Raw genomic sequence first — 142,763 nt, 5'->3', positions numbered from 1 at the left:
AGCAAAGCAAGCCATGCAGTTGTAGTTGAGCCAAAATTAGAACAATCCAACTGCCATACAGAGACACAAGTTATTTTGCATGTGAGGCAGTTCAAGAAATCTGATGCCTGAGAGTGCCTGTCCATGGAATGCAAACCAATCAATTGATGCAATAAAATGTAATATAAACATTTACATTGGTATTTATGTGAAGTGTTGTTTGGATGACAGTATGACATTGATTCCCTAAAGTTAAAAATGAATAAACAAACGAATTAATTAATTAATTAATTCATATTCTAATTATATTAGTGACTATACTGATGGCGATTTCAGCAACAAAGATCGATGAAAATAGTTATGGATTTGTTTAAAAAACATTATCATATCATAAAAAAATCCAGCAATATTAAAGTACTCAAAGAAGAGTTGTCTCAATTTAAAGTTTAAATATCATCACATACTGAACAATATTTTAGTTAAAAACTTTAATATAATTGTCAAAAGCCTTTAAAACTTAAGCAAAGCAACTTGATCACAATTAATATTATTATCTAACATTATACCTAAAATTTGAAACAATAGGTGTTAAATGTTAAACAGCTGCATGTTTACTTCTTTGCTATTTAAGCTTGGCTAGCACCGGTTGGTCCATCTGATCACTTTCTTAACTAACACATTAGCCATATTTGGTGTTAACCACTTTTAACTTTTGCATTGCTGGCAAAGCCAGTACAGTATAAAGGGCAGAGGCAGACCTGGAGACATTTGCGTCCAGAAGACAAACCAAGTTTGTTGTGGTAAGAGAAGCTTTGATTTAATTCATAAAAACATGGTAAATTACTAGATGAATTGAGTGTCTACAACACACCAATAGTGCAATTTCCCCATTGTTGTTTTTAAACATATGATGCTAATGTTTTCATACCAATGTTTTAAAATAGTTAAATATGAGCAAGCATGGTGTTCCTGTAGTAAGTTATCTTTCTATCTTAATTGCAGTGTTAGAACTTTTATCCGCATCTGTGGTAGTGAAAGAAGGTAAGGGTAAAAACATACAATTTTATTTTATTACACTGGTTCAAATCCCTACATCAGTACAACAGTGTGGTGACAGAGACTGGGGTGGTATATATTTGATCGTCTTTTGAATTCTTTCTGTTTCTATTTGTACAACACAAAATGTTGTTTACAAAAATACTGGTTTCAAAGAAAATATGACTAAAGTTCAGAACAACAGGAATTGAATACAGTCACTAGATTGTAAAAGACGCTATTAATATTTTGTAAAAACTGGATGGAAAATATTTATATTTCAACAGTAAGCCGCCACCATGAGTACGGACGCGGAGATGGCCCTTTATGGCAAGGCTGCCATTTACCTTCGTAAGCCTGAGAAGGAGAGAATTGAGGCTCAGAGCAAACCTTTTGATGCTAAGGCTGCCTGCTATGTGACTGATGACAAAGAGCTGTACGTCAAAGGAACAATCAAGAGCAAAGATGGTGGCAAAGTCACTGTTATTGTGAATGACACTAAGGAGGTAAAACATCTATATTTCTTAAAACAAAGATAATAATTACAAAGTACAAATCTAATATCTGCTGAATTACTTAAATAGGAGAAAACTGTTAAAGAGGATGAAGTCCACCCAATGAATCCTCCCAAGTATGACAAGATTGAGGACATGGCCATGATGACCCATCTCAATGAACCCTCTGTGCTGTATAACCTCAAAGAGCGTTACGCAGCCTGGATGATCTATGTAAGTTTAGCAGAAAATAAAACAGCATTTAGTTTCATCATGACTGTGATGCTGCAATCGGATGGTTTCTCTGTTTGTTTCAGACCTACTCAGGACTCTTCTGTGCTACTGTGAACCCATACAAGTGGCTTCCAGTGTATGATGCAGAAGTGGTCGCTGCCTACAGAGGCAAAAAGCGTATGGAGGCCCCACCCCACATCTTCTCTGTCTCTGACAATGCCTATCAGTTCATGCTTTGTGGTAAGTGCTGAACTTTGAATGGCAAAGTGTTTTTGATTTTTGAAATTATGGTTTCTGGTTTTAATGAAACAATTATCTAAACAAAATTACCATTCAATTTACAGACAGAGAGAACCAGTCTGTCCTGATCACGTATGTATTTACTTTTATGAGACGTTAAAACAGTTTTACTCTCATGAAACGTTTACATGTCTTATTATGTTCTGTCTGATAATCATCTCCTATAAACCAGTGGAGAATCTGGTGCTGGAAAGACTGTGAACACCAAACGTGTCATTCAGTACTTTGCCACAGTTGCAGTGCATACTGACAAGAAGAAAGAAACTGCCAGTCAAATGAAGGTGTGATACTAAAAGCTATGTACTTAATACATAAAAATAAAAAGCTCTATTAATATTATTATCATACATTTTTGTTAATATATTACCCTCTTAACTTCACAGGGATCTCTTGAGGACCAGATCATTGCTGCTAACCCTCTGCTTGAGGCTTATGGTAATGCAAAGACTGTGAGAAATGACAACTCCTCTCGTTTTGTAAGTTTTATATTCCCACAGTACAATTAGTTGTCTTTTAAGTTTTTTTATAAATATTTATTGTGAAAGGCGTTTTGCCACAAAAGCAAGTAAAACTTTGTTTTATTTCATTTTAACAGGGTAAATTCATCAGAATTCACTTTGGCAATTCTGGAAAACTGGCTAGTGCTGATATTGAGACATGTAAGAGACAGTGAATAACAATTTCAAATCTAGCAATTGTTTGAATACTACTAAGTACTGAATTTCTTGACCAGACCTGCTGGAGAAGTCTAGAGTGTCGTTCCAGCTTTCAGATGAGAGAGGCTACCACATCTTCTACCAGATGATGACCAACCACAAGCCTGAGCTGATTGGTAGGTCATTCAGAATTTTAAAATGGTAGATAATGTTGTAAAATACTCAACAATGCACTTTGTATTTTACAGAAATGACGCTCCTCACCACCAACCCCTATGACTTTCCCATGTGCAGTCAGGGTCATATCACAGTGGCAAGCATTGATGATAAAGAGGAGCTGGATGCCACTGATGTGAGTCATTATTATTTGATGAAGGCAATGATAGTCTAAATATCTATGGCAGGTGCTATGGCTTATACCTTTCTGTGAATTCCAGAGTGCTATTGACATTCTGGGCTTCACTCATGACGAGAAAATGAGCATTTACAAGTTCACTGGAGCTGTGCTGCATCATGGTAACATGAAGTTCAAGCAGAAACAGCGTGAGGAACAGGCTGAGCCTGATGGCACAGAGGGTGAGACTAAATAGTTATTTTTCATATCCCATTGAAAATACTTGAAGAGTAAGAGACTGGTGTGTCTGATTGCACAAATATGAAAGGTTTGTTTCAGTGTCCATTATTAATTTTCTTGTATAACTTTAAAAATTGTAGACGCTGACAAAGTCGCCTATCTCCTGGGCTTGAACTCTGCTGATATGCTGAAGGCTTTGTGCTACCCAAGAGTGAAGGTCGGAAATGAGTTTGTGACCAAAAGTCAGACCGTGCCCCAGGTATGCACCTGTGTAACAAATAGACAGCTATGTGTTCAACCTAGGTGAAGCTGATACATTTTTGTTACAGAAGTTTGATATGAAGCTGTATTATATCTATAGGTGTACAACTCTGTTAGCGCTCTGGCCAAGTCTATCTATGAGAGGATGTTCTTGTGGATGGTTATTCGTATCAACCAGATGTTGGACACAAAACAAGCCAGACAGTTCTTCATTGGTGTGCTGGATATTGCTGGCTTTGAGATATTTGATGTAAGAATGATTCTCTTATCTCCATTCAAAGTTAAATGATGTATAACCAGTTTTTTAAATAAATGTTTCGTTCTCTCTCTCTCCAGTTCAACAGCATGGAGCAGCTGTGCATCAACTTCACCAACGAGAAACTTCAACAGTTTTTCAACCACACCATGTTTGTGCTGGAACAAGAGGAGTACAAAAAGGAGGGCATAGTTTGGGCTTTCATTGACTTTGGCATGGACTTGGCTGCTTGCATTGAGCTCATTGAGAAGGTTTGTAAAGGTTTCTGGATCTCTTCGACTAAATCATATTCAATTCTCAAACTCTGTGGTATTACTAATTCTCTGCAATTATTTACAAACAGCCCATGGGTATCTTCTCCATCCTTGAAGAGGAGTGCATGTTCCCCAAGGCCTCAGACACAACGTTCAAGAACAAGCTGTATGATCAGCACCTTGGCAAGTGTAATGCTTTCCAGAAACCAAAGCCTGCCAAAGGCAAGGCTGAGGCCCACTTCTCCCTGGTTCACTATGCTGGAACTGTGGACTATAACATTTCTGGCTGGCTGGACAAGAACAAGGATCCACTGAACGAGTCTGTATTGCAGCTGTATAACAAGTCTTCTGTCAAACTGCTGTCTACTCTCTACCCAGCTGTTGTTGAGGGTAATGCAAAATGGCTGTGTTAATAGAGATTTCTAAAAACATATTTTTATAAATGTAACCAAAGTGTATTTTAAGATGTTGCCCTTCTTATTATTTCATTATATGTGTCTCTCTGTATTTTTATTTGAACAGAGACCGGTGGTGCCAAGAAGGGAGGCAAGAAGAAGGGTGGTTCCATGCAGACTGTGTCTTCTCAGTTCAGAGTATGTCATTGTCAGATATAATGCAGAATTTAAATTATAAAGCCAAACTGTATATAAACTGACAGAATCTGAGACAAAATCTAAAACTTTTCATGGATTCACAGGAAAATTTGGGCAAGCTTATGACCAACTTGAGGAGCACTCACCCTCACTTTGTACGTTGTCTAATTCCCAACGAGTCCAAGAATCCAGGTAAAATTACAACATTCTTTCAGATATTCTGACACACCATGATTTTAATGAGATGAGCTGTTCATGGCTCATTCATATTGTTCTCACAGTAGCACGCCATCCACTGTTTTCATAGGTCTCATGGAGAATCACCTGGTTATCCACCAGCTGAGGTGTAATGGTGTGCTGGAAGGTATCAGAATCTGCAGAAAGGGCTTCCCCAGCAGAATCCTTTATGCTGACTTCAAACAGAGGTAAATGGGACAACATGAAAGCACTATTTCCTTGAAATGACTGTTTTCTGTCTGAGGCTCATTATTATTATTTGAATGGCATGAAAACATTGAATATATCCACAGATACAAGGTGCTGAATGCAAGTGTAATCCCTGAGGGACAATTCATGGACAACAAGAAAGCTTCTGAGAAACTCCTGGGATCCATCGATGTTAATCATGATGAGTACAGATTTGGACACACAAAGGTTCACATTCTGCTTTAAAATGATCATAGTTTCAGAAATTATTCTAAAATGTGGTTTTATCTAGTTCATTAAAAAATGATCTCTGGATTATTGTTCATATATGCAGGTGTTCTTCAAAGCTGGTCTTCTAGGTACTCTTGAGGAGATGCGTGATGAGAAACTGGCTGCTCTGGTCACAATGACTCAGGCTCTCTGCCGTGGTTACCTCATGAGGAGAGAGTTCGTGAAGATGACGGAGAGGAGGTGAGTAATGTCATTAAAGATGCAGCACGCTATGGCCTTTATAATAACTGAATGGAGATGAGACCTATAACAATATCTTATTGATATTCAAAGACACATCCTGTGTTAAATATGCCTGTAAAGTAAATTATTCTAACACACACCACATGTTTCAAATGCAATTGACCCTTTCGCAGAGCCAACCCCTTATGTCCGACATCAGCCAAAATCACTCCCACTGCACTGAAGAATATTTATCATGAAATAATAATTTTTGGCCAGAAATTATATGTACTTTTAGCCAAAAGCAATAAGAAAGTCTGCAATATGTATTTGAAGTATATACTTTGGACTGTTAAGGAGTGACAAAATAAAGATGGAAGCTCTAGCCTATGTTTGCTGTAACAACAAAACATCTGGATAGCGCCATCATTATTTCTCTTTTGTCAGGGATGCCATTTACACCATTCAATACAACGTTCGCTCATTCATGAATGTCAAACACTGGCCATGGATGAAGGTTTACTACAAGATTAAACCTCTGCTAAAGAGTGCTGAGACTGAGAAGGAGCTGTCAAGTATGAAAGAGGACTTTGCAAAATGCAAAGAAGATCTTGCCAAGGCTGAAGCTAAAAAGAAGGAGCTTGAAGAGAAGATGGTTTCTCTGCTGCAAGAGAAAAATGATCTGCAGATGCAAGTAGCCTCTGTGAGTATACTTTATAGAATGCAAATTTATTTGAAATGTATTTATATTTGTTTTAAAAAGGAATCTTTTTTTTCTTCAGGAATCTGATAATCTCTCAGATGCTGAGGAGAGGTGTGAGGGTCTGATCAAGAGCAAAATCCAGCTTGAAGCCAAACTCAAAGAGACGACTGAGAGACTGGAAGATGAAGAAGAAATTAATGGTGAACTTACAGCCAAGAAGAGGAAACTAGAGGATGAGTGTTCTGAACTGAAGAAAGACATTGATGACCTAGAGCTCACCTTGGCTAAAGTTGAGAAGGAGAAACATGCCACTGAGAATAAGGTTTGTGAAAGTTGTTTCTTAACAGTAAAAAGTAGTTCATTTTGTATTCATTATTACATCTAATATTTTGTTATGGAATATGAATTGGACAAAATAATCTGTTATTAAAAATCACACAGGTCAAGAACCTGACTGAGGAAATGGCAGCTCAGGATGAGAGCATTGGCAAGCTCACAAAGGAGAAGAAAGCTCTCCAAGAGGCACATCAGCAGACTCTGGATGATCTCCAGGCAGAGGAGGACAAAGTCAACACCCTGACCAAATCCAAGACAAAGCTTGAGCAACAAGTTGATGATGTGAGTTATTGATCTCTTTTGAACTTATTTTTCAAAACATTGTTATGCAACAGTTTATTTTGATATTGATATTATGATATTATGTTGTTGACCTACAGCTCGAGGGTTCCCTGGAGCAAGAGAAGAAGCTCCGTATGGACCTTGAGAGAGCCAAGAGAAAGCTTGAAGGAGACCTGAAACTGGCCCAGGAGTCCATCATGGACCTGGAAAATGACAAGCAGCAATCTGAAGAGAAGTTGAAGAAGTAATTTAAAAAACAGTTCCATTAAAACTGTACTGTTGTATCATGATATTTTATACACGTTTTTCAAAATTACAACAGGAAAGACTTTGAAACAAGCCAGCTGCTCAGCAAGATTGAAGATGAACAATCTCTTGGAGCTCAACTTCAGAAGAAGATCAAGGAGCTTCAGGTATCATATAACTGTTTGTGAGTTTGTTTAAAAAGGTAAATTCAAGATTTTTAAAGTGTGTCTCATTATTTGCTATTGTAGGCTCGCATTGAGGAACTGGAGGAAGAGATAGAGGCTGAGCGTGCTGCTCGTGCCAAGGTTGAGAAGCAGAGAGCTGATCTCTCCAGGGAACTTGAGGAGATCAGCGAGAGGCTTGAGGAAGCCGGAGGAGCAACTGCTGCTCAGATTGAGATGAACAAGAAGCGTGAAGCTGAATTTCAGAAGCTACGTCGTGATCTGGAAGAGTCCACCCTTCAGCATGAAGCTACCGCTGCTGCCCTTCGCAAGAAACAGGCAGACAGTGTGGCTGAGCTGGGAGAGCAAATCGACAACCTCCAGCGTGTCAAGCAGAAGCTTGAGAAAGAGAAGAGTGAATACAAAATGGAGATTGATGATCTCTCCAGCAACATGGAGGCTGTTGCCAAAGCAAAGGTTGAGAATTGATTTTCTAGAAGGTTAAATAAAACTTGATACAGATTCTCAAAGTTCTAACGGTTTTGTTGTTTTCAGGGCAATCTTGAGAAGATGTGCCGCACACTGGAGGACCAACTAAGTGAAATCAAGTCCAAGAGCGATGAGAACCTCCGCCAGATAAATGACCTCAGTGCTCAAAGAGCAAGACTTCAAACTGAAAATGGTAAAATTCTTTTTTTTCTTTTTTAAAATATTTTTTCTTTTATTTAACAAATGCCATCTAATGAACACACATTTTTAATTGTCAGATTTAGTTTTAGGAAATATAACTTAATTGTGTTTTGAAATTAGTGCAACAGTAGTGAACTAAACTGTATAAATATTGGCACAATGTGACATATGATTCTAAATCTCACAAGGTGAGTTTGGCCGTCAGCTGGAGGAGAAAGAAGCTCTTGTTTCTCAGCTCAGCAGAGGCAAACAAGCTTTCACTCAACAAATTGAGGAGCTAAAGAGGCAGATTGAAGAGGAGATTAAGGTACAGAAGCATTGATCCAACATATTTGTCACTTACTGCAGAATAGAGATAATAGCATCTGACTTTTTCTTCTAGGCTAAGAATGCCCTGGCACATGCAGTGCAGTCAGCCCGTCATGACTGTGACCTGCTCCGTGAACAGTTTGAGGAAGAGCAGGAGGCAAAGGCTGAGCTCCAGAGGGGAATGTCTAAAGCAAACAGTGAGGTGGCTCAGTGGAGAAGCAAATATGAAACTGATGCCATCCAGCGCACAGAGGAACTTGAAGAGTCCAAGTATGACTATCAAAAAATCTGATAAATTAACTTGTTAATACTACAACAAATTGCATGCATGTCAATAACGGCCTCACAATGCACAACAGGAAGAAGCTGGCTCAGCGTCTGCAAGAGGCAGAAGAACAAATTGAGGCAGTGAACTCCAAATGTGCCTCTCTGGAGAAGACCAAGCAGAGACTCCAGGGTGAGGTGGAGGACCTCATGATTGATGTGGAAAGAGCAAATGCATTAGCTGCTAACCTTGACAAGAAACAGAGGAACTTCGACAAGGTGAAGCAATTTTAACATAATGTTTTTTGAGAAAGGATCAACATTTTCAGCATTCTACAACTAATAATATTTACTCTGACCAAAAGGTTCTGGCAGAATGGAAACAGAAGTATGAGGAAGGTCAGGCAGAGCTGGAAGGTGCCCAGAAAGAGACTCGCTCACTCAGCACTGAACTGTTCAAGTTAAAGAACTCCTATGAGGAGACTCTGGATCAGCTGGAGACACTCAAGAGAGAAAACAAGAATCTGCAGCGTAAGAATTAAATCTTAAATAGATTTTTAATCTTAATTTGTTGACGTACAAATGTAAAACTGGCACTAAATGACTACTTTTCATTTCATACTGATAATGTTTTCTTTCTCACCTATAGAGGAGATCTCAGATCTGACTGAGCAGTTGGGTGAGACTGGTAAGAGTATTCATGAGCTGGAAAAGGCCAAGAAAGCAGTAGAGACTGAGAAGTCTGAGATTCAGACCGCCCTGGAGGAGGCTGAAGTGAGTATCACAAAATTAACATTTAACTTGGTTTCTTTGATAATGGGTTTTGACTTTTTTTTTGCTCGTTTACAGGGAACCCTGGAGCACGAGGAGTCCAAGATTCTGCGTGTTCAGCTTGAGCTAAACCAGGTGAAGGGTGAGATTGACAGGAAGCTTGCAGAGAAGGATGAGGAGATTGAGCAGATCAAGAGAAACAGCCAGAGAGTCATTGAATCCATGCAGAGCACACTGGACTCTGAAGTCAGGAGCAGAAATGATGCTCTGAGAATCAAGAAGAAGATGGAGGGAGACCTTAATGAGATGGAGATTCAGTTGAGCCATGCCAATCGCCAGGCTGCTGAGGCTCAGAAACAACTGAGGAATGTTCAGGGACAACTCAAGGTATGTGACTTCCCTTTGACATTAGCATATACAAAGAAGTTAAACTTTGCAGGATATTATTGATTAGGTAAAGGTTTAGACAAAAATTTATAGGAAAAGTATTGATCTGTTCAGGATGCCCAACTCCACCTTGATGATGCCGTGAGAGGACAAGAAGACATGAAGGAGCAGGTGGCCATGGTGGAGCGCAGAAACACTTTGATGCAGGCTGAGATTGAGGAGCTGAGAATTGCGCTGGAACAGACAGAGAGAGGCCGCAAAGTGGCTGAACAAGAGCTGGTGGATGTCAGTGAGCGTGTTGGACTGCTGCATTCTCAGGTAACAACAAATGTTGTTTTATTTATTTAATTAATTTTGAACACTGCTCTCCATTTTAATGTCTTCATCCATTCTGCAGAACACAAGTCTCCTGAACACCAAGAAGAAGCTTGAGGCTGACTTTGTTCAGGTCCAAAGTGAAGTTGATGACACTGTACAGGAAGCAAGAAATGCAGAAGAGAAGGCCAAGAAGGCTATCACCGATGTGAGAAAGAATAACTGCTAAGCAAAAAGGGTTTTTATCAAGCATATAAATTAACGTATTTCTTTATTCATCTAAAAGGCTGCGTTGATGGCCGAAGAGCTCAAGAAGGAGCAGGACACCAGCTCTCATCTGGAGAGGATGAAGAAGAATCTGGAGGTCACAGTGAAGGACCTGCAGCACCGTCTGGATGAGGCTGAAAATCTGGCCATGAAGGGAGGAAAGAAGCAACTTCAGAAACTGGAGTCCAGAGTAAGATTTATTTTGGTTTTATATTAACAGTCACGATAAGGATATTTTTAAATAAATGTAATTCTATTTTATTAATTTATATATTATATCATTGATAAATATTTGTCTTTTGAGTGAAAATATTTTCATAATATCTTCTATTCAGGTTCGTGAGCTTGAGGCTGAAGTTGAGGCTGAACAGAGACGTGGAGCTGATGCAGTTAAAGGTGTCCGCAAATATGAGAGGAGAGTGAAGGAGCTCACCTACCAGGTAATACATCCGGGTAAAAATGTATTTCAAATTAATTTGGTTATATTTCATTCTAATGTGTCTGTGTTTCCTGCAGACTGAGGAGGATAAGAAGAACAATACCAGATTGCAGGATCTAGTTGATAAGCTTCAGCTGAAGGTCAAGGCTTACAAGAGACAGGCTGAGGAGGCTGTAAGTATTTGGTTTGAGAATTTTGAAGACCTCAAGAATATTTTTGTACCCTGAATAACAATTTTGACTCTGCAGGAGGAACAAGCCAACACCCACCTTTCCAAGTTAAGGAAGGTGCAGCATGAGCTGGAGGAGGCTGAGGAACGTGCTGATATTTCTGAGTCTCAGGTCAACAAACTCAGAGCCAAGAGCCGTGATACCGGAAAGGTCAGTTTTCATGTATAATGAAACAAATTCGAATTAGTATCATAAAGCCATTACAATTTAACACGTTTTTTTAGTGCCTATATATCCAATTCTTTAAAATTAGATTAATTACAATGTAAAAATCATGTTTATTAATTTAATTAAACTAAATTATTTTAACTTTCAGTTTTTACTCACAACATATTTGTCACCCTTTTTTGCAGGGCAAAGAGGCAGCTGAGTGAAAGCCTGCACATCCTAAACCATTGTGTCTTTTAAAAAACTAACAAAAAACAAATAAAACTTTCACTAAGAAACTTCTTTGGATTTTGTGACATTTCTTCTTTTGGATTTTGATTAATAAATCATAACAATTTGTGAAATGTTATTTTCACTACTGTATACAGTAAATGCCCAAATAGTCATGTCATTTTCTCAGTATAAAGTCTCTTATACTGTTAATAATTATTTGAGGTTTTATCCATTTCAGTTAACTTTCGTATCTTAGTTTTACTAAAATGTTGAGTAAGAAATCAAGATATTAATATATCAAGACAACAATTGCCAAACTGTTTAGTTCATTCAGAGTAATCCATGCAACATTAAGTTATTGTTTGCATTAAGGCATCCCCATAGACGTGTTGTCCACCTCTTACAGCATCACAAAAAAAACTTTTCTATTAATATGAATTTTGTAACACAGTTCAATGAAGGGAAGGAAGGAGGCAGGAACCGGCGAACCGTAAACTTTAATTCAAAATAAACAAACAATAAACACCCATGTAAAAGTCACAAGAAAATAAACACAACTTCACATGTCCTGGCCCGGTCCTCTCTCGTCAACAGTCCTGCCGCTCATCCTCTTTAAGCTCCCGATCTCCTCCATGAGATATGCGGACTGGTGTGTGCACAGCTGATTCCAATTATCACTCACACCACCGGCCCCACATCACAGCTCTCATCCCGCCTTCCTCACCACATATTTATAATGCATTACAAGAATAACATAAAAATGTGGACACAATACCTTATAAAAGATGTAAAAATAAAAGATGTAGTATTTTCAGATAAATACACTATAGTAATTATATATTAATATAAAAAAGTTTTTTAATAGAATTATTGATGACAAAACAATCATAGTTAATATATTTTAACCAGTTAATTATATGACCAGTTAATATTATATAATCGTATTATAATTATTAAGATTACTGAATATATCACTTACCCCTTACCTGCGACTGGGTCCCCTTCCTTGCACTCACCGTTCGTGACACAAAATAGTTATGTTTTTTAACTTGGCACGTTATACACCAATGCAGATTAAAATCTTTTGAGCAAAAAAACCTTGATTCAGGACGTTTCATGGATAAAACCTTTAAGCTTCTTAACCGTTTCCATGGTGACTCGTGAAATCTATGATCCATTGGCATTGTCTTCATGTTGTTCCTGTCAGCAAGCGTTAACTCTGGGTAACTTGCTTGTTGGTTAAACTTACCCTTCAAACGTGCTCTGTAACCAACATACCCCGAAACCCAGGGTTCAGTGTTTAGCTGACGGTAAATTAACCCTGCTTTCTGGAATACACCCCACACTCACCCAGCAACTTTCTTTCAAAAATGTATTTATTTACAAAGTTAATGGAAAAGCAAAACAAGTATTTGAATTTGATTTCATCTTTAACATAGTAAAACCAAGTAATTTCTGACGGACCTGGAGCTTCAATTTCAAAGTTTCCAGAAAAATTCAAATACTGCAAACATTACATTTTATTCCAACTTTAAAAAATACATCTTCAAAGACAGCAATAATAACAAATGATGGCACTTAGAATACATTGTAACTGGAGTTCATTTTATGCTATAAATCATCATATACTTAAAAGGTATGACCACAGATAGATCAGAACTAGAATGTGTGATATAATTATATTTTATCAACAGAAAACGTATTTAACAAATACAAAACAAAAACCCACAAGGGGGAAAAAAGAACAAGGGTATAAACATGAAGGGTAGCAGGAACAGACTAACTACACTTAGCTAGACAATACTAAATACAACACTACGCATAAACTACAAATAACTAAACTAGATTACCACAGCAATACAAACCGGGAGGGTAACAAGGAACAAACAAGGCCAAATGATCCAGCACAAGAGAGGAAACACAGGGACATTAAATAAGTAGATCAAATCAAGAGGGAAGAGCTGTGGGGCATGCAATAATTAACAATCAATAATGAGGAAACGAAAGGGCGTGGACAAGGATGAGACCAGAGAGAGCGCATGACATGTCAAAACAAACAATGCCATGTCTCTCTCTACACTAAACATGAGGCTCGGTCATTATCCAGGCAGGCACTAGACCAAGAAAGACATGAACTGATGAGGCAGAATCATGGCAATTGTGTTATTGAATTTATAAGTTTCTAAAACTATAAATGTTATTAAATGTAAAGATAGTTTAGATATATTTAGGCTTCTATATACAAGCATTTTTATACTACGATATTTAAAATATATTTTCTTCATAGCTATACCTTACGTTTGTTGAGATGTTTGTAACCAGTATATTTTACATGTATTTAATTACATTGCTGATTGTGTAGGCAGTATATTGAACCTCTAATTTGTTCCTCTAAAAGTACTACTTTTATTTGGTTTTGTAAAAAAACTGACTTCGTCAAAGAAAATCAGCTTTATTTTGAACGGTTGCTAATGTAGTCACATTAATAGTGACTCCTTTAATTGTAGAAACTGCTGTCATAATCTTTAAAAAAATGCATAAACTCGGGTGGTGAGACAAGGACAGAGGACCCAGGTGCAGACAGCGGGTAATGGTCTGCCGGCTATCCTGTTCGTGTCTGCCGGAGCTACCCAGTCCGTGTCTGCTGGAGCTACCCAGTCCGTGTCTGCTGGAGCTACCCAGTCCGTGTCTGCCGGAGCTACCCAGTCCGTGTCTGCTGGAGCTACCCAGTCCGTGTCTGCTGGAGCTACCCAGTCCGTGTCTGCTGGAGCTACCCAGTCCGTGTCTGCCGGAGCTACCTAGTCCGTGCCTGCCCATGTTTGGACTTCCCTTTGAAGTCTTGTGTGCCCCTTCCCTTGGACTCTTGTGCTTGCCCGTTCTGATTTATTGTTTTATCATGTTGTTTTGGTTTTTCCAATGCCTTTTGCCAGTGCACGCACGCACACACACGCACGCACACACACACACACACACACACACAAAGAGCAACAAGAAACAAGCGAGATATAATCCTGATCAAACATAGGGTATTACACTCCAAGAAAAAGGTTCCCACTAATATACATTACTTTCCAATTAAGATAAAAAGATCAAAAGTAATGGTTATCAAAATGGATATTATTAGAAAACTCATCTACATAAGCACCATGATATTGAAGAATCGACAGATTTAGCTAAAGGTGATTGTTTTGAATTTACACCATATGATTAGTCAGCAAAGCCAGCCATGCAGTTGTAGTTGAGCCAAAATTAGAACAATCCAACTGCCATACAGAGACACAAGTTATTTTGCATGTGAGGCAGTTCAAGAAATCTGATGCCTGAGAGTGCCTGTCCATGGAATGCAAACCAATCAATTGATGCAATAAAATGTACTATAAACATATACATTGGTATTTATGTGAAGTGTTGTTTGGATGACAGTATGAGATTGATTCCCTAAGTTTATTAATGAACAAACAAACTAATTAAATAATTAATATTTTAATTATATTAGTAACCACTATACCGCTGGTGATTTCAGCATCCAAAGATTGATGAAAATAGTTATTTACTTATTTAAAAAATGTCATAATATTCTTTTAGCATATAAGAAAAAAATCCAGCAATATTAAAGTACTTAAAGAAGTGTTGTCTCAAATTATTGTTTAAATATCATCACATACTGAACAATATTTTAGTTAAAAACCTTAATATAATTGTCAAAATCTTTTTAAACTTAAGCAAAACCACATTATCACAATTAATATTATTATCTAACATTATACATAAAATGTGACACAATAGGCATACATTTTATGTGTTAAATGCTAAACAGCTGCACGTTTACTTCTTTACTATTTAAGCTTGGCTAGCACCGGTTGGTCCATCTGATCACTTTCTTAACTAACACATTGGCCATATTTGGTGTTAACCACTTTTAACTTTTGCATTGCTGGCAAAGCCAGTACAGTATAAAGGGCAGAGGCAGACCTGGAGACATTTGCGTCCAGAAGACAAACCAAGTTTGTTGTGGTAAGAGAAGCTTTGATTTAATTCATAAAAACATGGTAAATTACTAGATGAATTGAGTGTCTACAACACACCAATAGTGCAATTTCCCCATTGTTGTTTTTAAACATATGATGCTAATGTTTTCATACCAATGTTTTAAAATAGTTAAATATGAGCAAGCATGGTGTTCCTGTAGTAAGTTATCTTTCTATCTTAATTTCAGTGTCAGGACTTTTATCGGCATCTGTGGTAGTGAAAGCAGGTAAGGGTAAAAACATACAATTTTATTTTATTACACTGGTTCAAATCCCTACATCAGTACAACAGTGTGGTGACAGAGACTGGGGTGGTATATATTTGATCGTCTTTTGAATTCTTTCTGTTTCTATTTGTTCAACACAAAATGTTGTTTACAAAAATACTGGTTTTAAAGAAAATATGACTAAAGTTCAGAACAACAGGAATTGAATACAGTCACTAGATTGTAAAAGACGCTATTAATATTTTGTAAAAACTGGATGAAAAATATTTATATTTCAACAGTAAGCCGCCACCATGAGTACGGACGCGGAGATGGCCCTTTATGGCAAGGCTGCCATTTACCTTCGTAAGCCTGAGAAGGAGAGAATTGAGGCTCAGAGCAAACCTTTTGATGCTAAGGCTGCCTGCTATGTGATTGATGACAAAGAGCTGTACGTCAAAGGAACAATCAAGAGCAAAGATGGTGGCAAAGTCACTGTTATTGTGAATGACACTAAGGAGGTAAAACATCTATATTTCTTAAAACAAAGATAATAATTACAAAGTACAAATCTAATATCTGCTGAATTACTTAAATAGGAGAAAACTGTTAAAGAGGATGAAGTCCACCCAATGAATCCTCCCAAGTATGACAAGATTGAGGACATGGCCATGATGACCCATCTCAATGAACCCTCTGTGCTGTATAACCTCAAAGAGCGTTACGCAGCCTGGATGATCTATGTAAGTTTAGCAGAAAATAAAACAGCATTTAGTTTCATCATGACTGTGATGCTGCAATCGGATGGTTTCTCTGTTTGTTTCAGACCTACTCAGGACTCTTCTGTGCTACTGTGAACCCATACAAGTGGCTTCCAGTGTATGATGCAGAAGTGGTCGCTGCCTACAGAGGCAAAAAGCGTATGGAGGCCCCACCCCACATCTTCTCTGTCTCTGACAATGCCTATCAGTTCATGCTTTGTGGTAAGTGCTGAACTTTGAATGGCAAAGTGTTTTTGATTTTTGAAATTATGGTTTCTGGTTTTAATGAAACAATTATCTAAACAAAATTACCATTCAATTTACAGACAGAGAGAACCAGTCTGTCCTGATCACGTATGTATTTACTTTTATGAAATGTGTGTGATTGTTATAAATTACTCTCATGAAACTTTTACATGTCTTATCATGTTCTGTCTGATAATCATCTCCTATAAACCAGTGGAGAATCTGGTGCTGGAAAGACTGTGAACACCAAACGTGTCATTCAGTACTTTGCCACAGTTGCAGTGCATACTGACAAGAAGAAAGAATCTGCCAACCAAATGAAGGTGTGATACTAAAAGCTATGTACTTAATACATAAAAATAAAAAGCTCTATTAATATTATTATCATACATTTTTGTTAATATATCTTATCTTATATAATATTCTTAACTTCACAGGGATCTCTTGAGGACCAGATCATTGCTGCTAACCCTCTGCTTGAGGCTTATGGTAATGCAAAGACTGTGAGAAATGACAACTCCTCTCGTTTTGTAAGTTTTATATTCCCACAGTACAATTAGTTGTCTTTTAAGTTTTTTTATAAATATTTATTGTGAAAGGCGTTTTGCCAGAAAAGCAAGTAAAACTTTGTTTTATTTCATTTAAACAGGGTAAATTCATCAGAATTCACTTTGGCAATTCTGGAAAACTGGCTAGTGCTGATATTGAGACATGTAAGAGACAGTGAATAACAATTTCCAATCTAGCAATTGTTTGAATATTACTTAGTACTGAATTTCTTGACCAGACCTTCTGGAGAAGTCTAGAGTGTCGTTCCAGCTTTCAGATGAGAGAGGCTACCACATCTTCTACCAGATGATGACAAACCACAAGCCTGAGCTGATTGGTAGGTCATTCAGAACTTTAAAATGGTAGATAATGTTGTAAAATACTCAACAATGCACTTTGTATTTTACAGAAATGACGCTCCTCACCACCAACCCCTATGACTTTCCCATGTGCAGTCAGGGTCATATCACAGTGGCAAGCATTGATGATAAAGAGGAGCTGGATGCCACTGATGTGAGTCATTATTATTTGACGAAGGCAACGATAGTCTAAATATCTATGGCAGGTGCTATGGCTTATACCTTTCTGTGAATTCCAGAGTGCTATTGACATTCTGGGCTTTACTCATGACGAGAAAATGAGCATCTACAAGTTCACTGGAGCTGTGCTGCATCATGGTAACATGAAGTTCAAGCAGAAGCAGCGTGAGGAACAGGCTGAGCCTGATGGCACAGAGGGTGAGACTAAATAGTTATTTTTCATATCCCATTGAAAATACTTGAAGAGTAAGAGACTGGTGTGTCTGATTGCACAAATATGAAAAGTTTGTTTCAGTGTACATTATTAATTTTCTTGTATAACTTTAAAAATTGTAGACGCTGACAAAGTCGCATATCTCCTGGGCTTGAACTCTGCTGATATGCTGAAGGCTTTGTGCTACCCAAGAGTGAAGGTCGGAAATGAGTTTGTGACCAAAAGTCAGACCGTGCCCCAGGTATGCACCTGTGTAACAAATAGACAGCTATGTGTTCAACCTAGGTGAAGCTGATACATTTTTGTTACAGAAGTTTGATATGAAGCTGTATTATATCTATAGGTGTACAACTCTGTTAGCGCTTTGGCCAAGTCTATCTATGAGAGGATGTTCTTGTGGATGGTTGTTCGTATCAACCAGATGTTGGACACAAAACAAGCCAGACAGTTCTTCATTGGTGTGCTGGATATTGCTGGCTTTGAGATATTTGATGTAAGAATGATTCTCTTATCTCCATTCAAAGTTAAATGATGTATAACCAGTTTTTTAAATAAATGTTCTCTCTCTCTTCAGTTCAACAGCATGGAGCAGCTTTGCATCAACTTCACCAACGAGAAACTTCAACAGTTTTTCAACCACACCATGTTTGTGCTGGAACAAGAGGAGTACAAAAAGGAGGGCATAGTTTGGGCTTTCATTGACTTTGGCATGGACTTGGCTGCTTGCATTGAGCTCATTGAGAAGGTTTGTAAAGGTTTCTGGATCTCTTCGACTAAATCATATTCAATTCTCAAACTCTGTGGTATTACTAATTCTCTGCATTTATTTACAAACAGCCCATGGGTATCTTCTCCATCCTTGAAGAGGAGTGCATGTTCCCCAAGGCCTCAGACACAACGTTCAAGAACAAGCTGTATGATCAGCATCTTGGCAAGTGTAATGCTTTCCAGAAACCAAAGCCTGCCAAAGGCAAGGCTGAGGCCCACTTCTCCCTGGTTCACTATGCTGGAACTGTGGACTATAACATTTCTGGCTGGCTGGACAAGAACAAGGATCCACTGAACGAGTCTGTATTGCAGCTGTATAACAAGTCTTCTGTCAAACTGCTGTCTACTCTCTACCCAGCTGTTGTTGAGGGTAACGAAAAATGGCTGTGTTAATAGAGATTTCTAAAAACATATTTTTATAAATGTAACCAAAGTCTATTTTAAGATGTTGGCCTTCTTATTATTTCATTATATGTGTCTCTCTGTATTTTATTTGAACAGAGACCGGTGGTGCCAAGAAGGGAGGCAAGAAGAAGGGTGGTTCCATGCAGACTGTGTCTTCTCAGTTCAGAGTATGTCATTGTCAGATATAATGCAGAATTTAAATTATAAAGCCAAACTGTATATAAACTGACAGAATCTGAGACAAAATCTAAAACTTTTCATGGATTCACAGGAAAATTTGGGCAAGCTCATGACCAACTTGAGGAGTACTCACCCTCACTTTGTACGTTGTCTAATTCCCAACGAGTCCAAGAATCCAGGTAAAATTACAACATTCTTTCAGATATTCTGACACACCATGATTTTAATGAGATGAGCTGTTCATAGCTCATTCATATTGTTCTCACAGTAGCACGCCATCCACTGTTTTCATAGGTCTCATGGAGAATCACCTGGTTATCCACCAGCTGAGGTGTAATGGTGTGCTGGAAGGTATCAGAATCTGCAGAAAGGGCTTCCCCAGCAGAATCCTTTATGCTGACTTCAAACAGAGGTAAATGGGACAACATGAAAACACTATTTCCTTGAAATGACTGTTTTCTGTCTGAGGCTCATTATTATTATTTGAATGGCATGAAAACATTGAATATATCCACAGATACAAGGTGCTGAATGCAAGTGTAATCCCTGAGGGACAATTCATGGACAACAAGAAAGCTTCTGAGAAACTCCTGGGATCCATCGATGTTAATCATGAAGAGTATAGATTTGGACACACAAAGGTTCACATTCTGTTTTACAATGATCATAGTTTCAGAAATTATTCTAAAATGTGGTTTTATCTAGTTCATTAAAAAATGATCTCTGGATTATTGTTCATATATGCAGGTGTTCTTCAAAGCTGGTCTTCTAGGTACTCTTGAGGAGATGCGTGATGAGAAACTGGCTGCTCTGGTCACAATGACTCAGGCTCTCTGCCGTGGTTACCTCATGAGGAGAGAGTTTGTGAAGATGACGGAGAGGAGGTGAGTAATGTCATTAAAGATGCAGCAATTATAATAACTGAATGGAGATGAGACCTATAACAATATCTTATTGATATTCAAAGACACATCCTGTGTTAAATATGCCTGTAAAGTAAATTATTCTAACACACACCACATGTTTCAAATGCAATTGACCCTTTCGCAGAGCCCAACCCCTTATGTCCGACATCAGCCAAAATCACTCCCACTGCACTGAAGAATATTTATCATGAAATTTATAATTTTTGGCCAGATATTATATGTACTTTTAGCCAAAAGCAATAAGAAAGTCTACAATATGTATTTGAAGTATATACTTTGGACTGTTAAGGAGTGACAAAATAAAGATGGAAGCTCTAGCCTATGTTTGCTGTAACAACAAAACATCTGGATAGCGCCATCATTATTTCTCTTTTGTCAGGGATGCCATTTACACCATTCAATACAACGTTCGCTCATTCATGAATGTCAAACACTGGCCATGGATGAAGGTTTACTACAAGATTAAACCTCTGCTAAAGAGTGCTGAGACTGAGAAGGAGCTGTCAAGTATGAAAGAGGACTTTGCAAAATGCAAAGAAGATCTTGCCAAGGCTGAAGCTAAAAAGAAGGAGCTTGAAGAGAAGATGGTTTCTCTGCTGCAAGAGAAAAATGATCTGCAGATGCAAGTAGCCTCTGTGAGTATACTTTATAGAATGCCAATTTATTTGAAATGTATTTATATTTGTTTTAAAAAGGAATCTTTTTTTTCTTCAGGAATCTGATAATCTCTCAGATGCTGAGGAGAGGTGTGAGGGTCTGATCAAGAGCAAAATCCAGCTTGAAGCCAAACTCAAAGAGACGACTGAGAGACTAGAAGATGAAGAAGAAATTAATGGTGAACTTACAGCCAAGAAGAGGAAACTAGAGGATGAGTGTTCTGAACTGAAGAAAGACATTGATGACCTAGAGCTCACCTTGGCTAAAGTTGAAAAGGAGAAACATGCCACTGAGAATAAGGTTTGTGAAAGTTGTTTCTTAACAGTAAAATGTAGTTCATTTTGTATTCATTATTACATCTAATATTTGTTATGGAATATGAATTGGACAAAATAATCTGTTATTAAAAATCACACAGGTCAAGAACCTGACTGAGGAAATGGCAGCTCAGGATGAGAGCATTGGCAAGCTCACAAAGGAGAAGAAAGCTCTCCAAGAGGCACATCAGCAGACTCTGGACGATCTCCAGGCAGAGGAGGACAAAGTCAACACCCTGACTAAATCCAAGACAAAGCTTGAGCAACAAGTTGATGATGTGAGTTATTGATCTCTTTTGAACTTTTCAAAACATTGTTATGCAACAGTTTATTTTGATATTGATATTATGATATTATGTTGTTGACCTACAGCTCGAGGGTTCCCTGGAGCAAGAGAAGAAGCTCCGTATGGACCTTGAGAGAGCCAAGAGAAAGCTTGAAGGAGACCTGAAACTGGCCCAGGAGTCCATCATGGACCTGGAAAATGACAAGCAGCAATCTGAAGAGAAGTTGAAGAAGTAATTTAAAAAACATAGTTCCATTAAAACTGTACTGTTGTATCGTGATATTTTATACACGTTTTTCAAAATTACAACAGGAAAGACTTTGAAACAAGCCAGCTGCTCAGCAAGATTGAAGATGAACAATCTCTTGGAGCTCAACTTCAGAAGAAGATCAAGGAGCTTCAGGTATCATATAACTGTTTGTGAGTTTGTTTAAAAAGGAAAATTCAAGATTTTTAAAGTGTGTCTCATTATTTGCTATTGTAGGCTCGCATTGAGGAACTGGAGGAAGAGATTGAGGCTGAGCGTGCTGCTCGTGCCAAGGTTGAGAAGCAGAGAGCTGATCTCTCCAGGGAACTTGAGGAAATCAGTGAGAGGCTTGAGGAAGCCGGAGGAGCAACTGCTGCTCAGATTGAGATGAACAAGAAGCGTGAAGCTGAATTTCAGAAGCTACGTCGTGATCTGGAAGAGTCCACCCTTCAGCATGAAGCTACCGCTGCTGCCCTTCGCAAGAAACAGGCAGATAGTGTGGCCGAGCTGGGAGAGCAAATCGACAACCTCCAGCGTGTCAAGCAGAAGCTTGAGAAAGAGAAGAGTGAATACAAAATGGAGATTGATGATCTCTCCAGCAACATGGAGGCTGTTGCCAAAGCAAAGGTTGAGAATTGTTTTTCTAGAAAAATAAATAAAACTTGATACAGATTCTCAAAGTTCTAACGGTTTTGTTGTTTTCAGGGCAATCTTGAGAAGATGTGCAGAACACTGGAGGACCAACTAAGTGAAATCAAGTCCAAGAGCGATGAGAACCTCCGCCAGATAAATGACCTCAGTGCTCAAAGAGCAAGACTTCAAACTGAAAATGGTAAAATTCAGTTAATTTTCTTATCGATTTCAAAATATTTTTTACCTATTCAAATTTTTTATTAGAAAAATAGTATTACTTTTATTTTATTTAACAAATGCCATCTAATGAACACACATTTTTAATTGTCATATTTAGTTTTAGGAAATATAACTTAATTGTGTTTTGAAATTAGTGCAACAGTAGTGAACTAAACTGTATAAATATTGGCACAATGTGACATATGATTCTAAATCTCACAAGGTGAGTTTGGCCGTCAGCTGGAGGAGAAAGAAGCTCTTGTTTCTCAGCTCAGCAGAGGCAAACAAGCTTTCACTCAACAAATTGAGGAGCTAAAGAGGCAGATTGAAGAGGAGGTTAAGGTACAGAAGCATTGATCCAACATATTTGTCACTTACTGCAGAATAGAGATAATAGCATCTGACTTGTTCTTCTAGGCTAAGAATGCCCTGGCACATGCAGTGCAGTCAGCCCGTCATGACTGTGACCTGCTCCGTGAACAGTTTGAGGAAGAGCAGGAGGCAAAGGCTGAGCTCCAGAGGGGAATGTCTAAAGCAAACAGTGAGGTGGCTCAGTGGAGAAGCAAATATGAAACTGATGCCATCCAGCGCACAGAAGAACTTGAAGAGTCCAAGTATGACTATCAAAAAATCTGATAAATTAACTTGTTAATACTACAACAAATTGCATGCATGTCAATAACGGCCTCACAATGCACAACAGGAAGAAGCTGGCTCAGCGTCTGCAAGAGGCAGAGGAACAAATTGAAGCAGTGAACTCCAAATGTGCCTCTCTGGAGAAGACCAAGCAGAGACTCCAGGGTGAGGTGGAGGACCTCATGATTGATGTGGAAAGAGCAAATGCATTAGCTGCTAACCTTGACAAGAAACAGAGGAACTTTGACAAGGTGAAGCAATTTTAACATAATGTTTTTTGAGAAAGGAACAACATTTTCAGCATTCTACAACTAATAATATTTACTCTGACCAAAAGGTTCTGGCAGAATGGAAACAGAAGTATGAGGAAGGTCAGGCAGAGCTGGAAGGTGCCCAGAAAGAGACTCGCTCACTCAGCACTGAACTGTTCAAGTTAAAGAACTCCTATGAGGAGACTCTGGATCAGCTGGAGACACTCAAGAGAGAAAACAAGAATCTGCAGCGTAAGAATTAAATCTTAAATAGATTTTTAATCTTAATTTGTTGACGTACAAATGTAAAACTGGCACTAGATGTGTACTTTTCATTTCATACTGATAATGTTTTCTTTCTCACCTATAGAGGAGATCTCAGATCTGACTGAGCAGTTGGGTGAGACTGGTAAGAGCATTCATGAGCTGGAAAAGGCCAAGAAAACAGTAGAGACTGAGAAGTCTGAGATTCAGACCGCCCTGGAGGAGGCTGAAGTGAGTATCACAAAATTAACATTTAATTTGATTTCTTTGATAATGGGTTTTGACTTTTTTTTTGCTCGTTTACAGGGAACCCTGGAGCACGAAGAGTCCAAGATTCTGCGTGTTCAGCTTGAGCTAAACCAGGTGAAGGGTGAGATTGACAGGAAGCTTGCAGAGAAGGATGAGGAGATTGAGCAGATCAAGAGAAACAGCCAGAGAGTCATTGAATCCATGCAGAGCACACTGGACTCTGAAGTCAGGAGCAGAAATGATGCTCTGAGAATCAAGAAGAAGATGGAGGGAGACCTTAATGAGATGGAGATTCAGTTGAGCCATGCCAATCGCCAGGCTGCTGAGGCTCAGAAACAACTGAGGAATGTTCAGGGACAACTCAAGGTATGTGACTTCCCTTTGACATTAGCATATACAAAGAAGTTAAACTTTGCAGGATATTATTGATTAGGTAAAGGTTTAGACAAAAATTTATAGGAAAAGTATTGATCTGTTCAGGATGCCCAACTCCACCTTGATGATGCCGTGAGAGGACAAGAAGACATGAAGGAGCAGGTGGCCATGGTGGAGCGCAGAAACACTTTGATGCAGGCTGAGATTGAGGAGCTGAGAGTTGCTCTGGAACAGACAGAGAGAGGCCGCAAAGTGGCTGAACAAGAGCTGGTGGATGCCAGTGAGCGTGTTGGACTGCTGCATTCTCAGGTAACAACAAATGTTGTTTTATTTATTTATTTATTTAATTTTGAACAATACTCTCCATTTTAATGTCTTCATCCATTCTGCAGAACACAAGTCTCCTGAACACCAAGAAGAAGCTTGAGGCTGACTTTGTTCAGGTCCAAAGTGAAGTTGATGACACTGTACAGGAAGCAAGAAATGCAGAAGAGAAGGCCAAGAAGGCTATCACCGATGTGAGAAAAAATAACTGCTAAGCAAAAAGGGTTTTTATCAAGCATATAAATTAACGTATTTCTTTATTCATCTAAAAGGCTGCGTTGATGGCCGAAGAACTCAAGAAGGAGCAGGACACCAGCTCTCATCTGGAGAGGATGAAGAAGAATCTGGAGGTCACAGTGAAGGACCTGCAGCACCGTCTGGATGAGGCTGAAAATCTGGCCATGAAGGGAGGAAAGAAGCAACTTCAGAAACTGGAGTCCAGAGTAAGATTTATTTTGGTTTTATATTAACAGTCATGATAAGGATATTTTTAAATAAATGTAATTCTATTTTATTAATTTATATATTATATCATTGATAAACATTTGTCTTTTGAGTGAAAATATTTTTATAATATCTTCTATTCAGGTTCGTGAGCTTGAGGCTGAAGTTGAGGCTGAACAGAGACGTGGAGCTGATGCAGTTAAAGGTGTCCGCAAATATGAGAGGAGAGTGAAGGAGCTCACCTACCAGGTAATACATCCGGGTAAAAATGTATTTCAAATTAATTTGGTTATATTTCATTCTAATGTGTCTGTGTTTCCTGCAGACTGAGGAGGATAAGAAGAACAATACCAGACTGCAGGATCTAGTTGATAAGCTTCAGCTGAAGGTCAAGGCTTACAAGAGACAGGCTGAGGAGGCTGTAAGTATTTGGTTTGAGAATTTTGAAGACCTCAAGAATATTTTTGTACCCTGAATAACAATTTTGACTCTGCAGGAGGAACAAGCCAACACCCACCTTTCCAAGTTAAGGAAGGTGCAGCATGAGCTGGAGGAGGCTGAGGAACGTGCTGACATTTCTGAGTCTCAGGTCAACAAACTCAGAGCCAAGAGCCGTGATACCGGAAAGGTCAGTTTTCAAGTATAATGAGACAAATTCATATTAGTATCATAAAGCCATTACAATTTAACACGTTTTTTAGTGCCTATATATACAATTCTTTAAAATGAGATTAATTACAATGTAAAAATCATGTTTATAGTTCAATTCAATACTAAATTAATTTAACTTTCAGTTTTTACTCACAACATGTTTGTCACCCTTTTTCCAGGGCAAAGATGCAGCTGAGTGAAAGCCTGCACATCCTAAACCATTGTGTCTTTAAAAAAACTAACAAAAACAAATAAAACTTTCTTTCTTGACATTACTTCTTTTGGATTTTGATTAATAAATCATAATAGTTTATGTAATGTTATTTTCACTACAGTATAAATGCCCAAATAGTCTATCATTTTCTCTACTGTATATACTCACTCATACAGTAAATAATGATTTACGGTCTTATCCAATTTAGCTCATTTTCTTATCTTAGTTTTACTAAAATATTGGGTAAGAATTGAAGATATTAAGATATCAAGACAACATTTGCCAAACTATTTAGTTTATACAGAGTAATGCCTGCAACATGAAGTAATTGTTTGGAAAATATTATATTTACATAATACACTATAATAATGATATCATTGTATTTTATAAGAATTATAATTGACGACAAAATCTTAGTTAATATATGTTTTAACCAGTTAATAATATTACCAGTTATTATTATATAATATAATCATATTATCATTAACTCCAGACTTTTGATAATACCTAGAATAACTAAATCCACTAAAGGGGGTCAAGCTTTCTCATACGTAGCACCTAAACTCTGGAACAGCCTTCCTGATCAGTAACACTTGCCCAATTTAAATCTAGATTAAAGATACATCTTTTCAGCCAAGCATTCGCTTAATGCAAAATAAACCACCGGGAGACTGCTGAAGTTATTTTAGAATATGAATATTATATTAAAAATTATATTTTCACACATTCTAGTTTACACCATTTAGTTCTGACCTTTCTGTGGTTATACCTTTTAAGTATATGATGATTTATCAGAATCAGAAGAGCTTTATTGCCAAGTGTGCCTGCACACACAAGGAATTTCCATTGGTGTTGAAAGCTTCTAGTACATACATTCAACACAATGACATATCAAATATAATAATACTTACAATCTAAAATATATAATACTAGACTAAAGTATTTTATTATATAAAATAAAATACTGTTGTCCAGAAAACGGGGAATAATAACATATAAGAGACATTGTACAGGGTAGTGTGTAGTAGAATATTAATTTTAACAGATTTTACGTACACTTATGCAAGTGGACAATGTTGTAAGTAGAGGTAAATTATATACATGTAGAAATAAAATGTACATATAATAAGGCACTATATAGCACATTATAGGAGAAATGAAAGTGGAATATTGCTCTTAAGGAGCAGTTATCTGTTTAGGAGGGAGATTGCCTGGGGGAAGAAGCTGCTCCTGGTGTTTTGTGCTCTGAAGTGCCAGCCAGAGGTCAACAGTTCAAAAAGTAGATCCGATTTGGTGGCCGAGCCATACCAAACAGTTATTGAAGTACACAGAACAGATTTGATGACCGCTGAGTAGAACTGGGTATGTAGCTCCTGTGGTAGGTTGAACTTCCTCAATTGACGGAGGAAGTATTACCTCTGCTGGGCCTTCTTTACAATGGAGTCTATGTGGGACTCCCACTTTAGGTCCTGAGAGATGGTGTAGCCCAGTAACCTGAATGACTCCACAGTTTCCATAGTGCTGTCCAGGATGGTGAGGGGAGGAAGTGATGGAGGGTTCATTCTGAAATCCACTATCATCTCTACTGTCTTGAATGCATTCAGATCTAGGTTGTTTTGACTGCACCAGGCAGCCAGCTGAGCAACCTCCTTTCTGTAAGCAGATTCATCATCGTCTTGAATAAATTTTTTGAAAGAAGGGTCCGTAGAGGTACATTCGTTTGTGTAGAGGGGAAATAGCAGTGAAGAAAGAACACATCCTTGAGGAGCTCCGGTGTTGATGGTACATGTGCTGAATGTAAATTTCCCCAACCTCACTAGCTGCTGCCTGTTCGACAGGAAGTTAATAATCTATACACATTGTATCTGTAAAATAATCAAAGCTTTATTTCATTATTAAGATGAGCCTCAGACAGAAAACAGTATTTTCCAGGAAACAGGGTTTTCATGTAGTCCCATTTACCTCGGTTTGAAGTCAGCATAGAGGATTCTGATGGGGAAACCCTTTCTGCAGATTCTGATACCCTCCAGTACACCATTACACCTCAGGTGGCCAACCAGATTAACATACTGTATGTATGAACAATTCTACTTACACTATTTTTTCATTAGCCGCAATAACAGGTGGGTAGAGAGTAGACAGCAGTTTGACAGAAGACATGTTATACAGCTGTGGTACAGACTCGTTCAGTGGATTCTTGTTCTTGTCCAGCCAGCCAGGGATGTTGTAGTCCAAAGTTCCAGCATAGTGAACCAGGGAGAAGTGGCCTTGCCTTTGGCAGGCTGTGGTTTCATCAAAGCCTGATGCTGATCATACAGCTTGTTCTTGAACGTTGTGTCTGAAGCCTTGGGGAACATGCACTCCTCTTCAAGGATGGACAAGATACCCATGGGCTGTTTGTAAATAAATGCAGAGAATTAGTTATACCGCAGAGTTTACAAGTTGGATATGATTTACTTAAAGATAATTGTAAAGCAGTAAAAACCTTCTCAATGAGCTCAATGCAAGCAGCCAAGTCCATGCCAAAGTCAATGAAGTCCCAAACAATGCCCTCCTTTTTGTACTCTTGTTCCAGCACAAACGTGGTGGTTGAAAAACTGTTGCAGTTTCTCGATGGTGAAATTGATGCACAGCTGCACCATGCTGTTGAAATGGAGACATTTACTGAAAACTGTTATGAATCAGTCAACTTTGAATGGACATAAGATAATTATTGTTATATCAAAGATCTCAAAGCCAGCAATATCCAGCACACCAATGAAGAACTGCTTGTTTGTTACATTCGTAAGAACTTGAATGCTGTTTTACTTTCTGCTTAACAAACATACATCATGCGCTCTTTGAGGTTATATAGCACAGAGCGTTCATTGAGATGGGTTGCCCTCAATCTAGTCAAACTTGGGAGGATTCATTGGGTGGACATCAATCTCCTTTAAAATTCTTTCTTATTAAAGTGAATCAGCAGACATTAGATTGTAATTTTTTAATGATAATCTTTTATTTAAAGATGGTGACACAATATCTTGGTGTTTTATTTGTATTAGACAAGGTTCAACAGTGTAGACACGTTTGTTTTCTTATTTATATTTAGTCATTTAGCAGGAGCTTTTAACCAAAGCGGGTTACCAAAGAGATAAACAATAGAAGCAATTTGAGTAAAGTCAAGTCAAGTGAACTTCATTTATATAGCGCTTTTTACTATTTCCATTGTTACAAAGCAGCTGTACAAAAAAACATATTGACTATAAGCAAAACATATAAGGCTATGCAAATCAAAACAAAAAAGGTGAAAACACAGAAGACAGACAGACCCACTCACAAAACACTCCACACACACAACACGCACAAACACACACACAAACGTGCACACAGACAGACACGCAGACACACACACAGACACATGCACAGGGGCCATCACCTAGAACCACACACCCAAGATAAGGAGAGGGACACACAGGTCAAATATCAAACAGACAGTGCTTGCATAACAAGGCAAAATAAAAATAAAAAAATAAGATTCAAGATTATCATCAATAATCAAATAGCGGCTGAAATTTTGTAGCGAAGACGTGTCAAGTCGCCTTGTCCTTCTTTATCCAGCGCTATCATCTCAGCTTTTGTCAGGTCTGGGCATGGACTGTGTCCTTCCCGCTCTGGTAACCTTTGACTGCGTCCTGCCCACTCGGGTAACCTTGGAACAATGAGACAAGACTGGCTGAGAGTATAGTACTGTTCTGCACTCTTTGATGCAACAAAAAAATCAATTGTTATTGGAAGTGTTCCTGGTTCCGGTTGATATAAGTAGTGCAGCCTAAACCTTTGGAATAGTTAATTATGATAGCGTAGTGTATGCAAGATTAAAAAGATGCGTCTTTAGTCTAGATTTAAACTGACAGAGTGTGTCTGCCTCCTGGACAGTGCGGGGAAGACTGTTCCAAAGTTTAGGCGCTAGATAGCAAAAGGATCTCCCACCTGCACTTGATTTTGAAATTCTAGGTATTACCAACTGACCGGACGCCTGAGAGCGTAGTGCACGTGAAGGACTGTAATACAAAAGAAGTCCACTCAATTACTGAGGAAATAAACCATGTAGGGCTTTATAGGCAATACTCAAGATTTAATAGTTGATTTTTATAAAGCGGCGCTTTATAGGTAACCAGTGGTGCATCATCAATCTTGATGTTGTAATGGAAATTTTCTAGTCTAGCTTCTTGATGTGTCTGTCTATATGTTTACGAAGTGTTTATCTATGTTTTCTTTTAATTGTTATCATGTTTTTCTCTATACACGTCATACCACTCTGCCTTTGCCCTCGAGCAGAGGCCAAGATGTTCTGTTTGGAATAACGGAACTTCTCGTAAACCAGCTTGGGATTCTTGTTAGGGGGCAAAAGGAGGGGGTGTCACATTTTTAATCATATATATACTCTGGGTGCAGAAGGAAAGAGGGCCTTTGCTCTGCACCATGCTCATTGCTTATGATGCAGATTAAACGACAATAAAATACTTTGCAAAGTACCTGATGTCTCTGTATATTGCGTTTGTCAAAATTGACTCACCTTGATTAAGGAATAAGAAAATTCCACAACAATGTATATCATCAATCTTGATCTTGTAGCAGCGGGCAGATCATTCCACAAATGTGGAACAGATACAGAGAAGGATCTATTTGATGCGAGCGACCATAGGGAGCTAATGTAACTTAATGAAGATATGAGTGATATGAGTGTGCTCTCTTCGGTTCATCTCAATGTCATTGATGAAGTGTTTAATTAAAGTTCTGCTGATTCGTTATGATGACTTGACACTATCTTTGAACTTGTCAACAGATGTATTCTGATACGGTACAGCAAATTTGAAATGGACACTGGATTGATCCCAGAAGGATTAGTTTTGATTGAATCTAACCTTTAAATGTCAAGGAGATTTTTGTAGGACTTTTAACATTCAATTTGCAGCATCGCCCCCATTACCAGATTTTCTGGTACACAGGGTGCATACATTTCTTGCAATTTGTTTTGACACAAGCAAATCATATAGAATACAATATATGAAGAATACTTTTTTTGTTGACTTACATTTGGAGAGAGCTGAAGATGGTGCTAACAATTGGTGGTAACAAATTTCGGTCTACAGAGTTTGTTAAGCCAGACAACATTCCTGGGCCTATGTTTTTCATTCTCAAGCAGTTCCCCTAGGAAACAGTCAAATCAATTTTGTTAACAGTATTGTAAAATCACATATTGCTTCTTTCATGTATGTCGCTTTGGATAAAAACGTCTGCTAAATGCCTAAATGTAAATACAGCTGCTGAAAGAATTAAGAGTCGATTCCAAATCAGAATTTCTAAATGTATCGTGGCCATTTCAGTCCAGTGTCTGTTGAATTTCAACAAAAGCAAACCTCAGGATTGACAAAGTCATCCAACAGCAATGTCAAAGACTGTCTTGTGTCATGACAAGACACAGGAAAACTGATAAACATTTTCCAGGTCATTACATAAAAAATATTCTTGAACGTTTCCTAAATACATGTACAAATATTACTGCTATATTGCATGTGTGAATATGAACTTGTTTTCTTGAACTATGAACTGTTTCTCCATTTTTTATTTTCTGCGAATAAACTGTCACTAAAAGAGTTGCATTTGTCTATTTTTTTAATCAATTTACACAATAAAATTATCCTAGATATTTTATTTATAAAAGTTAAGGGCATTAGTGACATTTGACCTACATTCACTGAATGCTTAGCCTGGTAAACCTTTGCCTAACATCATTCAAATAAAAATGTAGATGCCAATGCTCATGGCTCTAACGATTGCAGTACTGAACTTTTCTGATCTTCATCAAACCACTTTATACCAGTTCAAAAGCATGTATTGACGGCTATAAGCCTCTGTTTGTACGATAATAACTAATCAACTGAGATGTATCCCTTGTGTGTGTGTGTGTGTGTGTGTGTGTGTGTGTGTGTGTGTGTCACTTATTTGTTATTCCAAATATGAATAAGTTGAATTCCAAAGCCAAAGTGTCCCCTTATCTTCTCCACATTTTAATTGATGAACATGATTTGAACATGTTGACAGTTGACAAACTTTGGACTGAGCTTTACTTTGCTGTAAATATTTAGTTGCCCATTACACTTGCTCATACCACAGATTGTGGAGAGAGGCCCCCCTTTCCTACCAGGTGCTTGGAGGCATTCACACTATTTCAACATGCCCCCTTCTCTCTGAACAGCTTCAGAGTTATAATGTAATTGGAGAGTCCCCATGCAATATTTTGGCTTGTCTGATATTTGACAGCACTTGTGTAACTTAAATGATCTTGCCAAGTGGCAGTTCTCAGTGTTACAGTATATGTTGTAAATGTAAGTATCCAGTTCCAGCCTTAATCTGGCATGTATGACAGACATAAAGTATTTTAATAGATCTAGCTTTGTGAAATACATCTTACTCGTTGGGCAGGCCATCACTGGTGACTGAAAATACCTACCACGACTAAATCATTGCTATTAAAATAAGAATTTAAATAGTTAAGTATTGATTAGCTGCTTGCACTATTTTACTGTATCAGATTGTTGTTTTATTTTGTGAAACCATTAGTTAAAGCTACTGGAGCCTCCACAGTGTGCTCCAATTGACTACGAATGCAAATATATCTGGACATAATATTGTATACCCCTCATATAGTTCAATTTCTAATAACACATTTTAGATCATAGTTAATCGTCCTTCTGATAACACAACTCCGGTCACTTTTGAAAAAATGTATGAGCATCAATTAAAAATACACATTTATGGACATATGTACATCGTCTTTGTGTAATAGAGGACTATTATACTCAGCATTTACAATTGAAGCATACAATGGCAAAAGAAGGGACAAAATGCTAATCACAGCCTATGTACTGTACAGTATGTTCCTCTTCTTTACTAGGAATAGTGTATCTTTACCAGGAATAGTGTAACTGAAACCATCTGTTATCGGAGGACTGTTCTTGAGTAAGGTGATGAAAGCGAAGATGAAATGTTGCGTGTACAAAAATAGTGTCACTGAGGATGTAAGGGAAAACTTGTCTCCATATGCTCACCCCAAGAATGAAACCAAAGATGGAAATGCTGCCACACAAGCAAGAGATCATCAATCATTAGGGAAAAAAAACAAGTTCTGCCATTGTATCATTAAATGTAATGATATTAGGAATCAATAATGTCAGTGGATTTTACAATCTTCAGTTACAATTGACTTTACAGAACTGTAAAGAAACTTTACAAAGATAATATTAAATTGGTGGGAAAGAAGTAAATGAGTAGTTCCCTTAAAGTAAATAAGGTTCCCAACAAGAGTACTTTTGTGTACACTTGAAGATTACCGGACAGGCTGTCAATTAATTTTCTTCCTCGTGCCATTTTTGCTGTGATTGGAGAATTGCCTTACAGCAGCCATGGCATAGTACAGAGTACAGAGCGTCTATCCACTCCATTTCTGTGTACCAGCACCACCACCTACAGGATGTCACCCAATCCTCTCCATTTTGTTAGATGATTAGATTTCCTAAAATGCTCTCTTTTTACAGCATGTCTAAGACTTTTGAAAAATATTTTTCAAAGGTGTTTAAAGTGTTTCACACATTGTGTTCGATATTTGTTATTCATAGAAATTTTATTTCAGCAATTTAAACCAAATACCGAAAGTCTCACAGAAACTTGGCATTGCTTTGTAGCATTAGACATTATCACCCATTCACTCTTGAAGTGTTTCATTTGATCTAAAAAAAAACATTTGGGAAACAATAAGCCATAAAAAATCTTAACCACAAGTTATGTTTTGTTTAATAGGCTAGGCAAAATATTTCAACCAAACTAACAGAGTTCACGTCAGAACATTAACTTTTTACAATGTTCTATGAAAGCTAGTATTAAGACACAAATTTAACATTATCGCCACAAAATATGTGTTTTAAAAACCCATTATTACTTTGAACAGAAGTCAGTTAAGAAAATGTACTATGCAACAAGGTTAGAAAATGGATGTTACTCTAGTGGAACCCAGGTTTGTCCATCATGTAAATAGGGAAGACAGTCTCTTCAAGGAGGGCAACTTCAGATCCAGTTAATGGCGCCTCCACTGAGAGAATGCCATCTGGAGACAGTGTGGTGACGATCTGTTTTAGGTCCAAGTCGAATGGAAGCCTAATAAATTACACAAGGAAATTTGTGATATAGAATCAATATAACTGAATTTGGAAAGATAAAGTTGTGTCGTTTGGTGCACTTTCCTTTCCATTTCACATTTACATTAAATTGATGAAAGGTCAAAATATTGAAGACAAACTTCCATTACTTGTATTTTCTTGTAAAGCTTCTGGAGATGAATCTGTTGCCTTCTTGCCTTTCCTCACGATTTCCTTTAAGGGAACACATTTAAAATCTCTGGCAATCTTGATCAAAACAAAACATTCTCTTACCTGTTATCTCCAAATACCCCTTGTTGGTTTTGATGCGGATCTCCTCTAGAGAATATGGATTAACATTGAGACAAACTTTCCAGTTTTGTTCTGTCCGTTTATACGTAGCATCAGAAATATGTCCTTGGGGTCCAATGCATGTAGGTAGAATCTCCATGCGCAAAGTGTTAAAGAGAGGCGAGCACAAAGATGCAGTCCAGGATAATGCAGTTAATTTTTTCCTGGCTGAATCAATCCAGCTAGCCTCATCTGGTTCAAGAAAACACAGGAGACCTGTGTTTTGGTCAAAAATATTAATTTGCGTCTTCTCCTCGAACAGGTTCCAGCAACCATTCCCGCAAAATAAAGGACGAGGCATGATTACACCCAACTTAAACGTTTTTAGGTTTTGAAATCACAAGAATATACTGTACTAAGCAACAGAAATAGGATTTGTCAACCCATTGAAGGCTACAGAAACACCGCACTCACCAGCTTTTATACAGGGACAATTTAGCCTTCATCCCAAACATTAACCACAGTGTTGTACAATCTGATGTCAACCGGTCTGTATAGAGCTGAAGGGGTAATGGCAAATTCTTGGTGAATGACAATAGGTACATTGGCAACGGTGTTGTTTTATTCGTGGACTCTATAGTCTAGTCACATCTTGGAACTCTTGTATACCATGGTAACAAACTTTGTTGTAGAAAAGTATGTACGTAGAACCTTTGTGTCTGCCTTGAAAGTCCCTCTGCTTTGTTAACAACATTTTAAGCCACATAAAATCTATACTATGATGTGATGTAACAATTGATTTTACAACTTGAAAAAATACTAAATTCAACAAAATATGAAGGTTTGTGTAAATACAAAACTCGCAGACACAGTCACAGAATCGGTCAGTTTCTTTAATGAAAAATCATTATGGCAAAACATTTGACTTCATCATAAATGCTTAGGATATTCGTATACAAAAAACCATCCAACATTCTTTTGTTTTCCTTCCTTTGAGACACTTTAACATAACCTTTCACATCACTGTGCATCCCATTGAAAGGATGATTTGCATCAGAAGAAAGAGAAGGAGAACTAATCTGCGTTCAGTTATAAAAGCACAGAAAGAGAGGTTTCAGCAGATATACAGTGAGAATGAAAATCGTAAAGCACAGAATACAGGCAAAAGGATTGTTCACGTTGTTTTCTATGAAGTGGAATGATGAAAACAACTCCACAGTGCTTGTGTGGCCCTCAGGTTTAGTGGCATCAGATAAATGGGAGTGTACTGGAAACTGAGAAATATTGACAAGCAATTGGACAGACGAATTACCTCAACAAAATTGTATGCATAAAAATAATGCATACATAGAAGACATCACTTCAGTGAGAGAGAAGTACATGTGATTTCTCACCATAAGCACCGAAGTTTCTCAGGCGAAAGGATTTCCCCCAAAAGGATCTCCAAAAACACTTGCAGGGGTACCAGCCTGCGTGGCGGGAGTGCTCTGTGACAGATAAAGGGCATAGTAACGCATTACATTTTACAAAATACTAATGATAATCAAAGAATAAAGTAATAAAAATTGTGTCAAATGCATTTGACAGATGCTTTATTCCAAATTTACTTGAAGTGCATTTAATCAATGCATTTCATCGATATATGTGTTCCCTCAAATCGAACTTGTGCTCTTTGTGTTGCCAATCGAATACTTTAGAAAGTGAGCTTAAAAAAGGTGAATGCACATACTGTCTTCATGGGCGGTGCTCCAAATGGGTCGTTTCCAAAAGTGTCATCAAAAATGTTTGAGCCTGCTGCAGGAGTTAAGTTTGTGGGTGCAGGGTCCAGATAAGGAGTGAAGGCAGCATCCAAAAGATCTGCCGCTGGAGCTGGATTTAGTGCAACAGAAGGAAAGGACTGCAGAGAATCCAGTGTGGAGGGCCCTGGAGACAAGATGACAGATTTAAATGTAGTTATCAAAACTGTATGCCACACAGCATAAAACACATTTTAGATTTAAATGTATACCATTTGAGCTAACTGGGATTTGGTTAATGTAAAAGTCATCATGGTCTGCCACCTCCTGAGCCAAGCCAACCTTACTGGAAAAGTACTGGTCAAAGGAACCATTGGTGGTGCTTGTTCCATTTCCTTGTTCAATTTTTTGAGGCTTGGCCATCTGGAAATCTTTGAACATATCTTTCCCAGTCTTCTTTTCTTTCTCCCCAAAAGGGTCTAGGGCCATGAAGGCACTTTTAACCGGTGCCGGTTCTTCTTTCACAGGAGGACGGGGTGGAGGACGAGGGGGAATAAGTGCACCCTGATGGCCACTCATCATCGCACTAGGAGCCATAATGGGAGGAAACTGGTTTGATGGGAATGGGTGGGCCATAGGCCCAGAGTTAGGCCAGGTTCCAGCTGGGGCTATGGTTCCTGGTTGACCCCAAGCTTGTGTGACAGCTGGTGCACCAAAAGGTGAAGCTGCTTGTTGCCCCCAAGCTGGTGCCGGCAGACCCCCAAAGGCAGGTGGCTGAGAGTAAGGTTGTGTCCCTGGAACTGTTATAAGAGGAATGCCACCCTGGGGAGGAAACATCATGGGTGTCTGACCCCATGGAGACGAGGTTGTTCCATGAGTCTGAGTGACCGAAGCAGGGCCGAGAGACAACGAACCTACAGAATACCAAAAAAAGAGAATACCACATTGAAAACAAATTAGTTGAAATCCTGTTTGAAGTGTTTGAATTGCAGTGTATTAAAGGGATATTTCACCCAGAAATTCAAGATTTGTATCATTTATACACCATCATGTCATTTCTAGCCTATAAGACTTTCTATCTCCACAGAAGAAAAAATTAAATAATAAAGAACACTGGTGACCAAACAACATTGGGCCCCATTGACATCCACTGTATGGACAAAACCACTGAGACATCTCTCAAAATAGCTTCGTGTTTCACAGAATAAATGGTCATAAACAGGTTTAGAATGACATGAGGGCAGATAAATATTTTTGGGGTGAATCGTCCCTTTAAAGCTAACACTAACTGAATGAGCTTGTCAGTTTTACCAAGACCAGAGATGTTGGAGGTCGATGTGGCGTTGAATAGGTCAGGTGGAATAGGCGAGTTTTGGTTTGAGGGCAGAGTCTCATTTTGGGTAGGCGGAGCAAAGAGCTCAGCTCCAAACAGGTCATTTCCAGGTGACTGGGAAGGCACAGTGTTATTTTAGATTTTACATTTTCAGTAATCTCATGAAAAAAATATATAAATAGAAGCTACTTCACAAAATACTTCTAATTCACATTAAAATGGAGGCACATGAAAACAAAAATAAATCAGCCAATAGTTCCAACGTTTTACAAGAGGTGCATGATCAGAGGAAAATGTGACTGATTGTCATTGTCAAGTACTGCACTGTGAACACTGAAATAAAATATATAATTTACTATAAAATATTAAAACAAAAACCAGAAATTCAGACCTTTACTATGACGCAGATACAGATGATGCATAGTTTGTGTTAGCAGGGAAAAGAGCAATACCATTTCTCTAAACCAGTTTTTCCCATACTGGGGTTCGCAAACCCCTGGATGTTCGTGAGTGAATTGGAGGGGGTTCTTAAGTTCTGTATGTATTGTCTACCAGTGTATATACAGGTTGTTACAATACTTAAAAAAAATACAATTTAAAAAGAAATATTTGTAATATTATTATAAGATATACCATGTTTTATTATATTTTAAATATTATATATATATTAATAAGATTAGTTATGTTAAACACTACTGAAACCTTAAATTAGTTTAGAAATATGATTTTAAAGTTAAACTATTTACATTGTGACGAAAAACCCAACACCTGATACAAAAACAAGATACATTCAGCTTAAGACAAACTACAAGGTCCTTTTGAATCATAACATTGAATCAATCACATGATTACACTCCAGCTTTAGTACTTCTCTTATAATATCAATGCAATAATAAAATAAATGTATCTGACAACATCTTCACACTTAAGTACAAGTTATACTTAATTTTTTTAATTTATTGATTTTAAATATACAAACCCAGAAGAATGTTCAAGTAATATCTGGTTGTATTAATTTTTGGTGCACAGCACAGTCCTTGTAGTCTCTCTTGACTTTTGGCTTTGCAGTAAAACTTCTGTTTCTACTTTTAAATATTCACCTTCTCTCTTCTCCGAATGTTTCCACACTTCAAGCTTTGAGGCGGAGGGCTGAGGACCATCAACCCTCCATTTTGAGCATCTTTACTCATGGGCGAGGTTTGAAACAATGGGACTGATTCACTTGCTCCGTTACACAAAAGGGGACTGTGAAGGACTGAGGGACCGGATTTGAATAATCCATTTAAAATGGTTGGGTTGTTTAATGAGGTACTGCGAAAAGGATTTAGGCTAAAGTTGGGATTGTTTTTGTGTTTTTGCGCATTTAGAGTATTGCGTGTCAATCCATTAAGGTGCTTAATGTCTGAAGTGCAGTCTTTAGCCAAAATTGATTCTGGTCCATTCAAAATGAAACTAGAAAAACCAGAATCTTTATCAGAGGAAAACAAAGAATTTGCCTGATCACTGAAGACAGTAAATGAATCATCACAGAAGGGATCTGGATTGGGAGCAGTGAAAAAATCAGATGTTGGCGTTAGGGGTCCATCTACAGGTGTATTGCAGAGGGTAGATTGGTATGAGATGAAAGGATTGTCCTCAATGGCAACAGAAAAGCTAAGCAGCAGGACACCGTCAGGCTGATTTTCAGAGGAAAATAAAAATATGAGATGAAAAAGACAGATGAGGTGAGACTGAAACTGTTAATCACATTCAAACAAAATACTTTCTGTAATGAGGAATAAAGAGGTAAGCATGACATGAAGAGTACAAGTAATAGCATGTAATGGGTTCTTAAATTTCAAATCCTTAGGTTTGGGGGCCATCTACTGGCCAGATGCATTAATAAATAACACAACATTAGCATTTGAGTTTGATTGATTATCTATGTGGACTTCACATGCTCTTGAAAATTCAATAATTTTCCCTTTAACCCACAAATAATGTATGGAACACTGCCCTTTTAATGTTAATCATAAATGCATCAAAATCATTGTTTACATTAATGTTACTAAATACTTTTTAACGGTTACGTCCACCTTTGTGGTGGGAAAAATCCCACTTCCAAGATAGTTAATGCATCATTGGCAACAACTCCTACTTGAGACACTTAAATGAGAAGCAAGGGGTGAAGGGTTGCTTTGTCTTTGTTAATTGAAGACAAAGTGGCATGTTTAGAACTAAAAGCTCAACAAAAGATAATATAATTGTTAGTCCAATAAATAAAATATATCATTTTTTTTTATAGGGTTTCATTGAATAATCAAGGTTACCGTAGGAGAGTGAATGTCAGGTGGGGTGGACATATCTCCAAACAGGTCCATCTGTTCCACAGTCTGAAAAACATTCAGTGTTTAAGATGAGATGGTGTGTGTGTGTGTGTGTGTGTTTGTATATGCATCTCTACAGTATGTGTTTTATGTCCACTTACCTTTACAGTATTGTCTTTGCCATCAAAGGTGAGTAAAGCATCACCACCATTCTATTGACCAAAAATTTAAACTAAGGAAAATTAACTAAGGAACAGACAAAAAAGAGTTTATGACTACTAAAGAGCTACCTACCTCAATCACAGTGTTATTGGCTTCACCCTGCAAAAAATGATGATAAATTTAGTATCTTGCCACAGTGACATCATCTATAGAGATATAAACTACATAAAAGTTCATTACAAAAAAATTATCTAATTATCTATTATTTTAGACCTTATCTAAAATAAGATGACTTCTGGAACAATAAAAAGCTTGGAAGCCAAATTCAATAAAAGGAAACAAGTTCAATAAAATACTTGAATTATTATGCCAAAATAATATGAATTAATAATGGTAACTGCCATGTAGTTTGACAAAAAATACTTTTGGTAACCCTCTAGCTTATTTTACACTCAATTTTAACATGCGGTACAAAATAACCCCAATAAAATCATATGGCCAGAACGCCACAGAATCTACAGAACCTTCTGTGCAGCCTCTTGCTCTTTCTTCCGCATGTTAAAGATCAGCTGAAACAGATCCTTCAAATCACTGACCAGAGGTTCAGCCTGTAGAAGGATTAAAAGCAATAGAGAACATGCCAACTATTTTGAAATTACAATTAAAAGGTATTTTGAACTTTCAACTTGCAAAATACTGAAAGTTTCTTCAATAGTTCAGGTAAACCTCTAGTACCACATCACATTATTTGTATATGAAAGATTTTATATTTGTGTCACTTTAACCTGTTGAGCTGCCTTGATAGCAAAGAACTGATGCTGGCCTTCTGCTCCACACACGTACCCAAAGGCCCGGTTATCAGTGACATCACGAGCTATGAACGAGATCTTATTCACAACATGTTCATGCTCAATCACCTGAGGGTCAAGAGAAGCTTGGTCATAAAGTTCCATACATGAAAATCCATGTTCACAATATATGGATTTTAACGATATGATGGTGTTAACAAACAGCATTAACTACTTAGTACTCACCCCAGTTTTCTCATCCACAATTTTGATTCCTGTTAGAGAGATGTTCACCCAGATTCTTTGCTTGTGTTTGCCTTGAGAACGAGCAGCTATTGCCATGCCCTGTAAACATATTTATAAACTACATATGTATACATGTATATAAATGCTTCAATAAAAGAAAATCTCATCTGCCAAATATAAACGGGTGGTTGTTCAAGAGGTCAAAGCAAACTTGATTTAGAGTAAAGGTTTTAGGGGCGGTTTCCCGGACAGGGATTATCTTAAACCAGGACTAAACCTTAGTTAAATTAGGGTTTTTAATTAGTTATTACGAACATGCCTTATAAATAAACATTACTCGTGACCAATTTGAGACAAAAAAATTATGAAATACATTTTAAGATATGTCAGTGCAAGGGGTTTTCAATTTAGACAGCTCTAACATAAATTTTAGTCTAGGACTAGCCTGAATCCCCATTAGAGGATACCACCCCAAAAGGGTCAAATAAAACAACACAAGTGAAAGTAGCCATTTTGCATCATCACCTTTAGCTTCATCATGGAATCCTGACACATTTGATCTCCTCTTGCTTCTGCGACATCATCCACACCAATAAGCTTGGCTTTATACCTCACTCCATCTCCTTGAAACCTGGCCAGCAGGAAGTCATCGGTTTTCTCTGGGACTGTGGAGAGAAAAAGATAAGCTCACACTACAAATAGATTTCTGTATGTTTACTGTAGACATCAGCATGATACAAAAAATACACAAAGAATACACAAGAGAAGATGACAGACACCTTTTTTTCTATCCCTCCAGAATGAAGTCTTAGTCACAGGTGCAGAGGTTGTTGTGTCAGTTGTCGAGATGGATGGTGTTGGTTCAGATTCTGCTGGGGTAGCAGGTACTGCAGGAGCAGGCTCGGCCTCAGATGGTTGTGACATCGTGGGTGCTTTGGTACAGGTAAATGAAAGCAAAACTTGGGACAAAACCCAGCCAGAGAGACTAAGGACGGGGTGAAGCACGTAGGTAGGATGTTTAGCAAATGCACATTCTCAGCACTGTGCCTAGACAATGGAGAGAAGAGACCAAAAGTACTTGTAAGAGCATAAAGAAATGTGACAATGATCTTTTACTCATGTTTTTAAGACTTCATTACAAACAAACAACATCTCTAGACAGTATATGTACAAATGACCTTTGCTGTCTGTAACACACAAAACTTTGTCGACTTGTTTTACATGGGTCATAGGCTCTTTCACTGATAGAAAGTCAGAGGAAAGAGAGGAAAAGTGTCAGCAGAAAAACACTTCCTGCTTTGTAGGCAAATGCAACAAAAATTAAACATTCTCCAATGCTTAAACACGAAATTTATAGGAAAATGTAATTAAGAGGGAAAACCGGCACATGATTCTGCAGAAAGAATACTACAATCTATACGCCCATTTCTCACTTTCTTAATGTAACAAACATATCATACATTTCTATACATAACCAGTAGTCAACACATAAAAACAAACACGATCTTATAGCATAAAGTGATTCATTTTAATCAAAACATTGAACAAGATCACCCAACAGATGAATAACTTTTTTTGTAGTTAAGCTAATTTAAGAATGATTTAAAATAGGATTTGTTTAAATGGTCAGAAAGATGTAGCTTACCAGCAGCCTAAAGATGTTTAGCTGTGCATTTCTCAGTATGAAGTGGAAAGTAAGTGCGAGCGACAGAGCAAAGGTGAGATGATCAAAGGTTGAACAATTAAAATTTGTTAATCTTATTCCACCTGCCCATCAGGCAAAAACACAAATCCAATCCCATGATTCTCAACCCTACCCAGTCGTTCTCCTGAAAGTCTTTTTGTCAGAACATCTAGCTATTTAAATTTTGACAAAAGTAAAAGTGGAGATTACAATATGTTTTTTTCAATTAATGTTCACACTGAGATACAACATTGCAATTACATGACAGACTCAAATTTATTTGCAGCATTAAAGCTTCATGATTAACCCAAAGTTCTACAAGGTCATATGACATTTTTGGCCTTTTTAATCCTTCACTATAAACTATGACAATACAAGGAAATAAATATAACAACAGGCAAACACAGAAATAAAATTGAACACTAAATTGAACAGAAATGTATAAATGGGACATTAGAAGTCTCATTTACATGAATTTCATAATTTTATCACTGTATCATATAAGTCAGGAGAAAAATGTTTAATGGCACTCAACAGCTGACAGCGACATCCGAATGCAATTCTAGCAAAGATATAAACAAAGCTTATCAGATGAGATTTTATTACAGCGGAAAACAGTGGCAAGATTGCTGTACGATAACTGATTATTGGCTTGTGTCCCAGGTCATACAGTGAAAAATGCACCCATAAAACAAGTGTGACTAGTGAAGACAAGAGTCTTGTGCAAGAACACAGCTGCATGAAATATACAGTCTTTAACAAGCACCTAAGGTAAACTACATGCCTTCTCACTCCTACACAACATAAAAGGCTGAGAAAGGTTTTATGGTTTTGTGAACCTTTTTTGCTGTTGGGTGCAGGTTTTCTAAAGCTACTTTTAAATGTGAATTTAGAAGGTTGAAATAACTCCCTACATTTATACATACTGTCCACAGAAACCAACAAACAACAATATGATTTGATGAAATATCCTACAGTCACAGCTGATCAGACGAGAAAGTTCAAATAGGCCTTGATAAAACCACTGACATGGTTTATCGCCAAAGCATGCATAATGTGACTGATGTTAAATATATTTTCAATTGTACTTCACTCTAGACACTTTAGAGCTTTTTTGTAGAATTTATTTTGATAATCTAAATTACTCCGACAAATAAATCCAGAAATCATCATTACACATTAAACCAATAGTGGCAATGTAAAAGACAAGGGATGGTGAATTAGTGCATGTACAATTTGTTTGTTTTTAGATTCATTTTTTTAAGATTGGATCTTTTGAGATGAACAAAACTGAATATGTATACTAAAACACCCAATATACCCAACTTGTTTGCACTGAGATGAGTACTATCCTGGCTGTTCAGTAACTTAAATGGAGCCGAAAGTCACAACAGTTAAAATTTCATTAAACCAGAGGACTCAGCAACATTTGAGGGTGTTCATAAACTCAGTAGGTCATTTTGCATCAGCAATCTTTCAAGCACGTAAAACAAGTCGTTACATTATAACCATGAGTAAAATGTGATTTTGCCAAAAAAAGTCTGCTGTGAGGTTCAATACATCACTAATTTCCTTATGAGCACTTGCAGAATGGCACATGCTGGAATAAATACGAATTCATTAATAAAGACACTACATCGAAGTAGATAGGGAATCTCACTTGTTTATAATAAAATGAGAAGGTTTTTTGTTGACTAGTTGAAACGATTGCCTATTAAAAAGCACAAATTTCAGAATTTAATTTATTTCATTATTAGACTAAATAAAACTCGACTCCACTTAATTGTTTAATATGATAAACAGGTTGTAACTTCTTTTGTAAAGTCAATTTGTTTATTTTAAATAAAGCACGCGGTCAGGTTCAAATTACAATAAACACATGCAAGCAGCAATGTTTTCCATGCAACTCAAATCTCTTTTCACCCTTTAAAAAGTATCACTTCGTATTGCCACCAGGTCAAGCACAAAGTTATGCCGAGCAGTTAGATACAACCAATTATTAAGTTAATGACGCAATACAGGTACGCCACCTGTTAGCCTATTTGGTGGAGTAAGTAACCAGATATAAGCTTACCGCAATTATGCATTCTTGACGTCCATACCTGGATGACTGATGACTGAAAAGCGAGAATAGAGCAGATGAGACTTCTGCGCACTTTGAATGAACGTTAAATTCAGATCACAAGCTTCCAAACAGTCGCTTCCCAGCGTCCTCGAGCTGCTCGAGTTTCAGAACGACAACTGACTGAGACTCGAGCGCCACCCACAGGTACCGGATTGAACCCACCTTTACTCAACCTTTATAACCTCTCCAACTGGTACCTTACAACCCGACAGTGGTGTCACCTGCTTCGGATTTTAATCGGGATGTAAAGGGATTTGATAACTGGAAAAGCATTACTTGAGTTTATACATGTGTTGGGTTTTGTTGATAGGATGTAGAACAACACCATTGAATCCTTGTGACTCAAAACACATTTTCAAACTTTTGTGGTTTTAATTGTGAAGAGCTGGTGTTAAATCATGTATTTTTAATTGGAACTATAGAAATTGTCCGTTTTTCAGCAGAGATATTATAAAAAAATTATAAAGAAAAATTATAAATAAGTTATTTAATATAAAACGTTGTATACAGAACTTGTGTTCATTGGGGCATGTTTGAAAACCAGGAAAGGAATTAAGCCTTTTGTTCATCCTTCCTTCCTTTGTGCCATTGGTGTGCTGACACTGCTGTAATAAGAAAGGAAATAAGGAAAGATGCTTGTGAAACCAAAGAGGGAATTTAAAGATAATAGAAAGAATAGTTTAAAGGGGGTAGGAAACGTGCTTTTTTAATGTATAATATATAAACAACATCAATAAAAAACGTCTGGCTGGGGTTTACATTATTCTTGGTCAATCTGTAAAAAGAATACAGAAGATTTCTGCAAAAGTATGGGTTTTTACAGTATATGTAACATTACAACACAACCGATGTGACTCATATTTTATTACTTTTCTCTGCACTCTATGCATAAGTTAGACTTGCGTGTTCAATCATTTGAATGATTTTAGATCATTCGAGATTTTAGCATTATTGTACATAAAATAGGCAAAAATATTTAGACAATTCAGCTTACTGCATGGAGAGCCTCCTGCATCGTTTCCTTCACATTTGGGAATTTGAGACCTGAGAACATCCAAAGTTATAAATCTTAAATTCATTATTTACAAAGTATAAATAATTCAATAATTTAAAAAAAGCAATACATTTGTTCATTTTGAGTTTAAAGTCCAAAAGTAGACACACACCCCTTTTCAAAATTTTCCCAAATATGCAGAGAAAATTAGTGAAGACTTCAATGTTTGGGATTACTATTAGACTTTTTTAGAGAAAAGTTTTCTACCAGTTATATTGTCTAAACAACAGGAAAATGACTGAGGATTCCATTATGTGCAGTTCACGTCCTTTCCACCTTCCTGAGCATGTCAAGGGAAGTGTCTGAAACATTAAAAAGTTGTGTTCTCAGCACATAGCTGTAGTGCAAAGGACAGGTTCTATGTCCATGGAGTGCCACACTGCCAGGCCAACATTCCTGTTTGACCCTGCACAAAGAAAACTATCAGAGCTTTATTGTTCTATGACATGGTTGAATTTGAGGTGTTTTTCTTATTAAAGTAGGAAACGCAGCTGACTTCGCATAGATGATGTTGGCTGGTGATGATAGGTATTTCACTTTAAGAATACATATCTTGAAAGAGGAAGGGGGGTTGAAACATGTACATTTTTGAATGCTTTTAATAAAGATAGTTTAAAAAAATCTGTAATCATTTATTCTCCCTCATGTCATTCCAAACCTAGGACTCTTTCTTCTCAAGAACACAAAAGAAGGTCAAAACCTTCTTCAGAATATCTTCTTCCTTATTCTGCAGAAGAAAGTCATACAAGTTCGAAATGACAAAAGGGATGAGTAAATCATGAAAGAATTTCAGTTTTTTTATGAATCACCAATTAACATGTATTTTCAACAGTCAGTAGCCAGTAAAACCTTTTGGACTTTGAAACAATATTTGTTTAAGAACTTGGAAGATAAATTTGATGTCAACGCACGCTGGGTCAGACAAAAAGCAGTACAGTTTGTTCTTGATAGACTCGCTAATATGAGCAAGATATGTTTTGTTAAAAAAAGAGTAAATGCATTATTTTCTTTATTTTTACCTTGCAAATATCCAATTACCTGTAGAACTCTAAACATAAATTTGCCAGAATACATTTAGTCATTTTATCCAAAGCGACTTACAGAGAGTTCAGGGAGCAATAAAGCGATATGTCATACAGGATCAAAGATAAAATAGGTGCTAATACCAAGTTTCTAGTTTCAACAAAAGCTAGAAAATACCTGTTGAGAGAAAGAGAGAGGGTTAGTTGTTTTTCTTATATGTCTATCAAGTATTCACAGAAAAGTAGTATTTTTTAATGTTGTGAGAAATGTGGTTGACCGGACTGAGTTAGGAAGAATCTTTTACCAGGAAAGAGTTGTGAAGGAGAATGTACGGGAAAGCGATTTACTGCCCTTTTGAAAAGGCAATACAAGACGCCTTGAGGAGTGTAGGAGGGTGTGAAAGAATGCTGGTGCAGATCCAGTGATAGTCCTGTAGGCGAGCTTTTGACTTTTGACTTGAATCTGAGACAGGTTCAACCAATAGCTGGTGGAGATAGGTGAAAATGGGTGTCACATGTGCCCTTTTGGGCTGTTGGAAAACGAGGTGTGCTACTGCATTCTGAACCAGCTGGAGTAAACCATAGCCTTTGCAGGAAGACCAGCAGGGAGAGCATTGCAGTAGTCCAACCTTGAGATTAATAGGGCCTGGACAAGCCACATGCTCAGCGAGATAGGGTCTAACCTTTCTAATGTTAGATAAGGCATGTCGGCATTACCGCATTGTCTTTGCAATGTGATCATTGAAGGACAGTTGTTCATCAAATATGATTCAGAGGTTCCTGGTGGTTCTGGAAGGAGTGATTGTGGTATTGTTAAGCTTTAGCTGGTGAGTTTGTGTTGCAGCGTGGGGTGTGCCGGAAATATGAGTAGTTCTGTCTTGGCAGGGTTCAGCTGGAGGTGATAATCTTTCATTCAAGCTGAGATGTCTTCTAGACATAACGCTGTTTATTCATTATCTCTCATCTCATCATCTCAAGTTTTTTAGTCTTTGACTGAAAAGACAAATGAATGATTAGTGTTGGTCAATTAATTTATGATCTTCTTCAAAAAGTTTATCTCTGCCCTCTGTCTGACATCCTTTAACGTGTCTTGCTGTTTCAAAGGTTTGTAGAAGTGTCCCTAAATTCACAATGGATTAATCAGTTAAGAATTTCTTAAATCTAGAAAAACCTTTAACACAATATATTTTGCACGTTGGTCAGACAGTTCAATATCAGACAATCAGTTATGGTAAATATGGTTGCATCACATGGTGAAGTCCGGGAAAGCATGTAAATAGATTAAAAACTGAGAGCAAATTTCAAATCTTTCCAAACCTCCTGTCAACAAGCTGTGTGTTAATTATTAATATTGAATCAATGCTTAAATACAAAAGTACAAGATCACACACAACAGACATTCTAGTGTCTTCACAGCGCTTCACCATGAGGACTGTAACTGCTCTGTGCGTTCTGATATGCATTCTTTATCAGGCTGATGGAATGAGTGTAAAGGACAACATGTATGTATCCACATTCTCAAATCTGTAATATGTGTTAAAAAGTTATTATAAGTTTGATTGTATTGGTCTCTCCAAGGCAAAGGTCTTTGCGCAAGACACGGGAGGCTAATGCCCCAGCAACAATCGACTGCAAAATGAGTGCTTGGTCCCAGTGGACTCCTTGTGACCCATGCACTAACATTACAGTAGGCCTACTGGACTCTATATTTTGTCTCTCATTTTACCTCTTTGTCTGTCATTTCCCTTATGGGCATTAAGTAAGTATATTGTGTATGTATGACACAGCATCGCTCAAGGGGTATTGAGGTCTTTGGGCAGTTTCAAGGAAGTAGGTGCATAGAACCTATTGGAGAGAGCAGACAATGCATTCCTTCTACTAACTGTGACGAGGACGCTCCACCTGTCTGCAAAAGTTCTCAATGGCAGTGTGATTCACGTCAGTGTTATTATTCGTTCGATTAATGGTTTCTAATGGTTGCGTGAGACAAGGAGCTATAATCAGTGATTATGAATATTACTTCATAGAGAAGTGTATAAACAAGAATCTAAAGTGTAACGGAGATGACGACTGCGGCGATGGGTCTGATGAGGATGACTGCCAAGACTTTAGACAACCTTGTGGCAAGTTAACTGTAGTTGAATCTGACATAGCCTTGAAAGCTGGATTTGGGTGAGCACATTTTATCTTTCTACGGAAAAATATTGAATAGCGTATAGTTGTATACACCTGAACATTTTGTGTTAGATATGTCTTTTTGAATCAGATTGTACTAATTTACAGATTGTGTTATCTTTTTTTATACATGAACTATTACTGAGCTGCATATTTTTATTTATTTATCTAAGAAGTCTTAGGACTATTATTTGTGTTTTAATAGGATAAATATTCTGGGATCTGGAACTCGAATGAATCCCTTCAATAACAAAGTCTACAATGGTCAATGTAATCGGGTCAGGGAACCAACCACAATGGAAATGATTAGAACACCATGGAACATCGGAGTTCTCAACTATGAGGTCGGTCTTAATGTGCAATGCAAACTGCTGTTTCACATACATTACGTTTGATTTTTTGATAGTTTATTGCAAAACAGAGGGGAAAAAACCAATATATGCTGCACTGTAGATTTCCCAATATTGATTGAGAGGCAAACAAACCAACGGCCAGGCAAACAAGTAAATAACTGCACTGAAATCATAGCAAAGACAATGTGATCCTGAAATCCAGGCTAAAGATTAGAGGTATCATGTTAAATAATTTCACTATTTTGGAAATCTTTGACATGGCTTTACTCAATCAACATTCAACATATCAAGTTTGTTCAACGAATGTTCCTTAAATAATGTGATTTTATGTAGAAACCAATCAACCAGAAAAAGCGCTTTTAGCCCTGACCCTGTGAATTTCTCTTCATCTTCAGACAAAAATGGAAGAGACAACTTCTAAGGAGATGTATGAAGACGTTCACTCTTTAATAAAAGAGTTAACTAAGGAATCAAGCACATCTATTGATGTGGGGCTGAGCTTTAAATATTCACACACTAAGTCCTCCAGTAAGTCTGGTGAAGCTACTGGTGAGGCTGGCAGCGCTGATAAGGGTAAACTTGATGGCTCAGCAGGGATTGATTTTAACCATGGAAGAACAAATATGATCAAACAGATCTCAGAATACACAAACACCAAAGTAAGTGAAATTTTCATTCTTCATGCATTAAAACGTCTCAGTTTACGACTGTAACCATAGTTCCCTGAGATACGGAACGAGACACTCCGTCATGGAATGACTCTATGCGGAACGCAAGGACCGTGATGTGCGTGAAATTGTGAATGGAACTATGGTTACAGTCCTCCTAACCTGAGACGTTCTCTTTCGAGGGAACACTGCATTGTATCATGGAATGACTATATGGGGGAAGAAATGCACACTACGCTATTGTGAGTTGTGACTGTCCTGGGACCCGTTTCAGAAAGCAAGTTAAGTGCAAACTCATAGTAAGTTAACCAAAGAAAACGGGATACTCTGGGTTTTCAGTTTCAGAACGCGAGGTATATCAAACCCGTGACCGCGGGGTAAGTCATGCCTGTTTCAGAAATCAAGGTATCTTATACTTAGAGTGAGTAACCATAGTAACCTACTCTGTGAACCTAACCTGGTCGGGAGCAGGTTTTATTCCACTAACCCGAGGTTTGTTACAATCTCCGCCCCCTTTTCAAAGCGCGAGCGGTGTTGAACTTGCCTACGCCGTTTGTTTTCCTTTATCGCGCACAAGTTCGTAACACAGACATTAAATGTCTAACCGGAGGATTTTTTATTTGAGCGATACCGTTTTTCTTTACAGTCCATTAAATATATTCACATTATGTTTCGTCCATAGAAAACAAACCTCACTCGTCGTGGCCGCGCTCTTACATCTGAGCAGATTCTCTGTATGGCCTTACGTTTCTATGCAAATTGAAGCTTTCTTTACAACACCGGGGATGCAGAACACGTTAGCAAGGCAACTGTATGCAGAGCAGTAAGAAAAGTGTGCATCGCTCTCAAGCACTTTTTATACATTTGTGTTAAGTTTCCTGTGAGAGCCATCAAAGAGGAGTTTCATTGGACTGCAGGTGAATGGTGAACGTCTTTCCGAATAAGCTGATCAAATAAATGTGGTCTTGCTGCCCACTCTGGAAGTAAGCTAATAATTTAAATACCCTTTAGGATTTCTCAATGTGATTGGGTGCACACGTAACCCGTCCCACTCGCGCTGTTTTTTGTCTTCTATAGACAGTGCTCGGTTCTCATATCCTCATAACTTTCAAGGCCAGTTTATTAAATATATCAAACATTTCCCAGTCAGGCATCCTACAAGCAAGAACATTTAAACTCACCGGACTGAATATATTTCATTTTCAGCTGCTGCCATGTTCTTTTTATTGCAGAAGGATTGCACCTACATGACAAAAATCGTAGGTATATATGTGTGTGTGTGTGTATATATATATATATATATATATATATATATATATATATATATATATATATATATATATATATATATATATATATATATATATATATATATATATATGTATGTATGTATGTATATCTTACATGTATATATATAGTGCCTCCAATTCGACTGGCGAGAAATAAACGGAGCGCTTTTTGTCACGTGGCGTTGCCATGGTGAATCGTGTTATCTTCGCTCAATTGATGATGTCTTTTTAAAGCCGCGGTGAACGCGCGTAACCTAGAGTAAACTTACTCAGAGTGGATTGAACTCATTTAAACCAGCTGTTCTGAAACAAAAAACTCAGAGTAGCGATTATCTGAGTAAATCAACTCAGAGTTCATATTTTAACTCAGTGTTGCTTGAGCCTCCTTATTGAAACGGGTCCCTGGTGTAAGGTGTCTACACACATCTTAGGACAAAACAATTTTTTAAATTCTGAATTTGGACAAAACCGAAGTGTATGCTATTGGTCTTATCACTGTTTAAACAGAATACATCTGGTTTTGAATGTATGTAGATCTGACTGTCATCGGCATTAAAAGTGGAAGTTATGACCAAGTTAACCAAGAGGAAAAATATATTAAAAAGACCTGCAGACCTGCAACCACCCATCACAACAAACTGCTTGCAATCAGAGAGATAGGATTTAAACCACTTCAATGCAGAATTAAAAACTCCAAAGACTGTCTCTAAACGGGTGATTAAAATAGAGTGATCTATATTATCAAAAGCGGCAAGATCAAGAAGAATCAGTATAGATAAGCGGCCGGAATCATAATCCATTACAAAGTCATTAGTAACCTTAACTAGTGCTGTTTCGTGCTAGGCTTTAATGGACTAGTGTTGATGCACTTATGCATTTTGTTGCCTATGTTGTTATAATTGCTTCCAATGTTTCCTCATCTGTAAGTCGCTTCGGATAAAAGCGTCTGCTAAATGACTAAATCTAAATGTATATGTTTCAGTACTGTGTAGTTTACGGAGTCCTGATTGAAGTGGCTCAAAAAGATGTGGAGATGTGAAAGCAATTGAGAAGCCACTGTTTGTTCTAAAAAATGGGCAAGGAATGGATGGAATTATTCAGGTTATCAATGCCATGAATTAGGACAGGAAGAACCCAAGTGCAGGCAACGGTACTGAAGGGGTTAAACGCCAAGACTTTGATAATATAAGAAGCACAAAACGAACACACACAATGGAGGAAAACACTAACCAAAACACAAAATTAAAACACATACTTCCCACATGAGGTGCGCAAAAACAAGCTACTTTCTCAAAACAACGTCACACGGAGAATAAGAAACAAAGCCAGGGGCACTAGGAACATCAAACACACATAATCTTGACAGGGAACAAGTACAACGAACGAGCACGAGACAATAGACAAGAGGGCATTAAATAGGGAGACAAACAAATGAGATAACGGTGGGCAGGTGTGGGTAATGAGACACAGGAGGAAAGCTATATTAGGAACGAGAGGGGCGGGGCTGATGACGAGATTGGAGAGAACACATATTATGTCCTGATTGATAATAATATGTTTCTCTCCACATAAAACACGTGGGTGTGTCATGATTCTGCCACTAGACTAGCGAATCAAGAAAAGAGAGGGCAGAATCATGACAATAAAAGTCCATGTTGTTTACAGGGGTGACAGCAGCAATTTTAAGTGCAGCTGGTACAACACCAGTGCACAAAGAGTCATTAATAATACTCAAAACAACAGGACACAGGGAATCAAAACATGATTTAAACAGACAAGAAAGAACCGGATCAACTCTAGAAGTCTTTTCAAAACCATATTACAGAGAGAAGGGAAGGTCATGAATGGCAAAATTGGAGAGAAATACCAGAAAATGCCGGAATACAGTGCATAAGGAAGAATCAGCCAAAGTATGAGTACTGATGATGTTGTTACGTATATTATCAATTTTGGTGTTAAAAACTCATAACTTATTACAAAGGTCAGTTGAAGCAGCTTGTTGATTCAGTGAAAAAGTTGTTTAGGGTTTCTCTGATTGCTGACAATTATCTGTGAAAAATAAATAGATCTAGCAAACACAAATTCAGCCTTATATTCAAGTAAACTGTCCTTCCAGGCCTGGTGAGGAACAGATAAACCTGACATATGCCATCTACGCTGCATTTTATGACACAAGGCCTTTATAGCATGCAGATCAACATTGTACCAAGTAGCGGAGCGCATGCAAAAAAAACGAATCATGATTTCAAGGTGGCCATACTGCTTAACTATTGATGGATGTCAACTGGTCCAAAACGCGGCAGCTCGAGTTCTTACACATAAAAAAGTATGAGCATATTACCCTGATTCTGTCAGCCTTGCACTGGTTTCCCATAAAGCAACACATTAACTTAAAAATCTTGCTAATTGCCTATAAAACCCTACATGGTTTAGAATTGCTGGCTACACCGACATGGAGTGCCCGGCTGCACCGACCTGGAATGCCCGGCTGGGGATCTGTTGTGCAAATGGGATTCCGGCAGCTTTGTCCCTGGGGGGGAGCCCGGCGGCCTCAACCCTGGAAGGGAGCCCAGAAGTCAGAATATTAACATTCCGAAGTTTTAGGCTCCACTAGTTAGATCAACCGGAACCAGGAACACTTCCAATAACAAATGATGTATTTGTTGTATCAAAGAGTGCAGAAAAGTACTCTACTCTCAGCCAGTCTTGTCTCATTGTTCCAAGCTTTTGCCAGAGGGGAACGGGAATCCCCTGGTTAGGCCTGGTTACCCTCTGATGTTTTATTTCCTCAAATGGAGTTTTGGGTTCCTTGCCACCGTTTGCTTAGCTGAGGGGCTGCTAGAATTTTAAAGTTGTATTTAATTTACACTGCATATAGGAATTCATAGTCTGTTTAATAGTTGACCTGTGTTTCTCTCTCCTTATCTTGGGTGTGTGGTTCTATGTGATGACCCCTGTGCATGTGTGTGTGTGTCTGCGTGTCTGTCTGTGTGCGCGTTTGTTAGTGTGTCTGTGTGCGTGTTGTGTGGAGTGTTTTGTGTGTGGGTGTGTCTGAATCTGTGTGTCTGTCTTCTGTGTTTTCACGTTTTTTTTGTTTTGATTTGTATAACCTTATATGTTTTGCTTATAGTCGATATGTTTTCTTGTACAGCTGCTTTGTAACAATGAAAAGACCCAGGCAATGAAGAAAGGTCTAGATTGTAAAACCTCATAAATGTATGCGAGGAAGTCCAACCCGCAGCATCACAAACGTCTTGCTTACCTACCCCAACAGAAGGGACTGCGAAGAGGCCATACTCCAATTAGAATGCGCCCTGACTCTGAACGCCTTCCAGGCACCTCGTAAGCCAAATAAATGGCCTGTACGACCCATCTACTGATGGTCTGCTTAGAGGCCGGCTGACAACTACCTCAAGGTCCAAAATAGACTAGCAATTGGTCAGACTTTCTCCAAAAAAGAATACCTTCTTAAATACTCCTGCAATGCCCTGACCGGGCATAATAAATCTAACCTTCCACTGACTAGTGAGGCAGAGGGTAAAAGGCCTGGAGAACTAGGGCCCTGCCAACAGTACCAGGCACCTTCGGAATATAGCCCGGTCTACGGTGCAGAAAAGCCTTGAACTCCCAGCATGGAGGGGACACCGAAAGAGCTTGAAGATCCCCTACCCTCATCAAAGAGGTAATGGCTAGTAAGAAGGGATAAATGAGGGACACATTTTTGTCGAACCTGGACTTAAAAGGCTCAAAGGGTGCCTGGGAAATTCCTTCAAGAACTACAGCTAAATCCCAAGCCGGAACTCTAGCCTGAGAAGGAGGTCTCCTTCTAACAGTGCCACGGAGGAAACGTATGCCCAAGGGTTGTCTCCCTACTGACCCCTGAGGCAGACTTGCCACTTATACCTTGATAGTAGAAGGTGCAAGACCTGTAGAAACGGTCTTGAAGAAACTTTAGAACTGAATCCAACAGGCAGTTAACTGGGTCCAAATTCCTTTCATTTCACTATAAGGGGAATAGTCTCCACTCCAAGGCATTACGCTTCCTGGAGGAGGGAGATCTAGAATTCAGGATGGTCTCAAAGACTTCTGTTGAGAGACCTTTGTTCAACAATTCATTCCCCTCAGTGCCCAATGCGTGAGATTGGGGAGCTTTCTCCACTCATGGAAGAAGTGCACATATACATTTTAAATGAATTTATAAAAAGTGGTTGCTTGGGGCTTTGTCACTTGGCTACCGCCTGGAAAACAACCTCCAAAATCTCCTCATACCCAGGGGAAAGAGGAGTTTCATAAAATTCCTCTAATCCCACTTTATTAATACTAGCACTCTCTTGGTCCTCGAAACTAGAGCAGTGCACAGGGAGGAACAGGACAGGAAGGAAGCTACCTTAGCATGCTCAACTCTCAAAAATTCTACACATAGCCTGTATGTATCCCCACTAATGATATATCGTTGCCAGGGTGTAGCACATGGCTTATCGAGCCTTTTCTTTCTCTTACTAATTACAAAACTCTTACAAAACAGCACAACTTTTAGATAACTTTGACAAGACACATACACAGAGCGCTTTGCTGAAATGGCATAAGCTGATTTGCACTGTTTACCGAGGTCTATTTATACCTTCCGGTAGTCACGTCACTCGTGACGCCATCTCCTTGCGACTATCAATTGCGAGCTAGTTCCATACACAATTTCACGCATGTCGCACTACTGGCGTTCCCCCATAGAGTCATTCCATGATGCAGTGTAGAGTTCCCTCTAAAGGGAACTGTTGTTACTGCAATTAAGATCTGAAGAAAATATGTCTTCTGCAACTAAGCAGATTCTGTTTTTCAGAGAAAGGTCTTCATGAGAGTGAAAGGCAAACTACAACTGGCAACCTACAGGATGAAGCAGCGGGGACTGGAGGTTGATCAATTGTTCCTGAATAATGTGGATGCCCTGCCACTCGAATATGAGAAGGGAGCATATTTCGCTTTCTTGGAGGAGTATGGAACACACTACACCAAAAATGGAGGGTCCGGTGGAGAATATGATCTTGTTTACATATTGAATTATGATGAGATCAAACACAGAGGTAAAGTTAATACCAATAACGTTAATACAAAAAATATTATTGATTACCTTACAGGGGTAATTCACCCAAAATTACTTTCGTCTTCAGAACACAAAAGAAGATATTTGAAAGAATGTTGGTACCAAACAACAGTGGCACCCATTGTGAGGTGCTAGCGCTGGGGAAGTAGCTTTCAGTCCCAGCGTGGGCGTGAAAGGGTTGGGCGTCTCTCTGTGGTGCGTGAAAAGGGAGGTGCGTCTCTGCCGATCACTTCAGTCGCTGGTCTGTGTGGGAGCAAGAAGAAACAACCAAGCATTAGGCCAATCTCAGATAGGAGAACGAGCTCCTCGTGTTCTCCTCTGCCCATGCTTAAATAAGACCGCTTAAGGATGTGCAGGTGGAAGCAATCGGCAGGCGCTGTGGCTTGATTGCGGTGTTTCCATGGCGACGCTGATTGCACACTGACCCGCTCGTCACAGTGCACATACAATCAGTAGCTGTTTTAGGCACGGGCGAATGGGGCGGTCGCCCGGGGCGGCATTTTTTCATGTCACATGAGGGCCGTCACTGGCACGAGCAGTAAAAAAAAACTCTCGCCCGCCGCGAAACGGTTTTCTATTATCTATCATTCATTCATTGTGTGGGGAATTGACAAATTGGCGCCCCTGGGCGAAATGAGCGTTCGCGAAAAACTTAATTTTGGCGAAAATTCGCGCCGCGTTATTCAAACAGGATCTTGCTCTAGTAGGGCCGTGATTGTGATATAGCCAGCTGCAGAAGCCCATCCCATGACGCAAATTCAACTAGTGGGCTAAACTCAGTCACACAACACCTCGACTTTCTTCCAAATAACGCACATTTTATTCATAATGTAATGAATACAGGCCTATATCCTGCACATTTTAGTTTTTCTGAATTGTGTGAAATGGCTAATAAAGAATAAATTATACAAAACGATTATGTGTCACCTCACCAAGGTGAATTGGGAATTAGTCTTTGTGGCCGTGACTCGTTTCGTGACGTGAGTGACAGTGTTGGGGGCGGGGGATGGGAAATCGAGTGCCAAATAAACAGAGATGGACAGGAAAGGGTTAAAGCCATCAGGTGCACAAAAAAATTATTTTTGCTATTGAGAAATGTAATTTTCTCTTTCACTTATGTTGTTATAATAAAATATGACGGGTTTGTCATAATTTTGTGCGTGTGTTTTATTTTAAAAAAAATTTGGGGGGGGCGCACAAAGATGGTCTCGCCCGGGGTGCAATTCAATGTAGAACCGCCACTGCATACAATAGAAGTTTGTTGGTATTGTTTGGTAAATAACATTGTTCGAAATATCTTTATTTGTGATCTGAAGAAAAAAGAAAGCCCTACAGATTTGAAATGACAAAGGGGTTAATAAATGAGGACAGAATTCATTTTTTATGCCTTTATTTTCACAAATTGGATCTGATAGCATGTTATTTGCATTCATATAAAGTTCTCTCCATGATGTGGAGTAATCCACTTCATAGGATTTACACTTAATTGGTCATTCAAACTTCATTGGATGATTCATATTTCATTACAGAGAGTGTGGAAACCCAGCTGAAGAAATGCTTCGAGATTGGTTTGGATCTAAGCTTGGGCACATCCAACATTGGAGGAGGAGCGAAGGGTAAACCGAAATTCTGTGATGAGCTAAAACCCAAGGACACAGGTGCATCTGTTACCTTATCAACACGTTAAGGGCATGCTGTCTAATACAACAAAAAAATAACCATTTCGTAAACCACTTTTTAACCAGATGGCAAATCTAAAAAGGGGATTGTTGAAAAGGTGCTGATCTCAGTGAAAGGGGGTAGTACAGAAGCTGTGATAGCCTTGACGACACAACTCAAACAAAAGGACCAGCTGGACTACTCTCACTATGTAAAATGAGCACAGACTGTCGCTCTACATCCTGCTCTCATTTACAGCGATGTAAGAATGCACTTCACTCTATCATCACTTTAATGCTACTTTTGGTAGCTGAACCTCTGTTTTCATTGTACTGATAGCCTGATCCCATCTACAACGCCATTCCTTTGGAATTTGCCAATGGTCAGTTGAGGCGGGACAATCTCAGAAAGGCCGTGGATGACTATGTGGCTGAGTACAGTTTGTGTAAGTGTCAGCCATGCCAGAACGGCGGCACTGTTATCCAGATCGATGGAGAATGTAAATGCTTGTGCCCACTAGGAACGGAGGGAGTCGCATGTCAGACGATTGACGGAGACCTAGCGAAAGGTTTGTTTTCCATATTTGCTATTTGTGTCAGGTTGAGTTTGGCTGTATATATGTTTCAATTATTGTTTGTTTTAGGTAAAGAATTTCAACAGCAGGGTAACTGGGGCTGCTGGTCCGCCTGGACCGGATGCTCTGGGGGGCGCCACAGGCGCACACGTACCTGTAATACACAAGGTGTCACAAATGCAATTTGCAAAGGAGATACAGTCAGGGAAGACCACTGCTAAAAATCCATTCAAACATGCTTTGTGCAAATAAATGTAAAAGAAATAAACTGTTTCCATGAAGATTTCTTTCATTAGATGTTGAAACTTCTAGTTAAACAATACCGCCAGCTTGTGGTCGATCTAGGCAGACACTTAAAATGCAATAATATTTGTGAACATTATACACATTCAATAATGTTACATATCATGGTTATTTTACATTTACGCATTTGGCAGACACTTTTATCCACAGCGACTTACATAGCATTATCCTATACATTTTACATAGGTATCTGCAATTGCCTGGGATTGAACCCACAACCTTGTGTTGTTAACACAATCCTCTTACCACTGAGCTCTTACCACTCAGAAATTACCTAAGCACTATAGCACTAAGATAATAAAAATAAAATAATTATTATATAGGAACATCAAAATGAACAAATAAATCATAAAATATAATAAAATATTATGTTTTATTATATTCTTGAACTGAAGCGCCAAAATATGGTTCTATGTAGCACTTAAAGTGGTTCCCCTATGATTACAAGCCAAGAACCTCTTTTAGTGCTCTATATAGCACCATTGTTTGTGTCATATTGCCTAAAGCAGATATATTTTTTCTTAGCTTTTACACACGGTCTACATTACATTTAAGTTCAATGCCCACACCGAGATCAAACTTTGCAGTTGTATTGTAGTTTATTCTATTAAATCAAATGACAAAACACGGTTTTGTTTAAATGCTTGTATTGTAGTTAGACAAGGTTTGAACAAGAACAGAGGGAGAGGTGGCTCACTTTTCACTCTTTTGGGGCCTCTATAGAGGTCAGGTTAATAGATTAGCACTCCCCTTTGAGAGCCTGAGAAGCTTCTTTTATCCTCAAAACCTCTGTCAGGCTTTCATGATTGTCAATTGTAATTGGCTTTGGACTATATGTACATATGGATGGAAATCATATTATAGTATTTCATAATTTATTCAGATATATTCAGATGTAAATCACCTGCTTTTATGGTCCTTGTCAATTTGTGTAACATTCATTTAACATGATTAATAATTTTGAAAAATTTACAACACTTAACCACTGTGCAAAACAGTGAATGTTTTAATAAGGGTTTTTTAAAACAATGTCCCAGTAAAGGAAGATTCTTAGGGTCATCCATTGAAGTTTATAGGAGGCATCACGCCACATTAACTTTCCTCTCTGTCTCAGCATTGTGAAAATTAAATTATGGCGCATGTCATTGCAGCTTTGTCTCTCCACTTCTCTCACTCCTTTCACCGTCCCTCCTTAAGCCTAATAAACTGAACATAGAAGTGCAATCAAGTCATAAGCACCCCTGCACACTTTTTCAGGCTAAGTAGGCCTACACCGATGGTGGAAATGGGACCTCTGATTGTCCGTGTAGGTCATTTGGTGAAGAAGCTTTACGATAACTGCCCTTCCCCCAAATTCCTTCTTTAAGAAGCCTCTTTAGGAACCATCCCCCCAATCCGATGGCCTGACAACAAAACACCTATTGCTTTTTAAGGTTAGTCCCTATATATCAACCCGTGCTTTGACCTCTAATTTTCAAAGATATTAAAGGGTCTCCAATTTTCTATGTACAAAATAATATATGTTTTACCACAAACCATGTTCATGCATTTTTCTATTGGCTACATTTGGAGTTCTGAGCTATGAAGAAATAAAATGCAACTTTCTTCTCATATTCATTGAAGTCAGATTAACATAATTTACATTGTAATTCTTGCTCCTTCTCGTCGCTCAAGAACGTTCACTCTCCTCTTTCTAGAGGTGTCAGCTAGAAGACAGAATGAAGTGCCTGGTCATTGTGTGGCGCCTCTATTGTGTGTTTAGTATTAGCATGACAGAAGTGCCACTCGACTTCTTCGTCATTCATTAAGACTGAGACCCCACTTCAACCTTGAAATGAACTAAGCACTGTGGCCATCTTGGACCTCTAGAAAGAACCATTAAAATTCTCTCAATGAAACGTTTTTGTGAGAGGCTAAACGTTTCTTTTAATGTGTGGGAAAAGGAGATATTCTACACATTTTAGGATACTCCATACATTTTATGGAGTAATATCTCTCTGCCAAGCACTCTGAATGCTAACTGAGCTCATGTTGTTATATTTAGTCATTTTATAGAACAAAGTGTTACAAATATTATTCCAAAAGCAGATTTGTATTACCCGAGTGCTCTCAGGGAGATGCAAACTCAAGTTTAACTATCGACAAGCCCACTTGAACACACACACAGTAGCAGATTGAGTACATTTGTGAAGGCTACTTGAGGTTCACTTCATTCACTGTAACATTGCTTTTTTCATGTCAGCTTGAGTGAAATAAACACTTCAGCTTCGAATAAATAAGCCAGTCAGGGTCTTGCTAGGCTCTCATGCTGCTCAAGTCTGATCCCCTTAGAAAACAACCTTGTTACTTCAGATGTTGAGAGTCTTAAGGAACCTAAACTTACACCTCTGTAAACATGAAAGGTCAAGTGCAGGCACAAACTGAGCCAAAATAGTGAAACGTTGTTGAAAGTAAGAAACATATTACTTAGCATAAATTACTACATTTGTGATATGTAATACTGTACCAAAGACAGGTTTCCATCAAGCATCATATGTTTAAGGGCATAGTAATCTAGTAGCCTACATGAACAGATCTGGTTCAAGGCTTATGACAGTGGCCTTTGTTATTAATAATAAAAGATCATGATATCTATCCATGATATGAAGTCATATTTGTATTATCCTTTGTATTTAGAATTTGAATAACAGCAAAGAGCTGGTCACCCTGTGACTGTTACTACAATTCTTTGTAAAGCCTTTTTGAAAGCCGACATGCCCATCTTTACTTTTTTGGTTTAACTTTTTTTGTTGTTTTTACTTTTGTATATAACCTAATGAATATGCATTTGGAACAGAAAGTAATAACACAACTGGATCTGTTGTAACTGATAAGTTAATAAAAAAACAATAAATGTTGCAAATGCCAAGTCATGTAGCAAAATAAATAAACTACTTTCATACAAACTTTTTGTTTATGAAACTAAGTAAAATAAAAAAGAAAGGAACCAGTCAATAATCTTTAGCCACCATTTTACACTGTACTTATTTAAGGAATGTTATCCACACGCTCACATTATTCTATATAAACAGAGCACTTTGACAATAACTGTGTTGTTTACAGGGATAGTTTGCTCCAAAATTCTGTCATGAATTAAATTAAAGTAGGCTATGGTAGTCAATGGGGTGCAAGAACTATTTGGTTACCAGCATTCTTCCAAATATCTTTCTCTGTGATCATCAGAACAAAAAAATGTATACAGATTTGGAACAAAGAAGTTACATTTTTGGGTGAATTATCCCTTTTCACAATAATTGACAATCCTGATATTATCCACATAAACCGAATCTTATACAAAAATAAACGTCCAGTATTTATTTATCTTTGTAAAGCACTTCCTACGACAGTTAATAACTTAAAATATAGCTGAATACACATTTTCAACCCAATATCAAACATGGTCCTTCTCGTGGTGAGCAGATTTTGGAAACTCGCTACAGTTTTGACACAATCTTTTATGTCGAAGTGGTGATTATCATTTTCCTAATCTCATATCCAATGGGCAATTTAAAGGATCAACATAAAAAACTTTCGTTTTGATGCAATCCTAGAAAATATGCAAAAATAGTGAACGACAATGTAAAACTGTATCGTGCTCTTATATCTCCGGCAACATTCTCCTCTTCGTCATAATCAGTCGCATAGTCCTCTAAATCTTCCTCCGTATCCGAGAACCCACTCCCGATGGCATAGCTGTCGCTAAAGCAAAAGTTTTTCATGCTGACTTTAATATACTCGCATATAGTTCTCTCCGTGCCGTCGCAAACGCAAGTATCCAGCAGCTGGGCTTTAGGAATAGAGCGCATGTTAGTGATGACCCGCCGGCAATCGTCGGAACATCGCTCTTCTCCAAACAGTTTCCTGCAGTGATACAAATAGTCGCGCATGGCGGTGCTGCACTCCGTATCCTTCTCGCACTGCATACGGGCTTCGGTGCAACCCATGTGACTGGTTCTGGGCATGCATGGCTCGATGGCTCGCTTGGTCATCTCGCAAAAACTGTCGGAGGAGCAGTCGCAGTCTTCGAGCGCAGGGCCATTCGCGGTGAGGTTAAGTTGGATGATGGACTGAACGCAGTGACTGGGACATTGCTTCTTCCTACCGTTTAACACAGGACCGCACGATTGTAGATATTGACTGTACGCGAAGTGGCACTCCACATCACCATGACACTTCATGATGGCCTGCCAACATATCAAACGTTGGTTGTGTGCCGGGGATGCAGTGGATGAACGAAAAAAACACATAGACGCGAAACCTATGGACAAAATCAACATATGCAGGCATTGAGTGACCGTGGAGTAGCCAGAGTTCGCCATTCCTCGATGCGCCCACATGGAACAAATAAAAATGTAACTTATTAGGTCAATGTTTTCCATTTATTGGTCTGTCCAATAACACGCATGATACCTTGCTGTTCCTCTGATGCACACGACGTTAATTCAGCTTTTGCTCTCTGCCCACCGTTTTGTTGCCCACTTTAGGTGTGTGGACATACTTATTCCTCGAATATCCAAAGAGCGTCAAAACTCCACATTGGATTATCACCAATTGGACTGGAGTTTGCTTCGCAAAATCTCATTGCGAGTTAAACAAACGCATTACATTTGCTCACTGCCGCGAGGTCAAAACGCTCAGAAGCATCTTGATGCGCCTTGAGTAGCCTATTGTATCCACAGTTCTTGGTTTCCTACCTTTCAGATGAATCAGCTGATTTAAAATCACAAAAACAATCGCGTGTTAATATTGTTTAAACAAAGCTTAAAGAATCCAACGCACTAACCGGACAACAGTTTTAATAAGAAGTCCCTCCGTGTATCCGCTCAGTTGCTCATAACTCTGGTGTATGCATGCATCTTACTATTGGTCCGATTAGTTGTTGTGGTTTCTGACGTCACTGTGAAGGAGGCGGTCCGAACTTAAACAATATGGAAAGGGTGCATCAGTACAGTATATATTTGTATTAATGCTTTATTGAACATTTTGCTATTACAAAACAATGTTACAACATAAACATAACATAACATTAAGAAACACTTGCTGCCCTCCACGTGATTGCAAACAACCTATTGAACAATTTTGTCTATCATGTGAATTGCATATCTCATCCCTATTCTGAATTAGCAATATTCAGATAGCTTGATGACTTTAACAGTTATGCTTCTAATAAGTTATAGCTACATTGACAATAACAACTTTTTTGTGAACATATTGTCTCTTATGCTGGGTTCACACCAAACGCGAATTAAGCAGTTTGCGTGAGTAAATTACAAGTCAATGCAAAGACACGCTTATACGCAAACTCGCGTCAGGCATTAATGTGATAGTTTGGGGGTTGAGGATCACTGCATCCGAAATCGCATTCTGTGACAGTACATACTGAATTTAAATAAGTACCTAACTATCAGCTGTTAAAACAGTAGTTCTATACAGTATGATGGGGATGTAGTATGTGTGTGTGACCCATATGTTTTTTGACCTTTGACATTTTAACAACAAACTATGCGTGAGAGTTTATAAAAACATAAAGAAGAAATAAATTTATTTGAACTTACATTAAAAACGGACCGCCGCCTTAAAATGTTTCACTATATTACCTTTAGAAATTTAACCTTTGCTCATACTGCGGTTTCGGACATACTACCCATGACTCATTTTCGCCTACTATATAGTAAGAAAGTATGCGACTTTGGTTGCATCACTGTGAAAAGTTTGTATTCAAGCACGTCATCGAGTCTCACAATCACGTTGCTCTATCACACGCAGTCTGAAGGGGTTTTTAGTCATAATGTTACATTACAGATTATATGTTGTAGTGTTTTTTATGACAAATCAATACCACATGTAAAAGCCATTTTACAGACCATGTTATCATTTGGCCAAATAGAGCCATGCGTTGAATTTGACCGTTTAATAGATCAATGCTCTGATTCAAGATCTGTTGATCATTACTTTATAATTCAAACTCTGTTCCTTCAGACCTGCCTGTTCATAACATTTGGTCTGCAGTAAAGGTTATTATCGCACAAGCAATCCTTTGAACCTCTCTGGTCGGTTTCACTCCCTACAGAATAAGACAACAGCTGTTACAACACATGTGGCTATCCTCTCTCCTTCTTTTGTCACCCAAAACATTCCCTCATTACATACTACACCGTTACACAAAAGCACTAGCCTGTTCATGCTCAAAATTGTGATAGCATGCGTTTTGATGGGTGTAATACATCTCAGTATACTGGTATTGTATTTAGAACACACATTATAACAAACACCAGTTTGGAATTATTCAGAAATTGAGTTTTTCATCTCCCAGTCCGAAGATTTTCATCACCTGGCCCAGTTCGGCAGAATAAGAAGCAACAATTTGGGGGAAACAGAGAAGACTGTTATTCCATGGAACACTGACCTCATCACACTGCTGTACTCAAACCACAAAGCTTTGGCAGCTGGCCAAAATGCCTTTCACCCTACCCCCACTTTCTAATGTTTTCCCATTTTGCCAATTAGAGAGAGAGAGAGATTAGTTGATTCATTTGGGAGGAAAAAAAGGGCAAACAGTCTCATGCAAATTATCTTAAAACGCCCGAAATTCTACAGTACAGTAAGGCAGTAAGAAACCTAAAGCTAAACTTGCTCTATAGGTTTTGTGTTCTTATATTCTATATGGTTCCATTTTTCTTTGATTGAGGCGCTGTGTAGTGTGTTCTGCAAACTGTGTTGCTTGGCCTGTTAGACAAAGTACCAATAAGATGACATACTATTAGATTTCTGAATTTAAAAACGCTGTTTTAAACCAACATGACAATTCAATGTGTCATACAAAATATAATACAATTTTGCAAAATAGTGATCCCTGCACGTTTTCCCTCTGTTACAGAGGATTTAGAGATCCACTCCTCACAAAGGATGAAACTGTTCAATCTGGTGAGGCCATTACTGTTGCGTAGTGCACTGCTGTAAAATGTATTCAGAATCTCTCTCTGGAGTTCGACGTCCCTCTTGCTGAGCTTTCAAAGTGGTTGCTACATTGTAGCTCAGGGTTGGGATCAGGGAGAACTTAAAGAAACAGTGGAAAGACCTTAATAAATAAATATGTATTAATAAGGAAAAAACAAGAGCACTACAAATATGTAAAGAAAAAATGATTGCAGTCTTTGCGCACATAATTATTTTTCTCATTTTAAACAAGAAAGCAAAGCATGCAGCTGAATCACGTCAGTGTTGGTTGAAAGCCAGAGCTGGAGTAAGCCAAATTTTTGCACTCAGATGTATTCTAATGCAACTGCTCAACTCTTTACAACTTTAAGCAGTTTTATATTTATAGTAAACTTTATCCAATTCCAATACCAACACAGAGAAAAAAGTCAAAATTTCATAAAACTATCAATACAATACTCATTCACACATGGATGTTTGGTTTAAAGTCAGGGGCTTCATTATTTGTTTTGTAAGGTTAATCATACATTTTTATTACACAGCTCATTGGAATGCTTGATTCTGATTGGCCATCTGTGACATTTGCAGGTTTGTTATTCCCAGACAACCACCTCTCAAAACTAATAACACACGGTAACCCGGAAGTAGTAAGGTTTTTTATGTTCCAATTAAATGTAAATATGTCTTTTAATAACATATATGACATTACATTTACAAATTATTAAATCAAACTGCCTGTTCGTGACATTTCTATTGTTTCTTACCTCAAAACCGAAAGTAAAAAGCCTTTCCTCACGGAAGGTCTGCAATCAGTAAAAATGAGCTTATACAGTAAAATATTTCCAATTCACATTTCATGTCCAGTTTTTTTTCATGTGCCAAGTAGCCGTGTAATAAGCCGGATAATGTACCAGCAGCCAACTGATATCACGAAATAAGCCCCTTCAGTGTGATACATGAACATCCGCTTTGTGTCGGGTCCTGATCATACTGCCTGTACATTATCCCTTACATATCAAATCAAAACCCAAGGTATTTGTTTTCCGTGAGATCAGGCTGAATTAACTTTTTTGTTGTTCAATTGAAATTACAACACAAACCTACAGATGAAACTCTAACACAGCATTTTATTTTTTTAATCAAAACAACCCTTTTGTGCATACAATTACCCACAGTGACAATAAGTCATAAGAGCTTTAGAGAAGGAATGCTGAGGTTTTGTTTGGAAAGAAGACGCATGGCTTTTTCAGCTCTCATAAGAAGCTCCCAGTCTCCCCGTCTCCACCACTGTCATAAATGATTACACACACTCAAGCTTTATTGCCAAAAGCGTATTCATCAGGACCTCCCTCTACAAGAAGCTCTCGAAGGCACATTGAAAGCACACTATAATATTAGCTGGCTCCAACAGGCCTCTTCTTTCTGCTTTAATGGAAACAGCTGTTGACAGTCTCTCCATCATGACTTTCACTGCTCTGTATTTGTTTAACCGTCTGGTTTCTCTTTCATATCTTAAGCAAATGTTTCAGAATGAGGTGTTGCAGCTCTTTCGAAGGGTTTGTATTGAAAAGACCATCTCTAAAGTTCTCAATATAAGAACCATCTGTTGAACTATACGCAGCATAGCTTTAAAGTTCAAAGACTGTGACGTGATGCTTATGTCATCTAGGTTATCAGAACGTATCATATATGAATCATATATGAGAAAAACATCCTGTCCTCCATACTGTAAATATCTTTCTCTGTGTTCATCAGAACAAAGACATTTATACAGATTTGGAAGAACCCGAAGGTGAGTAAATGATGACAGAATGTATCCCTTTAAACCTTGTGGTCGCCCGGGTCCTCATTTTGTTAAAATGAAAATAGCAGAATATACAATTATTTATTTTGAATAATGTACAGTAAATCTCCAATAAAATGTTCAGTTTTTCCCTCACACAAAGCAGTGTTGGAAGCTAATTAATTGGTGTTATGCAACAAACCGCATTACTATATTAATATGAAATTTTGTCGAGTGCCAAAAGTTTCTAAAGTATTTCTAAACATAAACCAACAAGTGGTTACTTGGCTCCATAAAGAGATCTTCATTGGAGCCAAACAAACTCTCATTGTGGAAGCCCTGGCATAAGAAAAACTCTCACACGTTATGCTACAAAACTTGCTGCATCTAATACCATTTTAAAACTCTTTTGTTAACGTTTGTTACTGTAATTTTCTTTACTTAGTACTGTGACCTTAAAGGAGGTGTGGCTTTTAATGGCATTTCGCAGAGAGTGAGGCATCGTGATTTTACTGCTAGCAGGCTAAAGTTAGCATTTTCCAAACAACACACACAGCTTTTAAGGATATCTATGTGAAACTATTGAAAAGGTTCAATAAAAGGTTCTCCACAGAATCATTCATTCAACGGTTGTAAATTTGGGCTGCATTATGTTTGTTAATATTGCTGAAACCCTCTATACACAAGCCAGTCCCTTAAACAACCCTTTATTCTTTTTGGGAGCAAACCTCTCTAAAAAACTACCATGTGGACCAAAACAAGTAATGCAGTTCCTGAACAGCTTAATATGAGCACAGTATTACGTGTAATTGCACCCCGGTTTTCTCATTAGGTCCATGTTGTTGTTGATTTATTTTAGGAGGGGATATGAGATGTAAATAAGGTCTCTGTTGCCCATTGTATCCCGTATCTCTCCCTCCGATTATCATCTAGGCTAGAAAGTTCCCACGAGGCCCGAGTGTTTTTTTTACCGTAAGCCAATCATGCAGGCTGGCTAGTGTGAAAGATCTATTGTCTACCCAATGGGGGCTGGAGAGAGGGGAGGAGAGAATTGTTTGGGTCCTGAGCTCACCATTCACAGACGAAACGTTTTTGCATATAACAGAGGCTGTACAAGACTGGATTATGCTTACATATATCATAGTAAAAGTCGGTCAAGTATTACTTGTCAGAATATATTTTAACCTGTAACCGTCACCATTTGTGTCAACACAAGAACACCACGTTACAGCAAAAAAAAGAGAGCAGACACGTTAATATAAAAAGTAGTGAACATTTGTTGAAGAAAGGCAGACATAGGATGGTAAATAATGCAGAGAAGTCTGGGAAACATCATGAGTAGACTCAAACTTGTGTGACCCACATGTGCAGCAGAGCACAACATGTGCCAACCATGAGATGACAACGAATGTTGAAATTTCTAATAATGACAAAAAATCTGTGCAGGAAAGTAAAGACAACAGAGAGTTCCGACAAGGCAGTACAAGAGAGAAGACAACCTCCTCTCTGATGATATAAAAGGGGTGAATCTGTTAAAAGCCAAACAGCCGCTCGTACACACGCAAACACAGAGGGGAGGAGAATAGGGAGTGTGGTTGAGGGCCTGACCACAATATCTAAATATTGACTGTAAGACTTGTAATCATGTTTGGTTTGTGGGTAGGTTGAAAATAAACACCAGCGTGTGTATGTATGTGTGCGTTTTCTCATCCCATAATAGAAACATTGCATAAATGCAGACATGCGTTTTCAGTGTTTAGAGCTCGTAATTAAACGCGAACAAATCTTTTAGGATTAGCAAAGACTTCTCTCATCAGAACGAATACGCTGTGCGCTGTGCATTGAAATTGGATTCTGAGCATATGGAGTTAATCAAAGGGCTCCTTTGCATTGCAATTGCTTGTGGTTTCATCACATAATGACATAAATCTTTTAGCGTGGGTGGTCTTGGAAAGCAAAGTCCTTCTGCACTGAAACAACAAGAAACTATTCCCTTTGAGGGCTTTGTTGACTTTTCAAAAATGTATCCTTATCCTTCATATTGTAGATTCTCCTTCAGTGAAGTGTGTTGATCATTCCAGAGCAAACGTGTAAGGAACTTGTTGGTAGGGATATTCCATTCTTTACTTATACATTAACTAGAATAAAGCCACATTTCCAAAATTCCTTTTCAAGTTTTATAAAAAAGCTTGTTCTACTCAGGAACAAAAAAGCTCGACGAATTGCAAAATGGAATAATTGGGAGCGCTTAGACCAAATGGGCCATTAATACTGCTCTGGCACGGAGACAGAGAGGAAGAGAAAGAGGGTAAGAGAGAGACACATGCAATGTTATTCTTTTGGATTTAATTCCATCCAATGGGATTTGTAAGAGCTGAGGGAGGAGCATGAATGGGAGCCCGAGGGAAAAGAAAGAGGGAATATTAATTAGCTGAGAGACAACTATGCCAAGGAAAAAAGTTGAGCGGATTGATTGAAAGGATATCGTGACCTGGAATGTCTAAAATCAACATACAAACTGCAGCAAATTTGCCAAATAAGTCTGCCTAAATGTCTCTTTCTTCAAAGCATTGTTTAGTTTTTTAACTTTGCTTAATGTTTTTGGTGCATTTTTATTTTCCACTAAAAGTAAGGCTGAACTGAATTCAAAAGTACATTAGATGGTCTGTGTTTGGTGACTCAAAAAGACCAGACAAAGGTGACACAGTGAAATACTTGTCCAACCAAAGAATGACACCAACTATCCATAACTCACCTTTTCAAGTTATCTTTCTTAACATTTGATTACAACTAAAACACACTTCTATCCCCTCAATTTCTAATTTGAACTCTCTTATTTTTTGTATCTGCCAATTACTTCAGTTTAGAAGTCATTATTATGGATCTATTCTCAAATGGTTCTAATAGTGCTGCCCTCTAGTGAGCAAAAAGGTAGAAACATGCCTCTCGAAGTAAAAAAAGGCCACTGCAACACTCAACTGGTTTTGCTTTTGCATAAGTGTACGAAACCAAAAAGCTACACAGAAAAAGTAACAATATTAAGGACAAAGCTTGATTCATAAACAGTCATCATCCACCATTAACTACTGTCATTTAATTGAAAGACAGCATAATATTTTGTTATACAAACAACAGACCTGAATTCTGCTAAACATGAATGAATGGATGGCATTGCTGCTTTTTTGAGTATGAGTGAGGTTTGCATTTCAGTGAAGTAACACATGACCAGTGCATACAGACATTGTTACCCCTCCCAATGCAGAAGTTAGTTAAGACAACTATACTTGTTTTCATTACTCATGAGCAAAAGTGAAAATCATTAAAGTAAAAACTCAGCTTATGTTTAATGGTTTAGGAAAACGAAACAACTTTTTTTTCCAGTGGGATACAGAACTACAGACTCCGCTAGAGCACTGGTGTGCAAAGTAACAATGGCTGGTTAGCCCTGGATTATGCAAAATAAGATACGCCGTTAAAAATAAGGATTAAAAATGAACATTCATGAAATTCACGAGAAACACTTTCAAGTGATCTAGTCTGGCTAAAATTGGTAAGACTAACAGTGTTGAATACATTAGGTTAAAAAAAAGAAAGAAAACTTTTTCTCTGACTGAGGGAGGTTTGCAACATTAGATTTCTTCATTTGTGATGTACTGTAATCGCAATTGGTTTAAAGTGTTAAAACAGAAAGGCACATGACCAATAAACTGAATGAAAAATGAAAAAGGTTGAGTAACAGCAATAATGACTTTCAAACAAAACCCGCTTGATTAGATCGCACAGCATTTTTAGTCTTTTCAAGACTCAGGAAAATGTCGTTCGGTGCACAAACCAGCGCCTTTAAACACTGAGGTCTTTAAACGCTGAACTTCTTCAAGGGAAAAAATAAAGGCTTTAAGGCAACATTTCTGTGTCCAAAATGTTTGACCTCTAAATGCAAATGAGTTGAAAATATAACATTCAAACAAAAAGTACTTCATGTGTGATTGTGCTGTAGAAAAATAGCTAACTCTACTCATCGTGCTTGCTGGAGCGATCTCCTCTCTGGTGATGCAGTTGCAATTTACTAGCTTTCTCAAAGAGAGGCAAACATTAAACGAACGAGGAACTTTTTTCAAATCTGAAGACAAAAAACCTCTGATTATTCAAAATATGGTAGAAGCTATATGCTCGGCTTTTAAAATCCTTGAATGGTAAAGTGAATAAGCGTGGAATGTGCAGTCTGCAAGTGACTCAATAGAGTGAAGCATCAACCTCAACGCAAATAGCAACGAAAGCAAGGAGGAGGAACACACTTTGGTCCATGCATTATCTAACTTAGTTGGCTTTTAACGCTTTTTTCCTAAATTTAGAGCACCCTTTTCTCATTTTGCCTTGTCCGCAGAGCTTTGTATTAACCTAAGAGTTTCTACCCATTCTCTCGCCACAGAACCAGATGAATGCTATGATCAGGCATACTGGTGGCAAACACAAGGCCCGCGTCATTCTTACTATCCAGTCCATTGAGCCAAGAGGTGACGCCTGGTAAGAAACTAGAGCCACGTTTGGATTTGCGGTAGGCTGGTAGTGGCCAACGGCCCACGATGACCTCTGTCCTCAAGTCCATGACATAAAGATAGTTGTTGTCAAAGAGGAGAGCAAAGACCTCGCCAAAACTAAGCAGAGAGATGCTGGAGGGGTCCTGCTGTGGTTTGATGACTCTGTGTGAATATAGAAACATCAGTGCATTAAACCACATTCTCTCTTGTAACACATATATAAAATATACAGTGGGGATATTAGTGACAATATCCTCTCTGATAATATAAAAGGGGTGAATCTGTTAAAAGCCAAAGAGGCGCTCGTACACACGCAAACACAGAGGGGAGGAGAATAGCAAGCGTTGTTGAGGGCCTGACCACAATATCTGAATATTGACTATTAGTGAATAATATTATTAACATAAGAATCATTTTAGGTTAATTAAAGGTCTATAAATAAATTCATAAATGATAAATTTACCTGACAACATCAAAACTTGCAAAGTCCCACTGGTAGATGCCCAAGTCTGAACTACACACAACGTAGCGGCCATCAAACTGTAATCGTGGCTGCAAGCAGACACTGCGGTCTTCTGACACGAATAGGGTCTTTAAACATTTACAGTTGATCTCACGACCTATTGGCCAAACCTAGTAAAAAAGACACAGACCTTTACATTTCTCCTTCAGTGAGGGAAATTATTATTTGATCCCCTGCTAATTTTGCCTGCTTACAAAGAAATGAAGGGTCTATAATTTGTATGGTAGTTTTATTTTAACTGATAAAAACCGAATATCAACCAAAAGATCCGTGGGAAAATGTATGTAAAGGTTATAAATTGATTTGCATTTCAGTCAGTGAAATAAGTATTTGATCCCCTACCAACCAGTAAGAATTCTGGCTCCACAGATTGGTTATGTGCATGGACTGTATAAAATAAAGACGTGGTGTCCGTGACATCATCTGTAGGTTTCTGATGAGCAGTTTTGAAGTTTAAAGTGAGCAGAGCCGGCCGTCGCCATCTTAGAAACGTGCCCCTCATGGATAATCGTAAATGGGCAAAGAGGCGGGACGAGGTTGGAGGAGAGGCGTCTGGTTTGCTGAAACCACTTGTCACTCAAGTGGCCACATACCTATTTTTGCTGAATTTTAAGGCTTAATATAAGTTAAATGGGTGAGTTGTAAAAAAAATTCTCCCCCTCACAGTTGTTATGAAAGATAAAATTAGCTATATAGACCAAAATAAGTTTTTGTACCAGGCAGTAAACATGTTTTTTTCTGCTGTAAAGTTGGCCATTCTAACATGGGGCTCAATGAGATCCTGCTCTCTTTTGGAGCCAGCAGTGTAATCTGCAAAACCCTTGACAGAGGCTTGGTGAGGAGACAACTGTTGGTGCGATTATTTGGAAATAATCAATTGCCCTTGGTCTGGAGCTCCCTGCAAGATTTCCCCAATGGGGTAAAGATGATCATGAGAAAGGTTAAAGATCAGCCTAAAACTACACAGAAGAAGCTTGTTAATGATCTCAAGACAGTTGGGACCACAGTTAGCCAACAAACCATTGGTAACACTGCACGCTATGCCACAATAGATTGAAATCCTGAAGCACCCGCATGATCCTCCTGCCCAAGAAGGCCCGCCTGGCTCGTCTGAAGTTTGACAATGAACACCAAAAATTATTCAGAAAAGGCTTTTTACGAAAGTGTTGAGAGCAAAATTGACTACTTGTTTTGGAGGGAAATAAATGCTGACTATGACCCCAAGAACACCATCCCTACAGAGAAGCACATTGTTGGAAACGTTTTGCTTTTGGGCTTTTTCTCTGCTACGGGTACAGGATGACTTCACCGCACTGACAGGCTGAGGGACGGGCCCATGTACCGTAAAATCTTGGACGAGAACCTCCTCCCCTTAACTAGATCACTGAAGATGGGTCGTGGATGTGTCTTTAATTTGAAAAAGACCCAAAACATATTGCAAAGACAACCAAAGAGTGGCATAAGGAAAAGCACATTAAATGTCCTACATTAACTTACTTTTGCCGCTATATCCTCTTATATCTTTATTTAGCGCCAAACAAGCTTCATTTTAACCCTTTCCGCTCCGCACGTACTGCTTATCTCCCGCCAAAGACGTTGTTATTTTAACAACACTAATGCAGACACGCAGAGCAGGCAAATGGACACACAACAGTAAACAAAATGCAGCGAATATTAAAGCATTTGTATCTGTCAGTCCATTAACTGTTTGCTATACGTCTCCAACCTTTCAACCAGATTTGTGATATTTTATTAACCATTACTTTTTATCTACATTTAGCATTAGCATTATTAGTCAGCATGTTAACATTTGTGACCCTGTGAAAACCCAGGCTAACATCTCATAATCAAATAGATAATTTAAACAAGCATCAATGATTAATTTCAAGCATTGATTTCACTAAGATTTTGGCATTATTCAGTCAATATTGAAGATATTGTTAAAATATTCTGTAGGATGATTTTATGAAGGACTTTTGCAGGGCTTTCACATGCAGGTTCACATTTTGAACAACATTTTAATTGGGAAATTATTTAGTAGTTCTGGTATGAAAGTGAAAAGATGACAAAGGCTAATTTAGTTAGTAACTCTGTTTTCTGTTCATAATTTTAATTGTAACATTACATTTGCTGCTAGTAGTTTTTTTATTTACAAATAATAATTATCAGACTTTTAGAGGGCATTCCCCTAAAACCACAGAGCCTATACATAGGCTAGACATATCAAAATATAAAACAAAGGGCGTGATAAACGATCATATATTTTATACAGAATATCCAACTGGACTAAATTGATTAAATATTTATTTATTAAAAAAACATATTGTCCAGACCTCCGTTTAGAAGAAAATATAAAGACCGGACCTCTTGGAACCAATTGAATACCCCTGCCCTAGTCCTATAGAAAATCTGTAAAGGAGGTTGAAACTCAGAATTGCTGAGCGACAGCCAAGAAACCTTAAAGACTAACAGAGGACTAAAATGTATCCTGACACACATGCAAACCTGGTGACCTACAATCAGAAATGTCTTAACTCTGTGCTTGCCAACAAAGGTTTCTCCACAAAGTACAAAGTTATGTTTTGATCGGGGATCAAATACTTATATCACTGACTGAAATGCAAATCATGTTATAACCCTTATATTTCATTTTCCCCTGTTTTTTTTATATTCTTTCTATAAAATAAACCTACAATAAAACTTTAAGACCCTTTATTTCTTTGTAAGCAGGCAAACTTACAAAATCAGCAGGGGATCAAATAATGATTTACATCACTGTATATAACGTTAACAGATCTTCACTAAACTGAATTTTAACTAACCACCTTTAAATTGCAGCTTAATACAATCATTTGGGTGGTGGTCAATACCGCACTATATACATTTAAAATATAGATTACATAGATATAGATTTATTTGTCGAAAATTCTATCAAAAAGGCCAGAATTTTGAGACTTTTGCATACATTTAAAATCAGGAATATTTTATATAAGAAACAATACCTTGATTTCATATTTATCAGCGCTCAGTAGTATATAGTCCCCGGGACTGTGCATCATGGACTCCACTTGGCTTTTCTGAAGGTGTACCTAAAGCAGGGAACAAACACACAGTTAGACAATGTGCCGACAAATGATTGCCAAAACAAATTTAAAAACAACATAGCATATGACAAACATGATTTAAAACATGAAAAGGTTTCCCTTCTACCATTAATTTCCGAACTTTCACTGATTATTTTAAACGTATTTTAAACAAGATCTAAAAATCATCATTACCATGATCCTATGAAAATGTCAATATCATAGCATGTCTTGATGCCATGATGCATAAGAAGTTTATATTCATTATACATACATTTTAATCCTGAAAACATAAAATATAAAATTTAGAAAACTACCTAAATCGGGAACGAGAATCAACATTGTCATGTACACAGTATGACAGAAGAATATAAAACTTTTGTTTAGAGAAATAAAGATGGTTTCAGAGGCAACAATATAATCATTGTGTGGCCCAAACTTAACTTCTGGGAGACCTTCGCAAAAATCTTTATTTTTACAATCAATATTCGATTAAAAAGAGAACATCAAATATTTTAATAGAATTTCTTAATATTTTGATCAGTTTAAATTACAGCATAGCATGCACTCGGACATACCTGGAAACATAGTGGAAATTCGATTTATAGCAGAATATGCAATAAATAGTAATATAATTCATTCCTATGTTCAAATTATTATTTATGTAAGGCAAAGAACACAATAATCTTCATTATGACAATTGTTGTGAACATTAAATCAATTTCATATTAAAAATCTCTAATGACATGTTTCAATGGTTTTTCAGGATTCAATAATATTTATATATAGTCATACCTTGGTAACCCACTCTGTATGCCCGGTAAAAGTGTTTACACAAGTCCCTGCAGAGAGGGACCAGACTTTTACAGTAAAGTCGGCTGAACCGCTGACCAGGGTGTCCAGTTCATCATTGTAATCTATACTGAATACTGTAACAACAGAACATAGTTCATATATTAACATCTTAAGAAAAATAAATGTTACTTAGAATTGTTCATGGGAAACTTTGTGACATAACGCTCTAGAAGAACTTTAAGAGCTTTCCACCCACCTGCCCCTGTGTGCCCTCGAAATTGCTGGATTTTGGCACCAGTGCTCCATTCCCAGCATGCTATGGTGTTGTCAAAAGACCCGGTCACTAGTTTCTGCTCATCAAATTTGACGGTGGCACAAGTGTGTGTTTGGATGCCATAGATGCATTGCCCTGTGCGAACATCCCATAGTTTGGCTGACAGGTCGTCAGAACCTGAAGGAGAATGCCTCTGTGATTAGTCAATCAATAATAACACAACCACTGATTTTGTTCCACACTTTGTGATAAAACTTAAGCAGGTTAAACAAAAAACTAAACCTGTACAAAGCAGCCCATCCCGGTAGTAGAGAGCGTATACACGAGCACTGTGTCCAATGAGAGAGCTCGTCTCAAAAGCATCCTCCTCCCTTAGCTGCTTCATGCGTAGCTTGGCCTTCAGATAAACACCCTTCCAATGCACAGCATCCTGGATAGACTCATCAATGCGCCAGCCGAGGTCTAGACACACGCCCTGCCAAACCTCAGTACAGGCATTGATGACTTTATTCCACTGTTTGCACACCAGGCAGCAGGTGAGCAGGGTCTGTGGGTCTAGCCAACGGAGAAGGTAGAAGGCCAGCTCTAATGGCAACAGGCGCAGGAAATCACGCTTCAGAAGAGTTTCCAGTCCATTGGAAAGATGTCGCAGCTGGGCGGCACCACTCAGCGAGATGAGGTGGTCCAGAGATTGGTTGCGCTGTTGGTCGCTTAGCGCCAGGAAGGAGGTGGATACTGACTCCAGCCACCCCTCGAAAGCCGCCTTCTCCATGGGCACATGAGGGCGTCTACCTGTTGACAGATCAAATGAACAGGTACATTTATGAGCTGGATCTGTACGTGATAAATATTGACAAACTAATGTTAGAAAACACAGAAAAAACTGATGACCTGCCAGTGAAACAAAGAGCACTCCTCGGTAATGTAAACTGCGTGCGTCTAGACATATTCTGACTGTCAAGTAAGGAATGTGCAACGATTTCAATAAATACAATCAGCTCATGCTAAAACAGCTACACAAAAACCTGTCAGTTTCTGAAATGATCAGGTTTCTAAACCCAATTACCAAAACAAACTTCAAGGCTTGCTAGGTTACACTGTTTGGCTCCTACACCCCCCCCCCCCCCAACACAAATATTTGTGATAACCCCCCCCAGACCCCCGTGTAAGTCAAACATAAAAACAAAGCCAGGGGCAAAAAACACTCACCATTTCCAGTGGAATCAGTGTGTGTAAAACGCCAGCTAGCTGCTAGCTTACAGGTGTCAACACAAATCGATATCACTGTACAAAAGGAAAGCTTTCGTTTTACAGCTGATTCGGAATCCGACCTTTTTCGATAAAAGTCTAATTCTAACAACACGCAAAACAACGAAACTCCCTGCTAGCTTCCTTCGAGCAAATCTCTTGAGTCCAGGGTTAGCATGATAACAGTACCTTCAATGTAAATCTAACGGAAACCGATCTGGCTCGGAAAATCCACGTACTCGCTATTCGCTTACATTTTAATGGCTGTGTTATTGAAACGTACGACCATACGTTATTTAAAGATCGCGTGCTGTTTCTTCTGTTTATGCAGTTAGCTGGCTAGGCTAAAATAAGGTGTCTCCGTTAGCAAGAGGAATTAGAGCGACAGGAAGTTGCGGGATGAGCTATTGGACACGAGCGGGAGGAAGTCAGGGGGAGTGTCCGCTCACTGTCACTTTTCAAACCTTAACGTGATCTGAAACATAATTTTTGCACTTATTAAATGTCGCTTGCAAAAATATAATGGTCAAAAGGCATCAACCCAATTTGATGCTGAAGCTTGAATATGTTATTTTAAATAAGGTGTTCATGCGTTGCATGTGGTATCATGGCCAATAGGGGGAACACTATGTCAACTAACTGAGAAATTTAGGGTATGGTTAACAGAAGACAGCTATTTTGTAACTTTTAAGATTGAAAAGTTCAGACCACGTTCATTTTAATTGCATGGTAGAAAAAGTCTGACCAAAACAAACAAGAAAAACGAACAGGGCATAATATAAAATTGTATATTTTAGTATACAGCATACATGTTGAGTGGCCCGAAAGTGGGACACATGAGGTCTAGTGTTTGTAGGTCCCATATAAATGCATGAATGCAAGTGAAACTATGGGCTACCAAAAGCTGTAGTATCGTGTGATCTGTCCTGTTTTTTTTAAATGGTATTGGGTTTTAATTTAATGCTTTGGATACACATTGCAATACATAGATGTAAAAAAAATGTCCCATATTAGGACAATTCACCCTATAATTAAAACAGTATATGCTGTATGTCTCACTCTGCCATACTGATATACCTACAACCCGCTGTTAAGCATGATCAACGAGGCGTGACATGACAGGAGTCAGGTGACCCTACATTTTAAGGTCTGATGGATATCTGGACATGTGTAGCACTTAATAGGGCCTATCTGTTAATATTGATGGGCTCTGTGCTGTAAGGTAGTTTAGCCTAGATAGTAAGAAAGTGTAGAAATCTCAGTCTGCATACAGAAGGTCCTTTATGGCAAGGAGTCTTAAAAAGTTAACCAGATACACTTCACCACGAAGCAGCCATGTGGAAAGAATTGGGATTGTATCTAGATTGTTTCCAAACTCTTGATTTAATAATTGTGCCAAATGTATTTAATAGTATCTATTAAACTTAGTATCTATTAAGTATAATGTTATAAAAGCAGTCAGTCCAAATCAATATTCACACAGCTTCTCAAATATGTCATATATTGATTTTAAGGGCAAGATTTATTTGATCTCTGCTGGTGTCTTTCATTTTCTGCCCCAGCTTGTGTTTTCCATGAGACTGGTATTTTTACAATGAATAAAATCTGTTTAACTCATTACTTAATAGTACTAAATGTTCTATTTTGTTGTGCAAGTACTGGGGTCTGTCCGCCAGCCACTTAACCGTTCCATCTCCATTTTTGGTTCTTTTTAACTGGAATCCTTTCATGCCGCATACCCATTTCTCTGGTTTTGTTGGAAGGGGTGGTGTCAGGGCATTAATAAGCAAGAAATTGAATACAATTACAATTGTCCATACGCTCGACTGAGTGGAAATTGAGTTTCTACACAAACACAAAAGAGCATGTTGTTGCCCAAAAATGTTTACATAACCTTTAGTTTCTCCAGAGGAAGGCCTAAACAACACATTACTGTCTACACACAAATTATCTGTATTTTATATCACAAAAAGGCGATCAGATCCTTAGACTTGACAACCATCCCCCACACACCCTAACCAGACTAAAAGACAATTCTTAAAAATACATTTATTTATCTATAGAGGCCCCACTATCATGTCCGTTATACAGTACATTACTGCATGATGTACTTGAATTTTATGTGCAATATTTAATCCACTGGCACCGTCTGTGTGACATTAAAACAAAACTCGGCAGCAGTGAATTTTGTGAATGAGAGTAGACAGAGCTTGTAACATATCGAGATGACCCTATTAGAAAGAGTAATCTATGAATTGTCACATTTAAAAAAGTTGGTTCCTTTTCAAGCAGTGTGAGTTTAACCATGTTAACACTACTTGAAAAATAAACATACCAGAACTGCATGAAACATCGATGACTGTGTGCATGTACAATGCTACTGAATGGAGCTGCTTTCATGTAACCCAGTGGAAAGAGCATTGTGTTAACAATGCAAGGTTGTGGGAATGAAGTCAATCTCATTCATTCAAACAAGCCAAAAGTTGAATACACTAGACATGTAGGCGCACACCATGATGACAGCACAGTCATATGCAATACTTAAAAAAAGCATTTTGCATTACATGTGGTATACCACATTACAGTCTTGGTATAACTCTAGGTATAATACAGTTTAATGACTCTGAAAGTGAAAGTGAACTGAAAATTACTAACATTCTTCCAAATATCTTTCTCTGTGTTCTTCGGAACAAAGTAATTTATACAGGTATGAAAATACATATGGGTGAGTAAATGATGACAGAATTTTCATTTTTGGGTGAACCATCCCTTTAATGGCAACTCCAATGCCAACAATAGTCGAATGATGTATCACTTTGTTCATCATATAGTGAAAGCGGTGGGTCCATCCTATCATGACAAAGACCAAAGCAATTTATGGAGCTTGTTCACTGGTGTTTAAAATATTTTAGCTAAACATTTAATAACACTGATGTATGTGCCCGTTAATACATTTTGTGAGTCTCTGTCTTCTATAATTGACCTTCATTTCTTCAACAAAAGACCAAATCCATCTCATTAGGGTCTTTTCGAAAGGAGAGATCATTGTTCACATTGTCTTGATCTGATTTCCAGTGACAGTGGAGGCGAGGGATTGACAGCTGATCCACTCTCAAGACAGCACCGACAATGCACTTCTGTTGCAGCAACTCCAAAAGTTTGGAGCATTCTACATGACAGGTCCGCTTTCCTCTCAAAGTGCCAACAGAATGACATAAATGGATTGTTGTAATTACCTAAATGACAATAGGATTGAAAGATGAATAATGAATTGCATGATGTCATATATAGCATAAACTTCTATCACGACATTTAAACAAACAAAACAACCAATCCGATTAACGCTTTCAAACTGTTTAATAAATGTGAAACATTTTCATTACTTTGTTTAAAGACTAAATGAGACTAAATGATATAATCCGTCCTAGATTTTTAATTAGAAGGATACGTTTTCTTGAAAACCAAAACGATGTGCGACAGTTATTCTGCTCTTGCATTCCAGATGAAAAAGCAGTATATCCTCACTTTGAGATGTGTCTACACAAGGCCGTCATAAAGCGAAAGTGCCTGTACAATAGAGGGGTCTGCTTTTGAGCCCTCCTGAAACTCCTGGAGGGTCAGCATTCCATCTGCATTCTGGTAACAACAATAAAGGAGGATTATTCACAACCACTGTCTTCAACCGCACACAGAAATCTGTCAACACGGTTGGTGGTGGGGAATGAAGTAGAAGCAGTGCAGTTGTAGCGGTGAATAAAAACGTCTTGTTTCTCTTAAGAGCTGCGTTTCCTTTCAAAGGCTCTTTTTATCAAAGCTTTCCGAAGGCCACTAGACTACTGCAATAGAGCTTCAATTTTACGTCTTTGATGTGACATGCCTTCTGTGTTTCTAGTGCCTTTTGAAAGACAGCTTTTCTGAAAATCACAGCAAACCGTGTATTCAGATAAGAATATGTAGTCATGCTTAAAAGGAACTCATGGGAGATTGTTGTAAAATCATAACAGAAATTTCTATGCGAGTTATTACAGATTCACTGTAAGGCGCGACTTAGAGGTGCGTCAGCAAAGTTTTTGCGATGAATAGGACCTTATTTTATTCCCCGTATAAATTTTGCTTTGATGTGACAGTACCAATTTCCATTTTCAAATAGATAGCACAACTACGCCCTTGTGTGAGTAGGATGGGGGGAAAGTACATTTGTCTCACGCTCAACTATGGCAGTAACATTTATTTTACCATATAAATTACTGTTGATTGCATGCAAAACAAGACAAATTACAGTTGAAGACAATAAATAAATCTAAAGACAGAAAATGTATGCAGTCGGAGACCTTATCCATCATAGCAAAGATGCGATCAACTCTTTTCTCTGGCGTGTTTTCCTCCTCAGGAAGTTCCACTGTGTTTCCCTGTAAAACGTATACATGAGATTAATTCCTGAGACGTAGATACAACAAGACACTCAATATGCCGGGTTGTTTTAAGCAATGCTTATTTAAAGTAATTGTTCCCCCAAAAACGAAAATTCTGTCATCATTTACTCACCCTATAAAATACTTTGTTCTGATGAACAAAGATAAGGACTGCTAGCAATTTTCAGTTTTGAGAGATCATAGTAAGAAAAATGTAAGTCAAAGGTGGCCCAGAACTGTTTGTTTTTCTTAATTCTTCAAAATATAATATATGTTCAACAGAACAAAAAATATACAATATTTGGTTTCTAATAAGGTAGCTAACATTCTTACAAATATGTTTCTTTATGTTTAACAGAAATGTATACAGGTTTGAAACAACCTGAGGGTGAGTAAATGATAAAGTAATTTTCATTTTTGGGTGAACTATCCCTTTAACTCTATGGTTGTTTTTGTTCATATTTCAGTCTAGTCACCGCAATTTATTTTTCTCATGGCTCATGGCCCCATAATCAATTTTCAGTATTTATGCTTGCAATCAAATCAACGTTAGCCATCCAAGAAAGCACTTTCATTAAAGGAGTCACATGAAATGGCTGAAACAAATATTATTGTTTGTTTTAGATGTAATGCAATGTGTATACACGATTTATGGTTTGAAACGCTGTATTTTTTCCACATACCGTGCATGTTTGTATCTGAATCTGAATCTGAAACTGAAACCTGCAGATATTTTATAAACCTCATTGCTTTGAAAAGTGAGGTGTGCTATGATTGGCCAGTTAACCAGTGCATAGTGATTGGTCAAATATTGCAAGCGCGTGACAGAAATGTTATTTGGACAATCAAGATCCAAAGCAATTGTACTTGCAGGTACGCCTACCTTACTTGCGTATAAACTTGGGTGGTCTTAGTCAAGCAACGAATGACGTACATTCGTGGAGGTGTGGTTACACGAGACGTTTCAGGCAGGTCTGGGTGAGCGTTCGCTTTTAGATAGAATCAAATTTTTTGTTCCTATAATGTCTAATACATGCACGGGCAACTTTAAACGCACCAAAGATACATAAAAATACGTATTCGCGCCATATGACCCCTTTAACTCAAGAGAGTTATGGTTCACCAAGCAACAATTGACTCACCACCATCTGGTAGATGGCATCCACGATGTTCAGCATCTCATCTCGGGTAATGTAACCATCATTATCAAGATCATAAAGTTTAAAAGCCCCTGTGACAGCAACGACAAGCAAGTACATTAGAAAAATTCTCTCTCTGTGCATTATAAAACTCATAACTGTTTCCTATAGTTTATTATAATATGCATATCTCTGCATGAGTCATGATCAAATCAATTGATGGATGGATTCCGAAGAACTTTTATGATTCTCTTGTATGGTATTATTACTTATGTAAATGTAACTGATAAAAGAATGCTGCAGATGCGTTTTGTGGTATTGACATTATGAAATTGTAAAAATAAATTTGCCTTACATCTGAGTTTCTCATCCAGCGTCCCTCTTGATGTGACAGAGAGTGCTTGAATGAACTCGGAGAACTCTATGCGTCCATCCTGAAAATAAAGATCAGAAACATTGTCAAGGTCATTCGGTGAATGCACATACAAGACGTATAGCTTAAATTCTGTTTTGCTTTAGACAAAATCGTAATGTAAGGACTTGATTTTATACTGTTTCTGCCTCGGATTGACATTGAAGAGACATCAAAGATGGCAAAGGACTGCAGAGTGATGCAGCAAAATAACTGCAATTAAATATGGAAGCAGTGAGGTAGGCAATGCTGTTACCCTGTCTACGTTTGACACCTTACAGAAGGTTTTATGTATTAAAAATGAGCTGTATGACACGCACACAAGCTTACCCATTTCTTTCTTTGATCATTCTGTTTAATATTTTGTATAAAGCATAAAAATGCATAACTCTAGCACGTTGATCAACCAAAAATGTACTAACAAACCATCCCGAAAATCCGCTGAATTTTTTAATAGAGATGAAAAGAGTGTTTACAACTCCTAAAACAGACATCACAAAAACTCTTTAAAATGCCAACATAACAGAATACTAAACTGTAATACCCTGATAGCAAGCAACCATTAAATCAATGTTAAAAAATTATTGATTTGTCATTGTTAAGGGCAATGAATCCCGCAATTTTGTACCCGCAAATTCATGTTGAAAAAAGAACATTACTTCAAACCATTATTGTGATCAATGTTTGCTTTAGTTGGGCCTTGATTCTTGACAGTATTAAGTCAGCTCATTCACTTTTTCTGTTCTCTGACAATCAATATGTCTAATGAAAGTATATGTAAAGCATAAAGTGTTATGTCACAAGAGGATAGTTGCCAAAAAAGAAGTTGCCTAAAATGTATAGTAAAATTGATGATAGATGTGTTCTGGTCACAAATGAAAAAGATCTGATGCAAAATAAGCTAAATTTTACGGACTGATGGTGACAATCATTAAACTAATTCAGATAAACAGATCAACTGCAATGGCAGTGTGTGCTTGAAGGGAGTCATGACAGGTTTTGTACTATGATTTCCCAGCATGCATTGCAGCATGAAGCTTTATTTTGTTGATTGTCACCATTGTTGAGTTTCATGCACTGATTCTTGATGTCTAATAGATTAAGCTGTACAGTTGTCATCTATCCCATCACATATTGTTAACAATAACACAACAATCTCATAAACAATATATCAACCACATTAACTTCACAAATTACTAAACTGGATCCTGCTGGACCCTCATAGTCTTGATGGAACAAGATGATCTTTGTAGGAAAAAAAATCTAACATTAAAGGAAGAAAAAAGGGCCAAACTAAAGCAAACAGTGATCACAATAATGCTAATTCCATGTTCAGGTTACTTGATTCATTTATGTTAATTTCATGTTGAGAAAACATGACTCAAACATTTGGATCCAGGGCCGGATTTTTTAATCCAGTACCAGCCCGGGGGAGGTAAAATAACTTTGTTATTCGAAAATCCAGATTGCTTTTACATTGCAAAATGTTTACTCACACAGACTCGTAACATATAGGCTTAAGAAGTATTCCAATCATATTCTTTGTTGTCGTTTAACACATTACACGCTTAACTAAGAATGTGAGTCGTGAGGTGCACATTTGTTACACAAATAAAGTTAAACAAATGGACAAATGACTCTTATAGTATAATCATTGACAATCTGTGCCATTTTAACCTTAGCAAAATTAATATGTTTATAAGAAAATATTTGAGAATTACACTTAAGAATATTTTTAAGAACGTCTTGTAATTTATATTAATAAAGTTCTTATATTTTCTAATAAGAACCTTTTTGTGAATCCGGCGTGTTTGAATTATGGAAAAATCTGATAGAACTGAATTAATAGGTAAGAGGTAAGGTAGTGTGTGCTTGCAAGTGAGTTACAGTATGCCGGGAAAGGTCTTAATATTGTTGTTGCTGGTCCAGAAAAGCATTGTTGTGGTGTAAATCCTGTATGATGGAGAGGGTGTTCACGTGTTGATATTGTCCTTCAGGTTGTGATCCTAGTTTGTAACTTGGCAATGTATAAGATAGAGGTGTTTCCTCCATCATGCTAAACCAAAGGGCCATTTTATGGCTCAGATATTTACGTACTTAGTAAGAAGTTAACAAATAAAAATATAACATTTCTTGCTGGAATACAACTTAAAAAATCTTGACCAGGCCAATACATCAGCTGTTATTGATTATTGACTTCACTATTTCAGTCTCTTGTTACCTTGTTCTCATCAAAGACATTAAAAACAAAGGTGGCAAATTTTGTCGGGTCTCCAAAGGGGAAGAACTGCTTGTAGATCTTTTGAAATCCAGCTGAGTCCAGCTGACCGCTGGGGCAGTCTTTAATAAAACCTTTATACCTGCCACACCGAGACAAAAAATGAAACAAGATAAAAGTTAGAGAAGACAGAGGGAATATTTTTATAATAGTAATATTAAACAATTTTGTATGGCCCTTTTTTCATACATGAAATGTAACTCAAAGTTTTTCACAAAATAAAACATACAAAAATAAATACCATTATTCAATATGATGCAAATTAAATATGCAAATTAATTCCAATACCAAACAGTCTACATATTTCCCATCACAAAGAGAATTTATAAAAATGTTCCCTCCAGTATATAAAGTCCTGAAGGAGTCTTATGCACACTGTAAGCACAGAAATGCACTGCCAACAGTGTTATAGAACATGTGGTTTGGGTATTCAAAGAAAAAAAAACTTCTGTCACCCTATCTAGCAATTTTCAAAAACAGCACTTCAATTGTTTTCTGTATGCAAATTGATCCCTGACACATCAGAACACTATCATTGTGGAGCATTTCCGAGCCATGCGGGCCAAAGGGTAAAATGGGTGCACAGGATATTATAGGGCATGTCAATCCTCAATTGCAAATTCATTTCCAGGCACATCAGTTAAAATTTCCTTCAGCATTTATCATTCAGTTTTTAACCTAAGCGTACTTTGCTTAGTTTCAGTTATCAGAGATAGTTATCACTGATGACCGATACTGTTCTATCATAACACATCTGCAGCATATGCTGCTGTTAAAAACACTTAATTAGCTAATTGTTCATTGCCTCCTCAAAAGGGCCTGCTGTGCAAACAAAGTACCTTTTTTTCGAATGCACGACAGCTTGGTGACAGAATTTGTCACGGCCATATGTGCAAAATAAATCATAAATCTAACTGGCTGTTATCAAGAAAATATTCTAACCTGTTCTACATTTTCTGGAGACATATCACAAAGAGTACCGTAGTCATACCAAATAATTATCATATTAATTTGTCAAAAATTCAGAGGTTAACAAAGTGGGTCTATTGCACCTTCAAAACATTTGTTTTAACCTCCTTATGGGCTCAAGAACAACATTGATTGCAATTTGGTGCACTGTAGGAAATACCTTCAAGGAAATATTCTGGCAGCTAGGTGCCAGAAATAAATCTCAAAATAAAATGTTTTCCATTAAAATTATTTCCCTGTTTTTCTTCTAAATTTACAGTATTTTTCTGTAATTTTACGCTTTGTTACTGTATTTTCAAAAATATATGTTTGTACAATAACAGTAAATCTTTTGTAAAAAACAGTAAAATAAAAGAAAACGTTTTCTGTGGGCGATTTACTAAACACAAATTAAAAAACACAGGGGCAATATCTCATTCCCATAATGACCAATGCGATCTACTAAGAGCAGCACAAATTAGTGCAGGGTTTAAGACATACTTTTTGGGGGGCTAAATAAAGCCAAAAATACCAGTACAATGACAAGCGCAAACTTTTGTAAATCAATGTATCTGTGGTGAGTTGGAAATCGCAGCTGTGAAATTTTCACAGTGTGTCTTTAGTAAATACTGACAGTAGTTTTTTTACACCAAAAGAGGCGTTTGCGCTGCTGCAAGCTGTTAGTAAATATGTCCCTTAGCCTCTGTACATAGTCAGTGTATCTACTGCAAAAAAGAAACATAGCTCCTCCTCCTTTATGTATTTGGTACACCGTTTCCTCCTTGTAAAAAAGAAGATTGAAATTCTATTCAGGCTTTCTCTTATGGGTGCTTGATACAGATAACTCAAAAGCAAGTCTACTTCTTGTGTCAGCAAACAACGGGCTTCTATCATCAGATAACAGAGTGGCTTGTAACTAGCTCTGTCTATGCGTGTGTTACTGCCAAGCATGTCTACGCTTGTTGCTTACTGATCTGATCAGCACAATGCTGTGCACGGGGGACACCACTTTCAACACAGCAGTACAGTAGTGTCTTTGACAGTGCTGTCTCCAATGACAAACCAACCAGACTTCCACATGCAGCAAAATCTCACATCAGAATCAAACATGTGGGAGTCTGTATGCCCCTGCAGTCAGATTGAACTGTCACACACGATTCACACAGGTCAGTGACTGTCGTACCTATGTAAATGTCATGAAAGTAGATCTCTCTTTTCCACACATCCACATTTCTCTTGTTTTCGATTGCCTCCAAATTTCATCTGAATCAATAATCTAATTTCTTTGTTATTGTATTACTCTTCTGAGTTTCTGATTTTCTATTTTACATTTTATTGTGGTCCGCTTTCTTTTTTTCTGTCCTTTTGCTGCTCTTTCTGTCTCTCTACTCGTCTTTCTCTCTTTCCTTCCTTGGCACCCTGCCTAGAGTCAACCATTCCCCATCTGCCATGGGAGGCATGGAGCAGCCAGGAAGAGAAGCTGTTGCCGTATGGGGTTAAGAATTTAGAACAGTGGCGAATGAGGAACATTACCAAAAAATGTTAATATGCAGTGAAATTCCACTATGATGTAGCTGCAAAACATCTCATCACAGAATGAGTCAGTCCATGTGGTTGAACGGTTCTGCCAGTGTTTGTTGCGGCAAGCTGCCCATAACAAGCAAAATAAGCAGGTTGTAAACACGAGAACGTGTACAAACTGTACCACTCAAACCACAACCCCATTTATTTATATTTATCTACTGAAGCAGATACTCTTTGATAGAACAAGGCACTCACATGGTTAAAAATACAGCGTACGCTGTGTCCATATGACAATGAGACCAAGGATGACAATGAGAATTATCTGGTTCTGCCTTATTTTTTATGTTTTAATACATTGGGATTTCATGACTATGAGATGATTTGATGAAATATGAAAGTTGTGGACGCATAACTCCTATGATCTTAACTCATGGATATTTATAAGATGATGTAGCACAGGCCTAACTGATTCGGTAGCTTTGTTGGCAATATGTTATAGGATTACGATTTGTGTTTGCTTAGATCACTGCCTATGCAAATTATTGATAGTGGCTTCTCAGGATTTTAAAGGTATTTTAAAATATAGTTTGCAGTGACAAAGAAAATGTTCAAAGTCATTCAATTTAAATGAGAGTTGACAATTTCTGCATTTATGTAAGTGAACTCTGACTTTCAATGGGATTACAGGTGATCCAACATATGACACAGTTGGATGTAGCAGTCAAGAATGAATGAAATGTAATATGTATTTATTCTATATGTTAACACATCTTTACATTAAACTCATTGGCCAAGCAACACAAAGCTAATAAAATATGTTTCCTAAAAAGTAATGAGGCAACATTTCCTGAAAAGGTAAGATGCAAAGAGAAGAAAATAAAGAGAAAACTTACCACTGCTGAACTTCTTTTTCCGTGACTGCAGAACAAGACAAAAAAACGCATAAAGTTAGACTCTGGACAAGCTACAGATGTTAGGTAAAACTATCAAAAATGAGGAGAAACAGTGAACATCTAAAATCCCTTGAGTACCGTTTTTAATTCCACTCTTAGATTACCAACGTCATTGTTCTGCTGAATGAGCCCAGTGTAGAAAGAAAAACCGTGGAAGGCTGACAGGAGAGCTACTGTAGCGGTCTCTCGCAGCTTAGAGGCAGACAGCCATGTCAACACAGTTAACATCAGGCCTGTCACTGCATTGTCATAACATTTGACAACCTCTTAACATCACAAACAGCTTTTTGACAAACATTTATTCCTTAAACATACTGGTACAGTGGATGAATACTGTAACTACATTTCTACTTACAGTAGGCCTATATATTCATTTTGCACAAACTCTTTATAAAAGCGATTAACAAACGATAAATATACCAGCTGCAGTAGTTATTCAAAAGAAGAACACAATGTGCATTAGCACATTCAGCTTCTTTAAGTGTTTTATGGGTCTCAATATTCTGACCCAATATTCTCTGAATTCATCCTAGGTTCTGCCACTGCATTTTGTGTTCACATTCTATTCACAGTTTACATCATAACACTATGCTGTTGAGTATTGTTCAGCCGTGTTCCCTGCATTTCTCTCTCTCTCTCTCTCTCTCTCTCTCTCTCTCTCTCTCTCTCTCTCACACACAGAGAAGGCTCTTTGTCTGGGGCAGTGGTGTACTCATTACTAAGGTCAGCCGTGTGCATCCATGTACATCGAAAGGTAAAGCTGAACGAAATGGGGAAGGTTTTGTATGAAGAGATGGACAAAGTTAAAGTTATAGTGTAAATCAAAGATCAGCATTTATCTGATTTTGATTTAGGAAAGAGAATTATTAAACAGTGTGTGTATAGGCTGTATAGGTTTAACATGTATAGGTTTAACATGTTTCATGTGAATTCAAATTGACAATATACAGCTTTGGGTCAAAGATGAACAAACCTGTCAGGTGGGGTATAAATTAACCTCTGTTGGGTTGTTTTTTGTTGGGAAAAATGGAGGGTTCATTTTACCCAGCAGTTGCGTTTGTCTGTTTTTGCCCAATGATTGGTTGAAATAATCCAAGTGTACAATGTCAAAAATTGAATTGTTAATTATTATTTGAAGTGCTCACAAATCAACCAAAATATGTTTTGCTATTGTCAACACATTTTTCTGAGAGTTTGGTTTACGTTAGAAAAACGTCTGTTTAACCATTGCAAGTGTAATCTGTGTTTGTGTCTATAAACATTGTGATTATCTTTAAAATTAAATAATCATCATTAAAATAAATAAGGATAAGGATAAACAAATTTTTAACATTGAAATCTAATAAATATAAGAAAATGATGCATAGAAATATAGGAGTGAGTGATTGGACAAGCTGTAACACAGGTGCATCCCAACAACGCTGCCGATAACCCAACACGACTCCATCCACAACATCCATTCCCATCTGCTACAAAAATGAACAAAAGAGAAAAAACACAGCAAGATAAACACCCTCTTATGACAAAAAGAAAATGAATATAGTACACAACTTTTGTTCCAACCTCACAGAGAACAATAACCCAACAACAAACCCCTAAACATCTCATCTAATCTGCCCATCACCCTGCAGGGAACTTTCCACACATACAATGTACAGTATCTCATCCACATTTACAGCTACTGTGGCTGAAAATAACACAGCAAATGAGCAGAGAAGTGAAGAGGGAGCCAGCAGACAGACAGGCAAATAAAACAGAATAAACCAGTAATGTGTGCAACATCAATCTCTGGGGGATCCAGCCAACACCTGTCAGAGACAGTTTATGTCTCATTTAAAGAACAGATTATAGAATGAAGATATATTGACATGTACAGCGCTGATTCTGGGCTATTGAATTATACTTCAAATTACTTTCTACTCCTCCCTGTCTAATACACAGCCTGAGGTACATTAGAGAAATGTGTGATGCAAATAAATACTTTATGAAAAACTTCCCTATTTGTGCACTGAATCCTGCTGGCACAGCAAATGCAACAGACAACTTGGCAGCTCTCCCTTACGTTCCCCCAAGACAACTGCTCCACTGACACCCACAAAAATATAAAACAAAAGATTGTTCAACTTCTGCGACAGCTATCAAACTGCTATAAGCCCACTAATGGAACTAAAGCAAAAGTACATGCAGCGGTAAAATAGGCTACCCAACAAAAATCCCATACACCACAACATCAGAACACAATGTCTAGAAATGAATATTTGTGAATATACTGGAAAATATAATGTAATATATTAAATAATACATTTCCATATATAGTAACCAAGTACTTCTAGTTTTTATATATTTTAAAAGCGTTAATTCCTTATGTGTTATTCAATATATTATCAACCAAATTATCTGATTTCATATACTGAAAGTGAATATATACTGTAGGAAATATATTTTCTTTGTGTAAGGGATATCTTGGAGGCACGCCATGTTTCTCAGCCCTAATCTTTACATCTACATCCTGTTTTATAAGCCCCAATTTATTACGATTGCGGTAAAAGAAGTTCAATCAATCCATCAATAGAAACACCTCATCAAACTCCAGGACCCAGCTGATTGCTTGAATAAGTGGGCATGCCCTGTCAGGTGGTCCACATTCTGACTTTTGGTCAATCTTTCTCAACAGGATGCCTGTTATATAACTCTGGTGCACCTGTTGTGAGATTTGATTAAGGCTATTTGTGGGCAAGGTGATGGCAAAGGAGTATGTGGTCAAGTCACAGGTGAGAGGAGATGACTTTATGTAGGAGAATTCATACAGACTATTTTTAGGTCACAGTAATATAGATTTAACATCTATTCCAGGCAATTGTTTAAAAGAGGATAATAAACAATAAGTATTATTAATAACTAATTGAATCATTTCGTTTGACAGGATTTACTGTACAACCCCCTGTGGAGGTGATGTGAGTTAGGAGGAAATCAACAGAGACCCTTCACTACAGGGAATCTAGAGGGCCAGGGGATATGTAATAGCAATGTGACTGACCATTTGTATTTAGATGTTAATAAATGGGACACTATTTATCTTCCCTGGGTAACCCTTTCAATCTGTTTGACACACACACCTATTGTATATGCAGACTCAATGTGAAGGACACAACCAGGGGAAGTATGGGAATCACATTTGTTGTGTTGGGGATTTCTAGGGTTTCTATTGTAAAACAGTTACTTCGGAATTCTAAATCAGTGGCTTACAGAGATGTCAATGACTTTAGTACAAAGAAAAACACAATGCTTGACCCTCTGCAGAAAAGAAAAACATAACAGACAGCCTGTGGGTGCGTGAGGGTAAAAAATGGACGTCAGAAGGTCTCCAACTAGATAAATGAATTGATTAAAAGAGCAAGGTTAAATTTCTGGACGTGAAAAGAGGGATGAGATACATCTGAGATGGAATGGGGGGTAAAGAGAGAAAGAGAGAGAATGTTGAGGCATGGTTGAACATAAGGAGATTAAAAAAAAGGAAACAAGGTCTGTTACTAAATGGCTGATGACAGCTTGGATGTTAATGTGTGTACATAAATCTATTACTGTAATACAAATATGTCGGTGCTTTCTCATTTACTGCATTTAAAAATATATGTGTACTTGGGTGTGTAGGTACATTCTCTCTGAATGGAAGATTTGCTACACGAGTACAGCTCCATATGTGTGTTTAAATGCTGTTTATTGTAATAACTAGGTTAAATATAACTTCTAGCAAAACGAGCAAATAACTTCTATCGTTGCCTTACATAAATTATATGTTTACAACCTCATCATGGGAGGAATCAAAGACAGAACATTGGAATTAAAAATGGAATTAAAAAGAATCTCTAGATTAGCAGTTTTGTTTTACATAACCCCGATTCACCAATAAACTCATGCACCCCTTCATCAACACCAAAGTCAAACTGTGGTCCTTCTGACCCTGGACGCAATTTAGCACTCTCATTACCATTAATTAAGTCGCTTCATTATACAACAAAACACAATTTTACTTTGTGATATGTATCAACATAAGGGTGAGTAAATAATGACAGGATTTAAAGTTTCCCTGATATGCAAATAGGCTTGCATTACTAAAGACTCGGTTCTTTGATTCTCTACATGTATCCTGTTATATGATGTTAACTCATCCATAGCATGAAATTCTCCCGTGTAAAACATTTATGCAAAACGTTTTTAACAGGTGAGAGACAGAATTTGGCTCGCCCATACTAGCCCAAAGCATAGAAAGAACTGAATCAATGCCTTCAATCAATTTAAAAGTGATAACAAGTGTGGATGGTACATGAGCATGTATTATATTGATAGTAGTCATTGTCTATGTACACTATGCGTCAAGCAAGAAGAAGCTGAAAATGACAGGCTTGCTTTACCCCCTGTGAAGAACAAAGCTTAACCTCTGAAGATGCTCATTAAACATGAACGGGGGACTGGCGCTGTGGGCGTGCCTGAAATCCATGTTTAGTGGTGAACTTGGTTGAATGACTAATCAAATGATAGATCTAAAGTGTTTTATCTTTAGGTTCACAAGCAATGGGATAATTAGTATCACTTAAGCATATTTTTATTTACAAATTTGCTACAGTTCCTAACGTGAACAATGTCAGTGTGCATTACCTGCTAAATGAAACAAAGACCGTTTTTCACCATCTCTAAATTAAGCTCCACCTGAATAATATTCAGCGATAGGTTTCAATGCCTATTCTCATTCCCGTCATCTAATTTAAAGCCTGTTGATGTCATATTGATAATACTAATAGATTTTCTGCACCTTTCGGAGGTTTGACAGTTGCTCGCAGCTGTTGAAGTATATTCTAACAATAGAGATACAAGTCAAAACACACTTGGTGATTATTATATGATTGATAATGGAGAACAATCAACGAAGCCAGACAAGAAATGCTAAATGGTTCCAATCGATTGAGGGACCCAGCAAACAATCAAACATTGCACAAATAACACAACATACACACAGAATACTGCAGTCTCACAATACATTTCTATTGAGCTGTAACTGTAGACTTTATAAAATTAATTAATATGTATATAAAAAACAGGCTAAATAGAGTAACAGGTCTGTTTTTAAATAATAACAGGTCTGTTTCTAGAGACAATAATATAGAACAATTAACCAAGTCATTTAGACTAGTAACTAGTCAAAGAGCATCAATACTCACAGTAGGTCTTTCTGCACAGATCTTCCACGACCTCCGGCTTAAGTTTGCTGTTGGATTTTCCCATCTCTCCAGGCTGGCCGCAATGTTTATCCCGACTCCTTTAATGACTCCCCCCAAACCCACCTTCCACTTACATTTAAAGACAGAGAGTCTGACCGAGAGAGAAGAGAGGGGGAACTAACACACCCGTTCTGCCTTCTCCCCGAACCACAGCAGTGTCCGACAGAAGCAGCAAGTAACTGAGCGGAGGAAATAACACAGAAGCAATGTGATCACAGAGTGGTCCTTTAATCTGTTACCCGGTGTCCCTCCTCCTCTCTCCTTCAGTACTCCAGTCAGTTGATGGGTTTCCTTCAGAGATTCAGGGGTTGTGATCAGCATTCAAGGCAAGGAGAGACCCGTTCATTCAGGTGCTCTCTGCTGTCTAGCTTGATCTGCTGGAAGAGGAATTGATTCACTGAGCGAGTGAGACATGCAGGCGCATTCGTTGGCTCTCTGTGTGAGAGCGTGTGTGTGGGAGGGTGCGGGTGTGTGTTGTCACCACGCTATGCTGTCGTCCTTGACAACAGGAGCCACACCTCTAGTGCTTTTTATTCTACTGCATGGAAATAACCACTTGCCTCTAAATCTATCCTTAACAGTTCTGTCTTTTCTTAATTATTTGGATTGAAAAAAGGGATTAAACCTAACCCTAAGGTTTTACATTTTTATCCAAAGTGACTTACATTGCATTTTACTAAACATTTGTTTCTAAGTATGTGCAATCCCTGGGATCGAACCCATTACTTTGGCATTACTTGAACCATGCTCGAACCACTAAGCTACAGGAAAGCTTTAGAAAATTTCAGTTATAATTTCCAGACAAATTAAGTGTCATTTTTAAGTATAAAATCCCTGTTTTTAATAGATATAGAAGAACAACAGTTGTGTACAAAAGTGCAGATATTTGCTATTAGTTGCCTCAGGTTAGATTTCATCTCATTTTGATTCTGTTAAAAATGGACAAAATACTAAACCTTTAAGGTATTTATGGAACCAATTGTCTGTGTCATTGTTTAACACATTACCTCATTCCCTCATTTACGTATATGGGACCATCTCTCAATAAAGATTTGCCTTTGAACGAAGCAGCACACTGGATTCAGAACTTTCTGTGCTCCATTGACTGACTTTAAACCTTTACCTTCAAACCAATTAGATAAAAGTTACAATCTCACAGTATCATTAAATGCAGTTAGCAAACGCTTTTATCCAAAGCTTTTTAAGCTATTCATTTTTTTGCTAAGCTTTCTAGAATTCTTCTCAAAGCTAAGCTTCAATTTATACTTCAAACAAACCAATGCAAAATACATACATTTTAATGCATCTTTAATAATACATTTACAAGTGCTGGTCATATAATTAGAATATCATCAAAAAGTTGATTTATTTCACTAATTCCATTAAAAAAGTGAAACTTGTATAATATATTCATTCATTACACACAGACTGAAATTTTTCATATATTTATAAACTTTTAGTTTTGATGATTATAACTGACAACTAAGGAAAATCCCAAATTCAATATCTCAGAAAATTAGAAGATTACTTAAGACCAATACAAAGAAAGGATTTTTAGAAATCTTGGCCAACGGAAAAGTATGCACATGAAAAGTGTGAGCATGTACAGCACTCCATACTCAAACACAGTGGACCACACCATCAGATGACATGGCACACCAAACCATCACTGACTGTGGAAACTTTACACTGGACCTCAAGCAACGTGGATTGTGTGCCTCTCCTCTCTTCCTCCAGACTCTGGGACCCTGATTTCCAAAGGAAATGCAAAATTTACTTTCATCAGAGAACATAACTTTGGACCACTCAGCAGCAGTTTAGCCCAGGCGAGACACTTCTGACGCTGTCTGTTATTCAAGAGTGGCTTGACACAAGGAATGCGACAGCTGAAACCCATGTCTTGCATACGTCTGTGCTTAGTGGTTTTTGAAGCACTGACTCCAGCTGCAGTGGATCTCCCCCACATTTTTGAATGGGTTTGTTTCACAATCCTCTACAGGGTGCGGTTATCCCAATTGCTTGTACACTTATTTCTACCACATCTTTCCCTTCCCTTCGCCTCTCTACTAATGTGCTTGGACACAGAGGTCTGTAAACAGGCAGCTTTTGCAATGACCTTTTGTGTCTTGCCTTCCTTGTGCAAGGTGTCAGTGGTCCTCTTCTGGACAACTGTCAAGTCAGCAGTCTTCCCCGTGATTGTGCAGTCTACAGAACTTGACTGAGAGACCATTTAATGGCTTTGCAGATGTTTTGTGTTAATTAGCTGAAGACTGTGGCATTTTTCTTAGTTGTCAGTTATAATCATCAAAATTAAAAGAAATAAACATATGAAATATATCAGTATGTGTGTAATGAATGAATATAATTAACAAGTTTTTAAATTGAATTAGTGAAATAAATCAACTTTTTGATGATATTCAAATTATATGACCAGCACCTGTACATAATGAAGATGTCAACTGTCAAAAGCTGGCCATAACTTTATATTAGCCACTACTGTATATTCATAATTGGATAATTGCAGAATATGAGTGTGGATGACATTATAGCTCTTTAGAGTAAAGGCAAAGTGACTAGAGGCTACAGACATAGCCATGGTTATAATCCGCTGGCCCAGTTCCGGCCAGTTCACTCCTCCGGGGAAGTTTGATTCGAGCAATGCTGAAGAGATCAGACAGGGACACAGGAGCAAATGTTTGCCTGCTGAGCATCCTGCTGAGTCAGCTTCAGTGGACTCCATAAACACACAAAGGCCTTTGCTTACAGCATCACCTGCTAGACATCATTCTGAACAAACTACATGAATAATAGTAAAGACATCAGGAACAACGGTCTTGCGGGGCAGTTTCAAAACTAGGCTGTAGCCAATACAATTTGTTCCATCTTGTAAACTTGTTTTTAACATTATGCTATAAACATTGCTTCATAAATATAAATGTAAATATAATAGGATATGAAAACCAAGACTGTATAGCCAAGTAGTCAGCTGAATGTATTTTCAACAGACCATGATTAACAAAGTTATAGAGCAAACAGTCTCACGAAAGGACCATTCTGGAAAAAATTACCCAATGGAGATAAAAATCATTTGGAAGGTGAAAGAGGTTTATAAATAGTATGTGGAGAGAGAGAGAGAGAGAGAGAGAGAGAGAGAGAGTCAATTTACGGATTGACTCATTGGGTAAATCGCAGAAGGGGAACAGGATGGAAATTTGATGGAACACTTTTGAGTATTTTGTCATCTTTGGACAGATTCTGAAGTTAACAAGATGACCTACTAATGCAAGCCTCTGATATTGATTGTACCACATTTTTCAATTATTGATACTATATTTGGTAACAGCTTAAGAAACAATGCATGATTATTTCCTTTTAACTTAAGGTTACAAGAGGGACATGGCTAACCTTTTTTCTGGTGAAGCTTTCTCGGCATGCACTACTTACAATAATGTCAGTGCACTTCCCCAGATCTAAGGAATGAGAATACTTTGTGTCCGCTAAATCAAAGATTTCAAGCAAAGCTTATATACTGTAGGATTGTCAAAGCCGAGACATATTTTATTTATTGTCATTTGTCCTTGCCGTGGACGAAACCGAAGATGAAGGATACATTTAGCAGGTGTTCCCTTGCAGACACATTCAGTGAGCTTGCCAAAGATGCAAGTCAAATAAGGTCATATTGCTAATAGACGGAATGTACAATTTATGTTGAAAAATGTACAAGCTTTGCATGAAATTACACATACAAACAAACCTTTTTTCTTTAACTAGTGGATTTTCTTTTGTGTTAAACAACCCTCAAACCATTACACCCTATCTATGCTGTTGCACTGTTTTGAGCCAGGCAACTAATCTTTAATGGGCCTCATTCACCCTGAGCAATAGTGTCAAGCAGGGTCAGCTGATATCTAATCATGCTTTTACTCACTCACTTTTACACTCTCAGCCTGCTGTGTAGTGCAAGAACACCATCACCTCTCATCTCCCTCATTGTAATGAAGTTTAACAGTGTAGTTAGCCTGTTAATATGATGAGCACACTTTGAAAATATATCATGTAGTCTAAATGGCATGAGAATGAAGCCGACCATATAACTGTGGGTGTAAACAGTAGTAAATATAATAAACCTGATACTTTAAGAAACTGAATAACGCGTTCTATATCGAGTGTTATAAAATGAAAATGGCACATTATTGATATACATTTATCAAATAACGAATAATACAAAACGTTTGTAACCTGTTAATATGGATAAACTACTTTACAGTGCTCTGTTTTGTGCAAACAGATTGAATATTTGATAAATAATAACTATATCAAGTCTTGCCATCACACTATCTAGGGTCTCCAATGAAGAGTGTTACATAAAACGATAAACATAAGGCAAATTAATATAATTTTAAAAAGCACAATTTTAAGCTCGAACAAGTAATTGAAACTCGCAGGTTCCAAACAAGTGACACATCATCAGCAAAATATTAGCACATCTATTTTGTTGCAGGTTTGGCAAAGTCAGAACGTTCAATAAATGTTTACATTTTGTACTTCACCCCATCTCTTAAAAATGTTCTTGTTCCCATATGAAAAATTAGTCAAAGCATTTTTCTGAAGGTAAAAAAATGACACGACAGAATTATCATTTGTAATTCTCTGGTTCGCTCATTTTTAGTCCCTCATTTATATTTTGTCAACATTAGATGGTTTTTAATGGCACTTCAGCTGAAGTGAGCGGAGCGCGCCACACTTGGGAATTAATTATAAACCCTCCATTTATCTCAATGCCTTCAAATGTTGTTGTGTTAAGGAATGATAAGATACTACATCATGATTTTGTCCTAAAGGATCCCGATTTTGTTGTAAAACTTCATCATCTCAAATAATGTTGAGTAAGAAATTTACATTGGTTATGGCATAATTTAAGAATGGACTTCTATAGCTGTTGAAGAACCGAATAAACAATAAGAATCCTGGGCTGCATTCTGACAGGACTTATATAGTTAGTTCTTTATCATACAGAATCGATGTATTTCCCCATTATATACAGACTTCAAACGAGCACACTTTTAATCAAATATGAAGCCATACATATGAAACCATTGCACAATTTAATACTGAAACACAATTTCATAAAGCTGCCCTAAGATATGAGAAAAAGCTTAATATTGAACATCAAATTAAAATATTCCATTGCATTACCAGGAATTGTAATTTGCAAGATCCCTGAAATCATTTGAATCCACATTTTGATACATTTAAAAATATGTTGATGGTGATGTTAATGTCATTCGTCATCTGTGTTCTTAATTCACAAATACTGAGAAAACATGAAGCTGTCGTCATCTAATCTTGTGCACTGTACATTCTATTCCTTGTAATGCTTAAATCAGGGATGCATGTTTTCTGGGCCCTGCATTTACATAAAAAAATATAATTTTGGAAAACTTTGAGTCGGAAACAATCACTTAAATAATAGCACAGAGACAGCAGCGTCACACAGATCCCAGTGACCACACGTACTCTTTCACGCGACTGGAGTGTTCCTATTAAAGTGCCACAAGAGTGTCTAAGATCAAGCAATGCTTAGGAAGGTCATAAATAAATTTAGAAAATAAAACACACACACATTATAAAATGAGAATAAAGCACAGCACCAAGCAATAAAATTACAGCGGTAGAAGGAATGGAGCTATGTAGTGTGAGGTCTCTATACCGTCGGTGCAACATTTAAAGAGATAGATATATACGGATCTGGAACACTGTGTCTTCACATGTGATCATAAAGTAGGTCCACTGGGAATTCTGCACATCAAAGCTGTTAAGAATGTCTGACATTTCAGTAGCTGGCCACAAAGTCCAGAGGCACACAGACAGAGAATTTGATCTTCCATCAAGCCATGCTCTCCCTCTCCTCAGAAGGGCCATTTGATAACTTATTCACTTTCTTAACCCCCTCACCCATGGCTGTTGAGGTAGTTACACTGAAATGAAAAGAGAAGAAAGGCATCAGGAGAAAGACAACACGCAGGAACCAATTTAACGCTTCTTAATAGAAAATAAATCATGAGCTCTAGAACTAAAACTGTATTTTTAGAAAAGGTTCTTCAAAGATCAAGACTTAATCTTCTAGTATGAGCAAGCTGAAACTAAACCAGTATTAACATTATGAAGAAGCTAACAGAACACAAATCAAAATTGGATCGTCTTCATTTTTCAGCTATTAAATACTAAGTATCTAAATACTTTTGTTCCTAAAAGCCACACTTAATGTAATATACAGCTGTGTTTTTTTATTCAGCATTTTTAGATGCATTGTGGCCAGTCCAGTGTCTGTTGAATTTCAACAAATTAAACCTCAGGAGTGACAAAGTCATTCATCCAAATCACATAAAATAAATTCTCGACCTTTTCCTAAATACATTTACAAGTATTAATGTTGCATGGCTTAAAAGTGAACATAAACTTGTTTTCTTGGCAGAAATTGAGGTCTGAAAAAATACAGAGCAAATACAGAGCATCTTCTCTGTGTTTTTAATGGTTTCTCACGGTTTTCATTTTCTGCAAAAAGAAACAATATTTTTGTTAGAAATTTGGGAGAAATAATGTTAGGAGTTCACAGAATAAAACTAAAATAATAATTTTACATTAACACACACCTAAAAATAGTTAATTCAGAAAAATTATCTACAACTGCATCTAAATCATCTAAATATAAACACACCTAAATCACTTTAAAACATGATATTTTAATTCATTTTCTTTCTAATTCCACAAACAATGCTTTTTATCCAGACAAGCATTTGCATTACATTTAAAAAATGCAACCATGAGTATGCATTCTGTTTTAGAAGCAAGCATTGATGTAAAGTTCTGATCAGAAACGAAGACCAAAACATAGCTCCCCTGCATTCATACTTTACACCCTTAGGCTCCTCATAATTATTTGAGCATAGATTGGATTAAATATGGCCACATTAAATCAGACATTCTGTTTCTTTAAGTATTGCCTTCTGCATTTCTAGGAAAATATGATAGGCTGTGTGGGATATATGTATATGCTTTGTAACCTTTAATCACATAGTTCTTCTTAATAATTAGATGATAGGTCACACTACTCTCAAAGAGAAAATCAGGTTTTCACTACAGCAGCAGGAGAAGGACAAAGACATGACAACCACAAAGTAAGATTTTGACCATTTCTAATTTAAACACAAAATCTTTACTTTGCATAATATGTGGACTTACTTTGATCCAGCAAAAACATGCATGATTTGTTTAAAACCAATAACTTGCCCATACTAAATATTTTTTATTCCTTTTAATGTATGTTCAGTCATTACATTTTTTATAGTACTGTGTTTTTTATTAAATTTAGTTTTACAAACAAAAAAATACAATAAATAAAAACATGATAAATTTAAATATAGGAGTGTTTAGGTTAATGCGCAATTCTCAGGTTGTCCTGCAGGTGACCTCAAAAATCTGTCTTATGATGCGTTAAGGGATTTACGATTACTCCAGAGGACCCGTAGATCTGCGATGATTTTCAAGTGCTACATATGTTACGAAGCGTTTGGGAAACCGTACTTAAGTCTAAGATGATTCGTACGATTGGTTTTACGATGCACTTAGCCTTGCGATGCTTTTGGGAAACGCAGCCCTTATCAGGATCTACTGTCATGAAGCAACACAGGCTTCAGCCTATCAGGATTAATTTAATTTAGGTCATTAAAACACGTATTCTATAACGGAGAAGAAACATTACGCTAACACAAACATAACAATGCATCTGATTCATAAATTGATGTGAATCCTTAAAGAAGCCCTAAAATGCCAAAAATACTTAATTAAATTGGTTTAAAACAGGTAACCGAGAGTTCAAATACAGGTTATAAAAATTTCAATCTAATCCTATTTCTGTGGCTTATACGCTGGTTGATTTTAATTATATGCCATCCGGTATTTTTCTTTTCCAATTTAAAGTCCAATTCAAATATGATGCTACATTACCGCATCCCAATAAGACATCTAACAAATAATCAGATGGCATCACGGACCAGTAAAGATTTCCTCAGAGCTGCAGTCTAGACCACTGTGGCACAAAGCACAGACTGTGTGAAATGGCAGCAAATGCCAGGAATCTAGCAAATGCTAGGAAGTCAGGTTCTTTTAACAGGTGCCACTAAAAGGTCTGATTTGCATTCAGATCGTGTAACCAGTTAATGTTGCTTTTATATAACATTTTGCAATTGAGAGGGCAGGATTATAAAATTGTGCAAATTGTTAAATGGTGTCAAACACATTTCTGACTATATAAAAATAGTATTCATCTAAAATCTAAATAAAAACAAACAGAATAGCTCAGATCTAAACTCTGAATGCTCATGAGAACAATGCTTTCTATTTTTGTGGTTTCTATCATCCATCTTGTCTGTGTTCTCTGCAAGACTCAATGAGGACAGACAAATCAGGCCAAAGCCAAGTCACCCAAAAAAGTTTTGGGAAAATAGGCCACAAGATAGCACTACGGCCTGGGAGAAAGGGGGCCGGTCTGAGGCAGGTGGAAGAGATTCGGTGAGAGGGAGGAGACGAGGGGAAAAAGCAAGCAAGGAACAAGGACATATGGAGTCACAGGGCTATTTTGGGAAGTGCTGCTGGGGTGGGGGAATGTGGGGGATGGACAGAGCACAAGTTGCCTGAGGGAATGCAGAACACAGGATCAACGGGAGATGGCGACATGAGGGAGGAGGGGTCGGGTTGTCAAGAAAAAGATATGGAGAGAAATGCACTTCACTAGAGCTGGGAAATCGATTGTAGAAATGAAGCCAATGAAAGATTTGACCTAATCTGATGAAGCAGCTCGAGGTGAGAAAGTCAATGAGCAACATGGATGAGAGTGTGTGTGAGTAAATAAACGGGTGTGACAGGTGCTCTCAACTAGGGCATGTAATAAGGATGGCCATCAGGTACTCCAATCAGAAGCCTTCTGGGCTCCTCCCAGAGCCATGACAAGTGTCTGGATAATTGGTAGTCTGTGTGTGTTACCAGGAGGCTTGCATAATAGGATACTTTTTTCAAAATGCGCATATCACGCCCCGTCCATCATCTTTTGTGTGTAGTTACGGTCACCTGACATCACTTGTTCTCTATGAGGGTCTGAGAAATGTTGGAAAGTGCTGCTAACTTTTCCTGATATTATAAGTGTAATTACAAAAACGCAAAACACTTGTCTCAATGGCTTTTTATGGTTTTGAATAAGTAGGACAGAAGACGGAAGCAGAAAGGAAGTGTGGCATTCCCAATAGTGAGAAAGACTTCTCTGTGTCATATACTTTGCATATTCATTTGACGAATGAATTACTATCATAGGGCAATTGCATATGCATAGCTATGGATTTACATATGATTGTCAATCCTTACACATCATCCATCTCCATGTCTTCTTCCTCAACAGACAGCAGCAGATACGGGTTGTAGGAGGCCGGCCGGAACTTGTGTCCGGTTAAGAAGAAGAAGGTCAGGGTGGCCAGCTCATCCAATAGCTGAGAGAAAATAAGTATGCTAAAATTGCACATGATTTTACTTTATTTACAACTTTACTGATTCCTATCTCAAATGTAAAATTGCTTGATAGCTTTCAATGTTTAGGTTTGGTTTGAATGAGCCTGCACTTGTACGTGTATATTTAGCAGCATAATAATATTTCTCATCTGTCACTCACCTGGTAGAGCCACTTCCACTGAAAGGGGACAATGACCTTGATGAGACTGGCGATGATACGAGTGAAATAAATATAGCATACAATCTGTGACAGAGAAAAAGAACAAGAGACAGAAGAGTGATACACTTGTCCAAATGATTCAAGTTTACATTATAGACGGTTTCCTTGGATGCACATGCCTGGTCCGAAGTTAACTTTCAGTCTGTTTGTTTTTCAGCCTGGCTAGTGGCTAATTTATATCTTAAAACATGTATATTAATATTAATTTATATTAACATTTTATTGTATAATAATTGTATTACATAAACAATTTGTTTAATTTAATTGTATATCATTTTTATTTAAAGTTGTAACTTTGTGCCTGCGCTGTGAAGTTTGTTTATGTTGTTACTTTGAAACCGTCTAAACTGGAAAAGACATTGCAATCCAAGGAAGATAGAATACAATAATAACACATCATACAGTTGGGTCTAAATGCCTGAGACCACATAACAAATATGGCATTGTTCAAATTTAAACAAAGAGATTTTGTCAAATTTAAAACAAAATAATATTATTTTACATTTATGATAAATGTGTAATGGTTTTACATTAATGATTTAACACTAATGAAATAGTCTTATCCAAACAAAACAATTCTGGTTAATTTTATTCAATATAAATAAAACATTCTAATCACATCATTTAAAACAGAAATGTTTGAAATGCTTATTATAAAATACAAAAGGTCTTTTTAGTGTTGCGTGTGTTCAAACATTCTTAGTGTGGATAAAAATATAATAGGCAGTTTTATATTAATTTAATAATGCGTTTTAAAAGAAATGGTCACTGTTCAAGTCAAGCAAAAGTTATTGGCCCAAATCTAACTGTTTACCAACTATTGAATGACACGTTTCCACCTATAGTGAGTCTGAATGTGAATAGGAAGTGAATACATACCATCACATAGTAGTGCCTAAAAAGTTTCAGCTGAGCCAGATTGATAGCAGCTGTAAAATAGAGACAAAGCCAAAGCATTATGATTAAAACATGAGAGAGAGAGAGCGAGGATGTGCTGTCCTTATACCTTTCATGCTTCAATTACGGAGCTTCTCGCTCCTACTGTGAAAACTGTTAAAATCAGGAGGCAATCAAAGTTGAAATCTTTGTGCACTGCGAGAGAAACGCCTGAAATGGAAGCAGGAAAAGCAGCACTAAAACAAACTGTCTGGGACTTTTTATGTATTGTTTCTTTTAATAAAAATATCACACCAAACATAATATAGTTCGTATTGTTAACACCATAATATATACCTAAAATGTTCCTAAGTATCTAAATGTGATTAGTTTGTCGATTTCTATAAATGTTTCAGAAAGAGCATCATCTTTCTGCAGTGATAAAAATTGGGACACAGGGGCTGTGGGAATAACCTGCTTCATTTTGAGTGCTAATCTCTGTCTCTTCTCTACACAAACACACGCACACACTCATGTTCATTCACCCTGCCATCTTGGTGGAAAAAGGCAATGTAAGCACATTAGCATGTTGTAAATAGACATATTCAGGGACATTAAAGAAATAAAAACGGTGCACACTTATTTTAGCCCACCAACCCCAAATAGCCCAACCACCAAACATCTCTACTGCAGGTCTCTAAAAAACACAGCAGGAAGTTGTCAAAAACATTCAAAACTCTATATATACTCCATATAGTGCCCTATCTTTACTTTACAGTAGGTTAAAGGTTTTTTATGTGGTACACTGGAATGATTACATAAGGCTACATTTTGACTGTATATCAGAACATTGAGCACAGATATGGACTATATAAGGTTATATGTGCACAAGTGTCAGGGCTAAGTTTTGGCAATTTCTTCCCAGATGATGGAATTTGCAGAGACCCTCACTGTGGGTTATATCTATCCGTCCATTCTCTGGATTTGTGGGTAGAATAAAGTCATAGCTCAGGCTGGTTTCTCTGAGCTATGACATTTACAAGCTGCCTGGCATCTGCTCTCACAACAGGCAACGGAGGAAGGTGGCTAAGCCCATGCCAGACAGTTCATTCCTAGCAGAATAATTTTTTCCTTTTTAAAATCATCAAGCCACAATGGAGAAATATAATATCCACTTCTTATTTGATATTAGTAACAAATGTTTGCAGACGAGAAGGCCAAGGGTTCATCATTTAATTACTGACCTCAAAGTACACCAAATAAAGACTTTTAGAATTTAGATATATTTTGTTTTCTTCACAAACTCAGAGACTACAACTGTAAGCGATAACTTTTTTTAGCAAAAACAAGGCACCTTTTACTAACTTACAAACTTGTTGTCTAGCTGCTCCATTTTGGGAGACAGCCCAAATCAATTTCATGCTGAAAACACTGCAATCTTATGAATGGCTACAGTCAGAGAAATTATGCAGTTGAAAGTAAAGAATTTAGAATGTTTAAAGATCCAAGATATTAAACATAATAAATTTATATTCATATATTAAATAAATATATGTAGGCATATTGGGACACATCATTGACATCTTTTAAAAAATTTTTATCTCACTGGCAATGTTTTATTAACCTACCTTTCCCATCTGTGGCTGATGCCTCCTGTAAATGTCTAATAGACCTACAAATAAAGAACAAACATCAGACAACATTAGACCTAAAAAATCAACAAGAACTTTCCAATCGCAAGCTACCATTTACTAAATGATCTTATTTGTCCTACTGACATTATCTGATCAGCATCAAAAGAAAAGACAAGTAGAGCACTTACCATACAACAGGGAAGAGAATAGCCCCACAGCACAGCAGATCCACCAAGAACAGGATCTCCATCCACAGACCGTACTCACTGGAGCCTTCCTCTGTGGACTCAATAATGATGTACGCCACATTTGCCAGAACCTGATATAACAAGACTTATATTATAACATAGCATTCATTAAAAAGGATAGCTTAAAGCAATCTGTATATTAATCGCATTTGCTTTTGAAACAAAACATACTGGAGACCAATATTGACACTGATAAAGCACCACATACAAGTATTCATTTGATGACAAAAAGAATTGAGTTACTTGGTTGGCTGTTGCAAAAACACTTTGTTAGAAAATGCAACTTAATTGATGGGTTACATCAAATACTTCTAATAATAGTCCCTTACTAATAAAAGAGACATGCATTGATCAAATAAGCATGGCAGGAATAACAAAGGTTAAAGAACTGCTAAAAGAAAACATATGTGACAGTACCTGCAAAGGAATGACGATCATGAAGATCTTCTTGTCTTTATCAGAGAGAATATGTTTGACAAAGGCCCAGCCAGTCCCTATTAATGCTATAGTAATGAACAACAGCGCTCCCTTCAGTCTGTATTCAAACAAAACATTCGAAATTTAAATATTCACTTGGTGCGGAATTACAGTTAAGCATCACATATTAAAAGCATTAAAACGTACAGGTGAGTAATGTAATAGACCACAGCCCAGCCTTCGATGGGAAAGCCCTGATTGGAAATGTAGTAGTAGTCAATCTGTAACAGAAACATAATTTATTAAAAATAGAAAATGTAGCATACAATAAACTATACAACTTTTTGGCTTGGGTATCTAGCTCTGTCAGCTGCAACAGGAACATTTTCAGCATTGTTAACAAAAATTTTTCATTTAAATTTACATTTAGCATAAGAACATACAAAAGGTCAAAAGGCAAAACTCACCGCGTGGAAAATAAGAGAAAGTGACTTTGTGAATGGAAGAGCCGCCATCAGCCAATGAATCTTGTAAACATCAGCACTAATAAAAGATAGAAGGAAAAGAGTTAACACTACAAAATACAAGGTATGATTCTGCTGCTCTTCACTGGTCATTTTTTGTTAAACACAAAAAACCCAGGCATAACAAAAATGATCTAAACAACCAAAACTTTCCTGCTGAAAACAGGTCTGTAATATTATCACTTACCTATGAGTACACAAAACATGAACCCACAGTACGCCAATGACCAAGAAGAAAGTGGACATGTAGATGTAAAGTTTAGGTAAAGGAATCTCTCCTGCCGAGAGGAAGCTGTCTGGATTCTTCTCCTTAATATTGATCTGAAATCACATCATGTTTCATCAGATCAACTAACAACCTGAAATAATTTCACAATATTACCACAAAAACATTAGAATGATTTTTCCACAATTGCACTTGTTAAAAAGCATTGAAACTACCTTATTTTGAAAAACTATGCTGAAAAGTAGAAAAAAGTGATACCTGTCCATTTCATTTCAGGTTGAAATTTGATGTACTTTCTACATAGATACTAATACCAATTTTGCTAATAATTAGTATATAGTATGTATACTCACCATGCTTATTAGCACTACGTTCCATTTAAAATAAATGTAGACAATTTCAAGAAATATTTATATTGTAACAGCTATTGTGTATATTGCCCTGTCAGGGACAAAAATTCAACTTTGTTACGAATACAATGTGTTCCTCGTTCTGTCCCTAATATTTCAATATTATATGGTTTAAGAGGCGCTATATGGTCAGTATATTTCTGCTGAGCGGGTTGCAGTCACTCTTCTGCCCAATGTGCCCAACTTTATTTATTTTTGACTACATTCACAATATTGCAGAGATTCTTGCACCTTATCAAGCACAGATTTATAGTGATTCACATTACTTTGATATTCAGAGTATTTTAGAACTGAGAAAACACTCACATCAATGCTGAAAGTCAGCAGGTCTGACATAGAGCTGCGCTGATTTATTGGCATGGAGTAGCAGTTGTAGAAATAAAAGTTGTAAAGGCCTTGCTGCTCGTCTGTTGTGATATTGAAGTAAAACTAAAAACACACAAAAACAGGTGAATCGGTAGAGTTAACAACTGGAACTGTTTTACATGGTAGCCTTAAAATCCTAGAAATACTAAACATGTACAGACAGATACGAGTTTCATAAATGCACTTCAAAACAATAAATCCCACCTGAAGGGAGTAGACCTGGCCTTTGGTTTGAAGAGGATAGGTATCTTCTGCCTTGTTCTGGAGGTGAATAATAAAATCATAAAGATGATAATACCTAAATAGGATTTTTTTTTAGATCATTCTAGGCAGATCTCACCTCAACGTCTCTCTTGACTTTGGGAGCCGCTGCAAATAAAGAAATATCAATGTAAAGATTTAAATAACATTTTTATTTTATTACATAAAAAAGATCAGGTCACTCTAATAAATTTTAACACTACAGACTGGTGTGTGTTTTGTTGCCATATTAAAGATCAGGTAACATGCCTTTTTAATGCATTCTGACTTCTTTACACTGTTGAACGTGCTGGCTTCTAATGCGTAACATACGTTAAGTCAAACTAAGTCATATGTCTGTGTTAGTTGGCACGTACTGCATAATGTAAAAAACACGAAGGGATTAATGCAATTATCTATTGTGTGCTCGTGCTGTAGTTCCGTCCCCCTGCACGCCTTCAGCGGATATAATCGTACAGCTGAATCTCTCTTTGATATATTTTATCAAATTAGATAGTTTTCGAAGATACGACATATGCAAGTCTACTGTATAGGTACTCAATATTATTATGAGATTGGCAGAAACGGAGTGTGTAACCCCATTTTTAAATAAAATGTGACTAATTTAAGATAAATAAGTTGTAAATGTAAATAAGATAAATAACACAGTTACTACAGCTGTAGTAGTACAGTACAGTAATATTCATATCATGTTGTGTTTTGAAAGGGTCTTGTATCTTGGTCTTAAGAAATAACCTATTACATTTATAAAATATGAAAGACTTACCGGGTTGACTTTCATCATCTGGTTTATTGTCTTGGAGATCTTTCCCCTTTTCAGCAGGCACTTGCTTCTCAGTATTTTTATGCAACACAGGTATGATTTCAGGAAACACATCTGCTTCTGCAGAGGTCTTCTTTCTCACTCTGTGGATTTTGCAAACCACGGCAAAGCGTTTGAAAACAAAAAGATAGTTTTAGATGAACTTTGGGTTTTACAAAGAAGGAAAATACACCAAAACATTCCCGGCAGAAAAGAGTTTAAAGAAAGCTCACTCACAGTTTATTTTTGAAGTCCAACAAAAGAAACACTCCAGCAAAATCACTGCTTGGATCTTTTTTCAGAGGACAGTAGTCAAGACCTTCATCCTGTGTGTTAAAAAAATATCAAAGTATTTAACATAGTTTATCTGAAATTAAATTAAAAGTAAAGTAAATTACTTATATTGAATACATTTTATTCTAACACTGTAAGAATATTTAAAGATGGCAAACACAGCAACAATATATCATTTCTAATCTATCATCAAACAAGTGAACTAAACTAAACAGAAAACAGTAATGTTCGGACGGGCATAAAACGGCAAATGCTAACCAGATATGTGGAGAAACCATTATTGCTTGAACGATCTAAGCTGAAACCAATCTGTAAAAAAAAGGAATACATTAGAAAGACGTTGATGGTTAATAAATATCATCCCGTGTTTAACCTGATCAACATTTGTAAGTAACATTTTATTAACGTATTGACGTAAGGTCAGAAATATACTGCAAGACATCAATACGGTAAGATAAAGCCCTGAATGAACCACAGAGACCAAGAGATTGTTACCGTGGAGCTGTCAATGTCGTCCGTATTTCCATTTGTGAAGCTGAGGCTGTTCATGCTTATACTCATGAAACCATCTTTATAAAAGCCGAATGTATTAAGATGGACCCGCTGACGGATGTCATCCTGAGAACATAACATGTGTCAAAAGAGGCAGGACTATTTTATTCAGTTGATTTATAATGTTTGTGTCATCCAAACGATTTGGTTGATAGATCACAAGACAAGGCATTAACTGGTATTATATCCATAACGGGGCCAAACCGTACTATAAGCAGAAAAAAACTTTCACGCATACCCACCTTAAGTATAAGATGATGTAGTCGACAGTGACTTTCTATTATAAAAACTGTAATAATCGCATTGATAACTGTAAACATACATATTTTCCCGGACGCCATTTTTAAAACCGCTTCGGAAATAATAGTAGGTCAACGACACTATTATTTCCGGTTCATGTGAGTAATAAACGAAACCATCTATTGGCGGGAAGTAGAATTGTGTGGTTTGTAGTTTGTACAATACAAAGTACTACATTTTTTGTATCAAATTAATAGTTTGTATAAATAAATTAATTTATACCTCACGTAGTCCTCCTGTTATCTCCTTAAGACGCATGATAAGTCAACGCTGTCGCCATATTGGACAGGGCAACAGCGACGTCTTTTCTTCTGGCTGAAAAGCACCTGAGACTTATGTGCCTTGACAACTACATTTCCCAGACGCGAGACCCCGTAAAGTGACGTAGAAATCAATCGACTGAATTACGTTGTCATGTAAAGTGCTCCGTGACAACTTGCGTTTATTTAAGACTCTTTCGTAGTTTTATAGTCATTGTTATTAGGTTATGTGTGGATTACAGTGGGAGTTTTTACACTTTTAGGTAAGATGTTTGACTTTATTTGATAATTGTACATTTGAAAAAATAAGAACACGAGAAGTGTCACGTAAATTGTGAATCGTGAAAGCTGTAACGTTTATTATGGTTGTAAATCGACTTTACGAGTCGTACATTCATACACCTTGTTTTTCAACAACAAGTGATATTTAATTCAATAGCTTCTATCTTCACAGTGGCAAAATGAACGTCCACAGCCTCCTTGTTCTCTACGGGAGCCAAACAGGAACAGCGCAAGATACAGCTGAGCGGATCGGCCGTCAAGCACAGAGGAGGCGGATGCGAGTCCGAGTGGAAGCCCTGGACACTTACAATGTGGTCAGTGCATGGTGGTTATACAGATATCCATTGTGTCTTGGGTGGCAGGTTATGTGAGTTCATTATTTACAAGGTCTCTTAGTAATTGTAATATTCTCATTACTGTAGGTTAACCTGATCACAGAGTCCCCGGTTGTGTTTGTCTGTGCCACAACTGGACAGGGTGACCCACCAGACAATATGAAGGTCAGATAATAAGCAACAGTATTCTTCCTTTGTCACCAAACGTCAACCCATTTAACACATGAAAATGTTCAATATTCTTATTATTCATACAGAAATTTTGGAGATTCCTGTTCAGAAAGTCTTTGCCTGCTGATTCTCTTTGTCGTCTTGACTGTGCCGTTATGGGTCTTGGAGACTCCTCCTATCCAAAGTAAAATGAGTCAACAGATCTTTGCTTACAGAGTACTTTTGATTTTATTTGTTGTTCAGCATTTGTATTCGTCTGAAGTACTGAGAACACCGTGTTAAATTCACAGTGTTTGAAAGTGCCCGTTGTGCCATTTAAACATGATGTCATATTACATATATACACACTACATACATGACTAAAACAACTCCTTTTGCCACTTCTCAGGTTCAACTTTGTCGCTAAGAAGCTCCATAAGCGTTTGCTTCAGCTTGGAGCTAATTTGCTGCTGCCTGTTGGACTGGCTGATGATCAACATGATCTAGGGTGAGATTTCAGGAAATATATCCCTTAGATACTGATCACAGATCTGTTTTACACTTCTCGTGTAATGCATAACGTTGAAATGTGAAAAGCAAAGATATGCACAAACAAAATATCTCTGCATCCATCCATTTGCGTATATGTTCTGTAATCTCTTATCTTCTTCCTCAGGCCAGATGGTGTGATTGACCCATGGTTGCTTTCGTTTTGGCAGAAAACTCTATCTCTCTACCCACCTCCTGCTGGCCTCGGTCCACTCCGTGATGAAGACAAGTCTGTCAATAAATCTAACACTCATTAGTGATATATACATAAATGTTTAGATTGAATACACGTTCTAAGTCAATTGTTTTGGATATAAAAGCAAAAATGTACATTAAGTTTATCTGAAGTGTTTAAAATTACTGTGCAGAGACTATATGTTCATTTGTATATTTTTCGCAAAATCTTTCCAGGCTTCCACCTCGATTCGTTTTCAACTTCCTAGATGAAGTCCCAAACCACCAGGTTGATCTCCAGAGACCTAGCAATGATGCCCTTCTCACCTCATTGCATCCTTTCCCGGCTCGAATAGTGTTCAATCAGAGAGTGACTCATCCCTCACACTTCCAGGATGTGAGGCATATTGAGTTTGACATAACAGGCTCTAACATCCAGTGAGCAGTATGAACATTTCAGTTTATTAGTAGCGATGTCATTACAGAAAAGCGTAACAGATTATGTCCATGTCTGACAGGTACAGTGCAGGTGATGTTGTAATGATGAGGCCCCGTAACACTGCAGAGGACGTCAAGCAGTTCTGTCAACTCTTGAGACTTGATCCTGAGCGCTACTTTACATTAACCCCCACTGACAACAGCACAGGTGATGTATATAACACCTGAATATAGAGACACACGATTATTCATGTATATTATAGATTTGGGTTAACAGTAAGAACAAAGAGCTAAAGTTTATAAATAAAATGGTTGTTCTTTATGTTGTAGTGGTTCCTGCATGGCTCCCGCAGCCTTGCTCTGTTCACTTTCTGGTGGAAGAGTTCCTAGACATTTCTGCTGTTCCACGTCGTTCCTTCTTCGAGCTGCTGGCCACTTTTGCCACTGATGAGCTGGAGTGTGAAAAACTGCTGGAGTTTGGCTCAGCTGTGGGTCAGGACGCTCTTCACGCTTACTGCAACCGACCCCGCCGAACAGCTCTGGAGGCGAGAGAATGCTGCTATTGTCGACGTGGAATGTGTTTATTTTTAATGTCATAAAATGGAAATCTAAGCCATGTAATGCCCTGTTGTGCTGCAGACGGATGCCTCTTTGATCAAAATCTCTGTTGAACTATAGCTTTAAATGTCAGGTTAAAACACTGTAGGTAGCTTCTGTTAGTACTAGTGTCCGCTCTCTTTATTTCGTCCTGCATAAAAAGACTGAGTGAATGTACCATTTCCATTCTATTTAACCTTAATTCCTGTTTTTGTAGGTTCTGGCAGACTTCCCTCATACCACAGCTGCGCTGAGTGTTGACTACCTTTTGGATCTTTTTCCTGAAATCCAGCCTCGGTCCTTCTCTATTGCCTCTTCGCTCTTGGTACGGTCAAAGTACTGCAGCATAATTTCTGCAACTTTTAAAAAGTTTTCTTAACACACATTTTAACAAATGAAACTAATTCCTCTGATTCAAAGGCACACCCCAACCGCATCCAAATCTTACTTGCAGTGGTGAAGTATAAAACCATGCTTTTTAAGCCACGCATTGGTCTCTGCTCATCCTGGTTGGCTTCCCTAGACCCCTCTAAAGGTGGGTCTGATTTACCTGTGGAAATTACAAAGTTAAATTAAAGTCAAAACCGTCGATAATATAGTAATTATACAAACAACAACTGATGGCTACCTTTATACTTTGTAGGAGAAATGTACGTACCCTTGTGGGTCAAGAAAGGCAGTTTGAGTTTCCCTGAGGACCAAGACACTCCTGTGATAATGGTGGGACCAGGGACAGGTTTGGCTCCATTCAGATCTGCCATACAGGAGAGGGTTGCCCAGGGGAAGATGGGTGAGTCTTAGTTAAATAAATGTGAATGTTTTTTTAACTGACCCTCAGAAAAAAATAAGAGTTTGAGGTGTTATTTTCCACTTTTTAAAGTTGATTAAAAGACTTAATAAAAGAAGATATTGTATATACTGAATTGATGTGCAATTTTGAGTCCTTGCTGTACTTTAATGGTCAATAACTAGAATAGTAGTCATTTACCTTATGCAATTATGTGATTTGCTGGTGCTAAGTCAGAGTTGTTTGTCATACTCAGTAAAATCTCATATCCTATTTCAGCTAACGTGCTGTTCTTTGGCTGCCGATCTGAGACCAAAGACTTCTACTATCAATCAGAATGGAAAGAGAAAGTGCAAGATGGCCAGATGACCCTTTTCACAGCTTTCTCTAGAGACCAGGTCAGACAACAGCACTCATTTTATCCTCCTACCTCACGAGAACTGTACAGATGCTGTCTCGCTACCATAACAATCCTTCATTTATACTTCTCCCTTCTCTATCTTTGCATTCAGTATTAAAATCATTTAAACTAATGTAATTTCTTTTTGTAATTCCAAAAAATGTTTGGGCGGTTTAATGGACAGGGTTTAAGCGTAGTCTCAGACTAATTTAAATGTTAGAGATGCCTTGATCGAAAAGAACTTGCACTGACACATATTAAAATATATCCATGCAATTGTAGTAATGTTTTTTTGTAAAGTATGTTTTTTTTTAAACAATTTGATTATCCTAATTTAACCAAATCCTGTTCATGGTTTAAAATAATCCTAGCCTGCAAAGCTGCCCCTTTAAGTATTATTATTTGCTATGTAGAAATTATTAATAATAATTCAGTTGCTTGGATTGGATCATGGTTCCTTTAGGCTGTGGAATACAGCAAGGCACATATTTACATTGATTTATTTGCAGGAGGATAAAATCTATGTTCAGCATCGTGTGAGGCAACAAAGCAAACTTTTATGGGACTTGATAGCAAATAAGAATGCCAACTTTTACATAGCAGGGTAAGTCTGTTATATTGTTGAAGTCACTAAAGTTTTTAAACATGCAAACCTTGTATAAATATTTCAAATAACATAATTATGTTTTCCCTTCAGGAATGCCAAGCAGATGCCCACCAGTGTATGTGATGCCCTAAAGGAAGCCTTTCAGAAAGAGGGTGGCATGTCTGAAAGTCAAGCACATGAGATGCTGGACGCCATAGAGAAAGTCAGGCGCTTTCAGAGTGAAACATGGTCCTGATCCTTCTTTTAAAACTCCTTCATTGGCCTAATAACTATCACAGCAAGTCTGGAAGAAAGCTTGAAGGACACTCTGTACTCTAATTTACAGTTACCCTACTCCCTATGATCCGTGTGACTTACCAAGACTTGATTTATCATTAATAGAAAAACACAACTGAACGTGCTTATTGTTCTCTCACATTTTCTTATTTTAACTGAATCACATCATAATTTGTTTACTATGTTTACTTTGTCAAGACAAACTTTTGGCTCCTCACAGTTTGCATTATTTAGGACTAACATTTCTGACGGCTGGAAGTCCTATTTTGGGGCAACAATAATGAAAAAAGCCAGCCTACACGTCATATTTAATAAGGATCTACACAATTATTTTTCCACACAAGGAGTGCTCCAAAATATTAGTTTATTCAAGGAAAGATACAAGACGGAGTGTGTCAACAGTTATAAATTTACACACTTACATATTCAAATGTAACATGAACTGGTATACACTCAAATTCTCAAATAACTTATTAAAAGGTTGCCCAGTCCCACAGACACATGTCAAACTAAGCTTTAAATAGTCTTCAGTACAGGCACTGATAAACAAAGGTAATTAGGTGGTTTATGTTTGAACTTGACTGTTTCCACTTTTTCTCCTGATGAAATTCTGCTCCATTTAACACTTCGTACTGAGGATTAATCGGAGTGAGAATTTACAATATGAAACCATAAGCCACTTAAGTATTCACATTCATGACAGCTGTGAACCTTAGCGGTAACATAAAGCTTTAAGGTCAAGGGGAGCCTTACAAATTCCTTATCTTAAAATCTCAACGCCCCAAGGTTCCAGTCTTGTGCATTTTTTTTAAGTGAAAACTTTGGCAGTACCATATAGCTTTGTGTGGCTAAGATTGATCCTCCTGAACAAATACTCTGAAACAAACATAGGCATGCTTGCAGTTATCTGAGGGCCAGCGTGTGAACCTGATAGATCTCCTCAGGAAAGTTCTGCTGCTGTTCTTCATAGATGATGTTAAGTCCAGCCCTGGCCACTATGCTCCGTAGTAAATTAAGGTCCCGACACACGCTGCTGTCCACAACATCAGCTATTACGCCTTCATATGCCACGTTATCTTTCACTACGATGAGACCATTTGGATGTAGACCACTTCGGCAACGCCTCAAAAATTCAACCAGGTGATCATCGGTCAAGTGACCTAGATAGATGGAGAGTTTGTATTTGCAAAATAAATAAAACATTAATTTGGCAATTTCAAAGTTCAGCAAAACAGTTATCAAAGGTTTGTTTGTGCAGTCAAATAAAAGAACAGTTCCAAATAAAATGCTGTACCAATAACCCACTGGATCCATATGACATCATAATGCTCTGGCTGGGGATTGAAATCCTGAAGACCACAGCAGAAGTAGTTCTCTACCCGCTTGCCCTCTTCACCCAGATACATACGAGCTTGATCAAGAAAGTCCTGCGTCACATCCACTAAGTCCACTGTACGGAAGAGTGGCAAAAGCAGCCGTTTGGTGATACGGCCGATTCCAGCTCCACAGTCCAGAGCAAAGCCTGTCCCAGTCTTACCCTGACCTTCCTTATGATAGAAAAAACTATAAAAATTAAATGAACTTGATTGATTATACTGCATGTAAGGGATGGGCATTTTTATCATGTTTTTCAAACCTGTCCAGTACTCGAAATGAAATAAGTGCTCGATTAATTGGGGGCGGGGCATGATTTTAATTGCAACACTGATACGAAAACTGATGTTAATTAAACTACGGCAAGATTGAGTAAATAATTAGCACAAGGACACCATGGCCCAGGTCTAACCATAGCTATAGACTTATGGTAAATCTAAGTTTATTTTTTTAAATTGCATCGATTTTGGAGTGTTACAGTTACACAAATGAATACATTTTGTACTTAGACACCACGTGTCATTGTTTTGTAGGCTCCGTAAATATGCGCTAAACAAGACTTCACCTTACTGTATTGGGCATTTTAAAACCAACAATATATGCTATAATAATAAACCAGAAACAAGAACTTATGATTTGTGACTTCCTGGCTGTTGATTGTTTTTAAACTGGATGAAATGCTTTTTAAAATAATACACAAACTTGATTTTGATTTGTGTCTAGTTATGCGCAATTTTTTACTCACATTTAAGATTATTGTGAAGCGTATATTCAAACCAATATTTTTTTGAGAAATAAAAGCTTTGCGCCAATCACAAATACAATTTAACCAATTTAAGTCAATGACAACATAAAAAATTACCATGTCGAAAAGGAGTCGACGAGAGTAGGTTCTTCTCAAATCCGACTTTACGAGTTGAGGAATTTACTCTTTAGGCGTCGACTCCCCATCCATAGCTCATTTGACTTGTCTGTCTGATAGTAGTGGTCTCACCTGACTGTCCAAATATACTGGTGTGGAGCAGAGCGAGCGTTTTTAATCCATTCTTTAAGTGATACTGTACTTCACCCAAAAATGTAAATTATGTCATGTACTCAACCTTTGAATTGTTCCAAATGTGGTTCTGTTGAACACAAAAGATGATATTTTGAAGAATGTAGGCTTTTAGGGCACTTTTGACTACCAACAATTGTTGTTGTTCTCCTACAATGGTAGTCAATTGGTGTTGAGATCTGCTTGGCTATAAGCATTACTCCAAATATCAACCTCTGCGTTCATCAGAACGAAGACATTTATACACAACACATTTGGAATAACTCGAAGGTGAGTAAATGATGACAGAATTTTCATTTTTGGTTGAAGTATCCCTTTAAGGGGTCCATAATGAATTTTTTTTTTTTGCATTTGACCGGGCAACAAGAGTTGAAAAATGCTCAACTTTGGGCAGAATGCTCAGCATGCACTTGGTGTTTTCAGCTGCGTACAGCCTGATTCAAATTCGGTGTATTTTTCGTGCGCATATTCGTTATGAAATGTAGACGCGCGGCAAATAGGGGACGGAAATAGTTAAACTTTTCAGAATGCTGCACACACACTGCATGAGAAAGCAGTGTGGCTCGCGTTTTCAGACGTGAAATGTGAATCCCCCCTAAATGTGCCTTGGTGGACACAGCCAGTGCAAGCGCCACACGAGCTTAGCTTCAATGGGAATGGATTGAACCTGAAACGTATTTACGTTTTCGTTTTGCTTTAACACTATAAACTAAATATGTACTTTTTCATACAGTTACATGCACATTTTCTGTTGGTTCAAATGAATTCAGGACTTATTTGGTCTGGTGTTTTCAGAGTTTAGACAGTCTCTTTCCTTAGCACTTAAAGCGTCTCTGTAGGCTCTGCCCAGGCTCGCAGATGGCACCAGGGACAGGGAGGACATGACCCCCTCAGATTCATAGCGCCCCGATCCGTCTCCCTCTCTGTCCCTACGAAAGCTGACAAATATCAGTAAAACTGAGGATCAATCAGGGTTTCCACCAAGCTGTTCTGTTGTCAATTAACACACACGACCGTGCTGCCACCAACGTTAACTTTCTCTGTACTCTCCGGGTGCTGATGCTAGCCTGCTACGACTCCTGCCCTTGCCCCCAAGGGTCCTATGGTTGAGCTGTTAGCTGTCTTAATCGTGCCTGAAGCAGTGGTAAACATAGTGATCAAATGCCATCATTTATGAATGAGTTGCTGTTTTTTCTAGACCGAGAAAATGGATGGCATACCTGCCACATTAAGGCAATGAAGAGACATAAAACAGTATCAGTTTCTTATGTCTGTTAACTTTTCCTAGATGTGGCAGATTATCGTTGGTTTTCGTTATTTATTTGAATAGATAGTCTTTTGACCTTAGCAAACACAGCAAATCGTGGGGAGCATGACTATGCAATTAGATAAGTGGAAAGAGGCAAATAGCGAATTAATACAAAAAGAATGGTTGGATAAATCAAAAATATATCGTCAGGGAATGATGCTTTATCTGGACTTGCAAAACTAAATTAAAGGGGCCTGGCATAACATTAAATTCTAACCCAGTGTTGTATAAATTGACAGAGGTTAATTGAATGATTTATGTTTAAATAAAACATATTTTGCAAAAGGCATGAAGATCTAGTGGGTGATTGGCATACTAGACGAATAACAGTTTGATCATGCACTGCTAGTGTTGATAGGTAGGCCTTTGGTAATTGTTGTTAATCCACGATTTTAAATAAGAATCCTCCAATGGCTTTTAAGTGCAAACCATTAGCTCAAATTACGCAAAGTAACGTACGGAGTTGAAAATATTTGCTGCCCGATTGGTCCCCCAGTACAAAAATCCCATCTGCACCCCTGGCTGTGCCTCTTTTTAAATGACGAGCAGAACCAAACCACTGTCACCTGTAAGGGGCTACAGCGCTCCTAGTAAAAAGAGTTAGTCTGGCGCCCTGGAACCCATTATAAATTGAAATTTTGTGCCCACTGGATGCAGCGCAAAGAGACATGTTTGGTTTCTTTTTGCTGTCGCCATGTTGTATACAGAGAGTGTAAGATCATAACGAATCAAACTTGCAGTAGATTTGTATGTTTTGTATGCAGTTTGGCGCTGCCCAGTTTGCACTCGACTGTATTTTCGTCAAGTTTATCAAAGAGAAACCAGGCATCGCTGCGCGCTTTCATTATGCCCTTCTGTGCTCCCGACTTGACTCTGGATGCAAACTCTCACAACGTAACCAAACAAATCTCTGGGTACCACCCGAAATGCCTGCATAACCAATCAGAAAGAATACAATTATTGTATTTAAAAATATATATATATATATATATTATCTAAAATATTTATAGACAACGTTTTCATCATTGATCGACGCGGTCTCATTCCAGTACTCAAGTACTCGTGCCCATCCCTACTGCATGTAAAAATATACAATGTAATATGTCATAGGAGGTTAATACAAAATGGGTTCTCACCCCAAGGAATTTCTGGAGAAACTTTTTGGAACCATTAATGTCAGTATTTGAAATGCTGCCGTAACCCCCCAGCATTCCATCCACAGTGGGTGGAACTTCCTTCCAGTAGTGCTCTGCCTTTGAGTAAAAGGCCGTCTCGTTCTCTATTACATGGTCTTCCATCTTTGTGCAATTCCTAAACATGACCAAAGATCGTTAGGTCTCCCAGAAAACACATAATAGGGTTTTGACTGGAGGCCTGACACATGCAATGTAATTGAGGCAAAATAATGCTGCATTCCAGACAATTCGGATTTAGGATATTTCCCAACTCAAACCCCCAAATAAATAGTGGCTTTAGTGATATTAAAAGTATTAAGTAACATGAAAACATTAATGTTATTAATGATTTAGTAACAGTAGGCCTACAACATTAAACGTATTAATGAACATCAAAAAGTTCAGTTCCAAACATTACTTTCGGGTTGTGGTGGGAAATATCTTAAATCCGAGGTCTTTAGAACGTAAATTAATTTGAAGTATTTGTTTTCCATGGAGTTTTTATATTATGAATCTAAACAAATACATACAAACAACGTGTATAAATGTAACGTTTTAGACGGGAGAAAACAGAGCATGCCACACAGCTTCACATGTCAACTGACTTACATGTGGTAATGTTTATTTAATACTTAATGCATGAACGAATCAGTTGCATACTCCAAACCGAGTGTTATAATCATTCAACAATACAAATGTTATGGTACTAAGGCGCATAAAATAGCAATGATATCTAAAAATTCAGTCTTGACAGAAATACAAATGGCTAAAGCACAAACACCTTGATCCAAATGTAGCTCTCCTTAAGTGGTAAGCTTAACGTTAGCTGTCAAAAAAATCATGAAGATCTAGAACTAACTAACAGAAATGTAAAAGACAAACAAATATACTGTTCTAACAAAATCAAACAACATTTATCTATAGACATACTGCAACCGTTTAGGATCTTTAAGTCTATTTTAATCAAGTTAAATTCCTATTTAAATCCAGGAAGAGGATTCTCGCATTTATTACTGAAGCTGGTTTGCGGCGGACTAAAACGTGGTCTTTCCACCGAGTTATTTAAGTGCTTTCGTTAAAGTTGTCCTGTCGTTTAACTATATTTGGTTCTGACAAGTTACACGTGTTGACAGACGGTCAGCTCTAAATCACACACTCTCAATGAGTCTCTACATTACCGTCACACTTTCTGATTTACTCAACACGCCATTGATTTACCTTTGCTTTCGTGCCCTGGCTGACGGTCGTGTTTTAAAATCGGTCATATCAAGACTAAACAACTGTTCCAAGTAGTTCTAGTTCTCTTTACTTGCCCACAGCATACATGCTACCAACTATACGTCATTTCCTTTTTTGAGTGCCGTGTCCTTTCAGCGAGTTTTGTTGGTTTTGTCGCCACCTGTTGGCCGCATTTAGACTTGCCATGACACTCAAAATTTAGCTCAGGTGCATCATGTGTCCTTCTTCTTCTTCTAGTGTTTTATAGCGGTTTGGCAAACCCAAGAAAAGGTGCATTACGGCCACCTACTGATCTGGAGTGTGGAGAGTACTTAGTTTCGGAAGAAATAAATACTAAATAAATAAATCATCCTGTGTCCACTGATCTTCCTTGAGATGTTTCTACAACTTTATTGAAGTCCACCTGTGGTAAATTCAGTTGATTGGAAATGATTTGGAAAGGCACACACCTGTCTATATAAGGTCCGACATATTTCAGGTTAAACAGTGCATGTCAGAGCACAAACTAAGCCATGAAATCCAAGGAATTGGCTGTAGACTGCCGAGACAGGATTGTGTCGAGGCGCAGATCTGGGGAAGGGTACAGAAACATTTCTGTAGCATTGAAGGTCTTAAGCACAGTGGCCTCCATCATCCGTAAATGTAAGAAGTTTGGAACTATCAGGACTCTTCCTAGAGCTGGCCGCCTGGCCAAACTGAGCGATCGGGGGAGAAGGGCCTTAGTCAGGCAGGTGACCAAGAACCCGATGGTCACTCTGACAGAGCTCCAGCATGTCTCTGTGGAGAGAGGAGAATCTTCCAGAAGAACATCCATCTCTGCAGCACTCCAGAGCGGCTAGACGGAAGCCACTCCTCAGTAAAAGGCACATGACAACCAGCCTGGAGGACTCTCAGACCATGAGAAACAAAATTCTCTGGTCTGATTAAACCAAGATTGAACCCTTTGGCCTGAATGGTAAGCATCATGTCTGGTGGAAACCAGGCACTGCTCATCACCTGGCCAATACCGTCCCTACAGTGAAGCATGGTGGTGGCAGAATCATGCTGTGGGGATGTTTTTCAGCGGTAGGAACTGGGAGACTAGTCAGGATCGAGGGAAAATTAATGCAGCAATGTACAGAGACATCCTCGAGGAAGTCCAGAGCGCTCTGGACCTCAGACTGGGGCGACGGTTCATCTTCCAACAGGACAATGACCCTAAGCACACAGCCAAGATAACTCTGTGATTTTCCTGGAGTGGCCCAGCCAGAGCCCAGACTTGAACCCAATTGAACATCTCTGGAGAGATCTGAAAATGGCAGTGCACGATGCTCCCCATCCAATCAGATGAAGCTTGAGAGATCTTGCAAAGACGAATGGGAATGTCAAAGGTGCTTCAACAAAGTATTAAGCAAATGCTGTGAATACTTACGTACATGTGCTTCTTGTTTTTTACAGTCACACTTTTATCCAAAGCAACGTACATTGCATTATCCTTTACATAGGTATCTGCAATCCCCTGGGCTGGAACCCACAACCTTGCATTGTTAACGCAATGCTCTTACCACTGAGCTACAGGAACGTTTTTTATTTTTAATAAATTTGCAAAGATTTCAACTTCTATTGTTTATAGAATTGAGGAAAATAACGAATTGATCCATTTTGGAATAAGGCTGTAACATGATAAAAGGTGGAAAAGGGGAAGCGCTTGTGAATTCTTTCCGGATGCACTGTAAATGTTCACTATCTTTAAACATTAAAGGGGGTCGGTCTGTGACTGCATTTTAGCACTGAATTTCACTTTTTGTGTTTCTTTTTGATGCTCTTAAATGTTTCATAATGACTTTCATGGATAAATGTGTTTTTGGTATTGCAATTTATTTGCTAAAGACACCAAAAGGGCTTTTTATATTCCAGACACGGATATATGAATTCTATGTCTTATTGTCCCTATCAGGTGTGGTCTACAAATAGGTCCTCTGCACCTTTTATTTTTGTAATATTGGTATTATCAGTATCTCTACTAAACTTTCATCATATTAATGCAGTATGTATTCTGTCCAGACTCTTATTTTTACTCCCTTCATAACCTGGCAACGTTCACACGCTGTCGCGTCGCCTGTTTATCCTCCTGTCTCCTCCCCCACAACCTTAACATTCACTCTTCTCACACTCCCCCGGGTACCGCCTCTCTTTTTCTTCAGACTCTGTCTGCTTTGCAATCTGAATCTGAGCCAGGCTGGCAGGGTATACAGATGATGACTCAGTATACTGTCTGTCTGCATTGGACAGTGTGAAGTCAGTCGATATTCAATCTGATCTGCTCTTCTTCACCCTATCTTCTTCTGTCTCACTCCCTTTCTGGCTCCTGACACCTTTTACACTCTCTCATTAGAATTACAAAGAGGTTGAAGAAACGGAGCGGAAATCAACACGTCTGAACAGTCCTGAGTCAGCAGAGCTGGTCGGCTCTTCTCCTTGCCACCTCCTGGGGTCCGTCTCCTTTTGGAATAACCTCTCACTCATGCAACTAAAGCACAGAGTATAAAATATGTAACAGGGGTCTTCTATATGATTGTCAGCTTCAATACCGACTGACTTTTTCTATAAAATACATTTCAATGATAACACGCACATATATACATAGCCTGTAATATAATATACACTCACAAACACATATATATAGGTGTCAGGAACCATAAAGGGAGTACACACACACACACACACACACACAAAAACACACAATATTGAGATGATGATGAATTGTTATAAACAAATCACAGACATGGCAAGATACCATGTTTTTCACCCTTCTAATATATTCTTGTCCTTAGCTGTTCAAATTCACTCCCAGTTCTGTCTGAACATTGCCAAAAATAAGTTTCTTAAATACATGTAGACCTTGTGACAATTTTCCTGTGTGACGTTGCTTTGTACAAAATTAACATAAATGAAAACAGTTTCTTAGTATGTTCATACTTCGTATGTGTCGTTTAAATTCGTTATTGTTGTACTATTGACTATTAAAAATAATTCACTAAAACTTTAATCAGTGAACAGTTGTGCATTCATTTAAGTAGCCACATGATGGCACTGTTGTATTGCATGAGCGTTCAAGTATGTGAGGCTTATTCTGTATAATACGATGACATTCATTAATTAATTAACTTGTTCATGTGTTCGTTCATTCATTTAATCATTCACCTCTCCAGATGTTACCTTTTTACATGCATCAGGGAATCTTGCAGTCTTCTCAAGCAAATGTTGCCAAACTAATACCAGTAATAAACACAATGCCACACAGTGGTCAGAGTTGCACAACACAGTGGATGACTCTGACAAACAGTGCAAAATTTCAGATGTAAAGAGTTCTGTTTCCTGTACTAGTCGTAAGTAACATTAATACATCAAAGTAAATATATAACATGTTAATGTGTGATATTAAAACGAATATGGACATCGTGTTAATTGTACACATATCACATTATGGTAAACTATTCGGCACCCATTTAAAATTTTGAGTCACAATGGTTATAAACTCTATCACTGACTCTGTTCATTTGTATTTCGAGTGTGATTCATTGATCAAATAAACAAATTTCAATAGAATTTGACGGATATCCTCATTTATTAAAAAAACATTTCAATAGAGACCACAATATTGTCATAATAACCATGTAGTAAAAATCTGGCATCCCTAGCTACAATGCAAGTTATGATCTGTATCGGAACCATTAAATCAGATTGATTTTTTTCTTAAATACAAATAATTAAAGTTACACTGAATTTATGTATTAGAAGAATTAAATGATAAACCAGCATTGCTACTACATTTGTGGCTTTATATGTATCAGTGTTTATTGCATCTGTGTGTTTGTATAATTACAGACAGTAAAAATAAAAACACACTTTCATATTTCAGTCATGATGGGCTATGCATTCATATGGTTGTGGTTTGAGTATTTGCGTATGCAAACATTTGTGTGTGTCTACACTTAAGGTCAAAAGAATAATGCCTTATTAAGACAGTCCATATGGTCAGAATGATTGTATCACAGAGCCAAAAGGCAAACATAACAAAGCTAACTAACAAATGCGTATTAATAAATAAAACAAAAAGGCCCGGTTTCACAGACACGGCTGAGCTTAAACCACGACTATGCCATAGTTGAATTAAGATATTTATGTCGCTTTTATAAAAATGCCTTAAATAATACATTACTTGTGTTTATCTTGAGACAAAACAATTGTACTAATATATTTTAAGATATTTGACATTATTCTGAAAAACACACGAGCAACTGTTAGCCCGACTGAAACAAATCCAAAAGTCTTTGAAGGGAATGTGTGTGTATGTGTTTGTGACACATGACAGCTGTGGTTCTTTGATGTTTGGGATTACAGTTGAATTACATCATGGTTCTGTGAATAGGAGCACCTGTAGTGTGATAGAAAAGAAATGCTACAGTACACAGATGAAAATACGGGCTGGACTTGGGTCCCCCCCTGGTGGCCAAAGGCATGAAGTTTACATTTACATTTATTCATTTGGCAGATGCTTTTATCCAAAGCGACCAGTAGGCCACAGCTGACCCTCTTTCTTTTATCTTTCTTTTGCTGCTGCATAACATGTAAGCATTCAGACCTTCACACCATCATAAGCAATAGTTCATCTTCAAAATGAAAATTCTGTCATTATTTACATTTAAAACCCGTATGACATTCTTTCTTCTGCAGAACACAAAAGCAGACATTTTGAAAAATGTTGGTAACAGAAAACCATTGGTCCCTATTGACTTGCATTGCTTTTGTATCCATACAAATGAATGAGCCAATGGTGACCAACGGTTTTTGGTTACCAACATTTTCCTAAATATCTTCTTTTGTGTTCTGCAGAAGAAAGAAAATCAGACAGATTTAAAATGATAACAGATTGCGTAAATAATGAAATAATTAATCATTATGAACGAAAACTATTGCTTTAAACTGATCCTAAGATTTTTTGAATATTTCAGTGTGCACTATCCTGTGCATTGTTTTGAAAAATGGTCTTTAATGCATCATTGTAATCTATGCAGTAACACGCAGCAGCAAACCTTAACTGTGTAAGGCTTCGGTCCAGACCAGGCTCTTAATCGAAGCCAGAGCACTGCAGGGCGTCAAGCTGAATGGTTAATGACTGAATTACAATCAGGTTTGGGCGAGAGCGGGATTAGTTCAGTCTTTGAAGGTCTGATGTGGTTTCTGGTTCCACAGTGCATCAGTGCCTTGCATGTTGAGAACAAAGTGTGTGTGTGTGTGTGTGTGCGCTGGAATGTTACTTGTTTTTACGGAACAAAACAGGGCAGAATGTTACACAATCCTACTGCTCTACCCCGCCTTAAACCTAAATTATATCTCCTTTCTGGTTGTATTTTCCCACTGATCGCTCCATTTTCCCTTCTCCCACTTGAGCTTCTCACACACTACGTGTTTCTTCCTGACACCAACAACAACTCTCTCTCTCTTGCAGTATCTATATTTTGTGAGATCAGCCCTGGCTGAGTAGATTGGAGTGGACAGCAGTTCAGAGCACACACTCTCTGCCTCTGTGCCTAATCCCTGACCTAAAAACAGAGAGTGAGAGGCAGCCATCGCCTTTTAAATGCATTTGTATTCTTTTTTCTGTCCCTTTATATTATGAAAAGCTTATGTGTGCTTTTGTGGCAGGTTGTGTACTGGTTATGTTTTTCTCTGTTTGCATCTTAAAATGTATTGCTATGAAATTCATATTTTGACAAATCAAGTAAGATGGTGGGGGTGGAGTTTGGGATGAATGTCTTTAATTAAGATAAAAAAAAGATATGAGTGTAAGAAAAAACCTCACTGTAATTCTGTGTAATTATAATACAGGTTATGAGTTACCATGAGTTGGTTTCAGTAGTGCCACATCTGGTCAGGAGGAGAATTTACACACTAGTTCGACTGCCAGACTATGCCTGCCACATCATTAAAAATGCATAAGCCATTTTCTTATTAATATTTCACACAAGCAAGCATCCTATCACCAATGCAGCTGTAACAGGGCTACAGAGAGAGCGAGAGAACGGTATGTATGTGTGTCATATCATAGTATTATAAACAATCCTGCAACAGCATAAATATAATGTATATATGCACAGATGTCTGAATTGTGATTCTGGCTTGGAAATTTTAAAGAATTCCAGTTACTTTATTACAATATATTTGTTGTAACAAGTTAATAGTTCATTATTAGATCTAGCAGAGTCTTAACTTTGTCATCACTAAATATGTTTTCGTATTCTTTGTATTGTATTGCATCATTGTATTCCATATATTTATTGCAGCAGTAGACTAGTTGTCTAGTGGTTGCATGCTTTCTCTCATACACACACAAACAATTTGGGGAAGGGAAATGTGTATTTATTTGTATATTCATGCTCATTTGGGTCTAGGTCTGTTTCAATGACCACTGTAAGCATGATGTACAAAGCACCGTCTAGTGGTGAACAGTTAAATTGTATTAAAAATAGTAAATAATATACACTCTACATTCATGAGTAATAGAAAAGAAAATGGAAATGACATCTCTTTAATATCTCAACATTTCATGGACAGTTGTGTCCCACTGCTTAGGTCTCCAGCTTAACACGTTTCTTTCCTGAGACCATACACGTTTCCTCTAGAGTTTAAGACAATGTCAACAATGTCTCAAACTATGCTCAACCTTTTTGCCAAGATACTGCAATCACAGTCTGTTATCAAGACAAAGAAATGTCAATATTAAAGGGAAAGTTCCCCCAAAAAGGAAAATTATGTCATGAATTATCTCAAGATGTTCAAAACCTATATACATTTCTTTGTTCTGTTGAACACGAAGAAGGATTTTTTGGAAAACAGAATTTCAGTTTTGGGTGGAGTATCCCTTTGATGTTTCTTATTAAATTTGTCACATGCAAATGAGTTTATTTGCAAAAACAGAATCTTTTTTATTTAAAAAAATCATGCTTTTTATTATGTTATCAGGTGTTAGTTGTATTTTATTTTATTATTACTTGATCTAAACAACCCAACTCAGATATTACTTGGAATGTACAATAAACATTTTATCTTTTGCAAATTAACTCTTCCAATAACTTCATGTATGCAATGCACCTAGCATTCACGATTCTTTACTGTATCCGCAAGTTAAATAGCATGTCCATTTTATTTCTTACTTGAAACTTTTTAAAAATGTAAGAGAAATACTAGTAGTATAAATATAATTTGTGGTTCCTAAAACAATTACAGTACAGTTTATTTTCCATAAAAGATGTGTGAAGTGTGATACATGTTTTCCAGCCAATCCCCTAGCAATGTATCTGGTTGCCATAACGATAACCTCACACGCTTGCTGCTGCTCCCTGCTGTCCTGTCAGCGCAAGCAGCTTTTCAAGTTAGTTCGCATGAATGACTGTTAGTGAAGTTTCAGCCTCATTTATATAGAGTGCTTCAAATCGGTATCACGTAGGATTATAAAATGTTTTTTTAAATCAGAGCCACTTTAAAATCATCTGACCATCCTACACAAATATAAAATTAATCATTATTACAGAAACATTTTAAATATTATAACACACATGCTCACACACAAGCATGCAAAAACATAAAGCAAAGGTTATAGTGGTGCCAGTGACATCCCTTGGCATCCTGTTGTAGAACAGGGGCCTGTGTGTGTGTGTGTGTAAAGGATTGATCCAGTCATCCTACCAGCACCAGAACCCTGTGAGACATGAGGCGGTAAGAGAGAGAGGGGGATGGAGGAAGAAGAGAGAGAGAGAGAGAGCAGCCACAGCAGCAGCAGTGCTATTCAAGCTAACTCGTTATGTCCCGGGCTTATTGGAAAACAGTCCAACTGAAGCTCAGCACTGAAATTAGTTATTGATCTTGCCTCCCCATCCTCGACCGCCCTCCCCCACCCTCCGCTTTGGGACCGCAAAACCCTCTTCTGCTGATTCCTGCTCTTTTTCATTTGTTCACCTCTCTCGTTCGTTCCCTGGCTCTCTCTTTCACCACACACCTCTTTTCTTTCCATACATTCATCCACGTTTTACGGTGACAGTCCTTTGTTCCCTAGAACCAGCCTTCTGGGTTTCTGATCATTCTCTCTCTCTCTCTCTCTCTCTCTCTCTCTTGTCAGTGGCTCCTTGATTGGTTAACCTTGCACTCCTTTCCCTCTCTGTTTTTCTTTCTCTTCTTATATCTAAATGTATGCTTACCCATCCCTTTAAAAATAAAAAATGTTTTCTTGCCCATGCCGTCCTTCCACCCTCGCCCTAATTTTACCTCTCTGGTTGTTATTTTCTTATCTGCGAGTGGTTCTTTCTCTTTTATTCCTCATCTTTGCTCAGATGCATCAACTCTAAAGTCAGCCGCACACACTGGTTATAATTTAAAGGAAAGAGCGAGCGAGCGAGAGATAGATAGATGAATAAATGCAGATGTAATTGGCGCAGTGAGGTGAAAAAGAATGCCAGAATGTGCCGTAATGGTCACAGCATAATTCTGAAACTGAAAATAAACACATTTCACACAAAGAAATCTGCATTCTGTTACCAATACACGACTAAAGGAACTGCATTTGCAGCCAGTGCATGATGATGCCAGTGTGACAGATCTGTGTCAGACCATGTAAACAAATACAAGGCGAAGATTAAGCCAAAAATTGGATATTTAGAAAAACACCAGCGTACATTTCACTACTAATCCTGTTTATTTTAAGATAACTATAGAGTTTGCACTTAGGTTCTGTAAAAAATAAATGCTGTCTCAGATTCGCCTTGGCAAAAGTGTAGACACACGTGCTATGTTTTATTTTGGCTGCGTAAGAGTATCAACACGTAAAGCAACACTAGACTTTGCAGTGTGAAGACATTATGAAGAGATAAATAGATGCAAGTAAGGAAGACCAACGTAATTGCATTGTATTTCCTGAGTTATGGTAAGATTTCTCATCTGTTTCTTATAGTATAAAACAAATAAAGTGGGTTGAAAGACATTGTAAAAATCTGCTTTACTGCTTTTAATTTAACCGTATTAATGCAAAAGTAACTCTTATTGTGAGTAGCGCATTTGCTATGTAAAGGGATAGTTCACCCAAAAATGAAAATTCTGGCATCATTTACTCACCCTCTTATCATTTCAAACATAGAAGAGAAGACAACAGAATATATTTTGAGGAAAGTTGGTAACTGAACAGCGCCGGCACCCATTCACCGGCACCCATTCACTTTTATTGTGGTCACAAAACCAAAAGTTTCTTTTTCAAAACCACAAAAAGTTAAGGGGTGCCGGTTAACAACATTCATCAAAACATATTCTTTTGTGTACTGCGGAAGAAAGAAAGTCAAACAGGTTTGAAATGAGGGTGAGTAAAAGATGACAGAATTTTTTTAATTTTTATTGTTGGGTGAACTACCTCTTTAAAACTAAAAAAAGTCACATCACATACAAATCACACAAGTTTAGTAGTATTGTGCCATTGTTAACTTTTATTTTCCTTCATAGGACAGGAAAAGCACCCACATGAGTCTTTTAGTCACATGAACGTCGAACCAGCGACCATTCCAAAGACCAGCTTACCATCCACCACTATGATTAGCTCAAAACTATAGGTCAGGGCAAAGATTCAGCCTCATGTTCCCAGACTACACTGCTTTCAGACCTCCACACCACAAATAAGTTTAAAAGAACTTGGACTCTGATTGGGTCATTAATTTAAGTGTCATTGACTAATGGTTAAGTTGCAATTAAATGACAAAAAATGAACATTGAGGTGATTCAGTAAGAGAATGGCATTGATGTAGTCCAAGTTGGCTTATATATCCTTCTACTGCCATTTGGCTAGCAAACCCATAATGCTCTGGGAAAACAAAGTTCTGTTTTAGCTTGTCAGGGTTCAAAATGAAGTTGAGCAAATGGAAGAACAAACAACAGCTGAACTTCACGAACATAGTGCTCTCTCTCTCCTGCACACGAGTGGATGTGACATGTGCGCATGCTCCTTCTCTCGCTCTCCATGGTTGATGCGTGGACATGCCGCCTGCTTTTCCGGGAGAATTGTCCAATAAGGGACTAAGAAAAGTTGATATGTTAGCTTTCCTGTAGCTCAGTGGTAAGAGCATTGTGTTAACAACGTAAGGTTGTGGGTTCGAACACAGGGGATTCCTATGTAAGTCGCTTTGGATAAAAGCGTCTGCTAAATGTTATGTAAAGTTTTTTCATTTAAAAAAAAACTTAACGAAACCTGTACGAACACTGGGGTAGTGTATCGGGCACACAAATAATACGTAATACGTCAAACTTGTTTTTTGACAAGTTGACCATGTTAAGCTTCAGAATGAATGACACACCGTTGCACCGACCCTTTAACAGTTGTTATAAAAGGGATTAATGGACTTCCATCCATCCATCCATTTTCTTCCGCTTTATTCGGGGCCGGGTCGCGGGGGCAGCAGTCTAAGTAGAGATGCCCAGACATCCCTCACCCTAGACACTTCCTCTAGCTCTTCCGGGGGGACACCGAGGCATTCCTAGGCCAGCCGGGAGACATAGTCCCACCAGCGTGTCCTAGGTCTTCCCCGGGGTCTCATCCCGTTCGGACAGGCCCGGAACACCTTCCGGGGAAGGTGTCCAGGAGGTATCCGGAACAGATGCCCAAGCCACCTCAGCGGACTCCTCTTGGTGTTGAGGAGCAGTGGCTCTACCCTGAGCTCCTCCCGGGTGACCGAGCTTCTCACCCTATCTCTAAGGGATCGCCCAGCCACCCTGCGGAGGAAGCTCATTTCGGCCGCCTGTATCCGGGATCTTGTACTTTCAGTCATGACCCAAAGCTCATGGCCATAGGTGAGAGTAGGAACGTAGATTGATCGGTAAATTGAGAGCTTCGCCGTGCAGCTCAGCTCTTTCTTCATCACGACAGACCGGTACATCGACCGCTTTACTGCAGAAGCTGCACCGATCCGTTTGTCAATCTCCCGTTCCATCCTTCCCTCACTCGTGAACAAGACCCCAAGATACTTAAACTCCTCCACCAGAGGCAGGAACTCTTCACCAACCTGAAGTGGGCAAGCCACCCTTTTCCGACTGAGGACCATGGCCTCGGATTTGGAGGTACTGATTTTCATTCCAGCCGCTTCACACTCAGCTGTAAACCGTCCCAGTGCATGCTGAAGGTCCTGGCTTGAAGGGGCCAACACGACAACATCATCCGCAAATAGCAGAGACGAAATCGTGTGGTCCCCAAACCTGACACCCTCCGGCCAAACCTGAAGCTCTGCCGGAGGTGGGAGTTAAAGATCTCTCTGACAGGAGACTCGGCCAGACATTCCCAGCAGACCCTTACAGTACGTTTGGGTCTGCCGAGTCTGTCCAGCTTCCTCTCTTGCCATCGGATTCAACTCAACACCAGGTGGTGATCAGTTGACAGCTCTGCCCCTCTCTTAACCCGAGTGTCCAAAACATACGGTCGCAGGTCAGATGAAACGACCACAAAGTCGTGGTGTCCTGGTGCCACGTGTACTGATGGACACCCTTATGCTTGAACATGGTGTTCGTTATAGACAAACTGTGACTAGCACAAAAGTCCAAAAAAACAGGCCCGGGGCCGGTGCTCGTATGCGAGCGCCTGCTGGCCGGGCCTTTCCCCACGGGGTCCGGCCGGGCTCAACTTGCCTTCCCGTGGGCTCACCACGTGCGGGAGGGACCATAGGGGGTCGGTGCATAGTGGATCGGGTGGCAGTCGAAGGAGAGTGCCTCGACAGCCCGATCCCTGGACATTAATGGACTTAAAAATTAAAAACAAAAACTTGAGGAGGGTGAGTTTTTAAAAAGATTTTGAGAATTGAATGTGATCGGACCCTTTTGTAAGAATATCAGTAAGCATCACTAATGCACTGATTACCGCAGTGTGTTGGATCGGATGTAAACATGTACATTCAGATAGAGAGTGGAGGTATGACATGACTTCTACCTTAAACATGATTGTTTTTTAACGTTTTTCGTCATAAAGACAATTTGACCGATTTGAGTCAATGACAACATTATAAATTACCGAGTTGAAAAGGAGTCGACGAGAGTCGATTCCTGACTTGGAGTCAAATCCGACTTTAGGGACAATAAGAGTCGAGGAATCAACCATACTGTGATCTTCAATGTACACCAGTCTCTGAGGTGGTAAACACTGAAGTGACGCTCAAAGATTTTAAAATGCCAATGAGAAACAGTGAGGAGCTGCGTGCGGATGAGGTTTGAATGTTGCTAATTCGATGCACAATTAGCAAATGTCAACAGATACAATGTTTGATTTTAAATATATATACAGTATATAGACCTCTTCGGATGACTTAACCAAGGCTGGACTTCGTGTTTCAGTAACACCGGCTGAATTCCGAAATCGCATAGCCGGTGTTACTGAAATACAAAGTTCTTCTGTTTCAGTTAAAGCTTTGCCGTATTTATAAAACAGCGGGTGAGAATTTCCCTGCTGGGGCACTATTTCTCGTGAGATTTGGACGTGTGTATACTACTGTTGCGTCCGAATACGCCTACTTACCTACTATATAGTATGAGAAAACACAGTAGTATGTCCGAATCCTCAGTATTCATAAAAGAATAGGTGAGAAATTCCCCGAAAAACACACGCCTTCGAAGTAGACTTAACATTACATATATTAAACCATACGCAAGTTAAAGAGGCTTTTTAATGTTTGTGTAACATGTGACCTGTAATCTTCTCAATAAGTATTGCAAATGAGCACATCACAGTAATGTAGCTTACGTCCGTTAATATCTGGGACAAAGTATTGTTGGAATTCATTCTAACATTAACAAACTGTAGAAGTACTGCCAATTGATGATTAATATAGTTAACTAATGTTTACAAATGGAACCTTATTACAAAGTTACCAATTGTTTTTCATTATTCATTATTCACACTGGATTGAAATCAGTAGAAGACCCACAAATCTGAATTTAACCCTCATATTTTCCTCATTTCCTGTTTACACTACTGGTATTTGGGGTCAGTATGACCCCAGGAATTCATGAAGTAATTGTAAAACAATATAAATTTTTAATAATACCAATAATATATACTTTTTTGTTTACTTCTCATCTATACATTAATGCTTTGTTTTGGGAGATATGAAGTACTTTTGTATCTATTTACCACAAAATTCCTATATTCCTACTATATCATTAGCTTGAATGTGAAATATTACAATTTGTATGAAAGAAATCCTAAAATGATTATCCAAATCTATTTGAAGTTTTCCTGGATATCGATCTAGGTCTAGGTGTAGAATTCTGCCATCTGCTGATTGGAGATAAACCTAAAAGGATTACAGTAATAAAATTAATTGTTTTGTCCTGCGGAGGGCCATTGAGAGCCATTGATTTAACTGGATGTGGCTAACTGCTCGTTCACAACATTTGTGATTTTGTGAAAATAAATATTCTTTCAAATAGTAAAAGTTTGGTGGTTTTTTTTGCATTTTGAAATGTCAGCTTTGTAACTCGTGCTGCTGAAGATCTCCTTGGCCCCTGTGGAGTTGTGTGTGCTTGTATACATGGTTTACGAGGACACAAATGTGTGTGATGACAACTTATATCTGTATAACAACGTAAACACACTTCCTGTGTCCTCGTAAACTAAATCACAAAAAAAACATTCTAACTGATGATATTTTGAAAAAGTAAAATAATGCCAAATGTTTTCCGTTATGGTAAGGTTTAGGGGTAGGGTTAGGGAAAAGAAAATACAGTTTGTACATCATTACGTCTATGGAGAGTCCTCATAAACCACATATACAAGTTTGTGTGCACGCGTGAACATGTCTTTTCTACATTACATACATGGTCTAGTACAAGGCCTTCCTTTCTGTAAGGACATTTTCTGATTTATGCCCGATTTATAGAGATTCCTTTATTAAATAATTTACTGTTAAATATAGTCTTATACTGTATGTGGAGGTTATATGGCATAAAAAATATATAGTGTTAAAAATGAATGTCATACAATTCAGTGTACTGTATATGATATTGCTAATGGAAACAGAAGATTAAAACTTTGCTTTTCTCTTAAACATTTTATGTTCTTCAAGATTTTTTTACAATTAAAAGTGTAAATGTGGTGGATTACAGCCAACTAATGAAAAGTAAGCTGATATTTTTACCAAGTTGTACAACATCTTTACACTGGCGCTCTGTTATGTCAATTAACATACACAAAATAATCAACATCTCGGCGCAATATATTTCCCACTGTGTGTATTTGCCATTTAATGCAGCTTTTATTCAGCAAATGCTTAAGATAGCCAAATTTAACAATAATATAATTGGCTCATAATGGTTTGAGGGTATGGGGGTGTCCCGTACTTTTTAAATAGGTGGTCCTGTCCAATTGTGGCCCCTGGGCAGCATTACTATTTGAGGGTAAACCCAAAGAGAAAAAACACAGAAACAGGGGTTATATTTTGGAGTCAAACAGGAAGTAGAAACCTCAATGAAGCCGTAGCCTTCTTACCGCTCAACACACTCTTACTTCACAACTAGCCAGTTTCTGTTCAAATCTCACCCGGCTGGGAAAAGCAGTTTCAGAAGGAGCAGGACTAGTAAAGGGGGTTGGTGGGAGAATGGGAACAAAGCAGGAATTTAAATGGAAACCTTCAACCCCCCCTCCTTCTCTCGCTCCCCCTCGGAACCCTTCCGCACCAGCCACAGGGCCTCTAAGCCCCCGCCTTTTAACGTGGCTGTCAAGGCTCCGCACTGCGGGGGTTGCTATATATCCTGGCTTTAGTGGGGGTGTGGTAAGATAAGGGTCTTCACCAGGCATTTGTGGCTGTGGGATGTGGTATGTGGGTGTTTTACGGTCATGATGACAAGAGTGACATGGTGAGGTGAAGGATATGTTTACACTATACCACTGGCAAAAGGGGATCCCCCGCTTACTCTCCCAAATGGAGAAAAAAAACTTCCTGGAACCTTCCTCATAGCACATGGGTTTGTTTTAGCCATCTTTGTTTGTGGGGTCCTGGATACCCTCCACAGTGGGGACAAAATGTCACAAAAATATGGACACCAGTCATTTTTGAAAAAACACACAAACACTAAATAAATGGTGTTTATTTGAAAATGTAAAAATGCATAAAGTGTTGTGTAAGGGGAAGGTAGGGTTAGGGTATACAATATACAGTTTGTATTGTATAAAAAGCATTATATAACATCATACAAGGACATTTTAACTGTACAATGGGCCTAATAAACATACTACACTGTTACTTAAAGGAAAAGTTTACCCAAAAATTACAATTCTGTCGTAATTTACTCACCCTTAAATTGTTCCAAATCTGTATAAACGTCTTTGTTCTGATGAAAACAGAGAAAGATATTTGGAAGAATGCCTGTAACTAAACACTTCTTGGAAATTAAAAAAGCTTTATGCATTTTTCAGTTAAAATTGCTTTATACATTTTTCAGTTCTGTTGTACACAAAATAAGATATTTGGAAGAATTCAGGAAAGCAAACAGTTCTGAGGCACTTTTGACTACCATTTTTATCTTTCCTACAATGGTAGTCAATGTTGGCCAATAACTGTTTGGTTACAAGCATTCTTCCAAATATCTTTCTCTGTGTTTATCAAAACAAATAAATGTATATAGATTTGGAACAACTCAAGGGTAAGTAAACGATGACAGGATTTTTATTTTTGGGTGAACTGTCCCTTTAAGACAAAGTAAAAAGCTTGGTTTGAAAATAATATTTTAGTTTTACTTGGAAATGTATGAAATGTCCTAACCAATGTAGTGAAACTATCCTGGGTGTGTCCATTAGACCCTTAAATTCCAATATGGTAATCCAATAACCAAATTCCAAGGAGGGGGGTTGATCTCATGGCTAACTAAGAATAAAGATTAACAACTTCTGACACCTAACTCTATAAAACAAATGTCTTACGGGCGCATAAGGCTGCAGAAGAAATCACATTGTTTTATGAGAGAAATTGTATTTATCGTATTCTACAGATGAGATAACTGGAGATCTATATGAAAAGGGAGGTCTTCACTCTATTCCACGAAAGAAATTACCTCAAGAATTCAATAAAGCATCTTTTTCTACTCTAAAGGAAAGAACGATTCACGCCGATAATATATCAATAGCAAATTCACTATGCTAGTATTGTTGTTTGATTCAGTGTTGTCAGTTATAATCATTTGAAAATATGCCTGAGCTTTTTAGCACAAAAACAATGATCTCTCAAGAAGACTAGATAGAGACTAAAATTTTAAATTTTAACTGGTACAGAAATATCTGAAAGCATTCTGAATATATATTAATATAGCCATGTGTAGCTTTTTATGTCTGATCTTAATGCAGAGATTTACTAAGTCAACAGAAGGTTTAGTGATGAGGACGTAGCTGCTTTATTTTGCTATTATATGTTCATGTCACCTATTGTTCTGAGACTAGCCTTCTCTACCATCATATAATAGTCATGGAATCTGAAAATGTGAGCCAGGAAAACAGTCATCTCCTTCCATGAGTTCTCTCCTCCACCCACCATTTCCCCCTATTCGACAGAAATCAAGAGGAAAGTGCGTCATAACTAAGGAAATACTTCCAGGAAGTTGACCAAATGTAGAAAACATGACAAATACCGTAAAGAATATACATCTGACAATTGTTTTAGTCTATTAGTGTAATAAAATGACTAAACAGACTCTAATTTCCTTAAAATGTGCTTGCCATCTATTTGGCTGATCCGTTTATAATACAAAAATCTCCTCAGTCTGTGAATCACAAAATACTGCTGCAATTCTGAAATATCTGCAAACAAACGTCGAAAAAGTTGAATACATTTGATGACATGTAGTTGCCTACTGTGAAGTATAAAGGTTAAGTCTAGTGAAATCTCAATTGTGCACTTGTGGCAATTGGCCTCTGGTGGTGCTCCAGGAACAGCCAACTGTCATGTGATCATTGCAGTAGCAACCATCAGCCATCAGGTGGCACTGTTAGTTAGGGCACTTACCAGTATGCTTGACCCAGCCCTAGCAAGGTACTCAATGCTGCTAGCACAGGAAGAAATGAAGTGGATTATTTGGCCCATAAAAAGTACATGGGGCTGAGTTCACTGACTGGAAATCGCAGAGGAGACAGGGCAGAGAGCGGAGGTGAGACAACCTCATCTGCCTCAGCAGGACTCTGGAGCCTACTCACGCATTTATCACAGAGGAGATCGGTAACACATTCACTGCGTCTCACCACGTTGTGGAAAACCTTGATCTTTTCCAATTAACCAGCTGCAACACTCCACCGTTTGGGGTATGGGTACAGCTAGTGCCATTAAACTTTGATTAAATCTGTATAAATGTAAAGAGTCCTGGACCTACTCAACTACACTGTTTGGTTAAAAAACGGGGATCACAAGTATTTTACTCCTCCATTAAACCAAGGAACTATATGAGCACAAGCCTTAAAATAGAATGTCAACTCCACCCTCACGTTGTTCCTCCATGTTTCTCTGTTTTCGAAGATGAACTCCTAAAGGCAAATCCCAAAGTCATAAGGAACAACCAGACGGTTTTGTACCGTAGGCAAAACAGTTTCTGTTAGGGTTAGCATTATTGTGTGCTGTGAAAACCTCTTTAGCTCTACAGCAGCGCAGCTCTTGTTTACCAGAAACAAAATGACGTAGGCCGTTACATAAGATTCATTCTGCCTTTCACAGAAAGTGGTATGGAGCAATCTACTTGTCATAAGTCAACTAAGCTACACCGGCAAACAATATCACCTTCCGTGCTGGGTGTGACACGCTAACAATGTTGATTGACTCTTAAGGGCATGGCAAGGCTAGCGCCTTCACGTGTTTGTGTCTGAAGTGGTTCTTGATAGTGTTTCCTAAATATGTTTCTTCTGATTTAGCTTTCTCATTTAAGTTATCCAGTTAATGTGACTCTCCAAAGTGAAATTGTCCTCTCTCCCCCTCCTTTCTCCATTGTGGTGAGTCAAACAGTAACATTTCCCTCTCAACTCCGCTTTGCCCTCTCTCTCTCTCTCTCTTTCTCTCTCTTGCTCTCTTTTTGGAGATTAAACGGGCATCCTGCCAGTTTTTCATATTTCCTGGCAGCAAAGGGGCCAGCCAACTTCCTGGAAGGGAGGGGCATACTGAAAGGTTACATTTGCACAATGTGCCTATGGAAAAACACAGAGCGGGGAGAGAGCGCGAGAGAGGGAGCAAGCGGAGAAAGGAGGGGCGGCAGGGGAACAGATAGGGTGAGAGAATGGGAGGGGGGAGCTTGAGAGAGCGTTAGGCAGCTTGGGCTAAACTAAACGACTCCACCATTCTGCTGTGCTCGGGTAATGGAAAAAGCCCTCCAGGGGAATATTCAGCATGCAAGAGTATCGAGTTGCTCTCCATCATTACAATGCTGCCTAACACCCCATCCTCCCCACGCCCCCTCAGTCCCTCCCCCGCAACGGCCCCCTCCTCCTTGCCAGCTTCATTTTTCCCTCCTTTTTCTCCCATCCATGCGTCTATGAAATAAAAAGCCTTCTGGGAGACTAGCTGAGGGCCACGGGAGCTTGTTTGAATCTGGCCTATTTAAAGTTGCTGTGAATAGGTGTGTAAGTGCATCTGTTTGTCGGGATGAGTTTATTCGGTGAAGTGCGACAGAAGTAGCCTGGCTGGTTTTGGAGGTGTGCGGTTGTTTCGGTTCACGTGTGTAGTCGATTGTAGAGAAACAAACTATTTATTTCATGATTATGGCAACGGGGAAAGAAGAGCGAGAAAGAGAGATCAAATTACGAATAAAAAAGTAATGGTAGTCTGCAATGGTAGTTATTATGTCAAAAGCTAGGTAAAAACGAAATACACCACAGTTAGAAATATTTAATTGTATAGTTGTTATATTTTACTAACCACACACCTAGTCTCAGACGTTCTGATGTATTTGGTATTGGGCACAAAACTTGGAGCTTGTAAAAATGGCAAGCTCCAATCGGATTGTCTCGTTGAAACAAAACTCACAGGAGTGTTCTGGTCAAAAAAAACAAATTTTTCTGAAAACCCAACAAGTTTTCTTGATTATTTAAATAAAGATGTTTTAAATTTTGCATTCCTTTTTATTTGGACTTTGAATTATTATTATGTATTGTGAAATGCCATAATCAGACCTGGATGCCTTGACCAAATAATAGTTTTTAGTTTAACTGGTGAAGAATACAACCTGCAATGGCAAGTTCATGGGTTTGATTTTTGAGTGCACATGTTTATAAAATGTATGTAATAGCACTTTAAGTTGCTTTGGATAATTACTTTTTTCAAATTTCCCAAATGTAAAATAATAGGTACTTATTTTTGGTCAAATGTCAAGTTCTTCTTTTAATTTCCTGGTAATGGTTCTACTTATAGAGACTGCATATTTTGAATTACATTTTCAGAATTGGTCTATTATTTTGCTATAATTGATACACTGTGATATTTGCCCACCCCAAATGGCATGGTGGTGTAAGTGGGTGGTTCTTGGCCAGAATTTGCAATGTGGACCAGACTTTTTTATGCTCTGATATTCTCACATCGTTCCATTACATAATCAACATCTGTGCAAATAATAGACCAACACAAATAAATAGACTGACCATTTGGTTCGACTGGTGTTGGTAATGACATTAATAAATAAAGGTACACTTCACACCAAAATACAATCTATAATACCACACTTCACACCAGAATTCACACTCTGTAAGAAAATAAACTGGAATTTGAATGACATTATGTAGACCATACTGAATTATAATTCAGTGAAATGCAACAGATAATGGCATTCTGCAAAGTAGTGTTCATTCTACAGTTTATTGCTAGTTTAATTATAATTATTAACCAAATTAGAAACTTAAAAGGCATTCTTAATTCAGTTCTAAACTGCACATGCTATGCAATCCTATGACTTCACCACACCCTT

At 37.9% G+C, this 142,763-nt stretch overlaps 11 protein-coding genes across 20 annotated transcripts; 4 read left to right on the top strand and 7 right to left on the bottom strand.

The window, feature by feature from the left end:
* Positions 1-749: 749 nt before the first annotated feature.
* LOC306907078 (myosin heavy chain, fast skeletal muscle-like) lies at positions 750-11,365 on the top strand. Its single transcript, XM_079478916.1, has 41 exons — positions 750-779; positions 982-1,020; positions 1,302-1,520; positions 1,599-1,742; positions 1,826-1,982; positions 2,087-2,114; positions 2,215-2,323; positions 2,426-2,518; positions 2,638-2,701; positions 2,776-2,874; positions 2,947-3,050; positions 3,136-3,274; positions 3,413-3,531; positions 3,634-3,783; positions 3,870-4,040; positions 4,133-4,433; positions 4,566-4,636; positions 4,741-4,828; positions 4,944-5,061; positions 5,167-5,290; positions 5,397-5,533; positions 5,963-6,218; positions 6,298-6,540; positions 6,660-6,836; positions 6,935-7,080; positions 7,159-7,249; positions 7,331-7,720; positions 7,799-7,925; positions 8,122-8,240; positions 8,316-8,512; positions 8,602-8,785; positions 8,872-9,037; positions 9,156-9,280; positions 9,356-9,664; positions 9,779-9,982; positions 10,062-10,187; positions 10,266-10,436; positions 10,582-10,686; positions 10,763-10,858; positions 10,934-11,065; positions 11,269-11,365. The coding sequence occupies exons 3-41, from the start codon at positions 1,314-1,316 to the stop codon at positions 11,287-11,289; spliced, it is 5,808 nt and encodes a 1,935-aa protein (XP_079335042.1). The 5' UTR covers positions 750-779; positions 982-1,020; positions 1,302-1,313; the 3' UTR covers positions 11,290-11,365.
* A 3,915-nt stretch (positions 11,366-15,280) lies between these two features.
* On the top strand, positions 15,281-25,945 carry LOC306912004 (myosin heavy chain, fast skeletal muscle-like). Its single transcript, XM_079487760.1, has 41 exons — positions 15,281-15,310; positions 15,513-15,551; positions 15,833-16,051; positions 16,130-16,273; positions 16,357-16,513; positions 16,618-16,645; positions 16,752-16,860; positions 16,975-17,067; positions 17,187-17,250; positions 17,325-17,423; positions 17,496-17,599; positions 17,685-17,823; positions 17,962-18,080; positions 18,183-18,332; positions 18,414-18,584; positions 18,677-18,977; positions 19,109-19,179; positions 19,284-19,371; positions 19,487-19,604; positions 19,710-19,833; positions 19,940-20,076; positions 20,498-20,753; positions 20,833-21,075; positions 21,194-21,370; positions 21,465-21,610; positions 21,691-21,781; positions 21,863-22,252; positions 22,331-22,457; positions 22,701-22,819; positions 22,895-23,091; positions 23,181-23,364; positions 23,451-23,616; positions 23,735-23,859; positions 23,935-24,243; positions 24,358-24,561; positions 24,645-24,770; positions 24,849-25,019; positions 25,165-25,269; positions 25,346-25,441; positions 25,517-25,648; positions 25,851-25,945. Exons 3-41 carry the CDS (start codon positions 15,845-15,847, stop codon positions 25,869-25,871), a joined length of 5,808 nt encoding a protein of 1,935 aa, XP_079343886.1. The 5' UTR covers positions 15,281-15,310; positions 15,513-15,551; positions 15,833-15,844; the 3' UTR covers positions 25,872-25,945.
* A 7,982-nt stretch (positions 25,946-33,927) lies between these two features.
* On the bottom strand, positions 33,928-34,513 carry hspb15 (heat shock protein, alpha-crystallin-related, b15; the record flags this gene model as incomplete). The annotated part of the gene is made up of 3 exons (XM_079471305.1): positions 33,928-34,081; positions 34,233-34,296; positions 34,357-34,513. The coding sequence occupies 3 exons, from the start codon at positions 34,511-34,513 to the stop codon at positions 33,928-33,930; spliced, it is 375 nt and encodes a 124-aa protein (XP_079327431.1).
* A 713-nt stretch (positions 34,514-35,226) lies between these two features.
* dab2 (DAB adaptor protein 2) lies at positions 35,227-45,101 on the bottom strand. Of its 7 annotated transcripts, XM_079449493.1 has the most exons (16): positions 44,896-45,101; positions 44,683-44,725; positions 41,704-41,971; positions 41,450-41,589; positions 40,925-41,023; positions 40,676-40,807; positions 40,415-40,498; positions 40,023-40,049; positions 39,890-39,940; positions 39,732-39,794; positions 38,523-39,098; positions 37,401-37,536; positions 36,362-37,003; positions 36,083-36,276; positions 35,748-35,840; positions 35,227-35,627 (listed from the first exon to the last, which is right to left on the bottom strand). In XM_079449493.1, the coding sequence occupies exons 3-15, from the start codon at positions 41,846-41,848 to the stop codon at positions 35,766-35,768; spliced, it is 2,364 nt and encodes a 787-aa protein (XP_079305619.1). In that variant the 5' UTR covers positions 41,849-41,971; positions 44,683-44,725; positions 44,896-45,101; the 3' UTR covers positions 35,227-35,627; positions 35,748-35,765. The 7 variants fall into 7 exon arrangements, with proteins under 7 accessions (XP_079305619.1, XP_079305618.1, XP_079305621.1 ...); XM_079449492.1 differs by having other exon boundaries at positions 44,683-45,069; XM_079449495.1 differs by lacking the exon at positions 44,896-45,101 and having other exon boundaries at positions 38,919-39,098; positions 44,683-44,884.
* Positions 45,102-47,376: 2,275 nt separating this feature from the next.
* Positions 47,377-58,899, top strand: c9 (complement component 9). The gene is made up of 11 exons (XM_079471293.1): positions 47,377-48,311; positions 48,388-48,496; positions 48,597-48,747; positions 48,837-48,981; positions 49,190-49,328; positions 49,733-49,996; positions 56,132-56,372; positions 57,922-58,050; positions 58,138-58,268; positions 58,391-58,619; positions 58,695-58,899. The coding sequence occupies exons 1-11, from the start codon at positions 48,169-48,171 to the stop codon at positions 58,844-58,846; spliced, it is 1,833 nt and encodes a 610-aa protein (XP_079327419.1). The 5' UTR covers positions 47,377-48,168; the 3' UTR covers positions 58,847-58,899.
* A 2,932-nt stretch (positions 58,900-61,831) lies between these two features.
* gas1b (growth arrest-specific 1b) lies at positions 61,832-63,716 on the bottom strand. The gene has a single exon (XM_079474290.1). The coding sequence runs from the start codon at positions 63,344-63,346 to the stop codon at positions 62,483-62,485; it is 864 nt and encodes a 287-aa protein (XP_079330416.1). The 5' UTR covers positions 63,347-63,716; the 3' UTR covers positions 61,832-62,482.
* Positions 63,717-68,946: 5,230 nt separating this feature from the next.
* On the bottom strand, positions 68,947-78,577 carry fbxw2 (F-box and WD repeat domain containing 2). Its single transcript, XM_079476289.1, has 7 exons — positions 78,109-78,577; positions 77,182-77,691; positions 76,882-77,076; positions 76,626-76,759; positions 75,750-75,836; positions 72,688-72,857; positions 68,947-72,386 (listed from the first exon to the last, which is right to left on the bottom strand). Exons 2-7 carry the CDS (start codon positions 77,669-77,671, stop codon positions 72,095-72,097), a joined length of 1,368 nt encoding a protein of 455 aa, XP_079332415.1. The 5' UTR covers positions 77,672-77,691; positions 78,109-78,577; the 3' UTR covers positions 68,947-72,094.
* Positions 78,578-80,179: 1,602 nt separating this feature from the next.
* On the bottom strand, positions 80,180-95,530 carry ncs1a (neuronal calcium sensor 1a). Its single transcript, XM_079451129.1, has 8 exons — positions 95,030-95,530; positions 89,754-89,778; positions 86,332-86,470; positions 84,054-84,132; positions 83,702-83,790; positions 82,479-82,556; positions 81,673-81,783; positions 80,180-81,383 (listed from the first exon to the last, which is right to left on the bottom strand). The coding sequence occupies exons 1-7, from the start codon at positions 95,091-95,093 to the stop codon at positions 81,685-81,687; spliced, it is 573 nt and encodes a 190-aa protein (XP_079307255.1). The 5' UTR covers positions 95,094-95,530; the 3' UTR covers positions 80,180-81,383; positions 81,673-81,684.
* A 3,939-nt stretch (positions 95,531-99,469) lies between these two features.
* On the bottom strand, positions 99,470-111,881 carry gpr107 (G protein-coupled receptor 107). 3 transcript variants are annotated; one of them, XR_013786327.1, is made up of 19 exons: positions 111,720-111,881; positions 111,421-111,543; positions 111,184-111,234; positions 110,869-110,957; positions 110,596-110,735; positions 109,909-109,937; positions 109,773-109,829; positions 109,509-109,631; positions 108,754-108,887; positions 108,510-108,585; positions 108,250-108,323; positions 108,043-108,160; positions 107,566-107,696; positions 107,372-107,415; positions 105,874-105,974; positions 105,747-105,796; positions 104,808-104,891; positions 104,507-104,628; positions 100,000-101,067 (listed from the first exon to the last, which is right to left on the bottom strand). XR_013786327.1 is itself a non-coding variant. In XM_079451184.1 (18 exons), the coding sequence occupies exons 1-18, from the start codon at positions 111,816-111,818 to the stop codon at positions 100,977-100,979; spliced, it is 1,635 nt and encodes a 544-aa protein (XP_079307310.1). In that variant the 5' UTR covers positions 111,819-111,859; the 3' UTR covers positions 99,470-100,976. The 3 variants fall into 3 exon arrangements, 2 of the variants coding, with proteins under 2 accessions (XP_079307310.1, XP_079307311.1); XM_079451184.1 differs by lacking the exon at positions 105,874-105,974 and having other exon boundaries at positions 99,470-101,067; positions 111,720-111,859; XM_079451185.1 differs by lacking the exons at positions 100,000-101,067; positions 105,874-105,974 and having other exon boundaries at positions 104,371-104,628; positions 111,720-111,859.
* On the top strand, positions 111,863-116,756 carry ndor1 (NADPH dependent diflavin oxidoreductase 1). Its single transcript, XM_079451183.1, has 15 exons — positions 111,863-112,300; positions 112,492-112,633; positions 112,742-112,819; positions 112,912-113,009; positions 113,214-113,312; positions 113,481-113,582; positions 113,765-113,965; positions 114,046-114,173; positions 114,296-114,510; positions 114,780-114,887; positions 114,983-115,097; positions 115,206-115,352; positions 115,629-115,747; positions 116,259-116,353; positions 116,447-116,756. The coding sequence occupies exons 2-15, from the start codon at positions 112,499-112,501 to the stop codon at positions 116,589-116,591; spliced, it is 1,785 nt and encodes a 594-aa protein (XP_079307309.1). The 5' UTR covers positions 111,863-112,300; positions 112,492-112,498; the 3' UTR covers positions 116,592-116,756.
* A 170-nt stretch (positions 116,757-116,926) lies between these two features.
* ntmt1 (N-terminal Xaa-Pro-Lys N-methyltransferase 1) lies at positions 116,927-122,908 on the bottom strand. Of its 2 annotated transcripts, none has more exons than XM_079451186.1 (4): positions 122,763-122,908; positions 121,506-121,680; positions 117,927-118,179; positions 116,927-117,792 (listed from the first exon to the last, which is right to left on the bottom strand). In XM_079451186.1, the coding sequence occupies exons 1-4, from the start codon at positions 122,807-122,809 to the stop codon at positions 117,536-117,538; spliced, it is 732 nt and encodes a 243-aa protein (XP_079307312.1). In that variant the 5' UTR covers positions 122,810-122,908; the 3' UTR covers positions 116,927-117,535. The 2 variants fall into 2 exon arrangements, with proteins under 2 accessions (XP_079307312.1, XP_079307313.1); XM_079451187.1 differs by having other exon boundaries at positions 116,968-117,792; positions 117,927-121,299; positions 122,763-122,903.
* Positions 122,909-142,763: the final 19,855 nt, after the last annotated feature.

This window comes from Barbatula barbatula (assembly GCF_947034865.1).
Source record: "Barbatula barbatula genome assembly, chromosome: 2".
Taxonomy (NCBI): domain Eukaryota; kingdom Metazoa; phylum Chordata; class Actinopteri; order Cypriniformes; family Nemacheilidae; genus Barbatula; species Barbatula barbatula.
This window is presented reverse-complemented; position numbering and strand designations above follow the sequence as displayed.

Coding starts and splice junctions, on each gene's coding strand:
- LOC306907078 (XM_079478916.1), top strand. CDS start 1,314: ATGAGTACGGACGCGGAGATGGCCCTTTATGGCAAGGCTGCCATTTAC. Junction 4,637..4,740: donor CTGTGTCTTCTCAGTTCAGA/GTATGTCATTGT, acceptor ATGGATTCACAG/GAAAATTTGGGCAAGCTTAT. Junction 10,687..10,762: donor TGAAGGAGCTCACCTACCAG/GTAATACATCCG, acceptor TGTTTCCTGCAG/ACTGAGGAGGATAAGAAGAA.
- LOC306912004 (XM_079487760.1), top strand. CDS start 15,845: ATGAGTACGGACGCGGAGATGGCCCTTTATGGCAAGGCTGCCATTTAC. Junction 23,365..23,450: donor AACAGAGGAACTTTGACAAG/GTGAAGCAATTT, acceptor TCTGACCAAAAG/GTTCTGGCAGAATGGAAACA. Junction 25,270..25,345: donor TGAAGGAGCTCACCTACCAG/GTAATACATCCG, acceptor TGTTTCCTGCAG/ACTGAGGAGGATAAGAAGAA.
- dab2 (XM_079449493.1), bottom strand. CDS start 41,848: ATGTCACAACCATCTGAGGCCGAGCCTGCTCCTGCAGTACCTGCTACC. Junction 40,499..40,675: donor CTATCAAGGCAGCTCAACAG/GTTAAAGTGACA, acceptor ATCCTTCTACAG/GCTGAACCTCTGGTCAGTGA. Junction 36,277..36,361: donor AATCCCAGTTAGCTCAAATG/GTATACATTTAA, acceptor TCTTGTCTCCAG/GGCCCTCCACACTGGATTCT.
- c9 (XM_079471293.1), top strand. CDS start 48,169: ATGCTTAAATACAAAAGTACAAGATCACACACAACAGACATTCTAGTG. Junction 58,051..58,137: donor GCTAAAACCCAAGGACACAG/GTGCATCTGTTA, acceptor CTTTTTAACCAG/ATGGCAAATCTAAAAAGGGG. Junction 58,269..58,390: donor ACTACTCTCACTATGTAAAA/TGAGCACAGACT, acceptor TTGTACTGATAG/CCTGATCCCATCTACAACGC.
- gas1b (XM_079474290.1), bottom strand. CDS start 63,346: ATGGAAAACATTGACCTAATAAGTTACATTTTTATTTGTTCCATGTGG.
- fbxw2 (XM_079476289.1), bottom strand. CDS start 77,671: ATGGAGAAGGCGGCTTTCGAGGGGTGGCTGGAGTCAGTATCCACCTCC. Junction 76,760..76,881: donor TCGAGGGCACACAGGGGCAG/GTGGGTGGAAAG, acceptor CTGTTGTTACAG/TATTCAGTATAGATTACAAT. Junction 72,858..75,749: donor CTGATAAATATGAAATCAAG/GTATTGTTTCTT, acceptor CTTTTTTACTAG/GTTTGGCCAATAGGTCGTGA.
- ncs1a (XM_079451129.1), bottom strand. CDS start 95,093: ATGGGAAAATCCAACAGCAAACTTAAGCCGGAGGTCGTGGAAGATCTG. Junction 84,133..86,331: donor ATGTCTTTGATGAGAACAAG/GTAACAAGAGAC, acceptor CTTTATTTTCAG/GATGGACGCATAGAGTTCTC. Junction 82,557..83,701: donor ATGCCATCTACCAGATGGTG/GTGAGTCAATTG, acceptor TACGTTTTACAG/GGAAACACAGTGGAACTTCC.
- gpr107 (XM_079451184.1), bottom strand. CDS start 111,818: ATGGCGTCCGGGAAAATATGTATGTTTACAGTTATCAATGCGATTATT. Junction 109,938..110,595: donor AGATGATGAAAGTCAACCCG/GTAAGTCTTTCA, acceptor CTTTATTTGCAG/CGGCTCCCAAAGTCAAGAGA. Junction 107,416..107,565: donor ATTCTCTTCCCTGTTGTATG/GTAAGTGCTCTA, acceptor CTTTATTTGTAG/GTCTATTAGACATTTACAGG.
- ndor1 (XM_079451183.1), top strand. CDS start 112,499: ATGAACGTCCACAGCCTCCTTGTTCTCTACGGGAGCCAAACAGGAACA. Junction 113,966..114,045: donor ATAACAGGCTCTAACATCCA/GTGAGCAGTATG, acceptor CATGTCTGACAG/GTACAGTGCAGGTGATGTTG. Junction 116,354..116,446: donor GCCAACTTTTACATAGCAGG/GTAAGTCTGTTA, acceptor TTTTCCCTTCAG/GAATGCCAAGCAGATGCCCA.
- ntmt1 (XM_079451186.1), bottom strand. CDS start 122,809: ATGACCGATTTTAAAACACGACCGTCAGCCAGGGCACGAAAGCAAAG. Junction 118,180..121,505: donor TTCTCCAGAAATTCCTTGGG/GTGAGAACCCAT, acceptor TTCTATCATAAG/GAAGGTCAGGGTAAGACTGG. Junction 117,793..117,926: donor ATGGATCCAGTGGGTTATTG/GTACAGCATTTT, acceptor CCATCTATCTAG/GTCACTTGACCGATGATCAC.